The 128,334-nt window shown below is 41.3% G+C and overlaps 7 protein-coding genes, 1 long non-coding RNA gene and 1 other non-coding gene across 14 annotated transcripts in view; 5 read left to right on the top strand and 4 right to left on the bottom strand.

Moving 5' to 3' along the window:
• The first annotated feature begins 8,192 nt into the window (after positions 1-8,192).
• LOC131246804 (uncharacterized) lies at positions 8,193-21,450 on the top strand. 2 transcript variants are annotated; one of them, XM_058247218.1, is made up of 7 exons: positions 8,193-9,524; positions 10,590-10,695; positions 10,795-11,576; positions 18,143-18,245; positions 18,337-19,478; positions 20,236-20,334; positions 21,162-21,450. In XM_058247218.1, the coding sequence occupies exons 1-7, from the start codon at positions 8,535-8,537 to the stop codon at positions 21,243-21,245; spliced, it is 3,306 nt and encodes a 1,101-aa protein (XP_058103201.1). In that variant the 5' UTR covers positions 8,193-8,534; the 3' UTR covers positions 21,246-21,450. The 2 variants fall into 2 exon arrangements, with proteins under 2 accessions (XP_058103201.1, XP_058103200.1); XM_058247217.1 differs by having other exon boundaries at positions 18,140-18,245.
• A 1,701-nt stretch (positions 21,451-23,151) lies between these two features.
• LOC131246803 (protein PUTATIVE RECOMBINATION INITIATION DEFECT 1) lies at positions 23,152-32,545 on the bottom strand. 2 transcript variants are annotated; one of them, XM_058247214.1, is made up of 9 exons: positions 31,841-32,545; positions 29,618-29,730; positions 29,378-29,538; positions 28,970-29,284; positions 27,502-28,474; positions 26,725-27,415; positions 25,563-25,843; positions 24,813-25,482; positions 23,152-23,597 (listed from the first exon to the last, which is right to left on the bottom strand). In XM_058247214.1, exons 1-9 carry the CDS (start codon positions 32,294-32,296, stop codon positions 23,376-23,378), a joined length of 3,882 nt encoding a protein of 1,293 aa, XP_058103197.1. In that variant the 5' UTR covers positions 32,297-32,545; the 3' UTR covers positions 23,152-23,375. The 2 variants fall into 2 exon arrangements, with proteins under 2 accessions (XP_058103197.1, XP_058103198.1); XM_058247215.1 differs by lacking the exon at positions 29,618-29,730 and having other exon boundaries at positions 31,841-32,177.
• Positions 32,546-35,659: 3,114 nt separating this feature from the next.
• LOC131246802 (protein transport protein SEC23 E-like) lies at positions 35,660-53,238 on the bottom strand. 2 transcript variants are annotated; one of them, XM_058247212.1, is made up of 12 exons: positions 52,346-53,237; positions 51,656-51,829; positions 43,336-43,497; positions 42,602-42,744; positions 41,780-41,855; positions 41,463-41,629; positions 41,262-41,343; positions 40,108-40,185; positions 39,470-39,631; positions 39,125-39,388; positions 37,848-37,952; positions 35,660-36,346 (listed from the first exon to the last, which is right to left on the bottom strand). In XM_058247212.1, the coding sequence occupies exons 1-12, from the start codon at positions 53,051-53,053 to the stop codon at positions 36,200-36,202; spliced, it is 2,268 nt and encodes a 755-aa protein (XP_058103195.1). In that variant the 5' UTR covers positions 53,054-53,237; the 3' UTR covers positions 35,660-36,199. The 2 variants fall into 2 exon arrangements, with proteins under 2 accessions (XP_058103195.1, XP_058103196.1); XM_058247213.1 differs by lacking the exon at positions 35,660-36,346 and having other exon boundaries at positions 39,028-39,388; positions 52,346-53,238.
• Positions 53,239-63,049: 9,811 nt separating this feature from the next.
• On the top strand, positions 63,050-81,399 carry LOC131246799 (70 kDa peptidyl-prolyl isomerase-like). The gene is made up of 13 exons (XM_058247211.1): positions 63,050-63,398; positions 63,495-63,581; positions 75,776-76,036; positions 76,133-76,210; positions 76,302-76,382; positions 76,478-76,672; positions 76,768-76,857; positions 77,526-77,701; positions 77,805-77,927; positions 78,021-78,167; positions 79,966-80,093; positions 80,224-80,354; positions 81,090-81,399. Coding segments are annotated over exons 1-13 (1,668 nt in total). The 5' UTR covers positions 63,050-63,229; the 3' UTR covers positions 81,092-81,399.
• Positions 63,588-74,229, top strand: LOC131246800 (uncharacterized). Its single transcript, XR_009171507.1, has 2 exons — positions 63,588-63,790; positions 73,498-74,229. It is a non-coding gene; the product is annotated as an uncharacterized LOC131246800 (long non-coding RNA).
• A 2,926-nt stretch (positions 81,400-84,325) lies between the features above and the next one.
• LOC131246797 (small ribosomal subunit protein eS8) lies at positions 84,326-90,113 on the top strand. Of its 3 annotated transcripts, none has more exons than XM_058247208.1 (6): positions 84,326-84,463; positions 84,584-84,656; positions 86,310-86,643; positions 88,437-88,612; positions 88,944-89,028; positions 89,913-90,113. In XM_058247208.1, the coding sequence occupies exons 1-5, from the start codon at positions 84,460-84,462 to the stop codon at positions 89,026-89,028; spliced, it is 672 nt and encodes a 223-aa protein (XP_058103191.1). In that variant the 5' UTR covers positions 84,326-84,459; the 3' UTR covers positions 89,913-90,113. The 3 variants fall into 3 exon arrangements, with proteins under 3 accessions (XP_058103191.1, XP_058103192.1, XP_058103190.1); XM_058247209.1 differs by lacking the exon at positions 89,913-90,113 and adding an exon at positions 89,556-89,874; XM_058247207.1 differs by lacking the exon at positions 89,913-90,113 and adding an exon at positions 89,103-89,296.
• LOC131247770 (U2 spliceosomal RNA) lies at positions 87,366-87,552 on the bottom strand. Its single transcript, XR_009172040.1, has one exon. It is a non-coding gene; the product is annotated as a U2 spliceosomal RNA (small nuclear RNA).
• Positions 90,114-92,157: 2,044 nt separating the features above from the next.
• On the bottom strand, positions 92,158-92,751 carry LOC131246798 (cysteine proteinase inhibitor B-like). Its single transcript, XM_058247210.1, has one exon. The coding sequence runs from the start codon at positions 92,680-92,682 to the stop codon at positions 92,302-92,304; it is 381 nt and encodes a 126-aa protein (XP_058103193.1). The 5' UTR covers positions 92,683-92,751; the 3' UTR covers positions 92,158-92,301.
• Positions 92,752-125,159: 32,408 nt separating this feature from the next.
• Positions 125,160-128,334, top strand: part of LOC131246796 (probable xyloglucan glycosyltransferase 6) — a 10,016-nt gene continuing 6,841 nt past the window's right edge. The window contains exon 1 of the mRNA XM_058247206.1: positions 125,160-126,018. Coding sequence (XP_058103189.1) covers positions 125,317-126,018 — 702 coding nt within the window. The 5' untranslated portion in view covers positions 125,160-125,316. The remainder of the gene's footprint in view (positions 126,019-128,334) is intronic.

The raw sequence follows: 128,334 nt of genomic DNA, 5'->3' as shown, positions 1-128,334 counted from the left end.
GTCGATACCGATTATGAGTATGTGACAGCGTAGCATCATGATACATGCTCATACACATCGTCTGTATGTTTATTATGGGATGTGGTTTACCATTGCATATGTTATTGGGCAGGTTGTTATGATACTCCCTAATAGGCGGAGATTGTCTCATATGAGCGCACGGTATGCGCAGGATTGATGCATGACTGGATTGAATGACTCGTGCATCTTGTATTGTGTGTTGTGATTAATGTACGCCCTATCGACATCATGGCTATAGCCTCCACAGGTATATCGTGGATGGCAAAATAGGACACCGAAAATATGTTATTAGCATCGGGCTGTCATAAATGACTATGGGTGAAAAATCTTAAACCCTCTAGGTACCAGAGGACGCCCTAACGTCTACACCGAGTGGATATATATGAGCGCATGAGGATTGTATACTAGTAGGTCGCGTCTCTCACTGTGTCGTAGTCGGTTAGGAGGGGGTGTGGCCTTACCCACCTGAGGGAGTAGGCAATGTTAGTCTGAGTCTGACCAGCTTGAGGAATAGGTCCGCCATCGACGAGTCGGGCCCGATATTGGCAGACGGATAGTGAGGTCTCTTCCACTTACCTAGTTGTGCGCTTGATGAGGTGACATGTGACGTGAAGTGTACTAGACCCCGGTGATGATCCCAGAAACGTACGGTATTGATTTGTGGAGCAGGAGTTGCATATTCATTCATTCATTCATACACTGTCCACTCGAGCTGGTGATGCACAACTATTTATTACGTGTATCTTCATAATGGTCAGGATTTTGGTTGGGGCGCGCAACTAACCTGAGATCAGGAGTTTACCACATTGAGTCTATCTATCAAAATTTAGGTATGTGACTAATTTGAATAGAAGTCCTTTGTGATAAGCTTCATAGCCTGTAATATCACGTACTATCATCCCGACTTCACACTGCAGCTTAGTCATTTCATTTGCACCGCATATTACATTACATCTGCAGCAAGTGGTATATTAGCTTGTTACGTCTTTTCATCGCATATTGTGGATGAAGTTCAGTATATGATATTTGGCTCATTATGATCTGCATTATATACTCTAATATTGTATGACTCGTGGACTTACCAGTATGTTTCATCTTACTTTGATATCGTATGATTTATGATATTAACGGCATTTCCGACATTGTATAATTATGACATTGTATTGAATATTTAACACTTACTTTATGCACACACTTTCATCACCCTTTAAGTTTTCTATAAGCTTATGCACAATAGATGCGTGCAAATGGCATTAGGTTGCAGCAGCATGGAGCTTGGAGCATGTAGTTGATTTCTGGAGCTTTGATTTCGATATATGTATTTCCCTTTCAGCATTATATTCAAATGTTTATATTAGTGGATATGTGATGATGATGTTACCTTTGTGGTTTGGGTATATTTGTGGTTATGCTTATTATGAGTTAAATGTACACTGGAAAATCCTCCTTATAGGATTTCAGGATCGGAATGTGGCGTATGGACGCTAGGAGCTGAGAATAGGGTACTACGGGTCGACATCGGATCGAAAATTTTGTGAGTCTGGTTTCCGAGTTTGAGGCGTGACAGATCCCACTTTGATGATACGTTGGTTATCCATGTTATCCATCCATATATTTTTCATCCCATTTTAGTATGCATTCCCAAATATTAATCATATCAAAATCTCAAGTGGACCACATGTTACGCCCCGAAATTCGAGTACAGAGTGTGCACCCTCAGACCCAAGTTTCGGCCCATGACATGTACACTGAGTGTACTAATTTCATTCAATTATACAATTATTCATTTACCTAGTAGCTCTACCGTAGATTTACATTCCATTCATACTCAACAATATCTAAAAAATAAGAAATGATCATTTATTCCAATAATTAATTATAAACATAACTAAGGACTCTCTCAATTGGGATCTTATAAAATGAAATAAACATGTCCAACAACTTGAAAGAATTAATTTACAATCTCAGAAAATTAAATATAATTAAAGTAAAAATATCATGACTAGTCTAAGGCTGCAACTTCTTCTTTTGTCAAGTAGGGTCACGTGTCCCTTAAGTCCTTTCTAGCTTGACCACATATTCTTATTTTTGAGCCACCGGCCTACCCTCATTCACATCTGTACGATTTTTCCATCAATAAAAAATATAAGCTGGCCAGGCTTAGTGATATAACTTAGCATAGTTCATAATCATATCAATTAAAATAATACAAAAATACACGTACAATGATGTAAAATGGGGTATGAATGCATTAGATGGGGTGATCGTCCATCTACTTGGGTTGGAAGTCGTCAACCCGCATCCACCTATTGGGTAGGCTTCCACCTTTCGGTAGGCTCGGGCATAGCCCGAATCTGGTAACGCTCTACCAAGATCGACATTTCTTCTACGAAGGGCCCCTAGGATCGACCATGCATTATGCAATGCAATGAATGAAGGATGATATATAAATGCATATTTTTCATATTTGGCATAATTGTCTCGATTAAAATATTCACATATAAATTTATCGTATAATTATCATATTAAAATATTCAAATCAATAAATCAATCAAACAATCACAATGATTTATTTTAATTTTAATGAATTATGAGACAAGTTGAGTTATTCACCTGAGTCTGGTAGTGTATAATCCACAGGGTAATTATGTTGGTTTGAATTCAGAAATCCTATCAGTTATATCAACAACATTATTATTCATATGTTTTTATTATATGGTGGGGCTCACCTCTGATTAACATCCTAGGTGGTTAGATCCAAAATAATCAAATAATTAAAATTTCTATTCTATTTTTTTCTCATTTTTAAGATTATAAAATTGAATGATAATTACTTGATCGGGGTGGTCCATCGGATGGTCAGATCATTCAGATTCTTAAAGTATTATCATGTTTTGTCTCTACACATTAGATGTATGGTGTGGATCTAACCACACATATACCGATGGTCCATCTCGACCTTCCACGCCAAGTGATACCAACACTTGCGCAAAAATCTAAGATTCCTTTATTAAACACTTTTAAATCTGACTAATTTGGCCTATCTGATTGTTAGATTGATATAAAAATTATGGCTATTGTATATTTTGGCCTTAAGGATCATATGATCCGTACAGATCTATCTTAGCACAATCAGATTTCATCTATTTTATTTATTCCTAAAATATTATTAATTAGACCAAAATCATAAAAACATCACTTTATTAAAATTGACTCTACACACCTATACAATGATGGTGTGGATGATCCACGCCATCTATTGTATAGATCAAGAAGAAATTAACAACATAATAAAAAGTTAAAAAGATCTAATTCTCTTTTTTTTTTTTAATGCAGAAACCTTCCGTATCCCTTTTAAAAAAAATTCTCATAAAATAGGATGAGCACATCCTCCCTTATCCTGAATTTGAATTTTTTTTATAATATTTAATAAAAAAATTTATTATTACCACTTCAAGAATCGATCCCTAATCTCCTCTCTCAACTAAGAATTTTACTACCAACTCAATTATTGACTTGTTTTTATTTTTTATTTAAAAATAAAATCTTTAAATATTTAATTTAGTTTTTTAATAATGTACCAAAATTTAGAGTTGTTACACCACACCACTAGAAAAGGTGGTGATCGAACGTCCACCATTAAAAATATCCAAGACAGTGCACCGTAAGCTCACATGTAATGTCCATTTGATCGAACACGTCTATAAGGTCAAAAAGAACTTATCAATAAAGGGAAAATATAAATATTGCCTTGATCCAAAACTTTTGTAGCCCACGGAAAGTTTTTAATAATCATTTATCATCTTTTCCTGTGGATCATACCACCATAGATTTGGTTCTTTTTTTGGTTTTTTGTTTTTTGTTTTTTGTTTTTTTTTTTTTTTTTTTGGAGAAAACGTCTTAAAATGAGCTGAAAAAAAAAAGAAGGACCCCAATGAAAATACAAAATATTCATTAATGTAGGCTCCACACGGCAAGGTAACTCCCGCTACGGTGTTTCCCGGTCAACACTTAATCAGCCAGTACGTGGGACCCATAATGATGTATGTGATTTATCCATGCCATCCATTTATTATTATTATTATTTTTTTAATTTCGTGACATGATTAAAAATGAGCCGGACCCAAATCACAGGTGGACCACGTTACAGGAAAACAACATTGATTGAATGTACACCATTAAAAACTTCGCATTGGCCACTGTAACGTCTATTTTCCATATAAGAAAAGTCACACACACCTGGATGAAGGTAAAACACAAATATCAGCTTGATTGTGGTCCCAAAAAGTTTTCAACAGTAAGTATTCAATCCTCACTGTTTCTCGTAGTGTGGTCCACCTGAGATTTGGATCTGCCACATTTTTGGGCTCATGGGCTAAAATGATCTGGAAAAATGGATGAATGGCTTGGATAAAAGACATAGATCATGTTAAGGCCACGGAGCTTTGACAACAGATAGCTGGCTGATGTTGGGGTCACTAGCCGAACCGCCTTTAGGACAGAATCACGGTAACTTCAGCGAGGCAGAACTTTGTTCATATGCGTGCACTTAGAAATCACACACGTGGCACAATATTACTTGAATTTAAACCGTCCAATTTGTGGGAGATACCGTAAAGCGTCATATGAACCTAAAATCAGATTGATTCGAGAATCCTAACCTCTGATTAATGGACATCTGTTTGTTGAATTCCTACAATTCGCTCTACTCGTTTTAACCGTCCATTAAGTGTCCACCTATCAGCCAGTGGGGACGTCATTTGGGTGTAGCCGTTGGTTTGGCGCCCACATTTTCGACGATTTGTATTTCTCCATTTGCTGCGCTTTTGTGGCCATGGGATTTAATCATGATCGAACGAAAGACACGTGGCATGTGTTGAAAGGAGAACTACGCGGAGGATTCGAGGAAAAAATCGGCGATTCGGAGCAGCTTTGGAGTGTAGTTTCATGTATCACCCATTGCTGTGAAAATATCATTGAGATTTTCAAAATCCCATCAGATTTTAAAATACCGCCACATGACCATTGTGATTTGTTCGGCTCCAAATTCCGTTGTTGACACGTGTGTTTAACGTCAGGTGTGCTAGAGTCAGATACGACTCAATCCGAACCGAACACATCTGTATAAGATTTCTATTAAGTGACCCCACATGATCAATGGTTTAAATGATTTAATATTTAGATATTTAGATTGATCATACCGGTGGGCCTCACTATTTTTGTGTCGGTTCAGATACATAATGAGTGGTGAGTTTGTATCGGTTCAGATATATAATGGGTGGTGCACTTGGACTATGTTATACGTTACCTATTGATACTACTTTTGTTAGATATGCACTCTATCTAGTGTGGATATTCTCAAGAGAATATTAGTTTTGATAGGGGTGTGCATCGAGTTGAATTGAGTTGAGCTGGCCTCAACTCGACTTAGCTCGGCCACTAGCTGACCTTAGTTCGAACTCACCTCGCCTCGGTCTTTGAGCTTGACTGGCCAAATTAACTCAGTTTGATCAGCAGCTCGGGCCAATTCGAGCCAAGATCAAGCCGAGTTAGTCTATGCAACAGTTCCACAAACACCTGTACTACACCTTCAAATTCTCACTGTTTGTAAAACGGTGGTAATGATTTTACAAATATTTTATCAAACACCTTCTGATCAATATAAAAACCAAGAAAAAATAGGTATTTATTTCATGTACACACCTTCCTTGCCACCAGCCACACTTCGTTGGATCATTTCATCAAACACTTGGTGAGCAACATCAATATCAAAGAGAGGAAGACCGAGGTGAGCGCCCGAGAGAGGAGGGAGAGACTAGAGAGAGAGAGGGAGGAAAACTGAAAGAGGGGTTAGAGGTTAGAGGTGCCGGGTAAGGGAATTGGGTTAGGGTTTAGGGGCACCAGCCGTGCGGGTAAAGGAAAAGGAAGAGTATTAGAGAGTAGTGGGTTATTTTTTTATTTTTAAATTTTTTTTTTTAAGGGTATATATGTCCCTACACCGATTCGAACTCATATTTAAGCTAAAAAAAATCAGCTCAACTTGGCTCGAACTCAGCTTCAAACCGAGTCGAGTTGGGCAAGCTAACCGAACTAGCTTGGTTCGTGTGCACCTCTAATGAGAGCCTACTCCCAAGAAACTCGGTAGTAAAGACCTTTCATATTGACTTGTTATGGTTCCCTCACATTACGTAGCAATGGGTATGAGTATGTTCAACGGTTCTCTCCTTTTAGGCACAAACTCATGCAGTCATGCTTGCTCTCCCACCGTTCGCTTAAGGTGGAATAATAGCATATATGGCAAATCTCATTTAAAAATCTTTTGTAATCCCGTCTTTATCTTTTTCCAGACAACTCATCATGTTTGGTTATCTGACTATTGGATCGGCGGACATTTATTGGACGGTTGAAATGATTTTTTTTTTTAATGGTCCTGTCCCAACAAATAGTTGTCCACGAATAAAATCTTAGGATACTTTTAAATATGATTTTGGGACTGTGTCTCAAAGGAATCACAATTTAGATTGGTTTTTTTATTTTTATAAGTAATTTCATGCCAAACATACAGTGCCACCTAAAGGACTGGCGGTACATCGTCCTCACGGCTTGAGCTGTACACGATCTGAGTTAGCTCGGTTAGCTTGTATGACTTGACTCGAAAAAGTTTATTCGGCTCTGTTCGGTTTGAAATTGAGTTCGAGCCGAATCAAGATGATTTTTTTTAGGTTGAAAAAATTTTGAGTTGAGTTCAACCTTGCCCAAGCTCGACTCGACTTAGATCAAACCCTGGCTCAAATCAAACTCGGATCCAACCAATTTGGTAACTCAGTTATTTTGATATTGATGTTGTTCAACAAGGGTTTGATGAAATGACTAGACAAATTGTCAACGGGTGGTGAGGAAGGTATGGATATGAAATAAATACCTTTGTACCTTGATTTTTATGCTACCTACTAAGTGATTGAGAGGGTCATCTTCCTGAGCTGTTGATTGAACCGAGCCAAGTTGGCCAGTCAAGCTCAAGGATCGAACCAAGTTGGAGTCGACTAGTGGCCGAGCCAATTCAAGCTGTGCCAAGCTAGACTGGGTTCAACTCATGTACACCTCTACACACACCTGGCACTGATGTACAGCTACCCATACCATCCAGGTTTAAGATAATGGTTCCCATCTTGGATGGATCATATATCTAAAATCACACTGATTAAGAAATACTAACCATCTAATTAATGAATATCAAATGGATGGTTAAAAGTAAAATAGCGAGTGGACCAAATTCGAAGGAAACAAAATCAGATGGTCAATATTATATTCTCTTCCAATTTTAGATAATGCTCAATCCACAGTTTTTTCAGAGACTTGAACAGTCTGGATTGTTATATAACTCTGCCTACACATCTCTCCGGAGTAACCATTGGATGGTGAGACCCAATTCCTCTCCACCACGGGGAATTTTCAGATCATACATGCGGACACTTACAGTCACAGCATAATCTGGTTTTATGTTTTGACAAATGGAGCCCATTACTAGCTAATCCAGACCATTGATCTATTGTTAGAAGGGACCATGCCCAAAAACTCTCCCAGACAGGAAGATCATCACCACCAATCTTGGGGCATTGCCACTTGTACTTGTACCTTTCTTCCTAACCGTCTATCTTCAGCTCACAAAATGAAAGGTTAAAATCGTTCTATCGATTAGATTTTAAGTACATCGTCCATCCACTGTAGGAACCAACGGACTAATGGTCTTGATTAGTGAATAATGGCCCCACATATAAAAGGAAAAAAGAAAACACGAGTATACTCTCCACCATCTGAGCTAACACGCAGATTGCTGCGATTCCGACCGCCGGAAGTTCCTGCGGTCGTAAGCTAGGTGGGGCCCATAGGGATGTTTGTGAGAAATCCACCCCGTTCATCCGTTTTTCCATCTCATATTAGGAAAAATTCCAAAATCGAAGCAGATAAAAACTCAAGTGAGCCACACAATAGGAAACAGTGAGGATTGAATATCCACCGTTTAAACATCCACAGGGCCATATAATTTTTCGATCAGGATAATATTTTGGATTTTTCAGTTCATCCAAGTGGGAGTGACATTATGAACGGTTTGAATGTCATATAAATATCTCGAAGGACCCCAGAAACTATTCAACGGTAAGGAATTTCCCTCCCCACTTTTTCCTGTTGGTGGCCCACTTGGGTTTGGGATCTGCCTCGTTTTTATAGTATAGCACTATAATGTTCTGAAAAAACTGATGGACGGGGTGGATTTTCACAAAAATCACGGTGGGATCCACCTAGCTTCGGGTGTAGCAGGCAATCTGCGTCCAGCTCTAAACTCCCAATTCCCGCCAAAATCCATTCCCTCCCTTCTCCTCCTCTTTCCCGCCACAAACAAAAACAAAAGCAGAAAAAAAGAAGAAAAGAAAATCAAAACCCTCTCTCTCTCTCTCTCTCTCTCTCTCTCTTCCAAACATCCCCAAAATCCAATCTAGCAAAAGAAAAATCAGATGGAAGCAGAATCTCTCCGTTCAAACAAGCGAAAGCGTCCTTCTTCTTCTTCTTCTTCGCAGCAAATGCAAGGCACCTTCACTCGCAGAAGGTCTGAGCTATTCCTCCACCGCAACCGCTCGGGGCGTGCCCGGCCCGACCCCAGCCTCAGGCGCAAGCTCATCATCCAACGGCTGGGATCATCCAATGAGGACCCAGTCAATTGGTTGCATCCCGACGAAATTCCTGACATCACCTCCCACATCTCCATCAAAGATCTTCGAGCCAGACGGGTTTTTTCTCCAACTACGATCGTTGGCGATTGCTCCCCGCACAAAAAGGGCAAGATCCTAGCTGATCCAGATGACGATATGAGGCCCATGTCGTCTGATGTATCAAGAATCATTGAATTTGGTGCGGGCGGTGGGGTTTCTGGACGGGTCGATGCTTTGGATGAAGAACGGCTTCAGACAACGCCTCCTGACAGTGACATCTTCTGTAAATCTCAGCACCATATCTTGGTGGAGCCTGATTTGATTGGCCCAGATCACGTTGCAGAGAACCAGCCGGTTTTGAGGGTTTTTAGTGAAAATCCAAGTATCGGTGAAGGATTCTGTCATGGGAAGATAGATGAAAATATTCAAATCGATATCAGATTGGGAAGCTCCTCGGACCAAAACGACAAGATCCGAGCTGACCAAGATGATGATATGAACTCAATGTTGTCTGATGTATCAAGAGACGTTGAATTCGATGGGGGCAGTGGGGTTTCCAGTGGGATTGATGGTTTGGGTGAAGAATGGCTTCAGACAACACCCCCAGATAGTGATATTTTTCGTAAATCTCAGCCACGGGATTATGGGGGGATTGTGGTGGAGCCTGATTTGATTGACCCAGATAATGTTGTGGAGAACCTGCCGGGTGTGAGGGTTTCTGGTGAAAATCCAAGCGTGGCTGAAGTATTTTGCCATGCCAAGATGGGTGAAAATATACCAGTCAAGAACAGATCAGTAAGCAGTTTGATTTTCAAAATTGCAGTTCTAATGGAAAGAAATCTGTTAATGGGATGATCATGTTCTGTTATTTTTTATGTATCATTTCATGCTTGATAGGAAGGAATGACATCTTTTGTTGGAGTCAGCAGTGGAGCATATGGGTCCCACCTTCTAGTAGTCATCGATCTCTGCTAGCTCCATCATGGGATGGGCAATGCCTCTGCATCTCCCTGTCAGATGATCCTAGCCATCTGATTGTAATTGGCAATAATAACCAATGGTCCACATTCAACAAGGGCCAACTCAGATGATTGGTACCATTCAATGGGGTGATTTTGGATAGTTTCCATCGCAATGGGGCACCCAATATGAACAATTTGGATATCCTCATTATGGGATGGGCCATGCCCTGGCAACTCCCTGTCCGATGATCCTAACCATCTGATTGGAATGGGCAATAACAACCCATGGTCCACATTCATTGATGCCAGTTCGGTTGGTTAGTACCATTCAATGGGGTGATTTTAAATTCTCTCAATCACAATTCAGCACCCCATATGAACAATTTGGATCTCCTCATCATGGGATGGGCCATGCCTCACAACTCCTTGTCAAATGATACTAGATATCTGATTGGAATGGGCAATGGTGACCGATGGTCCACATTCAAAAAGTCCCAGTTCAGATGGTTGGTACCATTCAATGTGGTGGTTTTGGATTCTCTCCATCACAATGGGCACCCTATATGAACGGTTTGGATCTCCTCACCATTTAACTCTGAATTTTAAACTAGAACATGTTTTCTATATGTAAGCATTTTGAAAATCTGCTTGATATTCTAAATTGATTTGATACAACGGAAATAGTGAGGTTATTTGGTGCAAAATTTCTTTCTGTATGTATACAATGCTTAGCTAGTCTGATATGCAGTTGCCAAAGGCCCATCAGCTGATGACTGTGATTGTTTGGAGGGGCTTTTGGGGTCCTCCACATATCAACGTGTAGATCCCACGTAGATAGTCTGTGGGTGGTGCTGATAGTCATGGCTGCTTACAGTCAGTGGGTGATGCTGTTTTGCAGGGAGGGCTCGGTCGGCACTCCCGGCTAAAGCTTTTCCGAAACACAAATTCATTCAGCTACAGAAGAATGCTTCCATTTCTCATGGATCTTGCAAAGGACAATGCCAGTAATGTTTTGTGCCTTCTGCATTTTGCTCCCATAATTTGATTGATATAAATGAACATGGAAAAAAGCTTATGTGCATATGGAAATTGACTTCTTGCAGGTGCTTTAGAAATACATTCTTGTGGCAGTCCTTGGCCTGTGAATGTCGAGAAGACTGTGGAGGAAAGACCTCTTCCACCACCGTTGAATTCTCTGTCGAACGAGACTGATTCAGACAGGTGTAAAAGCAATCCTTCGTCCATGCAGTGTTGTTATGGTGGTTTGGGAACTTCCCCTACTGAAAAGTCAAAGGAAAAGAGCCCCACTGCCGGTTCACCTGTTCCTTGTGTTATTGAATGCCTGAATCTAGATTCTTCACCACAACCTATTACTGAAATTCCCATCCAAAACCATCATGACAATCCCGCTGCTTCATATGACACGGCGGCATCTATTCGAACTGACCAGTACAGTGAAATGGCACCGCAGCATGATCAGGTTGTGTCAGAATCTTGCAAGTTGGAGCCCAGTTGCGATTCTGTTGGTTCCATTCATGAAATGGAGATTCCAGACATTTCTTTGTCCAATCCTCCAATCAGCCATGACATGGACACTGGATTGTCTGGCAGAGAAAGGAACGTTGAACTGGATGGCAATAGCAGGATTTTGGATGGGGTCGATGGTTCTAGTGAAGAATGTATTCAGGCAACACCATCCGGTGGCAATATCTTATGTAAATCTTCAGGGCTGGTTGATGGAGGAAATGTGGGCATGCTTGACTTGATTGGCCAAGATCCTATCTCCAAGAACCTGTCATGCGCAAGGTTTTCTAATGATAACCCAAGCAATGTGGAAAGGTTTCGTCGTTCCAAGGACGCAAATGCCTTGGTCAAGAACAAGCTGGTAAGCATATTGATCTTTCGAATTTTCAATTCTTTTTTTTTTTTTTTTTTTGAAAGACGACGACAATTTTATTAGAAGAGGTGCTGAGATGGTGTGGAGACTATAACCCAAAACCTGAAAAATTACAATCCTTCAAGACATTTATAGACAAGGTCCATTCCACTATGTAGGCTTTGCCCTGCAAAAGATCCACTCCACCCTATTGCTCTCATTCCAAAAGTATCTACCATTCCTCTCCCCCCAGATTGCCCAAAGGATAGCCAACAAGCATAGACTCCAAATGACCCTCGCTTGCTTCCCTAGGCAGACTACATGCCATGTCAAAAAGAGACGGCCAATGGTGTCTGGCATCGCCCCAACACATTGAACAATCTTAGAAAGCTGTTCGGTGCTTTCCACGCAGTTAAGACAACATTGGGGGAGCACCATTGACTGCTTTTGGAGCTGTCAACAGTCAAAACTCTTTCCCTCCCAACTAGCCATCCAAATGCTGCAACCTTCGGAAGCACACCATAATAGCCTCCAAATAGCCCTCCCTAGGCTGACTACATGCCATGTCAAAAAGAGATGGCCAATTGTGTCTGGCATCTCCCACCACATACTGAAGAATCTTAGAAAGCTGATCCACACTTCACCAGCAAATGGGCAATGAATAAAAAGATGAGCAATTGATTCAGCACTTGCCATGCACATGAGACAAAACTTGGGGAGCACCATTGACCGCTTTTGGAGATTGTCAACAGTCAAAACTCTTTTCCTCCCAACTAGCCATCAATGACGCACCATAATAACAAACTTGCTGCAACTGCCCACACATGTTAACCCCTGGGGCATGAAGCAGATTGTAGAATGAACAGACCAAGAAGCGCTGATACTCGGTCTTTCAACCATACCATCTTGTCCAACTCCCCTCTTGCTGGACAACATAACTGGATATGAGCCAACAATGACACATACTCCTTCATCAAGAAGATACCTTTGACAGGGGAGAGAGTAAACTGCAACGTCTCAATTAAAAAAAGTAAAGCAACTAGCAACCAAGAGGTTATGAATCGGAGATAGAACTAGCAACCAAGAGGTTATGAATCGGAGATAGACAGGCTATTCTGAAAAAAGCTGATTGCAGGGAAGTTTCGCCTAATCATGTATCCTCCCACAACTGGATCATATCCCCACTTCCAAGTGAGAACCTGGTCCCCTCTTTGAACTTGGACTTCACGGCAGAAACCCCCTTCCATATCTCAGATGCCTGAGAATCTGAGATTATGAGAATCCTTTGTCAACCACCCTCCATCTTGGCATCCATATTTGCTTGCTAGGGTCTCCCTCCACAAAGCTCCCTCTTCCAACCCGAACCTCCATAACCATTTACGTAGCAAAGCAAGATTTTTTGTTTCTAGATCCCCAATGCCAGCTCCTCCCTCTTCATGAGGTTTACACACCTCTTCCCAACCCAAGAGATGGATCTATTTCTTCTCGTCTGAACCTTGTCAAAGGAAATCACGTCTCAACCTTTCCAATCTAGCCAATACCAACTTTGGGCATCTAAACAGTGACATAAAGTACAAGGGCATGTTTGACAAGGTTGCTCTGATAAGGGTTAGAACACCGATGGCGAGGTATTCCACATTGGTAATGGTAACCCATCACTGTTACAGTTATGATACGGGACACAGTGGTCATTATGGCCTTTCAAAAAATTTGATTCAGCCACATTACTGGGCTGTTTTTTTTTTTTAACGGCCGTTACGGCTGTTTCAGCTCCATAACACCTAATGGTTATCACTGTTACCATTACGTAACCGTTTTACCATACCATGGATGATAGATAGCTATTGATTTTTTCAAGTAGCTGATTTCCTTTCAACTCTTTCCACTATTTTATCCCACAAATGTTTAGCCAGCTTCCCAATGTAAATCAGGAGGCTGCGATAAGTCGAGGAAAAGGTACCTACCACACAGCCTAAGACTCCTGCCATTTGCTCGACCTCTTCCTTCGGCATTAGATGACCGAGCATCTTACTTTTCGTGATATTAACTTTCAACCCTGATACCACAACAAAGCACTTGATGATCATCCTGAGCCTGAACACCATGGGAGCATCAGCCTCACAAAAAAAAAAAGGATCGTGTCATTTGCAAACTGATGTTGGAAAATTGAGGATCCTATCCCTTCGTAAAACCTGCTAAAAAGGCCAACCTTTTGCCCTTTGTCCAACGTTCCACTCAGAGCTTTTGCTACCAACACGAAGAGGAAGGGTGAAAGCGGGTTACCCCGTCTTAGTCCTCTTGAACTTTTGAAGAATCCATTTGGGAGGCCACTGACCATAACTGAGAATCTAGCTGAATTGATCCATGCCTTGATCCACTCTTTCCATTTTTGCTCACACCTAGAATATAGTTCAGGAACCCCCAATTGACATGATCCCAGGCCTTCTCAGCATCCAACTTACACATGATTCCATCTTGCCCTTCTCTGAATCACGAGTTAAAACAGTTATGAGCTATAAGTGTGCAATCCAGCTTATGTTGCCTGGCAACAAACGCTTCTTGATTCTTAGAGATGATGCTTGGATTGCACAAGATCGAGACACCAAGACTTTAGTGAGAATCTTATATAGACCTCCTATCAAATTGATTGGTCTGAAACCCTTCAAGCTTTTTGGTCCAGACACCTTTGGAATAATAGCAATAAAGGATGCTCCTAGCTCAGCCGATAAACAACCCTCTTTAAGAATTCCGACATGAAGCTCAAAACATCACCTTTCATAATATCCTAGAAATCCCAACTAATGCTAAAGGGAAACTGCTGGGACTCAAAGCTTTATCATTTCCCAATGAATCCATGACAACCTTCACTTACCCTCACAGGGACTTTCAAGCAAATTAGCCTTCTCCCTCAAGAGGATTTTGAAGCTTAAGTTATTCAGCACTAGCCTCCTCCACACTTCTCCTGACAGTAGTTTTTTTATAGAAGTGAACTACCCAATCACACGCCTGCTTTTTTTTTTCCCCATCAATCCTCTTATCTTCCACCACAACACTACTTATCATGTTGCATCTAACCAGTGCGCTCGCGATGCTATAAGAAAACCTTGTGTTCTTGTCAACCTCCTTGAGCCAAGTGGCCTTCGAATGATGTCTCCACTTGATCTCCTCTTCCTTGAGATGACTCGAGTTGTCTTGGGTTATATTGACGCGTAACCTTTCTTCCTGCCAAAACTCCTGACTACTCTACTCCTTTTGCCTTGATGTCAAGAACTTGAATTTCATTGAGAATGCTTTCCGTCTCAGCCTCTCATTTCCCCAACACTTCCCTCTTCGACGTATTGACTTTCATTTTCAAGAGCTTCAATTTTTTATGCTACTTGAAACCCACATATCCCTTGACATTGAAGGAAGACCACCAATTTTTTCACCTACTTGGAAAATCCCTCCATCTCTAACCATGTCATCTTGAACCGAAGGGTTTCATGCCCCAATTCTCTTCCTCCGAGAGAATAGAACAATGGTTGGAGATAGGCTTCAACAGCCCATGCTAAGAAGCTAGTGGGAAGAACTCCGCCCAACTTGCCAATGCTAAGAATATTTTGAGTCTTGACATCACAACTCGATCCTGCCCATTAGACCAAGTATTACTTACAGCTGCCCAACGCGGAGTGATGATTATATGCAACTGATTTGAGCATGAAATGTTAGGATCTATGGAGCCTGATCATCAAAGGTGTATTGTTCATCCAGCCAGCACTTTCGCGGGTCAAGCTTCGTGTTAAGCTTGCTGGGGGTCGCTTGGGGGTTCGGGGGTGTGCCCCCAGTCCAGAGGGCAATTTTGTAAAATTACATAGAGTTTTATGTAAACCCTAGCTCGTTTGGGATAACATATATTCTCTTGTGAGAGAGAAAGAGCCGTAATTGTATTGAGAGCTGCTTCATTTTTTTGCCTTTGAGTATAGTGGATTGGTGTGAATCCATAGATGTACCGAAAGGGAACCATGTAAATCTCTGTGTTGTGGTTTGCATCTTTTTCTGCTTTCTTTTGATTCCGATATTTCTATGCGTGTGGTTAAGAAGGAATCTTTCTCCCAACATGAAACCCTCTAATAGTGTTTTAAATAGCGGTAGTGTGTTGCGTAGCGTTCAACCCTCTGTAGCATGTAGCATATGTAGTGTAGCTTGTAGCATGTGGCGTAATCTACACGATAGTTCTATTTTTTAATTTAAAAATAGAAAAAATTATGATAAATAGTAAGCCAAAAACAATAAACAAATGCCAAAAAGATGATTCATTTTTTCAAGTATAAGCATGTTCAAATAAGTTATTAATTATCATTTATCAGAAGCCAACCAAATGTCTAATTGTAACCATAAGTTGCAAGTATGAAAAGATATTAAAATTTCATAGGTTGAACATATTAAATACAAAATACAATTATTATTTATAAAAAAACGTAGCTTACGCTAGATACACCACAACCCCTGTAGCGCATGCTACAAGGGATTTATGCTATATGCCAAGGTGTACCATTGTGGTAATAGTGGGTGTAATGGTGCTTACCGTTACTGATACGGTTATGGGCCATATTGGCCGATACGCCTCCCTGTAATGGCCACAAATTTTATTTTTATTTTTTTTTGTTTTAAAAAAATCAATTAAATCTAGAAAAATTCTAAATATTCCAAATATGCATTCATTTATAATTTTGAACGTGTTTATGGTAGTGTAACGATTCACTCTTTGGTGAGAAAGCTGTATCAGGTGGTTTGATGAATTTATGAACATGATGGCCTCGAATTGACTGCAAAATTCATATACTTAATTTTCTAACTATCTAATACTAATGATAAATATATTAGAATGAATTTAATATTAAAATATCTCACATGTGTAAGTGTTTGCTAATTTTCAAAATTTGATTGAAAATAATAATAGAAAATCAGTTTCATAATTTGTAAAATGCACATTCATATGTTCTAATTTGAATAATGCATCATATTCAACCACAACAATAGAGATTTTAAAAAATATATAAATACCTATTTTTGAAGATTTTTTAGAAAATAGCTCATAGAGCTTTGATTCAACAAAATCCTTGAAGTAACTTGTTTTGATATTCAAATTCAAACTAAGAGTGGTCAGAATTTGTAGTAGAATAGTTTAGGAAAGATTTTGAAAGAGAAAAATGCAAAAAAATGAGAAAAATTGCAACTTGACAAAAAAAAAAAAAACTAGCAATTTATGAGCGTTAAGCCTTGACCAAATATGCATTCATTTATAATTTTGAACGTATTTATGGTAGTGTAATGATTCACTCTTTGGTGAGAAAGCTGTATCAGGTGGTTTGATGAATTTATGAACATGATGGCCTCGAATTGACTGCAAAATTCATATATTTAATTTTCTAACTATCTAATACTAATGATAAATATATTACAATGAATTTACTATTAAAATATCTCATATGTGTAAGTGTTTGCTAATTTTCAAAAATTGACTGAAAATAATAATAGAAAATCAGTTTCATAATTTGTAAAATGCACATTCATATGTTCTAATTTGAATAACGCATCATATTCAACCATAACAATAGAGATTTTAAAAAAATATAAATACCTATTTTTGAAGATTTTTTAGAAAATGGCTCATAGAGCTTTGATTCAACAAAATCCTTGAAGTAACTTGTTTTGATATTCAAATTCAAACTAAGAGTGGTCAGAATTTGTAGTAGAATGGTTTAGGAAAGATTTTGAAAGAGAAAAATGCCAAAAAATGAGAAAAATTGCAACTTGACAAAAAAAAAAAAAAAACTAGTAGTTTACGAGCGTTAAGCCCTGACCATTACAGAGAAGTAACGGTAGTTATGGGGCGTAACGGCCATTACGGCCCACTATAACGGCCAATTCCGAGCCAAAAACTGGGGGATCACCATTTCGACTCCCATATCGCATAACGAACTCGGCTGTTACCGTTACGGCCGATATGTAACCGATTTGGTACACCTTGCTATATGCTAAAGCTATGTAGCGTTGTAGCTACGCTAGGGCGCTACTGCTACTCTAGGACACTATTCAAAACACTGCCCTCTAATAACCTTCCAATAGATCACCCACACAGAGCAATATTGGCTACACGTGTGATCATGTGGGGCTCACTTGGTCGCTTCATGGGTAATTCACTTGTGCTTGTAACATGGATTGATGCTTGAAAGTGGAAATGTTATTTACAGCAAATCCGTTACAAGCTAGTGTACTATCCTCAGCCAGAATGAGCTGAATTTTCACTTATTTGAAAATTTCTTCCAGTGATCCAGACTGTTCACCTGGTGGGCCTGCCGGTGATCTGATAGTTAACTTGCTGATGGTTGGTTAAGAAATATAGCCACTAGTCCAACCACCAGTGGGAAAAGGTGTACACATCTTATTTTGTTGCCCATATGGGGAGGCCCGCCAGCGTACAGTCTGGGTCAATGAAATATGCCCGTCGACTGCTTTGAAAACCAGTTTGAATGAGGATTCCTGAAACTTTGGTTGACATTCATATAATGCTAGTGCTTACCGGTATCCAGCAGGGGCTAATTCCATGCTCCCAGTTAAAGCTCTTCCAAACTCCAAATTCATTGAGCTATAGAAGATTGCTGCCGTTTCTTATGGATCTTGCGAAAGACAATGCTAGTAAGATTTCGGGCCTTTTGCATTTTATTTTTGTCATTTGCTGACATGGCCATTCAAAACTCACATCCATTTGAAAATTGATTTCTTTCAGGTGCGCTGGAAATTCATTCTTCCCAGAAATTTTATCCTGTGGAAGTTGAAAAGGCCGTGGAGGAAAGGCCTCCACCATTGTTGTTGGACTCTCTATCTCACGACTCTGACCTCAGCAGTCGTAAGACTGACCCATTGCCCGTGCAACAATGTTTTGATGGTTCAGGAGCTTCCCAAACTGAAAAAACTGTGAGTCTTGCTGCAGGCTCATCTGGTTCCTGTGTGTCTGAGTGCCTGCATCTATATTCTTCAGAACAACTCACTACTGAAACTGCAATCCAAAATCCTCCTGAAAAACCAGCGAGTCTTGCTGCAGGCTCATCTGGTTCCTTTGAGTCTGAGTGCCTGCATGTATATTCTTCAGAACAGCCCACTACTGAAACTCCAATCCAAAATCCTCATGAAAAACCATCGAGTCTTGCTTCAGGCTCATCTGGTTCCTCTATGTCTGAGTGTCTGCATCTATATTCTTCAGAACAACCCACTGCCAAAACTCCAATCCAAAATCCTCCTGAAAATCCAGCTCTTTCACATGATCTGGTGATATCAATGCTGCCTGATTCCTCTATTGAAACTGCATCGGAAAATGATTGGGTCATGTTGAGGAGTTCGTTTGAGTTCGAGCCCGGACATGATGCTCTAATTTCCGTTCACAGAACGGAGCCTCCATGCAACGAATTGTCTAGTTCCCCCATCGAGCAGGAAGCTTTGTTAATAGAAGAGTGTGATTCTCATATTCAAGACCCTTCTGGTTTGTGTAGAGAATCTGAGAAGGACAATCAAGCGATAATACCGACATTGACTATAGATGTGAAACCTCTTGAAATATTGGGCGTACTACCCCAACATCCATCTCAGGCCAATGTGTCTGTTCCTTCAGAAAGGCCTGTTCTGGCTCCCATGAAAGGCATTCTGAAGAAGTGCCCGCGAGCATGCAGGGGGTTGTGTACGTGCCAGAATTGCACTTCCTTCCGTCTCCATGCTGAAAAAGCTAACGAGTTCTCGAGGAAGCAAATGCAGGATGCGAAAGAAGTTGCTGTGAATCTAATGAAGGAACTGTCGTGTCTGAGAAGTCTGATGGAGAAATCGTTTTTGCCTATGACAGATAGTGCCAATGGTCACATTGTAGGCCAAATCAATCAGGTAATCTGAGACATTCCTTGATGCATTCTCATATCATGCCCACAATATAAATGATTATGTTTCGTTCATGTATGGTTGCATAAGGTGGCCCACCTAAATGCTGCCACATTTGCCAATGTGGCATGTGGGTGTGAAGCCCCAGCTGTCCATCACGTAGGTCCAGCTGTTTAGACCATCTTGCCCAAAAATCAAGTCAGTCAATCTATCAGGGCACGCTGTGGTTTCTGAAACAAATGGACAGTTTTCCTGTTTCAGAAACAGTTTGAATTGCAGTTTTTGCAGGGTTTTATGTGGCCAAGCCATAGTTTTTCTAAGCCGTTTGACTATTTCTAACATTGTGGACCACCTGATGAGGGAACCAGCCTGATTTTTATGAAGGCGAACTACATTGCGGGATGTACATGATGGTCAACTTGGATCTCATGCCCATGTGCCACAGTGGCACATATGGTGGCATGTTCACGAACATTTCAGCTTAGCCAACCTAGAACATTTGTTCAATGGTCATCTAGCAGCAAGTAAAATGGAGATCCTAAACTGGTTTACTTTGCTTCTTCTGAGTCAATTTTTTTACCTGATACTCGAATTGCCTTCTTTTTTCTTTTCTTTTTTTTCTTCTTTAGTCTAATCACATTACCTAACAAAAGATGCTCAACAATGGCGTCACACCTTCTCTTGAAATAACTATTTTATTTCTCTTTTAATCAAATATCATTCAATAACCAGGTCTCAAGTTTCATTCCGATTCTAAATGCAGGTAAAAGGATTTTGCAAAAGAGCCTCCAGAGCAGAAGAAATTGCAAGAAGTCGTCTTCGGCAAATGACCCGTGACCTCAAAGTTCACTGCAGAATCACGGTAAGTCCCTTCCCGATCTTCTTTGCATGTTTCCAGTGTTGATAAATGCTATCATGCATTGTGTTGGCTGCCACGATGCACATGGAAGACCTGTATAATGGTTGATCTAGTGGGCCACTGCATGGGTGGGCTATAGGCCAAAAGGGAGTTATGATACTTGGGCAGTGCAGGATGCGTGATACGCAGGCACACAGGAACTAAATTACGGAACCCACTGTTGCTAAGACAATCCCAAAATCAGATTGTTTGAACAATCCTGACCTGTGATTTGCAGACACTTGTTTCTTGAAATGGTACCATTGGATACCTTTTCATTTTTAACCATCCAATAAATGTCCACCAATCTGATAGTCAGATAATCAAATAAGAGTAATTTTTGTTTTATGAGACATCTAACTGGGAACCATAATTTGGACAGTTTAACTTAAATGCTACTACATGCAATTTGCAAGTAGTTTCTAAGTGCCTGTATATCATCCATTACACTGCCAGAGTATGAAATCAAAGCTTTTCTCATAGGCCAAAGCAACACCGATTGGACAACTCCGACCATCAAACTGCTGGGAGTGTTGCCTGAATGTGTACCCTTTGGTTTGTTTTTCAAGCTCTCCTCTTTTCAGGCCAGTGATCAGATGGACTAGCTTGATAAACTTGCCTTTTGATGTATGGCCCACGCAACATGGCAGCCTCCAGGCCGACTGTCCCAATATTGTAACATGAATGCGATGTGCACACTTCATGAATTGGGCATCACAGTGATATTTGCTTTTCTAGCATTTACCTCTTTAGTTGTAAAAAGCTGAATTTTTCTCATTCCATCCAAGCAGAGCTTGCAACAGCGAAGGGTGAGCTTTGCAGATCATGTTGAAGAAAGGCTTATTCCCAAGTCCGAGGTAGAAGACGATGAGTAACAAAGAGGCAATGCAGATCACAAAATGCAAATGGTTGGTTTGTGGGATTAGTGCATTTAAATGTAGCTGCAATATGAGTTCCATGGACCCCACATTATTCCAGTTCTTGTGTATTATCGAAGGAAACTTGAAATTACTTCTTCTTGAGATATATAGCCTGCGCTTCTCTTGTGATGATCAATAGAGAATAACAACTCTGGCCTGTGAGATTGTTATTTGGAAAAGGAGAAATTGCTGAGGCCACTTGGAAGGTTAGGATTTCTAGTCCTGCTCCTGCCACACTTGCAGTGTGATACTCATCTGTGAGATCAGAGCTGCTCATCAGATGTGTGCTGCACTGTGTATGTGATGTGGCCTGAGAATTAGTCCGGACTGGTCATCAGGTGCACCACACAGATACTAGAAAAAGGACCCACAGTCCATATTGGAGCTACCTATGTAGCTGACTCGATGGGGACCATGCCATGTGCAGTGGGGCCCACCTGATGAATGGAAAACCATTGCTACATGGGCAAGTATGGTGAGGGTATGAGTCAAAATCTTACTCTTGTGAGTAGACCTTGGCAAGGCTCTTTGGAAAAATATATATAGTGATCCATGTTATCTTGGGACATCCAGGGGGAGTGTGCTTTTGAAGATGCAATACCTTTACTGAGCAGCTTTTAGTCTTTTGTTTCAGACTTGGAAATTCATTGAGAGGAATTCAATCTCTCATATAGAAAGCTCTCAGAAATACTAAAATAGAATAGGTTTGGATGGTTTGCAATGGGACTCAATTGGCTCCAAATGCAATATTGGCTGCATAAAGGTGTGGTCATCATGGCTGCATAGAAGAGGTGTCCACTAAATGGATGGTCCTCTTCATTCATTACCTGCACCAGTTAATAACAATGGTTAATCTCTGTGGTGAGGATCTTGAATCAGTAAGTTTTTTTCTTTATTTCCACGCCACCAATCCATGACAGAACCTTTTAGATGAACGGCTTGAAATAATCATGTAGTCAGGCAGAAGGGGTAGGCAGCTTGTGCAAGCCTCAAATATCTGTATGAAATGTTGGTAGCTAAACCTAAGCAGGGAGATTGTGGGAACCATGAGCCCTAGTTTCGATGGGTCACAAACCAACAATCACACTTTGAACTGTAGTAACTACCTGACCGGTAGTATTTATTGGTTAAAATGAAAAAAATCAATATCAGAACAGAACACAAATGTTCATTGATCAGAGATTCAGAGGTTAGGTTTGTTGGGCCAGTTTGATTTTTAGTATCAAGGATTCAAGATCTATCTACAGTGGGTCATGTGATTTGGACAGTTTATTTTGAGTTACATTTATGCCATGCGTACAAGCCCGAGTGCAAGTGTATGCATATGAACTATGGTGCTTTGCCAGATCAACGTTTCAGGCCATGTGATTTGACCATTTCACATTGGTTTTTTGAAGAGCATGTGATTTATTGGAGATGACATGCCCACCTGCAACTCGCAATGGCAAATGCACTGCACATGCAGCCTGTGCCAACATGCTGGATCCAAGCCACTCATCTGGTGACAAAGAGGCTTAGATCTAGGCTGGCAGATATGGAGGTGAGTACTCAAGCAACTGTACTGAACCTGAGGGATCTCTTTTTATCCAGAAAATCCTTCTTTTGTGACCTTGGTCGAACCAAATTGAGGTGGCAACACAGCCCACTCCCGCATTAGTTCAATTCAACTCCTGCTAGAACCCAAAATGGCAGAAATTGCCACTTTGGGGGCTTTGGGTTTTATACTTGATGGGATATATGGCAAGAGATAAGGGAGAGGTGGGCATACTTCCAGGTGCAGCATAAGTATCAAAGGCAGGGATCATCAGATCAACAGTCTGGATCACTGAAAAATGGACCCCACATCTACAAAATCATTCGATGAGGACCCTATAATTCCTCCTATTCATTGCCTTTATTCAAAATCCACTAACCGAGAGTGTTCTGTATTCGTTTCTCTTTTCTCTAAAAGATAAACAAAGAGGACCCATGATTAGATAAGGCTTATTTCTTTGATTCAATAGCGTATAATCGATGAGTGAACATTTCAATGAAATGCTAATGAGATTTGGGGAGGAACCGAGTCGATGTTTCAAGTCTTGCTTGTTATGTTCTTGTGGAATACTCTCGACTGAACATTTCAATTTCTTCCAACAGTTTCCTCTGCTCGGCTCGAACTCCACTTACAGTGTGTGTTGAAAATGACATTAGGTGAATCAGTACCCTGCATGCCTTGCCTAAATCATCAGGGACAGCGAGCACCTTCTCAAAACACTCATCTTTATCCTGCTCTTGAGTACTGCTCATGTATACCTGTTTTCTGCAGGCCTGCAAATATTATAAACAACATGAGTTTGGATTTTCTTTAGGGAGTTAATTTGATACTCTAGCTGCTTTATGACGCTCCATACACAGGCACTTAGAAATGGTATATGTGTCAAACATTAATTCAATGGAAACCAACCAAATTGTGGAACCCACCATCGTTGAGTTATGGCCTTACGGGCTAGAAATCAGATTGATTGAACAATCCTAACCTCTGCTTCATGGACACTTGTTTTTTGAAAGGCAGACCATTGGATTTTATTAATTTTTAACCATCCAATAAATGTCCAGCAATCTAATATGTTCCTGGACTACCCACCCCTTCCTTCTCCTTCGCCCAGCCGGTGAGGTCCAAAGAGATCAGATCTCTTGAACGAAGGGAAGTGATAGGAAGATAAGACTGCTGGTGGGAGATCTGTATTCATTCCAACCGGCCCAGCAGGTATGGATTGAAGTAGGAAATTCTCCACCTGCCCGCTTATGCCAAGTATGTGATTTCTCAGTAATTTCTAACTGCCTGCGTATCATCCATCATAACTTGCATAGTATTGAAGTATTTCTCTTTGATTTATGAGGTATTATAAAATTCTCGGGTTGAGATTATGTGCAGTACATTAGAGTTTTCAGTTTGTATAGGTCGAGCCCATGTTTCGATGATCCACAACCATCGATTTTGTGGGCCCTGCTGTAATGGTCCATTCAACATCCCACATGGGACAACCCAATCTTTAGTTGATGGCTATAAGTGGTTATGAAAGGAATACAACAACGATCCACATTCAACAAAAAAGGCAGAATAAACTTGTGGACCGAGCATTGTCTAGGTTCTCTTTGTTCATTATGATTACAGTTTTCTTCAGTTAACGGGACTCCAATGACATTTCCTATCAAATGGGGCATAACTGTAATGACATTTCCAAGTATTTTATAGGGAACCGATAGTCCTCGAATTGCAGTTGTACATCGTTCAAGTCCTAAAGGGTGGAGGGACACACACCATAAACAATGGGCCCACATGGGAATATATTATGGAAGTATATTTGCTACTCCTGGGATCCGAACACTTGACCTTCCGCTCTGATTCCATGTCAAACAGCCAGTTGCACTAAAAGCATGAGCCATTAGAGGATGGTGTATCAATGTCTGTCAAGGGACTTTAACACAGACTGATGGAAAAATAAAAGAGCAAGCCCAGTAGGTAAACAGGAGAATCCTCACCTGGAACACTTGATTTAGAGCTTCGATCTGCTCTTCGTTCAGATATCCAGAGACTAATAGCTCTCTAAACAATCGGGCCATCTCGGCACTCATGTTACCAGCTGAAAGGTTCCCAATTATACCAGAGATGCAAGGACCATTGAACACAGATCTCATCCACTCACCTGCTCGATCCAGTCTTAGCAATGCAATGGCTATATGAGTTGCGGGCTTGTGCTGATTCATGAATGACTTCGATGCCAAACTAGGAGCTGCCAAAGACAATGCCAACTCTTCCATGACCACCCTGCACCATTTATCTTCTCCAACTGCTCTCTTCTCCTGCACGCCTAGCTTCTCCCACCTCAGAATTGTGGACAAACACAAAGCGCAGTTCATGGCTACTCTAATATCTCCATAAAAGACCAAACCTTCCAGTACGGCTATGACAGACTGCAAATACTTTCCAGAGCATTTGAGCCCATCTTGTTTGCTATTCCTCTGATCTGTGATTCTGATGAGCAGCTCCAAAAGGCAATGTGATGCGACCAGCTTAATAGAAGCAGGCCCAAAATGTATCAACCTGCATAAATCATGGCAGGGAATACGGACAACGGAAAGCGGTTGGATGCTGTTGGATGAGTGAAGGAAATCTTGCCAATCCAAGGTCCCTTGTAAAAGCACATCCAAACTGAGGAGAAATGGATGCATTAGTGATCCAAGTAATGAAAGAACCATCAAATGAATGTTTTTGGGTGAATGATAACTGACCTTCTTAACGAGAAAAAATATAGTAAGAGCACAAAAGTTAAGGTTTCTCCAGTGCTCGTTTCCTCATCATGATCAACCAAAGTCAGGCCTTTTCCGCAGGCTGCTTGGATTATGTTATTAACTGCAGAAGCTAGGGAAGTATTCAACAGTATGACTTTTGCAGCTTCAGTGAGTGCTTGGTTGGTGGAATGGTGCAGGATCAGAGAAAGAATGCAAATCACTAGATGCCCTTCTTGGTTGCACGTGTCTGCAGAAAATGTAGGGATCAAACACTCCAGCAGCTACAAAGGAAGATAGTCCAATGAGTTCCTTGCATCTTTAGGTAAGGGGGAAGATAAGGTCTTCTTGACACATCACGATGCCTATAGTGTCCTGATGTGTCCATCCTGTGCAGGTGGGACCCGAGGTTTGGTGATGCGAACCGTTGTTCTGATGGGCCCACAGTGGATGAGAGATGCCCCAAAAATCTCCTAGACTGAAAGATCTAACCTTTTGATTGGTGACCTAATAATATCAGACTAAGGGGTCATTTGGCAGCATGGATTTTGTGCAGTTCGGAATTGGAATCCAGGATTTTCAATCTATATCATGTTTGGCACCCCCTAGAATCATGGATTCCGAATCCGACTTGGAATGAAAATCCTCAAAAGGACCCCTTCTAAAATCCAAAAGAAAAGGTGGGGTGCAAAATCCTGGATTTTCAATCCTTTTCGACTGCTATAACTGCTCTCTCCTCTCTTTTAGGCCCAAAATCCCGGCTGCCAAACATAGTTTCTGATTTTACAGGCTTGCAAATCCAGGCTGCCAAATGCAACTGAAAGAATGCAAAATCCACGTATGAAATCCAGTATTTGGATTCTTACATCATCAATGTCTAAGCCTTAACCGAATTAATTGGGGTCGTCTATATTTGGATTCTTAAATCAGAATCCAAATCCATTCTACCAAAGGACACCTAAGAAGAACTCACCAAAGTCCAAAGAAAGACGGAAAATTTTGATGGCTAGGGTCTTTCAATCTCAAGGACTTTTCGGGCATCCACCATTGCAAGTCCTGTCAGATCAACTATCTGGATCAACAAACCACAGCCTACTCTTGTAAGTACCGGATGCATTATAACTTTCCAATAACAAATTGAAATATATCATGAGTAGGAGAGTACCTTTGTAGTAACCAGATGCCAAGGTTTGTGATCCAAGAGCATTTGAGGATATGCTGACTGTAGAATGTTGAAAACAAGAATCGAGCAAGTTGTGAAGATCCTGGCCGAAGAATATGTTGAATAGTACAAGCTGCGGATTACATCACTGATACCATTCTGGCAAAATTGGTTTGAAGCAGCTGGAAAGATGTTGAGGATTTCGGCCATGAGATTCATCAATGAAGTGATGTAATCCTCTCGACCTTCTTCTTGGAGTTGTTTCAGTAAAGATACCAGCAGCGACGCTCCAATGTTATCACTTGCTGCTACCAGCTCTGCAATTACTTCAATGTCTGTCATCTGAGTGTTGTTTCCATGGTTGCTAATTTGGGTCTCTTTCTCGCTGTTGAATCTACAGAAATTCAGGATCTGGGCAGACAATGGTGCCCGTATCCTGTCCTGTTGGAACAACCATTTCAAAGCTCTGGGATGAATTCTTGCAGAAAGCAAATCCCAGTCCTTCTCAACTAGTAAATGGAACAGGAGATTCTCTGCTTCAAGACTGTAGGGTGTCTGGTAGCTTGTATCAGCACCCCTAATAAGACCATATAGATGCACTAATCGAGTCAAGGATGTGGAATCTGCTACATTGGCATTGTTAACAAGAATATATTGCTCTAAGGAAGCCAAAACCTGTCTATCATCTGCAAGGCTGGGGAGAAAAAACACGAGCTTTTATGAAGAGTGGAAAACATGGAACCTAATAGAGCAAACTGAACTAGATGAGGATTCGAGTACCTTTCATCTTGCAATGAACTGGTATATAGCATTAAAAGAACTGCAGATTGACAGGAAATCAAATCCGAACAATGTGAGCTCTTCTGTCCAAGCAGAAACAACAAGTCTAGAGGATCTGATGGTAGGATCGTAGCAGCTTCTCTGATGGGCTGACCTGAGTCATTTCCCAAAATTTTATCGACAATGGAGCCGAGCAACAGATATACTCTCCATTTCATCTGATCCGACAGAAACAATCCTAAGCATCCAAAGGACAAGCTGAACCAAGATGAGGAAGCCAGCATCTCAGCAAACTTCTTGGCCTGTATGTCAGACCCCTGAAGCAGAATCAAGTGAAAAGTTTCAAGTATTCCCAGGACAATTTCCTCGTCTTCCTCTGCTTCGTCAATGGACCTTCCAAGCCAGGGTAATATATGGGTTTCACACATTTGTATGGTACAGTTGGCCAATTCCACGCGGTCCGTATTCACAGTGTTCTGTTCTTGACTGTAGGCATAGGCTTCTTTCAAAAGGTAGAGGGAGTACAAAAGGACTTGATTGGGATTTCTGCGAGGTCCACAAAAAGATGATTGAATTGCATTGCTAAATGCTTCTTGGACAGACGCTGCTAATGATGGGATCCCGCATGAAGACGGTAATGTCAGTAGACCTATGAATGTTGAGCAGGCCATGGTGAATGTTTCAGACAACATCCCCATCTCTCCACGGGTGTACATTCTGAACATTGCTGTCAAGACCACAACCAATTCTTCTATTTGAGATCTTGATATAATACCAGGGCAGTGGAAGATGCAGGTCGAAATAAGCTTCAGTGTATGAGGTTGAACTGGATGAAGTGGTATCTCTGATACATAACGCAGAACTGGAATCAGGGTAGGAAACCCAATGGCGAGACTCTGTCGGATGGCTTCCTCTGCAGTCGCTAAAAGACCCAGAACGCGGAGGCAGGAAACAACCAGAGGATCCTTATTTCCTGCCATTTTCATAACAACTCAGTAACCAACTCCAGCAGTTAGTGAGCTCAGCAAATCATATGATCCTTGGCCTGTGGATGCTTATGAGTCCCCAGGCACTAAATTTGTACAAGCGGGGCCCATTGTTTGGTGATCTAGACTCTGTTCATCAGGTTGGTCAATATCATGGATAAACAACCTCTAATAAATCTTCTGATCGGACAATCCTAACCATTCAATGTGTCTCAGTAATACATGGCTAAGAAAAAGCAGCAACTATCTATATTCAAAGAAAAAGAGCCAAAGATGGGATGGCTAAGATCTTGCAGTCTGGAAGATTTGCAAGCCTGTGAAAAAGCAGCAACTGTCTATATTCAAAGCAACAGTTTGGATGGTCATCTGTAGTACTAGATACTCAGGGCCCTATGATCCTAAACAAATCCTCATAACAAGGATCATAAAATTCCTCAACAAATTCAATGGACAGGATTTAGCATCTGATTCGAACAAATTACCTGACAATCTCAGTACTTCAAAAACGTAGTCAGTGATGCTTTCTTCGACCAGGATTTGAATCTGTTTGACAGAAGTTACCTCTAATGATAGCAAATGAAAGATCAAGTCCAAAGCACTGATTTGTACTTGTGTATCAGAAGAAAGCAGAGGACCTTTGATGGCGTCAGCAAACAAGCTGATCAGAGAAGTACCAGTTGCAAGTTGTGTTGTCTGAATGAAATTGCCTGCTTCTCTGGAATTACAACTACTTTGAACATTTGCCAGTGATTTCTCGAATTCAAGGTATCCTCTCTGAGCTAATACTGTCAGCAGCGCTGCGGAAGTGAACACCGAGTATGATTCATGATTTATAGCAATGGAAGTTTTAGGACGTAAAAAGCACAGAGGTGGAAAGCAAGAAGACGGACCTATACAATTCATGCGGACGTCATCGTGTTGGGTCTTTATGAGAGCTTCCAAGGACAGGTACAACAGTTTCGGGCAAAAGCACAAGAAATCATCACTTCCTTCGCCTTGCAGGATGGATAGCTTATACAGCACAAACAAGATTTCCCCATGAATCTCTTCACTGTGGTCATAAATAGAGAGAGATTAGACGAGAAATGAAGATTGGAACTTTGGATGAGTAGATTGATTTATTCAATCACCATGGCAGCTTAAGCCCCTTGACGAGGCTGGAGATGAGAGCAACTTTATCTTTGATGTGAGCGGACAGATTCTCATCCATCTGACAGTTCAGTAGAATTCCTAAGCAATGCAGCTGCATTGGAGGGAGATCTTATTGAGAGTCAGTCACTATTCACAAACAAGTTCATTTGTTATAGTTACAGTTTACAGAGGTGCCATCCAGTGGTACCGGGCAGGTGTGGGGCCCATGTGATGCATACAGGATATGCAATGCATCCTTCAAATGCGTAAGCTCACATTACCCACAAGTATCAAAAATCAGCATGATACAACACTCAGGTAGGCCACAGAACAGGGAACAAGATGGGAGGGAATGACCACCCTTGATTTTGGGCCTAACCTTTCATACAGGCCAGATAAGGGTCTGAAATTTGAATGACCTGGATTGTAGATAAACAACATGGTTGAACTCCTATTCAAATAAACTGTAGGCTTTAACTTTCAACTTGTTCCATGTGGTGGGGCCCACGTGAGTTTTTGATTGGGCTGATTTTCAGGTTCTGGAGGTAGCTTGAGGTCACACATCTGATGAATGGGTTGGATGTCATGAATACATCGTGTAGGCCCCAATTCTCTCCGGCACCACAATAGCTTACGGTGGTATCCGAACCACCACGCCCCGGTTTATATTGGGCTTGTTAAAACAAGAGGATGGTTGATGCGTAAGTTCCCGTGTTGTAATTGCAACGCGGGACATTTCGTGATCACAACTAGATGGCTATCAGGTATAGAGGCAACCGCCAGCTGGGATGGTGACCCACACACCTAAAACTGTTTGATCAAGATCTGGTGGCTGGAAAATGTCCAAGAGCATCTTTAGCATTTCACTACAGATCATTTCTCTTGAAACCATGTCCATAGCCTTGAAACATCAGCGGCTGTCTGAGTTGTTTTAAATTCACATCGATTAGTTGATATAAAAAGCCGAAATTGAAATTATGATTGTATTTTCAACATTTAGATTTTGTGGCAATGCAGAGAAGTCATTATACACCAATCTCCCACTGTCCATGGACTGTTAGGGGTCCCAACATGCGTCTCAAAATGGGATTTAAAGATTGCATTTTCAAATGTGTGTTGGCATTCCCGCCCACCACCAGTGGAGACTGGTACATACTGACTATCACTACAACCTGTTTGCACAAAATTTCCATTTTCCTTTTTTCCTTTTACCTTTTTATCATTCAAGAAAATAACCAAACACATGGTGAAGGCTCTGAAAGGACTGTAGAGGGTTGAAAATTGCAGATCTCAATCCAAATCATCCAGATTGTGGGCCATTGCAGATGGAACAGAAAGCCAGATAGTGGCACTGATTGAACGATTTTTAACCATCTGATTTCCCTCTGCAATTTTGTTTTAGCAGCCCATTTGATGGCCACTGATTGGATGGTTGGGATCATCTGATCAGTGTGAGATTTCATAAATTTATCAGATGATAAGATAAGGTAAAAAACAAGCTGCAAGATTTTTCAGTAATTTAATCAAGTTATTAGCACAGATTACAATTGGAAGTTGGAACTTTCATTGTGGGCCCGGCAAATAGATGGCCATCCTTCCAGAAATTGTGCAGATCGGTGCCTACAAAAGGATGGTTAAAACAGAAAACACTAACATTCATGTTGAATGAGCAAAACCGTTGATCAGAAGATTACGATCTTCGGATCGGCGACAGTTTTAGGCTATGGCCCACCAGATGAATCATTTTGATTACCATGCATAGGCCACGTGTATACTCGTGATTGGTTAGGACCACCAATCCATCTGGTGCAGCGGCCTGGGAACTTTTACCCATTTAGCGGCAACAACTTGATGAGTGCATATATACTCGCGAGTAGGATTTGAAAATCCTACCCTCCACCAGTGTGGCAAGATGCGCGAGATCCGAACCGTTCAGTTCATGACCCATGCTCTGCTTGTTCCATTTACAAAAATTAAGGCTGGATTGATAATCAGATGGATTGCATCTATATGCATAAAACGAACGGTCGAAATATTGACCACGGATGGCCCACCCGACGGTCGATTGGCCTAATTTTCATGATAACAAACATCTGCGATGGAACCGAACAGAACAAACGGTTTGGATCTCTCACATACGTGCCACATTGGCACGTGTACAGAGAGTAGAGGAAGCCCTGCTCTCGCGAGGAGGCATGGCACGAGAGAGAGATTCATCTTACCGCGTAGATCTGGCCACGGCTCCACGCCAACGCGCCCGAGGACAGAAGATCGGCGATCCGAGAGATGAAATCGCGGGCGAAAGCAGTGGCATTATCAGGGCCGGCACAGAGATCGGCGATGAGATCGATGGTCTGCCGAGCCAGAGGTTCGTCGCGGAAGGAGACAAGCGCGTGGGAGAGAGGAGTGATGAGTAAGTGCGCATGGAAGGTGCGCAGGTTAAGGAGGAAAGGAGGGCTGCGGATGGCCTGAGATAGCTGAGAAAGTGCGTAGGATAAGTGCAAGGGAGGGGAGGTGGTGTGGTTGGAGAGGAGGTTGGAGAAGCACATGAGGCAGATCCTCCCGCCTTGTACGGTTTCGATCTGGACTGATGATCGATGGCCTTGTCTGCAGGACTGCAACCATTCTCCGGAGGTGTACGGGTTCGAATTGCAATACTCTTCTTCTTCTTCTTCCATATCTCAAATGCTCAGTTCTTTTCTGATGAAATAAGGGAGGGAAATTTTTTTTAAATGGCATATGTTTATGGGAGGAGTACCGCCAAATTGTAGTTGCTGCCAACGTGCGTGATTTGGAGCGGCTAATGGATCATTTTGTGCGGGCCCCACTAGGATACCCGGCAGTTATATTTTCTTCGGGGTTTGAGTCTTTCCTGCCCTACACGTGGCATGTACGGACACAGCTTTCCTACAACCAGTGTTGTATGTTCATGTTGTAGGGAGCCAGTGCAACAAAAACAAAAAGAAAAAGGGTCTGTGGGGCCCACCTTGATATGCCGGTGCATCAGTTGTAACAACTTGGGGTGTACATCGAGTCGAGCTGGCCTCAGCCCGAACTCGGCTCGGTCCTGGAGCCTGACCGGCCAGCTCAGCTTAATTCCGTTAGCAGCTTGGGCCAAGGCCGAGTTCAAGCCAAGATTGAGCCGAGTTCACCGGTGAGGCATTTTCACAAATACCTAAACTGCACCTTTAAAACCCCTATATATGTGAAACAGAAGCAATGAGTTTACAAGTATTTTATCAAAAGGGGCCTTTACTCTTACCTGGGTGGTAGACTCCCAGGAGTTTCAACACCGGGTTAAGGGTTCAAGTACCCACCAGTGGTGAACATGTGTGGGGTGTGTGTGTGCATGTGTGTGTGTGGGGTGTTTGTGTGCGTGTATATATATATTATCAAACGCCTTCTAAGCAATGTAAAAACTTAAAAATAAAAAAAAAAAGTATTTGCTTCATGTACATACCTTCCTTGCCACCGGCCACACTTAGTTGAGTCATTTTATTAAACACTTGGTGAGCAACATCAATGGCAAAGTAACCAAGTCACCGAATTGATTCAATCCAAGTTTGATTCGAGCCGGATTCAATCCGAGTCGAGTCGAGTCGAGCTGGGGCCTGCTCGAACTTGGCTCGAACTCATTTTCAAGCTCAAAAAATCAGATCAACTAGGCTTGAACTCAGCTTCAAACCTAGTCGAATCAAGCTAACTAAAGCTAGCTCGAGCTCAAAAAATCAGATCAACTAGGCTTGAACTCAGCTTCGAACCTAGTCAAATCGAGCTAACTGAGCTAGCTCGGTTCATGTACACCCCTAGTAACAACTAGGACTAAGCCCAAAAATCACAGGGATCTAAAACTCTTTTAAGTGGGCCACACCATTAAAACCTTCCTCGGGCCACTGTGATGTTTATGTGCAGTCATATCCGTTCATCAGATGCATCCCAACAGAAAGAAGGGCGTTTGGCGGAGGGTATTAGATGGGATAGAATTGCATTTGGTCCGTGCAAATTTTATCCAGCATTTGGGGATGATGAGAAATGTTGGGATTAGGTGGGATGGAATTGCATTTGGTCCCATGAAATTGCATTTGGTCCGAGTGGGATTTTCATGAATTTTGAAATCCACTACACATGTGGGCCCCACATTGATATATGTGTTTATCCATGCCATCCATCCATATACACCATTTACACGTGACATTCTGGTTATATGTGTACAAGTGAACGATATCCATTGTGAATTTGGTCCCTTGATTACAATTCCATGGTCCACCAAACAAAATTTTGCTTAATCTAATGTTTTCCCGTGGCAAGATTTTTAACCCAAACATGTGACTGGATGGCTAAAATACCATGGTATTGCTAGACATGCTGCAATCATTGTTCAATAACAATGTTAATCCCATCTAATACAATTCAATACCATTTTATTCCACGGACCAAACATGCATGTCTAAGCCAGAGCTAAAACTTCTCGTGGGCCCGACGAGTGAGTTTCAATGGTTGGGTGGGCGTCTCCATTTATGATGTTTCCTACTGTGCGGCCCACTTGAGTTTTAGATCTACTTATATTTTTTGAGCTGACGCAAATGGGGTGTTGCAGATGTCATACATGTAGTACAGTTATAACAATCAGACATTACGGTAAGTATTCTGAGTCTGACACCCTTGCTTCTTATACATTTGTTTCCAAGTTTACAGAGTTGCTGATCTTTGGGCCGAATGATAAAAGGATCATTCACCTGCTATACACGCTCGGAACTAAGTCCTACAAATGCCAAAACTTCCATTTCCCAGTACATGAATCCACCTGCTACAGGCTCGGAGATTGGAACATTGATTCCAAACTTCTATTTCCAGTACATGGATAGCTCCCAACAGGGGCCACCACCACTCCCCTCCAACAACCAAGTGCCAAAAATGATGAAAGAGCACTACGTGAAAGTGTGAGCACAGGCCCATGGTCTTGTTATCCAGACATTGATCTGATGGGCCACATCTATGGTCCTTATTCCTCTTTCTGATGCATCAATCCATACAGGCAGACCATGGTCCTGTTATCCAGATATTGATCTGATGGGCCACATCTAATAGTCCTTAATTCTCTTTCTGATGCATGTCCATACAGGCAGACCATTTCTCTGTCATCCAGATATTGATTTGATGAGCCACACATCTGATAGCGGATCAAATCTCCCATATTGGCAGAAGCCAATCATTTGATCAAGGGCCAACAAGTAGACGGTCAGGATAAAAATAGCATCTGCTACGAAAATAGTTATAGATCAAACAGCTTGATATTCTGATGTGAAAGATATCCAGATTATAGGGAGCCATGGCAAGTCCCATTAGATCATCAGCTTGGATCATCAGATCTGGCCCCGCTGCTACCAACTGGTCAACTCATGGCACATGACCCCACAATTCATCAACAGCACAGCTTGTGAGGAACCCACGTAGTAACTCTTCTTTTAAAAATAATAATAACAACAATAATATTAAAAAAAAAAAATTTTAAAGTAAGGGGAAGAAGAAAGAAAAGAGAAGAAAAACAGAAACGAAAAAGTAAATAAATCAAATTACAGACGTTCAATTTATTCCAGAGGTTTGCTAGAATGCATCCCAAGGCATTGCAATAGATTACATCAGGAACTTTTAGCCTTTGAATCTGGTTTATTTTCCAATAATCCAAACCGTTTAAAAGGTGGGTCATTCTCGCAATCTGTAGTGCATACAAATAAATAAAGGTCCTGAGTTCGATCATTTCAACCCGTTGATAATTAGGCCTTTTTTAACTTTGAACATGACGATAAATCATAACCTTTGTATAATCAAAGGATTACAATATTCAATCTGAAAGTTTTTTTTTTTTATTTTATTTGGGGGGGGGCGCCTGTCTAAAGGGAGCTCTCTATTACATTTACAATTTGGGTCATTGAAAAGAATCCAAATCCAACTACTAAAGTCCAAACGCATCATGCTGCAATGCATACAATAGTCAGGATGTATTCCTACAACCCTCTTCATTGAAAGAGGAAACAACCAAATTGCAATAGAAGTTCTCTCATATTTCGTGAATTGCAATTACATTCCTTTCAAATACAACTTGAAAGTAGAGGAAATGTTATTCAATTGCAAAGTGCATCCAAACAGACCTTTAAAAATAAAAAACCAAAAACAAAAGGGAGAGAGAGATTCAGCCCGTTAAAGTACACAACTTAAATAAAAAAAACATGTATCACTATATTTGGGGCTTGGTGGATTTTCAAAGGAAATTTTAAAAAAAAAAAAAAAAGAAAAAAAAAAGAAGAAAAAGACCTAACAAGAATCATCCAATCCATGGACCCCACCACCACATGGCCTATGTAACTTACATATGATTCTCCCTTTTTCCCCACGCAGCTCAAATCAGCCTCCCTTGCCTCCTTTTATTGCAAGGAAGCTGATAATTTTCCAAAACCCAAAAGAATGATATATATATATATATATACCTTATTCCGATAGCAGAGAGGAAAAAAAGGAGATACAGAGCCAACTCACACCAGGAACTACCAAATGAAAATAGGAAACTTCTGAAAACCTGACTCTCAGGACTGCACAGCCAACCTCTGAAGATGCTCGAAGAACACTTGCAGACTCACATCATCTGTGAAGATTACATCGGAGCCTGCGGCTACTTCGTGGGTAGAGTTATATGTTGCTGATGGGTTCAATTTTGCCAAAAGAAATCTTGCCTGCACAGCATAATCACCAAAGAGGGTAGAGAAAGGTTAATGGTCAGTCACGCCGACAACAATCTAGGCGAAAAGAAATGGGCAGTTACAGAAATACAGGACAACATCGCAACCATAGAAAAAAGGTGGTTAATGTAGGAATCACTCGTAGAATTCTTCAGTATTATATAAAGCTCAAGAGAAAGAAAGATTGTTCTTCATTTGACCCAGTAATGTTACAGGTGGGGCCCACCTTTCAGTAATCAGGTTGTTTATCAGATGACAGAATTGCGGGATAGGACATGTCCCAAATCCCAGTTATCTCCCTTACCAGATTATCCTAGCCATAAAATTGGTTACTTGAAACTGGAAAATGGCAGCCAATGATTTCAGTTAACAAAAGCCAGATGGTTAGGATCATCTGATGTGGGAGACTATGGGTACAGCTCAAAATAAGACAATGTATATTTCCTCAACTTCTAATGGAGACCATAGAATTCAAAACATAAATACTGAATGAAGAAGAAAATCTTATATATTGATTTATAGAATCTAACCATTTTCAAATGACTGTATCCTAAGAGGCATGCACAAATACATCCTGACGCCAAATCCCAATTATCTCCCTTATCAGATTATCCTAGCCATAAAATTGGTTTACTTGAAACTGGAAAATGGCAGCCAATGATTTCAGTTAACAAAAGCCAGATGGTTAGGATCATCTGATGCGGGAGACTATGGGTACAGCTCAAAATAAGACAATGTATATTTCCTCAACTTCTAATGGAGACCATAGAATTCAAAACATAAATACTGAATGAAGAAGAAAATCTTATATATTGATTTATAGAATCTAACCATTTTCAAATGACTGTATCCTAAGAGGCATGCACAAATACATCCTGACGTATTGCAATATGATACGTCATGACTTTAGCCATTGGGGTTCTTTTAAATGACCCAAACAGTTTATGTAATGAGGATTCTCTTGGATGGGGGATGCATGAAAAATCTCTCAGATTAAATGTTTTTTAACCTTTTATTATGCAAAGGTTACGATAAGCATCCATTTTCAACGCAAAAGGGCCACATTTCAAAGGGTATAAATAATACAATTTTAGAGATTTTATTTGTCGTCCATCCACAATAAAAGGTGAGACTGATAGCATAAATGTTTTGATCACTGGAAGACGACCCAGATTCAAAAGGCTAAAGTCCCAACATATCATATTGCAATACGTTGGAATGTATTTGAGCAAACCTCACATCGTAATAGCAAACAGCATGCAGTTGGAACCCTCATTGATTCGACATGAAGTTCCCAACTTACTTAGCTTTGAGACATGAATATGGGTGGAAGCTTGTATGTCAAAACAAAATAAATGGCCTTTTTGCAGGAACTGAAGGCTGAATCATGAGTGATCCAGGAGTGAGAATAGCCAACTCTCTGTGGAAATTATATTAAGGAATTAAAAGTGGAGGGGTCTGTTTCACAGGTTGAAGCCAAGAGACATTTACAAACCTGGGAGCCATGCTGATCACAAACAACCAATCTGGGGACAGGGAAACGATCTGTTATGATCATTTGAGCATCATCATGAGGAGCTTGCAATAGCTGAGCAAAGGCCTGTAAAACAATCAATATAAGAGATTTTTTTAAAAGATGAATCATAAATAATTATAAAGATAAATAATTCATAGTCAAGCTACATGCTGTCAAGCTCCCAATCATGGATATAGATATCACCTCCTTTCGAGAATATATTAAAGCACATAAGCAAATTTCCATTGATATTTGCATTTAACAGATGTAGTACTTGTTGTAAAGTATTAAATCTTGGATTCAGTCTGCGACATGTTCCAGACCAACACATAGTCAACTCAGCTTTAGTCTATCTCAGAGTCAGACCACAAACTGGGCTGAAACTAACCAGAAAAGACAGCTGAAGAAACCAACTCATTCCATACCAAAACTAAGTCAACTGGGTTTTGTCCAGCATTTGATCCTGTAGCAAGCATCGAAATTTTGTGATAGATTAGGAAAGCTGGGATAACTATGGGGAAATTAATATTGCAACAACCAAAGTTGTTTATTTGCCTTCTTCAAAGGCTGGAGTGCTAAACATTTTTGTGAAAAGCACACATCAACACAGGGAAATTCCATCTGACTTGCCTGTTTTTAACCTTGGATAGATTTTTCTTGCATTTATTTCATCACTCAATCTCTTTGGAGTTTCAGAATGTCATAACTTTCCTATTGGTTGTACCAAAATATGTTTAGTCCAGATGGGATGTCTCCACCAGAGACATGCAATGATCTAACAAGAGAGATCAATAGGATTTCTTGGAAGCCAAAAACAACAGAAACAAACTGCCCTCCAACATTTTAAATACCCATCCATCTAGGATAGGTCTCATCTTAACCACTATCAAAACTAAGAATTAAGAGTTGGGGCTTTGATAGCATTGCTGCAAACAAATCATCCTCTGACATTTTAAAAAGTAATCCACCTAGGAACAGGTCCCATCATAACCACTATCAAAACTAAGAATTAAGACTTGGACTTTCATAGCATTGCAAAAGTCCAGTTGGACACAGGCTCATATAAAAAAGAAGGGGGGGCGGGAAGAAATGCGTAACTTCAGAAAAAACCCAACTGATAACAAATATGAAGTTCAATGACATAACCAGCAATACTCACCGTGGAATCCGATGACTAAAAAGAACAAAATCAATCACAAGCACATCTCAGCAAGTAAAGGTTGCAACTTGCAAGTACAGGCTCCAAGGTAGCTTACCTGATGATCGGGCAGATTTTGGTAACCCATGTTGCGCCACTGAGCAATTGTCATTCCATGAAAAATAACAACGCTAAAATATGCATCCAGAAGGAGAATGCGGTCTGCTGAAATAGAAGTTACATCCAACAATGCTGGTGCAGGAGGTGAACTAAAAGAATAAGAAATTAAGGAAGGCTGGATCATGACCACCGAATTGGAGATGCTCTCCCGGTTTAATAACATACGGAAATAAGCTGTCTCATCCGGGCTGTTGTTAAAAACCTACAATAAACAAGCCTGTCAGAGATAGAGAAAATATAGTGCAGCAGTCTCGAAATTCATAGATATAATCCCGCAGATCACCTGTACAAATTGTGAACGCCGCAGATTGAACATGAATTGAGGGAATATTGAGAAATTCGGGTTTAATGTAAATGTCGACGGATCATCTTTTCGGTAATCACCAAATCTCGAACAAATACGAATAAGGGATCGATCTAACCATCTTGTTGCATCAAACTCTTCCTGAAAAGCAAAAAGGAAAAGAAGTTGATGAACTCTTCATGAACTGATCCGTAGAAACCGACGTACGAGAGTTGTTTGCTAGGAAAGAAAAGCAAACATGGGAACCAATTAAACTCCTTCAAACAGAGGATATAAAAACAGTGAGTAGTGGATCGCACCTGGCTAAGAAGTAAGAAGGTAAGAACAAAAATGACAAGTAAATAGATTTGGAATAAATATGAAACAAAACCAGATGCTCCATTTTGAGTTCAAATTTCAACCTCAGAATGAAAATTTCTTATGTGCTTTAGCCTGGAAATGAGAAGGCACAAAATCAATATAATTACTGATTAAAATTTGTGTTAAAGGATTTGATATCTCTGTGAATTAGACTAATATACATCAGAAGAAACCAATCCACACACACAAATATACAGCAGTTGGCTCATAACAAGCTGGCGGCACTGTTGGACACAATATGCATATTTGAAAATTACCTCCATCTCCATTTTTAGTGAGATTAATCTTGCCATCACAACAGCAGAAGTCTCCTGGTCAAAGCCTTCTACCAATTCCTGCAAAGGTAAATAAGTCCACAGATTAGCTGAACTCTCCTGCAACTTTGTGAGAAAGGAACAGAGACCCATGTGCTGAAAGTAAACAAAGAAAGCATAAGTAAACAACAAAGATCAAAAACAGGGAGAGAAATGGAGAGGGGGAAAAAGGAGCACCCAAGAACAAGTAATCCTACATAGAATAACGCCTCATCCAGTGACAGTGAACTACAAGAGACCCAAAAATCACAATTATCAGAAATAAGAACCTAAAACTCTATAATTTAAGCAAGTCACTGGATGGTATCTCTCAAAGGGCAAGAGGGCTGGTTATAGAATGGGCTAGTAGTGTCTCAAATTTAAAGGGAAGTAATATGGATTTCCTTGGGTAATCTTGGGTTGCTCTCTCGGCATCCCTTTTGTTGTTCTTGTATTTGTTCCTTTTTGTTTAATAAAAGCTCTCGTTACCTTTCAAAAAAAACTCTAGTTCACTGTTGAAAACTAAAATAATTCAAACAAAAAAAAAAAAAACCTCGAAACAAACTACACTTTGCCTATCTGACAACATATTCACAAATTTAACCCATATCCAGGTTTATGGAGGTTCCCATAAGGCAATCAACCAGCAGATAACAAGCAAACTAGGCAATCATAAGAGATTTACTTGTATTGAGTGTTATATGAAAAACCTGCAAGATTCCGGGTCATTCAGATTTTATAGAGCTTTGACTTTTTAACCCATAGATAAGACCTTTTTTTTTTTGGAAGATATGATAGGTAAGATAGTTTTTAATACTAGATGTTGCTAAACTCGCCCAGTCTCCATATAATCTTGTAGCAACAGATATGACGATCATGATGAAGAAGATTACTTTGGGAAAGATTAACAGAAAAGCACAGCCTAAAGGATAAGCATCCCATCCCCACAGCCAAAAACTGGCACCCCAATATGGGCCTACCCATCGTGTGTGTTAACTCTCGTCTAAGCAGCATCCTTTTTAATTGACAGCGCTAAGAAATATCCTTTCAATATCTGTGCAGAACAGTTTTCAAAGCAATCCACTAGCAAAAAACAAATATTGAAACTTGCATCTGACCTCTGAGTTGGCAGAACTATCTGCCCATCTTCTTGTAATAGTCGTAACCCGGAGCCTCATTTGGCCTTCAGGATTCTGATAACTGCAATAAATGGCAGCAAGTTCTAATTAAAGAGGGGAGGGAGGAGGGGAACAACCTCCAGAAAAAAGGAAAAAAACAATACAAATAAAAGAAAGTTGCAGATGAAAGAAGTACCATACTTTGTTAGAAATTGTAAGTACAATTGCTGATTTAAAGTGCCTTGGGAACGTTCACTGGGTGAAATATCAAAGAAGACAGTCAAACAAGTACTCTTGTCAAGGCCACACATTTTCCATGATGTTGTATTTCCCTGCCCAATGACTATATCAGCAGAAGAAGCTCCTTTCTGCAAAGTGGCAAAACCATAACCGGTATAACAGCAACCCCACGCAATAAATTCTCGACTGCTATAAATAACAAGGCAGATCTCTAAAAGCCACACCAAATATCATCCCATGAAAAGCAATAATTTTTGTGGAGTATTAGATGGGCTAACCTTCTCCAAAGATGTGCATGGTCCAATAATTCCCTGAATTTTGATATCCTTTGAACAGAGTATCTCAAGTGTGCCACTGAAAAAAGTAGAGAATCATATGCATAAATGTGTGACCAAGTATATTGGATAAAAAACACAGCCTATCAAGTTTAACTGTCTGCTGGGATAAATAAGAGGCAACAATAACAACAGTGACTATAAGATTGCGGCATTCTGTAGACCAGCTTTCTTGCCAAAGACATGCACAATTGAATTTGAAAAGCGTGAAAATGAAACCACTGATAGAGAACAGAATGAAAAACACAGCATGTGCATCATGTGCCCATGCACCATTTTCTTAACAAGAACAGGAAATGCATGTATGCAGGTGTCATGTTTCCTAGTTGTATCATATATTTTTACCAATTCAAATTTGTAACTGACATGAGAGGAGTATCCATGAAGAAATTGATATGAACGGAAAAAATGAGACATACAAGTGGAAAAAAATATACCAAGTTACAAGAGAAAAACGAATTTATTTCGTTTACCCATTGTTGAGTTGCCAACTGTATCAAAGAAGGCAGGCCTCTGAAATTTTCAAAATACTGTCATGTATATAGTTCTTTTTCTTGGTAAAGAGGTCTTGTGTGTGTGTGTGTTCATCGATTTTTTACAGCATAGTAACAAGCTCTAACATGCAGATTAAACTTAGATATTTTAAACAAGCAACCAAATGAATTGAGAAATACCGATACCACCAAAATAAGAAGAAATGTCTCGAATATAAAAGGCAGAACTTGGAATAATTCAAGTTCATATACAGACCACAGAGCAACTCACTTGAATGAAAGGCCAAGAGATTGTTCCCCACCCTCAAATATGCGCTTGAAAGAGTCTCTAAACACAGAATGGCCAAAACTTTCAGCCAGCACAACAAGGCCACCTGTCCTTTCAACGACAACCTTCATCTCTGCAACCCCAACCTGGAATTATTGCAGATAGAATGAACATGATGATTCTAGTTGAATTACAAATCAAAACTTAAAGAAAGTGCAGACACATTTCTACCAGTTAAATACATTCCAAACAACATGAGAAAAAGGGTAAAAATATCTGGGACTAATTATTTCAAAAGTAAAGTGCATGCCTAAGTGTGCACCTCAGTGCAAGGTACCCCTAAAACATCCTGCGCACGACCGCAGTTCCAACAAAACAGACCAAAGGCTACACCTCAAGGACCAGTTTCATCCATTTTTTTTCTTTTTCTTTTTCTTTTTTTCAACACCTAGTTGGTCGACTTTTTGGGAAATGATACAAAGAAAGATGTCTCTGTGTATGGCAGAATTTTTAACATCACAACCTGTAACCAAATTCAGGTTGGGCAAAGGATGTAATACAACTAAACAAAAGCTTCTCCACTCTTGATCTAATAAGAAACTTACGAGGGACCAAGATTTTGTAGCACAAATGACTTGGATAAAGCAAAAACTGTTTTTGCAAGTGTTTATGAGAACTGTAAGCTATCAGAGAGTAAAGTAATGATTAAAAGAAAATTGAAGTAGACCAATCCAAACCTGATCAAGTGCCGAAGCAAAAAGGTCCAAAACATGTCCCTGGCCAACTAGCTGTTTGGCAAGATTTTCATAAAATTTGACAGCTTTCTTAAAATGACGTGCCGCATCCTTGTCAAGATCCTTATGGGAGCGCGCTGGCTCAGACAGATCTTTTGATACAATCTGCAGATAGCTGGCAGGTCAGCATATACAGAACTTCAAGAACTACCATTTTATTTAAATGGAAATGAAATTTTAATAGCAACAGAATCCCCCTTTCGGTCGACATCTCCTCTCTTTTTTTCTTTTTTTCTTATTCTTTTTTCATTTCCATAACATCCATAAATCATAGTTGCAGCATGAGAAAATAAATAACTTAATAACAGCATATTATCATTTCTAAAGCATACACGACATACCAATGGTCTCAATGACAATCAGTATCAAAAGACTCAAATGACATAGCAAATCCACCATAATTAAGTAACACCTTCTTTCTCTCATTACATTGAAACAGCAATAGCAAAACAAACTATATTCCACCTACGAACATCATCATCATCATGAAATTAATCGCCAAAAACTTTTAGCCCAACAAATAGATAATATAGAAACATACAAATACAAACCTGTGGCAGTCCAAAAGAGCAGAATGGTCAACAATGGGGGAGTTTCTTTTATATATATAACGGAAAATAATCTAAATACAAAGATAAGTAGAATGATGAAAAATGCCACACAACAAACAGCTGCAAAAGTAAGCTGTTACATCCCCTCATAAAAAATAAACCCATACCAGAAAAAGACACTTAACCCAAATCTGAGATCATTTCTCAACAAACTGGGAGCAGGGATTTTTTTTTTTTTTTTGAGATAACTATGAAATATTTTTTCTTTTTTTTAACACACGCACACACACCCCACACACTCACGCTGGTGGAATTTCACCACCCATGGGAACTCGAACCCTTGACCGGGAGTTGAAACTCCTGAGAGTCTACCACCCGGGCAAGAGTAACGACCCCTACTGGGAGCAGGGATATGAGTGCGAGATGGCGCACATGTGGGTGTATATGTGCGTGTGGTGAGGGATTGGGAGGACTTTTTTAGGTACACCAATCTGTCTTTCCTCAAGGGAGAACCAATATGCTTCCACACCTTGTCCTACAAACGGGCTACTGACTTCCATATGTGAGAAGCTCTATACATTGAGGTCCTTTTGGTTCGCCAGCCGAAGGATTCAACTCCATATTTCCGTTCAATAACCGTCCTCCACAAGGCATCAACACCGAACCTCCAAATTCTTTATTAAGATGCTTTTTCTTAATAATGAATTGCCTAAAACTTTATAAAGGAAAGAGAACAACAAGGCACCAAAGGATACATCAGACAATTCTGAGCAATACAAAAAGAAAAAGAGAGGCCATAACACCTGAACCTAATTTCTAATAAATCAATAAATCATCTTTGCCAACGGCTTTTGCTAGACCATCAGCAACTTTGGCTCTCAGTGAACATGAGACACTGTAATGCATAGATTGGCACAAACATCCTGCATTGTATAACAATCATGAACCTTTAATAATAATTAGAGAGAGAGAGAAGGAGAAGGAGAAGGAGAAGGAGAAGAAGTCTACAATGATCATGTTTGCAACTCCCCGAAACACACGGACGAAAGTAAACCAGTTGATTGCGTCTCAAAAATCAAGGGAGAACAACCTGCTCCTTTGCATTTTCTGCACCTAGCATAGCAGCACCACAGCAGAATCAGCTCCATTGGAGGTCGCCATGCCAAGAGGGCCAGAAAAATCTAGAATGGGAGAACCCTCATGATCTCCAAAGATGCCTACAGTGCCTGCCAATCCTGGGCTGCCGAGAGAACTGCCGTCAAAATTTAGCTCGGTCCTACCAATCGGAGGGAGGGGGCCATCTTTCTTTTTTTACTTTCGTGATTCATGCACCGCATTTGCTGATTTCAAACCAATTGGCTCCAATTATCTGCTTTGAAATGCCACAGAATTTGCTGTCCATCTTTCTCCACTCCAGAATCATCTCTCAAGCTTTATCAGACACTTAGCACATTGCAAGACTCACCTCAAAATATTCTCTGATTTGCTATAGCCAAAGAGCCCAAAGGATCGCTATTTTCTACAAGCACGCTCCTAAGTAGGGAAGACCTGATTGATCTATATACTGAGAAGAGATTTTCCACCTATCTTGGCAATAGCCATTTAATACCAAAACTGGTCAAACAAGGCTTCCCAAACTTTCCACGCAAAATTGCAGTGGATTAGGAGATGACAAACTGAGTCTTCCTGATTGTAGAATAGAGTATGGCAGTTTGGGAAAGAAATACCCCTGTTTTTTTTATATGGACAAACGTGAAGATTTTGTCCCATTTGCAGTCCAAACAAAAGCAGAAATCTTTAGGGGGGGTAGCTGGTTTCCATATGCGTGAGAAAACCTGGGCTACCAGCTCATTTTCTGACATCCGAAGCCCATAGAAGGATCTAACAGAGAACACCCTCTCTGATACGAATCAAGCTATCCAACCCAAGCTTGTATATACGTTATTGAAACCAGTGTTCGAAATATCGGTATCGCACAATGTATCGCACCCTTGGGATACAGATACGTATCGGTTATCGCACGGGATATATCGTTTGTATCGCATAGTTTATCGCACTTTTTGAGAAACATGGGGAAACATTGGGAAAATGGTTGAATTTTTTAATGAAACTTTGGGGATTGTTAAAAAGGCCCTTAATACACACTTTTAATTCATAAAGTTTCAAAAAAGAAGTGTACATAATAGATTTCCTTTGTATAGGGTCCTAAGCTATGCGTTGTCCGATTGAACTAAGACAACTATATTCAGTATCAACCCCGTCCATCCATTTTTCCATATCATTTCAAGACATTATCCAAAAAATAAAACAGATCCAATAATTAGGTAGACCATACCATAGGAAACAATGGTGATTGACCATTAATGGGCCACAAAAGTTTTGGATCAAGCTAATAGTAGTTTTTTCTCTTCATTCAAACCATAAATTTATCTGGTAAAATGGATGGACGGAGTGGATAAAATACATGAATTATAGTGCGCCCATAAAGTTTACAAAGTACACTACTCATTAGGGGATCCACTTCCCACCATACTGGGGTGGGGCACTGATAGTATGCAGATTTCTTGCCAGTTCCTTCGCTCAAAACCTAGGTGGGGCCCACTGTGATGTTTATAAGAAATCCACCTCGTCCATTCATTTTTTGAGATCATTTTAGCACTTGAGAGCAAAAATGAGCAGGATCCAAGACTACAGTGGGCCACACTAAAGGAAAAGGTGGGTAGGAAAATTCCTTACCGTTGAAACCTCCCTGGGTCAACAGCGATGTTAACATGTCATCCATACCGTTCATAACGTTATTCCTACATGGATGAATTGAAAATACAAATATTAGTCTGATTCAAAACTTATGTGGCCCTACGAATATTTCAAGTGTGGATGTTCAATCCTCACATTTTTGGCACACTTGAGTATTAGATCCTACTCATTTTTTTATTTCATGTCCTAAAATGATCTCACAAAACGGATGGATGGAGTGGATTCCTCACAAACATCAATGATAGGCCCCACTAAGGTTTCAAGCGCAGGAAGGCTTTGGAAGGAAATCCTAGTACTGTGCCGACGCTCCTTGGCGCAGGTTGTACAAATATTTCAAAGTTACATGGCCCCACAATAATGTATTTATTATATCTACACCGTTCATGCATTTGGAGAGATAATTTTAGATCATGAACCCAAAAATGAGTCATATCCAAAGCTCAAGTGGACCACACCGCAAATAGTAGTGGGGGACTGATTCTCACCATTAATATATTCGAAGGGCCCACCATAATGTTTATTTTCCATCCAATCTGTTAATTAGGTCACACGGACCTGGATGAAGAGGAAAAATAAATATCATATTATCCAAAACTTCCGTGACCCCCAAAAGGGTTTCAATCGTAGACGTTCAATCTACCACTACTGTTTGCATTGTGGTCCAATTGATCTTTGGATCTATCTTATTTTTCGGCTCAAGCCTTAAGAAGAGCTCGCCAAATGGACGAACGGTCTGGATATAACACATAGCTTATGATGGGACCCACAGAACTTGGTGACGTCAACACACAGCTAGGTGGTGTGCGCGGTACTGGATTTTGATTAAAAAAGGGGGGGGTTGCGGATTGGCTACTGACGGGTTGAGTAGCTACTGAATTTACGTCAACAAGTTCTGTGGGCCCCACCATGATGTATGTTTTGTATCCACACCGTCCATCCATTTGGAGAGAACATTTTATGCCATGAACCTAAGAATGACTAAGATTCAAAGCTCCAATGGACCCCACCACAGAAAGCGGTAGAGAGAGTGACGCCCACCATTAAAAACTTCTGAGGGCCATAAAAGTTTTCGATTAAGCTGATATATATTTTTTCCCTTTTATAATATCTTTTTTAACTTATTAACGGGTTGGATCTCAAATAAACATCACGGTGGACCTTAGGAAGGTTTCAACGGTGGATGTCACTTTCTCCACTGTTTTCTGTAGTGGGGTCCATTACAGATTTTTTTTTTGCCTCGTTATTTGACTCATGTCCTAAAATGATATCTCCAAATGAATGGACCGTGTGGATATAACACATTCATCATAGTGGGACCCACGTAACTTGGTGACGTTACTTCAGTAGCTATCTCGCGACTCAACCTGTCAGTAGCTAATCCGCGTCAAAAAAAAGGCTCAAACGACCTTTACTTTTTAAGCAGAGAGGGTTCCGGAAGCCGGAACCCTAAAATTTCTCCCAAATCGGCGAAGATGTCTCGGGATTTCTCTCCAAAATCAGAGATTTTATTTGTGGAAACCTAGGAATGATGCTTCAATTCGAATGGCCCGCCAAATGGAAGCTTCCGATCATGGCGATCTCTTCTACAGGTACCGAAATCCACCCTCTATTTTTTTTTTCCAATTTTTTCGGATGATGATGTCCGATATCGTCAAAATATCGTGCGATACGACAAGATATCGGCCGATATCTGGATTTTGGATTTTTTGGTATCTTCCAGGGGTTATCGCGAGTGTATCGTCTCGCAGGGGTGCGATAACGACAATATCGGCCGATAGTATCGATATTTCGAACACTGATTGAAACACAACCATTGATCGGGTCAAAATTTGTTGCTCCTCATATCACAAGTTTCTTCTCAAGAATGATGACCAAACAACTTTACCTGCCATTCTACTAGAAAAACGCCGTGCTTCTCTCCATTGCAAGCAATCCAGAACAACGGGGTAAACATACAGGCAATAGGAATATTACTGCATCATCTATCCTCCCAAAAGTTTTACTCTGATGCCTTTTCTAGCTCCAAAATGAACACCACGGGAAGATAGATTCTGAGTCGACAAAATTGCATGTGACATCACTGAACCGAGTCTTCTAGAAGGCACCTTAATTCCCCATCCATGATTTGAATTGCCGTATTTAACTAATACGCTGCTTTTGCAAATTGACAGCGGACCTTCCACAATATGCCACCACCATTTGCTTAGCAAGGCTAAACTCATTTGCCTAATCCCTATTATGCCTGCTCCCAAGTTTCTCTGGCTTACAGACATCCTTCCACACAACTAGGTGAAATATATGCTTTTCTTCTTTGTCATTCCACAGGATTTTTTTCTGTCAGCAATTTTCAACGGGAATTTAAAGAGTGATGTAGCCCAAAAGAGCATGGGTGAAGGTAGTAAGAAAAGACTTGATGACCTATGGTCTAATTGAAGTTATGGCCCTTTACAGAGTAGAATGGCAAAGCGGGATTCATGCAGCCGACCCCAATTAGTTGGAGAAGGCTTAGATGATGATGATGATGATGATGATGATGCTTTAAAGTAAGGTTGGCCGAGTTATTGAGTCCACTGGGACTCGCTCAACTCATTTTGACAGCCCTACCAAGTCAAAGGTGGCGTCGACCCGGTAGGGGTCAAAATGGAACAAAACTCATGCAAAAACTCAGGCCAAGTTCGCCCAAGTTTTTGCATGACTCGTCCAAGTGATATAAAATCGGATGAGTCATGGTGCCATACGCCGCGTGTTTTTAGAACAGGAATCGCTGAGTTGCAGCGATGTAATGGCTTCCTTTTTCCTTTTCCTCCCTTTCTCCTTCTTCTTGACTTCTTCCTTATTTGTCCTTCTTACTCTTCTTCTCTGCATTGTGCCTTGTGATGGTTTAAATTCAACCCTAAAAGGGGAAAAAACAAAGCTCAGGCAAAGAATAATGGTTGATACTCATACGCCAAGAAATTATGCGCGTGGCACCCATGTGATTAAAATCAAGCCATCCAAATTGTGGTGCACAACTTAGACTATGAAATAGTAATTAAACTAATCATGTAACCAAAATGTATGATTGGTGAAATTTAATGGATGGTTGAAAACTAAAAACATCCAATGGCTTGATTACAACAGACAACTCTCAATTAATCAGAGATTAGTATTGTTCAATAAATATGATTGTTAGTATATGAACAATGTATCATTCATCCCCCAATTTGAACGGTTTACCTCGAGTCGATGTAAAGTACATTTACAATTTCTAAGCGTTTGAGTATCAACCATCATACTCTGCAAGAGTATTGAATAGCTCCTAGAAAAAGGGGCATTAAAGACTGGTGGTTGTCACATGCACTTACCTAGGCATTTAAGTCATGTTCGGCTCCTATGATAGTTCACCACCATGTTAAAAATGGGCATGACTCTTCAACACAGTAATTAACATAGTTGTAAGGTAACAGCGTAGCGTCTTTCAACCAAGGCTATTTATATGGGCATCAGAACAAGACACACCATATAAATGGTATGGATGGCCATGGCCAAATCATATCATAGGTATGGATCACTAAATAAGGAAAGTTGAGCCCCCATTCTTCAAAACATGTCTCGCACTTAATGTCTTGTGAACAAAACATTGTGTTTCAATCCCTTCTTTTAACAACCCACCCCCCAAAATAAAAATAAAAAAAACCTTCAAACTAGACTTTCCTCCTGAATTATAATCACTTTGAACTCTGCTTGAATTGGAAGGAAAATTATCCTCCTATAATCCATCTAAGAAATCAATTTCAGCCATCAGGGGATCTTTAATAAAATTGGCATCGCCAAAGTTTCTTCATTCCACACCTTCAACCTGTCTTTAAGACATTTCACTTTTTCCATAATTTTTTTTCCCTGCTCTACTTTTAACCAAAAAAGAAAGGCCACCATTCATGCAATCTTTCTCATAAAAGGGGATATTGCATCCGCATATCTTCAAATGGAATGGATTCAGGCCTCAGGATTGGTTTGATTCACTCTAGGAAATATATTCCCAAGTTAGAGGAAAAAAGGAACATATCCAAATTAGACATGACTGTAAACTCCTGATTGTTTGATCACGTGTATCTGTCACTTAGAAGAGGAAGATCTATCAGCACCCATCTCTTCATAAATTCAGAAAAATAATAATAATAATAATAATATCCCACATGCTTGTTGTTATATTCACACCTCCCTTCTTCTCATGAGTGAACCAGATCACATTGGAATCACTGCCTAAGCACAAAAGAGCAACCAATCTGCTAGGAATTGGACTTAAGTCTATCGAGAAGCTTGATCTGAGACTTGGATCACATGGACCATATACCACTGACAATGCCCAGCAAGCCCCATTGAAATAATGTTTTAAGAGGATTGACATGGAAAAAGAAACATTTACAGAATCAATTTTGATGTAGTAATTTGGGTCCCGTGGACCAGTTTGCCACCCAATCTTCCAACAGAATTAGAACATTCCCACTCACAGATGCTGCTCCCCTAATTTGCTCTACACTCTTCTTCCAAAGCAGTTCTAAGACTCGTTTACAAAGAGTCTTTATATGATAAGATCTACCGATGCTATCTATTCATTCTCCTTAAATGTTCTTCCTACAAATCACCTATCGACCTAAAAAAAGTGAGATGTATACAGCTCCCACTTCAATGTCCAAGTTCAACATATAAACTCAATTTCTCTTCTGGCGAAAATAGCAACTGACTACATTCACATTTCTACAAGTAATCCAGACAAGTAAGAAATAAAACAGCTTCGTAGGCCCAAAAAAATCAAATTTCACAAGAATAACTACCAATGCGAACTCGTTCAACCCAAACACTATCAAACCACATACACATAATATGCATCACATGGAACACAGCAACTTTTGATTCAGATCAAACCAAATGAGTAGACAGGGAAAAAAGAAAATAAACCAGAGTGATATTCTTACTGTTCCTGGGCCCTCCGTGCATGGACCACCGACCAAAGCTATAATGCGAGCACCAGTACCAGGAAAGCATGCGCCGAGCATACCAGCTGCTACACTCAGAGCAACACCTGTGCACCGCGAGGCCCTGTTACCAGCTTCCACAGGCCACTGATCTGTCTGTAACTCATCCAAAAGCTAGAAAAGAATAACAAAAAAGAAATCAATTCCAGCATATATATCTGCCTCTATGCAACCTTTTCCTGCCTATATCTCCAAAGAGGAAATCTACATTGCACAACCCAAACTAGCAAACTTTTATAAGTGATCCAGATCATTCATCTGGTGGGCTACACCACAACTAAGCAATGGGCTAAAAAATCCCCACCATCAAATAATCCTGGCAATCTGATTGCTGACCTGCAAATGGATGGTTAAAGTTAGAATAATGCCCAACAATCCATGCGCAGCAAGAAAAGATCAAGTCCACCAATCAAATGGTTAAGATTGTTTGATGGAGAAGTATTCAGGTCCACGCCCGTCTAGCACGGCCTGCATGACGAACAATCTGCATAGCTGAAAAGTGAGCCATGCATCCTGAACTGAAACACTACTGATTCGGGCAATTCCGAATTGCATGATACCTCATCTTTAACTACGCCAAAGACCCAAATCCTAATAATCCAAACTTCCAAAACAGATTGAATTGCTCACCGAATTGAGAGTGTATTCACACTCCGATGCCGGCAGCAGAAACCTACTGTCAATCCCAGAGCCAAACCCAGTCTGACCACCCTTCGGGGCCCGCTGGCCCACTGCGAGCCCCAACTGATCCAGAATCTGCTCCTGAGACAGTTCCTTCGTCCCTCTGAAGATGTAAACCCTCGACATGTCTGTGAATCCGATCTCGTGCACATGCACCTGCGTGCCATAAGATACAAACCCGACGAGTGCGTGGTCAGGCAGCAGCCCGACTGCCCGCCTGAGGGCAGACTTCACAAAGTCCATCTCCTCATCGATGAGACAGGTGTCGAGGACAAAGAGGAACACCGGCCGAGGCGGGTCAGCAGCAGTGGGGAGAGCGTACTCGACGGTGGAGAACTGAGGGTAGAGCTCGGCGGGCATGTTGGTTTCGCTGATGGCAGCGTAGTGGGGCGGGAAGTGGTTGCGCTGGAAGCAGAGGGGGCAGATCCAGATCTTGGCGGGGAAATCGACGCGGGAGTACGGATTGAGCGTGCAATCGCAGGTCTTGCAGCGGAGGGGGAGATAGGGGAGGATGGGGATGTCGGGGGAGGAGCGGATGGGGGAGATGGAGGCGGCGATAGGGACGACGCACTTGCTGGCGTCGAGCTTGGATCTGGGCCACACGTTCCAGGTCATGCGGACGGCGTCGATGCCGTCCACGTCGGAGGGCGTGGCCATCCTGGTGGTGGAGGGTTGAGGATTTCTTTAGGGTTTTTGGAGAGAGAGAGAGAGAGAGAGAGGAGACCCCTTTGAGGAAGAGAAGAAGGGGTCACCAGGTGTGCGGGATGTAATTTTAGGGAAGTCTGAGGGGAGTTTTGAAGGGGTTGCACTGCTGGAGATCTGACGTATTTATGTTGAGAACGGTGCTTTTGTTTCCGGTTTTGGGTTGACTCCTTGACGGAAGTGGATGTCGTTCCGTGAGGTGGGCATCAAGTCGAGTCGGCCGAGTTAGGTCCAACTCGACTCGATCCAGTACTGTGAACCCCCTTCCCCGAACTCGATCCGAACCGGATCCTGACTGGGCTGATCCGAATTGAGTCCGACCAATTGGCTACGGTTCAGATTGGGTCAGGTCAACTAGATCGGGTTAAAAACCAGGGCCACTTGTGAATTCCCGAGCCAGGGCGGGCCACCAGCGAGATCTCAAGCCAATAAAACCACAGAAAAAAAAAAAAAACCCTGCAAATAAAAAATACTTGATGAAGGGATGAGGATGAGTGGTTCCGACCAAGTGTTGGGGTTGCTGGCTGGCCTGAATTCGGGGTTTCCGATCAGGTTCGATGCGGTGCCGGCATGAGTAAAGTTAGGGTTAGATGAAAGGGGTAAAAGTAAAACTAAAAAAAATTAAGTTTTTATAATACCCGATTCCAGTCAGAGTCAAGTTTCGGATCAAATTTGATCCAATCGGATGAGTCGGATCAAGTTACTATGTAACCTGAGCTCAACCCGGTCGGAATTCAGATCTGGGAGGATCTACTTGATCCGAACCCAACCCTGGCATTCGGTTAGGGTCGAGTTAGATCCACCGTGTTGAGTTGGGTCCCACCCACCTCTAGTTGTGCCTGGAATGTGTACTTCGTGGATCGGGTCAATCCAAACCTAACAGGCTTAACCCAAACTTGGGCCCATTTGGTCACCATCATACTTCTATTCGGGTTAACCGTTCTTGATATAACCATCCACCAAAGCTTGCTCGCATGGATGAAGTATTTTGGTGCACTATCTTCTTTGCTTGGAATCTTGCTTGTAACTTTCGTGTGCATTACATATATTGCCATATGTGAGCATACATCACACATACCAGCATATCATAAGCTATTGTTTGAAAATATATGGTGGCATATATTCCGATAAAATTCATCAAATGAAACTAATTAAATAACCAAATGACCCTTTGTAGGTTGAGTTTAGCTGATTTTAAGTCAAGCTCGGGCTAAAAATCTTTAAATCACTGGAAGTTGGGCTAGGCTTGTTATTGTCTCTGACAACTTAATCCAACAACACATGCAAGAGCTTACATGTTATACTTATATCAGTTGTGATCGAGACATGTAATATAAATGTGAAATCGTGACTTAAATGGAAAATAGGAATTTTGATAAGTATTGTGCGTGGTGTGGATTGTGCCGTATAAGATCATGATTAGACTAATTCATGCATGTTAAATAGGATTCATAATCCGATGTTATATTAGCCCCATACTTAGTGGGGCAATGTATTTTAAATGGTAACTTTAAATATTGGTGAGTTTCTCTAAGGAACAAGGATCAAGACTTGTCTTGTATAGTTTTTGGGACTACATGCCCCTTATTTATATTTTGATTCCTGCAAACATTTCAATTTTAAGAGGCCCTCCTTGACACTCCTTAAGCCCCTCTTTAACACCTCTTACAGATAATGACTAATTACATTAAAAAAAATCAATTTACCTTTTTTTTTTTTTTTGGAAAACAAAATCTCAAAATCAAATTTAAAATTTTCCCTTTAGAGTTGTCCTTGATCCTCTAAGACCAAGCTTAATGGGGCTCACCAATTATATGTGTAAAATCCACTGTGTGTAGTAGGTTATATCATCAATTCAAGTTTGTACAGGTAAAAAAGAACTAGATCTGCAGATCAATCTGGTCATATAAGGGTAAACGACCGGTATAGTATGGCAACCATAGGTTTGTGTGTCAAGTCACCATGATATGCATCTTTCATCAAACTCATTAATAGGTGTTCCTCACCAGGATGAAGTGATAATATAAAATTCATCATGACCCAAAACTCAGGTGGGCCACATTCCTTTTATTTAAAGTGTTTAGAAACAATTATACATTGCTTCAATTGGTTGGACCCATCAAAACTATTTATCGTGATGATATTTTATATGTATGGTTCAAATAAGAATTCCCATTTAATGGATGGAGCAAATCTACGTATACAGTATGATTGTGCAAATAATAAGGAGAAGATGGGCGAGGGAAGTTTTTCTTCTTCTTATAATTTTGGGGTTTCAGACCGTTTGATTTCTTCATCCATCATGGCCCTTATTCTGATTTTGGGGTCTTGGGCCGTCTGATTTCTTCATCCATCATAATCACATGGTTCAGACCATTCACTTTAGTTATGTGAGTATATTTAAGACAAATTTATCTGAATCTAGATTTTTTGGTGATAAGGGAGTTTTTGTGGTGTCAGAGGGAGGGACTAGGTAGAAAACTCATTGTTTGCCGAGCATGCTTATGTAGTGAATAACTAGAGACCAATATAGAAAACTCATTGCTTGTCAAACATAATTATATAGTGAATAAGTAAAAATGGGGATAGAAAGCTCTTTTTTTGTCAAATATACTTGTGTGTTGGACAAATACAAACTGATATTAACTACTTGAGGCGTATAGGAATATACCATGCAAGGTTAGAATATATTAGGGAGGTATATTTGTTGCTCCTCAGTAGTTTAATGTTCCAATAAATTTGAGCCACATAAAAATTAATTTTGTAATTAATAACAAAAAATAAAGCAATCAGCACATTAGTAGAGGCACATTATATTTATTGTTTTTATCTATGCAAAGATTTTGAGAAAAGAGGAAGGCCACGAGTGAGATCGCTTATTGTAGGTATTGGATTTGAATTGTCTATCGATTCAAATCAGTTTGAATCACATGTTTTTTACCATTGGATTGTTCACAACAATCGATGAACACGTTGATTCTTGTCGGTAACAAAAAAGTTAAAATTTATAATTTGCTTGATTGATTGGTGACTAGTTTTGATTAATCGAGGAGAGCCTCGGGCGGTCTAGATTGATCAACTAAATCAATTAAACATAGTGAAAATAGTATAGTGACCAAATTGAATTAATTATGATTTACCTCGATCGAAGCTGAGTTTTGATAGATTGAAAAATGTAAAAATTATCGAAAGATTTTATTTGCAAAATTCATAGCTCCTCGACCAATGTTCAATTAATCGAAGGGATTGATAAAAAAGGCTCCAATATGGCTGGATCGATCAACATAATTGTAAGACCCGACCCGAGTTCTCAGGTGTGCATATGTGTGTGTGAGTATGCATTCTGTCCATCTTGATCCCGCGATCCTACCGGTCGAATCCCGGCGACCCGTAACCCTTGGATAGTGTTTGCGGTCATCCGTGAGCCCAGTCGTGAAGACCCGACTCGGATCAAGTTGAGACTTATGCCGTTGTGACAGCATCGTCGCCGCGGTTCCAACGATGCATCTTGTGTATCCATTCGATGTGTGGATCATAAGTTATGTGCATCTCATTTGTAGCCTTTGAGCATGATCATGTGGCCCACCTAGTGTGGAGGGCATATTTTTCAAGGTGGTCACCCTCTTTTATGCAAATTCCAACACACACTACCCATACATTACCTAAACCCCCAAATCCTACACCACCCACCACCCATACACTACCCATCCCTACTCTAGCCTAGCAACATAGTTTATATCACCATAGGCTATGATGATTTTTCTCTTATCTAGGAGAGAGAGTGATGATTACTTTTCCTCTCTCTCTTTTCTAGCAAATTTCCATACTCTCCCTCTCATTTCTCTCTACTCTCTTGTCTCTTTCTTTCTCTCTTAGAAAAAAATTCAGCCCCATTTTTCCTCTTCTCCAGCCCTTTCTCCCTCAAATCCCCTCCCATCTAACCGTCAATAATCTATCTCACCCATTGAAACATGTCCCTTGAAGTATGAAGAAAAGATTGATGTAAGCTTGGAGTGGGATCCATTAAGGTGGGTGATTATAATTGCTGATCTTATTTTCTACCCTTTTATCTTATTTTTCTTTCTAGATGGATCATATGGGACCCACCAATCCATGGTGGGGATCCCATTTGATCCCATGAATGTGGCCCTTTGGCCCATCCTACATGCATGTCATGATTCATGATGGGGTCATTCTCCATGGACCCCATCATGATGTATTTAATGATCTACTCCATCTTAAAGTCATCTAGACCCTAAGGATCATGTTGGGATGACATCCCAACCATCCATAGCAATTATAGATCATGCATGTAGTGATTTTATGCTGCATATACAATCAATGTAGTTGTATGGGTATGATTCACTCTTGGGAGGGCCCACTAGTGGCGAAGCCCTACCCCCATGGCCTGATTACTCTCTTTTCTTCTTCTCTTTTCTCTGATGTATGGATGATAATGTGTGTATGACCCATTTATAGTGGGCCTTGGATGTCCCAAAATAAATAAAAATAAAAATCCAGCAAGGTGGGATGCTCTTACCACCTAACTCCATGATCATTGGACACCTTAATCAATGCATGCAAGTGTCCTAATCTCAGTATGTGATCTAGACTTATGTGGGGCCCACTGGGGAAGGCCACACACCCTTTTTATGGTTGAGATTATTGAAATATAAGCTGATGTGTCCAGCCATGTACTGCTGTCCAAAAACCTGGACTGTTGCATGGACTGTCATGTTCAATCTTTGGCATGGATTTTTTTGGATCATGATTGCCATTATTTTCTTTATAATTATGGGGTGTAATGAGAAGGTGTGGACCCCACCGTGAGGTGTGATGGTTCATACCTCAGATGACCATGAAATGGTACCCAAAAAGGAGGCTCATAGGAGTGGGCGGTCCACTTTGTTGGGCTGTCCAGCCCACATGTATGGAGGGAAAACATACACTTCAGCTTGGTTTCTCTAAGGGATGGGCCACTTTTATGGACCCCACCTTACTTTATTTTATGAAGAAAATACTAAACCTCCATTTTTCCCCTCTTGGATGAAGGTTGGGGGACAGCAACATCTCTTCTTGGACAGATTGAAATTCCTAATTTAATTAAAATATTTATGAGTATAAAAAAATCATAAAATTTTGCAGAGAGGTGGTTCACTCATGGTAGGACCCACCTACAAAATTTTGGGGCCAATGGACACCTGTACATATCATGGTGGTGGCTGGACCGGCCCATTATAATATGGTGTCCAGATCAGTCCAATTTTCTGGACAGTCTGTTTCATTTAAATAAATTAAAATATTTTTAAGTGTTAAAAAATTCTGAAATTTTGTGGGAGTGTGACCCACCTATAAAAGTGTCACTCTGCAAATTTTTAGGCCCAACGGACAATCGAGCTGACTGTGGTGCGGCCTGCAAATTTGGGTCAATTTGGGCCAAATACCCAGGCCCATATGGGACGCCCCATGTGGGCTACCTGCTGGACTTTAGTCTAGCAGTGTGGCCCACCTACTCCCTTCTATAATATGATGTAACCCTATATGGTGGGGCCCTCTGACTTGATAGCTGGATCACTTAGGCTGATGTCCTAATCAAATGAAACAATTACTAGACTCCATAAGCCCATAAACCCGTTGGGTTAAAAAATCCAGCAACTTGTTATAATTATAATTGGCCTTTGGGCTGAAATTTTGAGGGGTGGGGCCCACCACATTGTGAAGACCTTAGAGAGAATAATTTATACATTTGGTTCCTTAAATGTTAGGCTTGATAAATGCACTTTTGAGGCCCATCACAGTTGAATTTAATCGGGTCCATAAATGTAGCTGGTTGTTGAACTCTTTAGGCCCAATTGGGCTAGAACTTTCCAGATAGGCCCATTGAACTCTTGGGCCATTTTTACCATACTATTGTGTTGGGTTAGTGGGCCGGATTACACAAGTAGATGAGCCGTTGGTTGCCCACCAAATCAACTTTAATACTTGGGCCGGGTTGTAGGCCCAACTTACTTGACTAAGAGCATGACATTTGCCCATGTGGTTTGAGCAATGGGCTGCCCACTAGGCCACCACAATATATGAGATTAGTGGCCTTTATGTTGGGCCCTAACCTTTCCCCTATGGGCTCATAGCGGTATATGTGGGTTAGGCTATGTGTGTTTTCCTTTGACCTATGTTGTAGATAGGCCTTGGGCTGCCTTTCTGAAGCCCAACACGAGTATTTGTGATATGATTATGGCTGCCCGTTTTTTATTTCTGATGTTGCGTGGGCCTTAGGCCTTGATCCATGTTCAATTAGAGATGGGCTAACTCTTGTGGACCAATTGTGGTTGGATGTCCACATTGGTGGCCCTAAGGTAGGCCCATAGGCTTCTATAGGTGGTTAAAGGCCCACCATAAACCCTTGCTAGGCCCGTTTCATTTATTTAAGCCTATACCATTAGTTTCGTGGTCCTTAGTCTAGGTCCTTAGTCTTGTGGGCTACCCCAGGTATATGGGCCCCCACTAGAGGTTGTATTCCTTATGAGGAATTGGTTAAGTACTTAGACCCTTCATAGTCAGGTAGAGAGTTCATCTTCGCCTCATCGGCACCCCTATTCATTTTCATGGGCCACTCCCATACGCATCATATGCATGCTTGGTTGAGGTATGATTGGTCATGGCTGTGTCATTGTGTAGGACATGTTGCTATCTCCCCAAGAGATGGATGCTTGGAATTGATGCATGGGTAATTGTGTGATTCATGCATCTGACATTGCATAGCCTGTGGATATCCGCCCTTACTTCATCAGGGCCTTACCTCCACAGGGGTATTCGTGGATGGCCGTATGTATGGACACCGAAAATATTAGTTGAGCATACCGGGTGCATAGGATGCTCATGGGTGAAATTCTCAAAACTTCCATGGTACCAAGGATCTGCTCCAACGCCATGACCGGGTGGAATACATGAGCGCATGAGGGCCTTACATAGTTAGGCCGCGACTCCCACTGTCGTGTAGTCGGTTGGATAAGGGTGTGGCCTTACCTGCCTGGTGTGGGGAGGCATTGCTAGGCTGAGTCTGACCAGCTCATAAATGGGTTTGCTACCTTCAGGCCTTGTTGGTGATTGGTTGTCCACAGGCGGGTAGTGAGGTCTCTTACACTCGTTTGACTATGCGGGGTCTGCATAGCGGCAGTCATTCAGAAATGTAATGGACTCCGGTGATTTTCTTGTGATTGAAAATGTACTTGTCTTATGGTTTGGATATGAGCACTGACATTACTTGCATCGCATTAACATTTGTTGTACAAGCCCTCCTTCATACATTGCTTTGGTATGTCACCCATTACTTATTACATCGCGTTCATGGTAAGCGTTGGTAAGACTAGTGATATGTTCATTGATCATGCTTCTCTCCTTATACCTCCTACTATTCTTCTGTGTATCATTGTCACACACTTACACCACCCTCTAAGCTTTTATAAGCTTATGTACGATTGATGCGTGCAGGAGACTCTAGGTAGGCACCGTAGCAGCAGAGCGTGGAATAGAGTTGAGTAGTGAGGACTCCGGTGTTGTTGATTTCTCTCTTTTTTCCTTTTATTCTCATGCATGTCCTTTTGGACCTTTTGGATGATTGTAAAAGTTCAAATTTTTAGTTGATTTTGTGATGTGTGCCTTTGTTATCCTGAGATGTACTTGCTGTGATCTTGGGTATGCTCGCATTGAAAATGATTATACTGTTATGAAAATCCTCCTTGTAGGATCCCAGGATCGGAACCTACCTCAGGAGCCAAGAATGGGGTACTACGGAGGTTGTTGCGGCCAGAACCGGCCATCGGGTTCCTTGTGAGTCCGGTTACCGAGTCTGGGGTGTGACAATAATCGATCAACAATCTCTTGAACTAGTTTTCAGATTTTCCGAACTATAGTACTTAGGTTAATAAGGTTATGATGTATGTAAATTCCTTGACATAGTTATTAATTAATGAATGCAGGTTGGTCATCTTGATTTAATTAGCGGTGGGCCTATGGAATTATTGGATAAAGTTTACAATTTGTTTTTATTATTTTAATAGGAATCTTATATTTTAACTCGTTTGATTGTCCAACAAATTTATTTTTATTAATAATATGTGAGTGAATCCCAACATACCTTGTATATGTATAGTTAAGAAAGATTATCATGACTGCGATGAATGATATGTTATTATGCTACCATGCTAAAGTGATTGGTTAATGTGTAACGCCAAATGATTATCCCCCATGGTGAAAATATATGTCATTGCATTCATGAGCTATTTATTTCCCCTCACATGAAGAGATATACACGACGAGATTGTGTATGTTAATGTATGGTGTATTGGGCATGCATTACAGTGTTCACGTGCTAATTCCTATAAGCCTACTCTAAATGACTATATGCACAACTTGTACCCTGGTCATTGGATAATCGATTGGTTTAATTGATACTAATGCCCATTATAAATAGAAGTCTCTCAGTGAGTAAATGCTGGCCTTGCCCATGCCTACCTAGTATGGTAGAAGCCTGTTACATACATATTCAACTTGATAGATATTCAACTTAAGCAACTGAACCATTTTCCTCTTTAGATAAAAAATGAAGCAATTAAAAATTTAATGTGATCCACACTACATGAAATTATGGTTATTGACCATTAAAAACATCATCAAACTGATATTTATTTTTTACTTTCATCCTGATTCTTGTGTTCTCATCAAAAAGTTGCTGGTAGACGAACATTAAGCTGGACCGTCTGATTTTATAAACGGTGGGCTTCCAACCACCGCTGTTTCTTGTATCGCGGTCAACATGGAACTTGAACATAGTTCATTTTTGGCATTATGTCGTAAAATGATTGTAAAAACGGACGGACGGCGTACATACATCGATATCGATATGGGTGTCAGGACCGCACCCACCGAGCTAGTTTCCGGGCTCGCAGGCAATTTTCGGAATGTGGTCGGTGCTCGGTGGGCTCCACCATGATGTATACGTTTCATCCATGCCGTCCATTTATTTTTAGAGATCATTTTACAATATGAGACCAAAAACTAGTATATCACAACGTTAAGTGGACCACATTACAGGAAACAGTGTTGAATGATCGTCGACCATTAAAAAACATTTTGGTGCTATAAAAGTTTTGGATCAAGCTGATTTTTGTTTTTTTCCATTCATCTGGGCTTGTATGACCCAATCAACATATTGGATGTCAAATAAAGGGTACAGTGGGCCTTAGGAGGATTTTGATGGTGGATATCCAATCACCATTGTTCTCATATGGTGTGGTCTACCTGAGATTTATATAGGTCTCATTTTTGGGTTCAAGCCATAAAATCTTCTGTAAAGATGGATGAAACAAATACATCATTATGGGCCCCACAGAGCACCGACCACCAGCCGCGGGGCTGGTGTCAGGGGGAGTTGCCAATCCGTTCCCCCAATTTTCGCTCTCCTCACTTCCACCCACCAATCCCAACCACCCATCAAAACTGGTAAACAAAACGTAGCTTAACATCTGCACAAGTCTCAACGCTCTGGAACCATCTGGACCCTCCTTGACTCCCATTAACGGTACTCGCGCATGTGAGATGGTAAACGGGCTTGGGTATACATTCGTGCAAGATCCGGGCCATCGATCATGATCTAGCCACTATGAAAATGCTCTGGCCGCAGTTAGACGCGTGTCCACTTCAGATCCAAGCCACACTTGCACGTAAAAAAATGGCTGTTAGAAAATAAAACCAATTGCCCTACACAAAAAATAAATAAAAATATCACTTGTCTTCTCTTCCACACGATGTACGAAAACAGAGATTTTCTGGGTCCATCGACGATGAACGGCCATACATCTCACACACGTGCCAATTTTCCGCGTGTGGAGTACGCACATTCTGCTATCTTCACCTCACTCGCGTGAGTCGATCCCCTCTCTCTCTCTCGCTCTCTCGGAAGTCTCTGGAAACCTTACTCCGTTAAAACCCTCTCTTTCTTTTCCTCCTATCAACCAGCACAAGGGTTTCCGAAACCATTTATCGTTTTTCCCGCGTTACCAATCCCGGAAAACAAAAACCCAAACCCCATTTTTCGTTGGAGTTCGTCTACTTTGGTTTTTTTGATCGGCCATGGACGAGGATTTCGACCTTCCAGCGGCGGAGGAGATGGGTCTTCCAGGAGAGAGCACGATTCTGAAAGTAGGAGAAGAGAGGGAGATTGGAAAGGAAGGATTGAAGAAGAAGCTTCTCAAGGAAGGAGAAGGATGGGATACGCCCGAGAATGGAGACGAAGTCGAAGGTAGCTTATCTTATTCTACTCTGTTTCCTTTTCATTTCATCCGTTCTTGCATTATTTTGTGAGGTTTTGTGAATTGGGTCTTTGTTGGATTTGCAGTTCATTATACTGGAACATTGCTTGATGGGACCCAGTTCGATTCGAGCCGAGATAGGGGGTCGCCGTTCAAGTTCAAGCTCGGTCAAGGTGGGAAGTTGGGTGTTTGATCTATTTATTTTTAATTTTTTGCTGGGCTTTTCACTTCAGTATCTGGGGTTGGTTGTTTTCTATTTGTTTTTTACCTTTCTGTTTTTGTTAGTTTATCGGCCGGGTAGCGATGTTTTCTGTTTGTAGTTGTTGTCTTTCTCTAGCATTTAAAAAAAAAAAGAAAAGAGAAAAGAAAGGAAGCATGGTAGGTGTTGATGCAAAAGTCTGGTTCGTCCTCTTAGACCTTCGTATACCTGCACTGAAAGAGGACAAAGGAGACCCTGGCCTGAGCAGGGAACCCTCCGATGCCTAAGTCAGGCCTGGATTCTGGGTCTAAATGTATTGAGGAGTTTTGAGAAAGAATTTTTTGCATACCTCACAAGACGATGGAGGTTCCTCTTTTATAGCTGCTGGACCATTTAATCGTGCGAGGATTCTTCTCCTGATATCGTGGGCGGGATCCTCTCCTGGTATCATGGAGATCGGATCGTGCCCGTCTCCAGTCTTCATCCGATCCCGTGATCTTCGGGGTCGGGGATCTTATCCCAAGATATTCGGGATGAAGCTTTATCTTGCGCTGGCCGATTTGATAAGAAGATCAGCCCGATGCATGCCCGGATTGCTGATGTGTCGTCCGAACCGACTTAAGAAGATCGGCCCGATGCATGCCCGGATCGCTGATGTGTCGTCCGAACCGACTTAACTTTTGTCTCGGTTTAGTGAACCATGCCTGGAATCTGACACATCCTTTGGCGACCCGAGGCATTAAGTCCGAGTCTCCGAACTCTGTATCTTTTGTCCCCAACAGTAAGCCCCATTACTCCGTGTGTTTCATATTACACTTAGGAGTAGCGAGTTTTGAGTCGGCTCATAACTTAGTCCGAGACAATAAGTAGTCATTTAATGCATTCTGTGTCGCCTTTGACGGGAGATGATTCGGTTTCTGACATCGCATGCGCCGACAGCCGTCAAATCGCTCACCCGCCAATGAGGGTTGGACACGTAGCAAGGGCATTATTATTGTTAGTCGACGTGCGCCACGTGTCGAGTGGAGGAGTCGATGCAGGCGTCGAATCATTTCCCCATTAATTGCTTCCGCCACATGGCAATCTTATAAAATGGTGGGGGTCCCGCATTTCGAACTTCTACTGCCATTCCCGCTTTGCATTTTCTTTGGAGCTTTTTCGGTCTTTCGTCTTCTTCCTTTCCTCTTCCTTAACTGTCAGCGGCTCCTTTCGCCATTTCCGTTTTCCTTCCTCCCTCCGGTGAGTCTCTCCTTCCTCTCTATTTAGTGATAATGGCAGCTAGAGGTTCTCGAAGTCCCCAGGAGGGAGTTTCCGGAGATGAAGGCGAAGCGCAACGTTTTTGGAATGTTGCGGAATCGCCTTCCTTACTAACAGAGATTGCAGTTGATGCGAACGCTGCTTTTCTTTCTGAGAGGGTTACTGAAGTTCCGGCGGAGCGCCCTGCTTCCATTGATCCTTCTCGTGGTGGGTTGTCTTTACTAACCCGCCCGGGAAGGCCTAATTTTTCAAGGGGCATGGAGGAAGAAGAGGAGGAGGAAGAGGAAATATTGATTGCCGAAGGAACCTCTGGGTCGGTTCCTGTTGATAAGTCGAGACACGCCGAGTCTGAAGGAGAAGGATCGGGGGATGATCTAAGTGGCCCGGTTCCTTCAGTTTTAACTGAGGCGGATTTAGACAGAATCCGAATCGGGTATCACATCCCCGAATCGGTTATCACTTATCTCCCCTGTCCGAATGACTTGCCGGATCATCCTCCTGCTGGGGCGGTCGCGATCTACCAAGTCTCAATGCAATGCGGCTTGCGCCTGCCCCTTCAGGCCATTGTCCGGGGAGTTTTATCTCGTATTCAGATTGCTCCGAGGCAAGTAGTTCCGAATGGGTGGAGGAACTTATTCGGGTGTGCGGTGCTGTGGGTTGAGATGGAACAGCCACCGCTAACAGTCGACGAATTTCTCCACTTATACCAAGTGCGCGTGAACCCGAACTACCCTGACTTTTATGTCTTCGCTGCTTGGCGGGGCGGAGGCGGCTCCCTAATAACTGACCCTCCCACTTCCAACAAACATTGGAGAGAACGTTGGTTCTGGGCCTGCGGTCGCTGGGAGACGGCTGAGTCCGGGTCCTACGAGGCTCGTGTTCCTCGGGCGTTCCAGAGAGCAGGTGACTTGGGTCTTCTCTCTTGCCCTTCTTTATTTTTGTAAGATTCTGAGTCTGACGGGCTTGTGTCTGCAGGATATTCCGAAGAAGCGGCAAAAGCTCGGCTCCAGTGCTTCAGCTCGGATCAAAGAGTTGAGGACGTTGGATCCGGCAGACAGGTTCTGGAAGGTGCTCTTACAGCCGGAGCGTCTTCATCTCGCAGGTCTAGACTCGGCCGTCACAGGTAACTGAAAATGTATCTTCATGTATCTTCTGAATTTTTCCTGACTTCGTTTTTTTTTTTTAATTTTCAGATTTGCCCGAAGCTCGACCCCATCTCAGGATTGTTCCCGAGTCGGCCCCCTCGGAAATGACTGAAGCTCGTCCTCCTCTTAGGGCGGTTTCGAAGTTAAAGGCTCCTCCGCGATCGGTTCTTCTGTCGGAGCCTCGGCCGCCGAAGAGACAGAGGGTGGTGCGGAAGGAGAAGGAGCCTGCGAGTTCTTCTGCCCCTACTGTCGTCGTAATTTCTGACCCTGAAAAAAGGGCGGAAGTGACGGTGGCCGCAGCCTCGGAACCTCAGGCGGCACCCGACTCGGGACACGTTGCGACGGATGTTCCGAGACAGGAGGAAGAGACTAGGGCTCCGTCTTCCAGAGGGGAAGAAGAGACAAGGACTGCATCCTCCAGAGGGGAGGAAACGAACCAAGAAGGGCCGTCCGTCCTGCAGAAGGTGGTGTCGGGGATGGTTCCCTGGGCCTTAGCCCATGGGAGCGAAAAAGAGTTCATCAGTCTCTACAACGCTCCTTCATCGTAAACCGTCGGCCATGCAGCAAGGGTGCTTTTCGAACTCGCTCCCTGCTTTATTAAGGCCAGCAAAGAGTTATCTTCGACTCATCGGCTGCAGACTCTTCTGTCGGAAGCCGAAGGGCGACGCGAGGATGCCGAAACTCGGGTCGGCGTTCTGATAGGCGAGGCGGCCCTTGCCCGGAAAGCTGCCGAGGACGCAAAAGCAGAGGCGGCCTCCTCCAGGAGAGCCCTTGATGAAGCGCAAGCCGAGGTTACTCGGGTATCGGCTCTCCTTTCCAGAGCTGAAGAAGAGAACCGACGAGTTCTCGCAGTCCATGCCTCCTGTGCAGATGACTTGGCTCGGGCTAAACTTGAGGCGGCGGAGCATGTTCAGCAGGCCAACGAGAAGACTCGGGAGGCTGAGAAGGCTAGGGACCAAGCCGTCTAAGCTTTCCTTGAGTCAGCGGAGTTCGAGGATGAGAGGGATCGCTTGTTCCAAAGCGGATATCTGGAATGTGTCAAAGACATAAAGAAATCTTTTCCTGACCTTGATCTCTCGGAAATCGAGGGAGGAGGAGCCTCGGAATCCGAGAACCCGGACGCCGCTGCTGAAGTCACTGCTGGGGATGAGGTCGGCACATGCGAGAATGCTTCGGGTACCGCTCCTACTGGAGGACAGTAATCAGGGCCCCTTGTGTTTTTTTTTTTTTAAAAAAAAAACGATGTATTCACATGTTGTACTCGCATGTGGTTGATGAATGAAAGAAAACGCTTAGTTTTATTCATTTGACTTGACTTTAATCTTCCTTAGTTCAGAGTCTTTAAACATTGAGTACCGAGCTAAGGATAGTAAATCTTGAGGTGCTCAGCGTTCCAAGGATGAGGCAATGATTGTCCGTTTAGATCTTCTAGCCGATACGTTCCTGGTCGGATGGTGCCCGAGACGATATAAGGTCCTTCCCAATTGGGTCCCAACGTACCCGATCCAAATTCCTTGGTATTGGAAAATACTTTTCGGAGAACCATATCTCCCATTCGAAACCTCCTGATCTTAACTCTGGTATTGTAGAACCGAGCCACTTGTCGTTGCCGTGCCTCCGTGCGCAGCCGCGCCACTTCCCTTTGTTCGTCCAGAAGGTCGAGCCCGAGTGTAAGGAGTTCTTCATTTTCTTCCGCATTGAAAGAAGTGACTCGAGCCGAAGGTAATCTGATTTCAACGGGAGTGACGGCTTCCGAGCCATACGCGAGTGAAAAGGGAGTTTCTCCCGTGGCGGTTCGAGCTGTAGTTCGGTAAGCCCAAAGAATTTTCGGGAGCTCTTCGGCCCATGCTCCTTTGGCCTGGTCAAGTTTGGTCCGAAGATGTTGCTTGATAATCTTGTTAACCGCCTCAACTTGTCCGTTAGTTTGAGGATGATGAGGTGAAGAATAGACGTTTCTGATTCCGAGGTTGTCGCACATCTCGCGAAAGCTCCTATTATCAAATTGCCTTCCATTGTCTGTAATAATGGTACGGGGTACTCCGAATCGGCAGATAATGTTTTTCCATACCAACTCGGTAATCTTCTGCTCGGTTATTTTAGCTAATGACTCTGCCTCGGCCCATTTCGTGAAATAATTCACTGCTACCACAACAAACTTAGTCTGACCTTTTCCCATAGGGAGTGGACCTATGATGTCGACACCCCACTGTGCGAAGGGCCAGGGACCAGTCATCGGCGTCAGTGCCTCGGGGGCTTGCCTCGGAATTGCCGCGAACCGTTGGCATTTGTCGCATCTTTGGACGAGCTTGCGAGCGTCGTGTTGGATAGTGGGCCAGTAATATCCCTGTCGTAGGACCTTGTGGGCAAGAGATCGCCCTCCAGAGTGGTTTCTGCAGATTCCTTCATGGATTTCACGTAATACATAGTTCGCCTCGCTGGGTTTGAGGCACCGCAGCAATGGAGCGTGGTAACCTTTCTTATAGAGGGTTCCATTGAGTATGGTGTAACGGGAGGCTCGGATCTTAACTCGTCGAGCCTCGGCACGATCTCCAGGCAGCTTTCCCTTGTCAAGGTATTGGCGGATTGGATCGACCCAGGATGGTTCCGAGTCGATTGTATTGACGGCCTCGCTAATTGGTTCATTTATACTCGGCTTATCGACGTATTCGACAGGGACGGACCTGGGTATATCATCTTCATCGGCGGAGGCGAGCTTTGCTAATAAATCGGCTTTGCCATTTTCTGTACGAGGGATCCGAGCGACATGACAGAGTTGAAATCCATTGATAAGTTCTTTCGCTTTCTCCATGTATGCTCTTAATTGGTCTTTCCGTGTCTGGTATACACCGGTAACTTGATTAACAACCAACTGAGAATCGCTGAAAATACTTAGGTGCGTGACTCCCATGCTAGCGGCGAGTCGGAGGCCGAGTAACAATGCTTCATATTCTGCTGTATTGTTCGACGCTTGGAATCCAAGTCGCAAGGCATACTGTATGTAGGTATGATCGGGAGTTTCTAGCACAACCCCGGCCCCACTGACCTTCGAGTTGGAAGAACCGTCGACAAACAGTTTCCAGGGAACTGCAACATCCTTTGGCATATCGTTGACCGGGAGTTCGGTTGGTGGTGTTCCCTTGGCAATAAAATCAGCTACGGCTTGCCCTTTGATTGCTACATTCGGTTTGTATTGAATGTCGAACTCACTTAGTTCGATAGCCCACTTCGTGAGTCGGCCGGAAGCTTCTGGTTTTTGCAATACCTGGCGAAGCGGAAGATCGGTCATCACGATGATGGTATGGGCATGGAAATACGGCCTGAGTCGGCGAGAGGAAGTTATTAAAGCCAAGGCCACTTTTTCCAAGCTTGGGTATTTCGTTTCAGCTGGCAATAATGCCTTGCTGACGTAATAAACCGGCAGTTGCTTTCCTTCGGATTCTCGTATCAAAGCCGAGCTAACCGCTGCCTCGGATACTGCTAGGTAAAGGAGCAGGGACTCCCCTGATTCGGGTTTTGATAAGAGAGGTGGAGAACCGAGATATGATTTTAATTGCTGGAATGCCGCTTCACATTCTTCCGTCCAACCCATTGTTTGTCTTCCTTTCAACTGTTTGAAGAAAGGGAGACATTTATCCGTGGCTCTGAACAGGAACCGATTAAGTGCTGCGACTCGTCCAGTCAACCTTTGGATGTCCTTAATGGTTTTAGGGGATTCTATATCAATCAAAGCCTTTATCTTCTCAGGGTTTGCCTCTATTCCTCGCTTACTAACCAAGAAACCGAGGAACTTTCCAGAGCCCACCCCAAAAGCACATTTACTCGGATTCAGCTTCATCCGAAACTTTCGGAGGATGAGAAACATTTCTTCCAAATCATTCACATGATCTGCCGCGTGTATACTTTTGACGAGCATGTCGTCAATGTATACTTCCATGGTTCGGCCTATAAGCCGAGCAAAGATTTTGTTAACTAATCTTTGATAAGTTGCGCCGGCATTCTTCAGACCAAATGGCATTACTCGGTAACAATAAAGGCCTTTGTCAGTGACAAAGGTAGTTTTTGATTTATCTGTTTGATGCATTGCAATTTGATTATACCCTGAATATGTATCCATGAAACTAAGGAGCTCATGTCCGGCGGTACTATCTACTAGCTGGTCTATCCTTGGAAGCGGAAAGCTATCCTTCGGGCAGGCTTTATTTAAGTCAGTATAGTCAATATAGACTCGCCACTTCCCGTTGGATTTCTTCACAAGCACGACATTCGCGACCCATTCTGGATAGTGTATTTCTTCTATGAAATTAGCCTAGAGGAGTTTGTTGACTTCTTCTTCAATGATGGCGTATCGTTCAGGGCCGAGCGGTCGTCGCTTCTGTCGGATCGGTCGATATGACGGATCGATGTTGAGTCGGTGAGTTATCACAGAGGGGTCGATCTTGGGCATATCTTCATGACACCAGGCAAATACGTCGGCGTACCTACGGAGCAGGGCTATCAGCTTTTCTTTCAAGGGGGTCTGTAAAGACGAGCCAATTCGTATCGTCTTGGATCCATTTGTTTCGACCAAGGGGACTGAGATAAGATCTTCGACCGGCTGCCCTCGTTCATGACTCTCGTCCCGAGGGTCCAATGATTCGATCGTTGATATGTTGATCGGACTTTTGCCGGCGGTTCCCTTTACAGCTATCATGTAACAACGCCTCGCATCTTGCTGGTCTCCTTTGACAATTCCTACTCCCGACTCAGTCGGGAATTTCAGTGAAAGATGGTATGTGGATACCACGGCCTGGAGGAGACTCAATGAAGGTCGGCCGAGTATTGCGTTGTATACTGAGGGTTGATCGACGACCAAGAATTCGATCATCATAGTCGTCTGATGTGGGGGACTACCAGCAGTGAGTGGTAACGAGACAATCCCTTCGGGCAGTACTTGTCCTCCGGAAAAACCGATTAACGGGGTCCGAACTGGGCGTAGCATGGATCGTTCGATCCCCATTTTGTCGAACGCCTGAGTAAACAACACGTCTGCAGATGACCCCGTATCGACGAGTATCCGGAACACTTTTCGGTTAGCGATAGTCAGGGTGACAATCAACGCGTCATCGTGGGGGTGATAGATACCTCGGGTATCTTCCTCTGTGAACGAAATGCAATATCTTTCCCTTTTCTTCTCCTTCGGTGGCCGATCTATAATCATTAGCTCGGACTTAGGCTGACTAAGTTTTCTCGCATGATTCCTTCGAGCATTGTTCGAATCGCCCCCACCTCGCGGACCACCGATAATTGTCCGGATTTCTTCTATAGGCTGACTCTCGGTCGGACGTCCCTTGGTCGCCCCAGCTTTAACCACATGTTCTTTGAGTCGGCCGTCCTTTATGAGTCGTTCGATCTCCTCCTTTAGGTGACGGCAATCACTCGTGTTATGCCCGTGATCACGGTGATAATGGCAGTATTTATCCTTGTCCCGCCGATTAGGATTACTCCTGAGCTTACTAGGCCAGTTGACAAAGCCTTCGCCTTTGATTTCCATTAATACCTGCTCCTGAGTCTTGTTCAGGGGGGTGTATGTGGAAAATCTTCGATCTGGTCGTTTGCCTGATCTTCGCTCATCATACGCTTGATCATCCTTGCGTTTCCTTCCTCCGGCCCAGTCGGCTTCCTTTTTGGCCGACTTTTTGACCAAAGTTTTAGTTTCACGCAGAATTCGCGTTTCTTCGGCGTTTGCGTACTTATCCGACCGTGCCATAAATTCCGCCAGAGTATCGGGCGGAGTTTTGTCTAGAGATGCCAGGAATGGTTTATTTCTAACTCCTTGCATGAGCGCATTGAGAGCCGTTTCTTCTGAATGTTTTCGAACCTGAAGGGATTCGAAATTGAAACGCTTGATATAATCTTTCAATAGCTCTCCCTGCTTTTGAACGATGTTGTTCAGATGTGCAGGGGGCTTTAATTTCTTTTTTCCGCCGATGAAGTTAGTAAGGAAGGCGTTGCTCAGCTCAACGAATGAGCTGATGGACTTTGGTTTCAACTGTTTGAACCACAGTCGAGCTACATCGGTCAATGTAAGAGAAAAGACCCGACATATTACTGTATCCGAGGCATCGTAGAGCTCCATATAGGTTCTGAAGCATTCGATATGCTCCGTCGGGTCGGTCTTGCCGGTGAAAGGAGTGATTTGAGGTAACCGAAACCTTTCGGGCAACGAGCCTTCATTACCGAGTCCACAAAGGGGGACGCCTTTGCTTCGGATCTGGCCGAATACATATTCCGGCCATGCTTCATGTCCGCCATCTCTTTCGCCATTTCTTCCCGCACTTCTCTTTTAAAATTCTGAATGTCGGCTTTCCAAGGTTCACTGCTCTCTGCTGTGCCTTCCATGGAAGGGCGGTTGCGCCTTCTTCGCTCTATCTCGTGTCGAAGATCGGTCGGGGGCAGGGAAGCGTTGGCCGACTGCGCTGGAGATGGTTCTGATTCGCCTTGGGGTTGGCTCGGCCGGAAAGATTGCGGCGTGGAAGGTTGAGGATCAACCGCCGCAGTCGGTACGTGCGCTGTCTCTCCTTGAGGATGCGGGAGTGGCTGCATTTGCTGCTGATACATTCGTTCTAGCATCTGCTTCATCATATTCATATCAGACCGGATTTCTTGAACCTCCTGGTCCAACCGCCTATCGTTGCGACCCCGCTGATTGTTGCTTGTTCTGGTCGCTCCTCGTTGGCGGTTGTTAGGTGGGTTCTGGGCTGCGGGGACCGCGACTGGACCCGCTGGCCCTGTAATCGCAATCTCATTCAAATCTTCTTCTGGGACCGTCCTTCTAGTCATCACCATGGAATTCAATATAGAAATACGAGATGACTTTTATGTACGGTTCCCACAGACGGCGCCAAACTGTTGATGCAAAAGTCTGGTTCGTCCTCTTAGACCTTCGTATACCTGCACGGAAAGAGGACAAAGGAGACCCTGGCCTGAGCAGGGGACCCTCCGATGCCTAAGTCAGGCCTGGATTCTGGGTCTAAATGTATTGAGGGGTTTTGAGAAAGAATTTTTTGCATACCTCACAAGACGATGGAGGTTCCTCTTTTATAGCTGCTGGAGCATTTAATCGTGCGAGGATTCTTCTCCTGATATCGTGGGCGGGATCCTCTCCTGGTATCACGGAGATAGGATCGTGCCCGTCTCCAGTCTTCATCCGATCCCGTGATCTTCGGGGTCGGGGATCTTATCCCAAGATATTCGGGATGAGGCATTATCTTGCGCTGGCCGATCTGATAAGAAGATCAGCCCGATGCATGCCCGGATTGCTGATGTGTCGTCCGAACCGACTTAACTTAGATCAGCCCGATGCATGCCCGGATTGCTGATGTGTCGTCCGAACCGACTTAACTTCTGTCTCGGTTTAGTGAACCATGCCTCGGATCTGACACATCCTTTGGCGACCCGAGGCATTAAGTCCGAGTCTCCGAACTCTGTATCTTTTGTCCCCAACAGTAGGAATCCGAATTTTAGAAGTTGAAAGATGAAGATAAAAAATGGATGTCGATGTTGAAAATTGCAGTCTTCAATTGTAGGCTGCGTTTTGGATGGGGCGTGATCCAAAAGTTACATTCGTCTGATTATTGTGAACTGTTGGCTGTCAAATGGATGGGTGTGGTTACTAGTCCAATTTGAATGGGAAATGGCTGATGATTGGATGGTTAGGATTGTTGGATGGCATTAGGTCGGTCCAATTTGTGGGCACTATTATGGTTGGGGTGTGGTCCAAAAATTTCATTGATCTAATGATCCTAACCATTTGAACTTTGGCCATCAAATGGATAGACATGGTCAATGGTCTAAGTATGATGGCAAATAACTGATGTTTGGACAGTTATGATTGTTCGACTTCTGTGATTTTTGGGCCATGCTTCATAAGATATCCATCCGTTTGGAATCAACATAGAACGTACGCTAATTTATCTTAAGCATGATTGGTGGACTGGCGTTTCTTGCATATTCAAAAATCTTGCTTTCACTTCAACTGCAGTTCAATACTGTCTATTGTATGATCTATACCATCTCCTCGATCGAATTCTTCCGGTTGTTGAAGTGAGCTCCTTCCAAAAGGCCATGGAATTTTCATCGGAACAATTTGCTTCACAGTATGCTTTGGATTTGAATTTAAAGCATAGACAGTGAATCCACATTGTTTTGTCTGCTATCGTTTTTTTAATTATTTTAATTATTTTTATTTATAAAAAAAACATTGTTTTGTCTGCTTCACTTAGGATTGATGTGACTAAACTCCAAGGCTGATGCTTTTTTTTTTGAAAGATAACTTGAATTAAAGACGAAAAAAAAAGAAAAAAGAAAAAAAAGGACACTGCTGAGGAGGCAGGCCCCTATGATGAAAGGAAAGAAGGATCTACATTAGTCCCAATCCTTTGGGACGTCCATTCAGCAATGAAGCATTTAACATGAGATGAAACTAAGTGGGCTGGCTTCGCCTCATTCTGAAAACACCTCTTGTTTCTTTCAATCCAAAGCGCCCACCACACGGCCAAAATACCCATACGCCAAATCCTGGAATTGTTTTTACGAAAGCGAACCCCGTGCCAAGCTTTCAGAAGCATGTCCACATCTTTGGGAAAACACCAACTAATCTTGAAACAAGAAAGCAAGGCAGACCAAACTGAATACGTGAAGGAACAATGGATCAGCAAGTGGTTAACCATCTCTTCGGAAGACATACAGCATAAACAAATATTTGGAAGCAAGGCTGATGCTTTTTACCCAGGCATTAGATTTATTACCTTAGTATGTTGTAAATTAAAATGCTGGGTCAGGTGGACCCATATATGATGACATGGATCATTGGTAGGAGGGATTCACTATGGATTGTAAATGCCCCTAGTATGTCCTGGATCATCCTGACCCTTTGAATGAGGTCCTGCAAAATGGACTGCATGGCCATTGTTAACTGTTTACGTCCATATTGCATGTCCTTTTTTTGTGTTATTATCTAATCATGATTATTTTCACAGTTCCATGTAATTCATGTTGGGTTCCCTATCTGACAATCTTTGCTGATCATGGGTGGGCTCACTTTGTGAATTGGAATTCCTGCCAAAATAAGGCAGAAAGGTCCATTGTACAACTCCAATTATATTTGAGACAAGGTTACATTCTTGCATGGGTCAATGCGAATCTGCTTGAGAACATGGATTTTGAGTAGCAGTCTTGGAGAGGGACTGCCTGGAGACTGAAACTGGTGGGACTTGCCGTGACATTCTGTTTTGGTCTCTTGAGGTCTGTTCTGGTGAGTTGTTTTGTTGCGGAGTGTGCTGGATGGCTGGAGGTTTAAATGCATTGATTTGCCTCATGATTCCTTTTTATTGAAAGTAACAGTGTCGTAAATTTGTCCAGTTAAAATGATTCATTAGGCCAGGTGAATATATTTGAGGCAAATGACTTGCATCTTCTTTTTTTTTGTTTTTTTAAAAAAATAAAAAATAAAAAACCTCGTGGTAAAAACATGTCAAACAGACATGCTTTGGAATTTTAACTGTAAGTTTCATTCTGCCTGCGAAGTCATCTGGCTGACTGGCTGTGGTGGAGTTCTAGGGAACAATACTATAAATTACTGGAGCATGCATATGTTCTTGTGTTCATTGTTATACTTATATGTGATAGTTACAAGGGAAGAAGAAAACGCCCTAGTTTCACATTTCCTAACTGCAGCATGTGTGCCTCACCATCTTACTTGTGAGGTCTGTTTTTTCTTTCATGATAGGCCAAGTGATCAAGGGATGGGATCAAGGAATCAAGACAATGAAGAAGGGTGAGAATGCCATCTTCACCATTCCTCCTGAACTGGCCTATGGCGAGGCAGGCTCTCCACCAACCATTCCTCCCAATGCCACGCTCCAATTTGATGTCGAGCTGCTCTCATGGTCCAGTGTCAAGGACATTTGCAAAGATGGAGGCATCTTCAAGAAGATTCTCAAAGAGGGAGAGAAATGGGAGAACCCAAAAGACCTCGACGAAGTCTTTGGTATATATTTTTGCACCCTGACTTGAATCTGCAGTGTAAGAAAATATGGTTTGCTGAACCGGGTGGCTCAACTTCGTCTTTATTATCCTTCTGCAGTGAAATATGAAGCTAGGCTCGAAGATGGAACTGTCTTCTCCAAATCTGAGGAAGGAGTGGAGTTCACTGTTAAAGATGGTTAGTTCCTGACATGCTTTTGTTGTCAATGAGAACTTTGTTGTGGGAGTTGTTTGATTTTTGACATATGGTGTGGTAATGCCGCAATCAGGGTATTTTTGTGCTGCACTTTTGAGAGCTGTGAAAACGATGAAAAAGGGAGAAAAGGCGCTTCTCACTGTGAAGCCCCAATGTAAGCTTGCTGTCCTGAGCTCTCTCTTTTGAGGCCACATTGATGGGAATTCTCTGTGAATCCTAATGTTCATCAATCATTTATCTGATGTCCAGATGCATTTGGGGAGAAGGGTAGACCAGCTTCTGGCAATGAAGGTGCGGTTCTGCCCAATACAAGTCTTCACATTGAACTCGAGCTGGTTTCTTGGAAGACAGTCACAGAGGTTACACCTGATAAGAAGGTCTTGAAGAAGATCCTCAAGGAAGGAGAGAACTATGAGCGCCCAAACGACGGAGCTGTTGTCACAGGTAAACATCTCAGGAAAAAAAGAGCCATATGTGCATTTTGGGCCAGTTAGAAATTTGAAATGTGCAGTCTCTAAAGTTGCTTTTGATTCTTCCAGTGAAACTGATTGGGAAGCTGCAAGATGGAACTGTGTTCCTTAAAAAGGGCCATGATGAGGAGGAGCCATTTGAGTTCAAGACGGATGAAGGTAACATCAGTTCTCTTGCATAAATTCGTGCTAGATTAGGTGTAACATGAGATCTGCTGGCATTGCTATTAATTTATTTCATTGTTGCTCACCTCTTGCTCCTTTTCTGTCAGCCATTTTGTTTGTTCATCTAGTAAGTCCTACAGTGGATGGGATGCCATGCAGCAAAAAACCCACCGATGGGAGATCATCTTTATCTATATAATGGGCAGTGTAGAACAATATTGTACATCTCAACTTTATGCAGATGATGAAGATTTTCACCCTTTTTTTTTTTTCCCTTTTTCACACGGCCCCTCAAATTAGAGTCTACCAGATGAATGGTTTTGATCATGGATCGATGACCTGTCTGAGTCAGATGCAACTCACCTGAGTTGACTCGGACTATTGAGTCTGACTGGATACTGCGAGTTAACATTGAAAATATGGGGTGACTTGGCCTGACTCTGCTGAGTCAGCCTCCAACTTGGTCAAATCATGACTTGACTCATGACTGAACGATTTGGTTTGAGTCACTGAGTCTCAAATCCTTGGTTTGGATCAGCATGTGGCTAGGTGCAATAGAGGCATGTAATAAATGATGGGAAATGCTTGCAAATTCTTCTAGTATGGATGCATGTGCTAGGCTGCTAGCTAAACATGATGGGGATAACCTTTTTTTTTAACAGAGCAAGTTATCGAAGGACTCGATAGAGCAGTGATGACGATGAAGAAGGGGGAGGTTGCATTGGTGACAATTGCACCAGAATACGCTTTCTCTTCAACCGAATCAAAGCAAGAATTGGCTGTGGTTCCCCCACATTCCACTTTATGTTACGAGGTTGAGCTTGTCTCCTTTGTGAAGGTCAGTAATATTTCCTATCTTCCATTTCCTTCTCAAGTGTGTATTCCCCTTGAGTGGGAGATTGAGAAGCGTAACAATGTTGGCCCTGATGATTATCTTACAGGAGAAAGAATCATGGGATATGAACAATGAGGAGAAGATTGAAGCCGCTGGTAAAAAGAAGGAAGAAGGAAATGCTTTGTTCAAAGCGGGTAAATATGCGAGGGCTTCCAAGAGATACGAGAAGGTAACATTACTGGAGCAAGTTCTTCATTTTTTTAGACATTCCGCCAAGTGGATTTTTTCTTCTTCTAATTTTTCATGCTCATTTGAATTTTAGGCTGCGAAGTTAGTTGAACATGACAGTGCATTTAGTGAAGAGGAGAAGAAACAGTCCAAAGTGCTGAAGCTCAGCTGCAACCTTAACAATGCTGCCTGCAAGCTGAAGCTTAAAGACTACAAACAGGCAGAGAAACTGTGCACTAAGGTATGTTTGAAATTGTTATGAGAAATTATCTAATTCAATATCTATTGTCTGCATTTTTTTTGAAACCCTAACAGTTTGATATGATGACATTTTTTTTTTTGGTCAACTTAAAAGTGTCCACTAACATCTGCTGGGTCAGTTTGGGTCAACTCGGAGACTTGTCCGAAAGCGTAAATTGATAATGGTCTTAGCATAGCCTGATATCTTGACTTGTGGCACTCTATAGTAAAAAAGTATCTATTTAAATAGATAAATGATCAGGTATAGTGGTTGTATCATTTTTTCTTGAGAGGTATTTAGCGGTTGTATCATAAGTTGCCGTACAACCATATTTTCCTGCCAATAGGCACAATGATGATCACTTAATATAAAAATCAGGCTGATCTACTTATTGAGTTGAGCATACACCATAACATTACACTTAGTCATACAATTGGCTGTCCATCAATTTTGATTTTTTGTCCTGATTGATGAGTGGATTGGTCTTGATATTCATATAGGTGATCATCAAGGTGTGGCCCACCTGTTTAATCGCTTGGATATTCTATAGATGTGACGTGTTGGCAGAGAAAAAAAGGATGTATCATAACTTGTGATACAACAGTTGTATCTGACAATGGAAATTGCTTTGATGAAAACGGCCGAAATAATAGTGTCCATTATGCTGGTCATAAGACTCATAACAGCTGACATAATGGCTTATATTGGTTACAGATCCTTGGTGTTATGGTCCGTTCTATTTGGGTGTCAAACGAAGCTCGACAGTCGGTAATTATTAAAAAAAACATCATTCATTGCATTATAAAATACAAAAAAAAGACCCCTCGAGTAATTATTTAAAAATGAAAGCATTCATTCTAAAATAGAAAAAAAAAAAAAGAAAAAAAAGAGGCCTTGTACAACTTGTGCCAGATCTGGGCTGGCTTTTGGTTGTAGCCTGCAGAACATTTTGTTGTCTTAAAATCAGGTTGATTTCAGTACTTGGGGTAGGCTACACATGCATTAGAAAATGAGGTGGTTGGGAGAAAGATGACCTGTGGGCCACATTCTATGTCCAAATGGAGTGGTCTGATTGTTGGCGCAGGAGTAAGTTCATGGTGGGCCCACTGAATGAATGGCCTGGATTTGGCACTCTTCCATGTGCAAGATGATCTCTTCTCCATCTCACCTAGAAGAAAAATATACTGTAGGGAGGAGAAAACCATGAAGAAGAAGATGGGGATTCTGATTGAAGACAATGTTGCATGGAAAGCCTGTCTGTTAACTGAAAAGAACCTTTATGGGGTACCGGGAATGACAAAAACACTTTAGTAGAAGACCTGCTTCATAAACACATCAAGTAATCCTTCAAATAAATAAATAAATAAATAAATGAACTCATCGAGTAGTGTGTAGATGGGCTGGTGGAGACTGTAGTTTGTGTGAGTGATCCATGGTTCAATCTCTGGAGTGTTACCTTTCCAAAAATAAATAAATGCATTGAGTAGCCTCAACCAACTCGGCTCGAGACTCAATGAGTCCGTCTATAGTCCTCTGAGCTGGTGCGGTGAGTTTCTTTCCCATGGATTACATACTGATATGCTACTTAACATCTCTGACAAAAGTAAGAATGCTAGCTGTTTAAGTAGCTATTATATGATATAATGCTTGCTGTTTCAGTAGCTATTTATATGCTCTATATCATACTAGAGGCTATTTGATACATGCTCCGAAGGCAGAATTCTGATTTTTAACCCTGAACTTTGTCTTTAGCTAATTACGCTTTGGGCTAACGTGTGGGCGGACTTGTATTTGCCAGGTGTTGGAGATTGAGAGCAGAAATGTCAAGGCTCTCTATAGAAGGGCCCAAGCATATATCCAGCTGGCCGACCTTGATTTGGCTGAGCTTGATATCAAGAAGGCTCTTGAAATTGATCCTGACAACAGGTATTGGCATATGCTCAACTCTCCTTGATTACCTCTGCTGCCTTTCTGCATACATTTTCAAAATTGCCCTCGATGCTCAAGGGGCAACAATTTCATCTGTTCATGAGTACTGGTTTTCTGTTACTGACAGGGATGTGAAGCTGGAGTACAAGACATTGAAGGAGAAGTTGAAAGAGTATAACAAAAAGGAGGCGAAGTTCTACGGAAACATGTTTGCTAGAATGAACAAATTAGAGCAGCTAGAATCAGCTAGAATCCAATGTGAGTACCCCAAGCAACTGCACATTGTTTGATTGATTACAGCTTACTTGCGGGGCCCTCCTTTTGGTTATTCAAGCCATTCATATAGTTGGCCTCTCTCTCCTGTCCAGGGAAATATTCTCAGATCCATCCCATATTGTGGTGGTCAGATAACTGGCTTAGATTACTGGAGGGTTCTTTAGGGCGCTGTCAGTAGGTGGGGTGGCTGGGTTGGGGTCTTTCCGGGTCCAGGTCTTTTGGGTCCTGGTCTTGTTTTTGGAAGGTCAGGCCCTCGATCTTGAGTACCCATTGGGTGTTTGGACCTGGTTTTCATTTAGGTCCATGTCAAAGACAGGCATCCACATGGTCATGGCCACCCCGAATGGATGCATTAGGTTGCACACGTGTGCTTTTTTTGACACTGTGTAGATAGACTCTCTTACATTTGTGGCTGAGCAACCTTGTCTGCTGCTAGAATTATTAATGTATATCCAATGCACTATTAAAACCAATCCAACTAGACCTGACCCATATCCAGGTCCAAGATGGTGGACCTGACCCGAACCTGACAAGACCCCTCTTTTAACTAGGTCCAAGATGGTGGTCTAACTAGACCTGATTTTTATCTGGTCCGAGAAGTTTGGACAAACACCTGTTGAAAGCCCTACAACCATTGAGTACCACATGGTCTTTGAATGAATAGTGAATTAATAGTTTTCTGACGGCCCTATCTTCATATTGTTTTCTGCACTGCAGAAATCTGGAGGCCAGGCCACGGAGCCGGTGGGCATTGACAGTGCAGCTTAAGCCTTGGAAGTCGGTTGAGAAGAATGTGTGTGTGTGTGTGTGTGAGAGAGAGAGAGAGAGAGAGAGAGAGAGAGAGGCTCCATTTTCTACGCCTGGAGGAAAGTCCATTAAAGGGATTTAATTTGATCGTTGTCTAAGAACCAGTATTTTAACACCTGTAGGGAATAATACATTTTATACAACTGAAGAATGAGGTTTGTGGCTGTAGTTTCTCTCATTGGATTGGTGTGTGAATTAAATCATTTTGAAGTTTGTACTCCACTATGTTCATGATCATAAGCTAGAATTTGTCCATGATCATGCCTACTTGAACCATCCACAAACGTACCAGTATGCAATTAGCGTTCCAAGCCTCCACCAGCAGGCCAGTAAAAGCTTTGGGCATGTTTGGATGCCACTAAAAGTCTGTATATATACTGTATGATGCAGGCAGCGTTTGGCCATTTTATAGGGTTGAAAACTTGAATATTACCAAGGATATGGGAAGATATTTTAATGTAATGAAAGGTATACTTGAATATTATGAAGGATATGGGAAGATATTTAAATGTAATGAAAGGTATTTTGTGAATTGAAAAATGTGAAGTTCAATATTTTGAGGTCAGGGCAGGCAATTAAAATGCAACAAAAGGTATTTTGGAAATTAAAAGAAATGTTGTTGGTGTTTAAGGTATGGTTTAGATTCACCTACACAGATAAAAGATAATAATGGGCTGAACAAGTCAGGGCATGTAATTTGAGTAGTGGAATAATATGATCGTGCATGCATCAATAATGGAGATTCCATATAATGTTTGGTCTTCCCCACCTTAAACCTTTAGGAAAACTTGAGATTGAGCTTTTTATTACATGATTGAGTTTGTTTTCATCACATCTATTTAATAAAAATGAAGGTAGGAGAAACATATCCATTACATTTCTCTTTTTTAGAGTTTTAATTATGTGTAGGAACTACGAATCAAGTGTCCCATTCAAAATTTATCTAAATTTTTATATAATGATCACAGCTATAGTGTAGTTCTTGAAATTGCTCAATATGAATAATTCAATATTAGGTAAGATAAAAAGATCGCGTGGCCATGTGATAGGAGTCTTACAGTGTATACCATTGATGTAACTAAAGATGAGATTACTTCTGGTTCCACCTCTTGCTCCACTGGTAGGCTCTCAGGAGTTTCAACACCTGGTCAAGGGTTCGAGTACCCATAGGTGGTGAAATTCCACTAAGGCGTGAGTGTGTGGGGTGTGTGTGTGTGTGTTTAAAAAAAAAAAAGAAAAAAAAAAAAGGGGTCTCGGCCTGAATTTTGAACTGTTTTGGGCCGGGCTGCTGGGCTGGCCTTGTTAAAAATTCTAAGTTTTTGGGCTGGAGTCCGGTCCATTGACACTCGTACATTCAACCGGCTGAAATTTCACAAATGACGTATGTATGACGGTGTTTGAGGACGTGGATGACATAAGTACATGCATTGTCAATGCTACTAGAGGGCGTTTTTGCGGTGATTATATAGTCTCCACGACTAGTTTTTTGCCACTGCGGAGAAGCTGTAGGCAAACCATGAAAAAGAGTGGGGGGGTTTTTGGCTGATGCCAAACGGCTCGTAAAATGATCTGATGATTGATCTAGACCATCCATCATGTGGTTCCCTCCGGTTTCTATCTAAAAAAGCTATTTGATGGTATGAAGGTAATCCGAGCCAAAGAAATGGACAGATGCACCGATGGCACTCATCCGGTCATTTACCAAGGCCATCCATCATTCGCTTCCGACTTTTCAATGCCACGTATACATTTGGGTGTTATGCACGTGTACAGGGCTGGCATGTATGTACGTCGGCAGAAGTGAGTGCGGCTTACACTTAATGTGGGGCCCACCTTGATGATCTATACTATATCCACTCTGTCAATGCTTGTTTCTAAAAATTAAGCAGATCTAAGGCAGACCACACCACAGGAAAACAGTGGTGATTGAACGCCCACCATTAAAAACTTCTTAGGACCCACTGTATTGTTTATTTGCCATCCAATCAGTTGATAAAATCAACCAGATCTGGATGGAGGAATATAAAAATATCAGCTTGATATAAAACTTTCGTGGCCCAAATTTTTTTTTTAATGGTCATTCATCACTGTTTCCACTGGTGTGGTCCACCTGACATTTGAATCATTATAAATTTCGGAGGTAACTTCTAAAATGAGCTGGAAAAACGGATGGACAGCGTAGATATACAACACATTCATCATGATTGCCCCACATGGTAAGGGTAACACCTACTGAAGTGTTACCCAGGCAACACCTAATCCGCTCCCATCTCTAGGACGCATGATATTCATCGAGGCAATCACAGATGTGGGCCTGTTTTACAGTATACAGACTTCATCCAATCGGTCCCAACGGTAGGCTATCTGTGGTAGCTATTGGACCAACTTAAGAAACGGCTAGGATCGTGCATCCATATGGGAACTATCTTTCTATCCTCTCTTTTCCTTATAGGTTAGGCCCTAGCCCACCCAGCAGAACCAAGTGCAAGACCAGAACCCATGGACATGGGCTGGTTCATTTCCAGGCTTATTCTAAATGGTTTAAAATCATACCTGGAAGCCCACGTGTACTCCAGTGGCACCACTGGTTCAGCCCAGCATGGCTCAAACGTGAGGTCCGTAACAATGGGTGGTCCCCACCTTGAGCGCTGGCCGAAATCAGGCAAAACCCGCGAAAGAGGAAAATGGACGTTTGGTAAAAAAAATAGAAACCGTCTTTATTAACTATGTGAGGCCTTTATTGGGCTACAAATCCAAAAGCCCAGCCCAAAGCAGGTTGGGCCTGACCATTGCCGCTCACTTGGTACCGCGTGCGGAAATGCTCTGTAGACTCTACGATGGTGTATGTGTTTTATCCATCCATTTTCCAGATCATTTTAGGAGATGAGCATTCAAATATCAGGTGGACCACACCACAGGAAACAGTTCCGGATCATTCCGGATCCAAAACTTTTGTAGCTGCCAAGGAGTTTTTAATGGTGAGCGTTCAATCACCACTGATTCCTGTGGTGTGGTCTACTTGTTAATTATATCTATCTAATTTTTGGTTTCATATTCTAAAATGAGCGGAAAAAATATATGGACGGCGTGGATAAAACACATACATCATGGTGGGGTCCACAGATTATCCAGTAGCACACAGTACCGACGTCAGTGCATACTATACTACGCAATCCGAGCCCCTCATTTTAGGGTTAGGGTTTTATATATTAACGCAGGAGGCGTTGGAGAGAGAGAGAGGGAGAGAGAGAGAGATCGTCTTCCTTGCCGTGCTGCAAAGATGGGTAAAAAACCCTAACCCAATAACCCTAATAATACGTCATTGTTTTGCTCTGCCTGTAGATATTTTCGTTTTCAATGGCCTTCATCTTCATTTCTCCATCTTACTGTTACTGCAATTTCAGGTATCTCTCGTGATTCGATGCACAAGCGGCGCGCCACCGGCGGGAAGAAGAAAGCTTGGAGGAAGAAGAGAAAGTACAGTAGCTTTAATCCCCTTCTCCTTCTCCTTCTCCTTCATATCTTCTTCATTTTTTTTCCGATTTTGCCCCTGTTTAAAAAATCATATTCCTCAAGGAGTCCCCCCAAACCCTAGATTCTAGTACATGCATATATGGTTCCTCTTTTCATTTCATTCGATGTTTGTTTTGTTTCGTTTTCATTTATTTCTCTGGTTTTAGTCGTTTGCAGTAGAGGAATTAGGGTCCTGATGGGCCATTGTTTGGTGATCCGGACCGTTGATCTGGCGGGCCATCATATGGTCTTAGCTTGAAAAACCTGAACTATTGAACGGTCTTATCGGTTACATCAATGGCATTGAAAATGGATAGTTTAAAAATGCTAAGAAGCCTGCACTCCAAGGTTGGAATTTCACAGCTATGCCCTGTTTACCTTATGGTCCACCTCATTCACGGTTCTGATCACACTAAGATGATTGCCTCATGTATGGAAGAGAAGCCAGAGATTGGAGATCAACCATCTCCAGCAATGCTTGCAAACCTCTTTCTTCAACCATTGGGTTTTGTTCTTGGCAAATTGCTTATTTTAGTTGTAGAGTGCATTTGTGTGTACAGGTTCTTCTCCCCCTATATCATCGGCAGCTCTTATGAAATGGTGAAACTATGTAACTTAGTTCTGTTGATTCTTCAAAGACTCTGTGGGATACAAATCTTTCTGAGTCGAAGGGTTTGAATGATTGTGGCAACTATTGAAGTATTATGCTGGAGCATACTCTGCACAAATCCAAATATGATGTTAGTTTTTGATACATGCCACTAGTCACCTTGCATCAGTTTGGTTGCATCTACATTCTTAGCTTACTGGCTAGCCACTGTCTATGGGTACTTGAAAAGTACCCCAGAAGACACGGAGAAAAGTAATGTTGCATGAAGCTTGGTTGAACAATGATGGAGCAACTATTGAACTGTACCTTTTCATGAGCCGCTCCATTCAAGTATTTGATGTGTCTATTTCTTAATTGGTGTCATGGTTGATTTTTTTATTTTTGGTAGGATGCACAGTTTTTTTAAGTGCATGTATTAAATTCAGTAAAGCTGTTGGCGGAAGGCAGAATTTGAGATTGTTCCTTCAAGAGTTCTATAGTTCAATGAATGGTTTGCGATAAGTGTCAAATTAGATTGTGCAGATGATGGGTTCTATTGTTGAATGATTGCTTTGTAAAACAAGTGGCTTTTTGTGCAGATGGGCTTTCTTTTAGCTTTTATGCTAAAACTCAATGGTAGATGTTAGTGTAGAAGTACACTACAATTTTCTGCCCAGCACAGTGGATAGAAAGCTGCTTGTTTTGTCATCTCCATGGTGCACATGCTCATCTCTATGCAGATCTGGTCTACCAGTTGGTTTGCTGCACCATGAATGATCCATGGTGCAATAAAATAAAATAAATGCAGCAATCAATTGATCATTTGGATGCTTGTCTTTTTTTCTTTTCTTTTCTTGTTTTTTTTTTTTTTTTTGTTTTTTTGTTTTACCTATCCTTCAGCAGGCTGACAATTTGATGTCTTGGATGGCAGTACATTTGGCCAGATGTACAGTGGAGATGTGCATGTGGTTTCTATCCAGTGGATGAAAATGATTTATCTTTTTTTTTCTTTGTTTGGTTTGGTAAAGGTACGAGCTTGGTCGGCAGCCGGCCAACACGAAGTTATCAAGCAACAAAACGGTAAGGAGAGTCCGTGTTAGGGGAGGGAATGTGAAATGGAGGGCTCTTCGATTGGACACTGGGAATTATTCATGGGGAAGTGAGGCTGTTACTCGTAAGACTCGTATCCTTGATGTGGTCTACAATGCCTCGAATAATGAGCTTGTCAGGACACAGACCTTGGTGAAGAGTGCCATCGTCCAGGTGGATGCTGCTCCGTTCAAGCAGTGGTACCTTCAGCACTATGGCGTTGACATTGGCAGGAAAAAGAAGGCTCCTGCTGCAAAGAAGGAGGCAACAGAGGTACTGTCCATTGTATTGGTTTGATTCATTGAAGCTTATCAATGTTTGGAATCATTTATATGGTGTGCGCTGCCCACCAAGACTTGGTGGACACTTATCTCCCACAATTTGACACTGGTAGGCGTGAATCTTACGTTTTGATGCACATTTCAAAGTGAACTGGAAATTTAAAATTGAATAATCATGTGTCCATTGTATTGGTTTGATTCATTGAAGCTTATCAATGTTTGGAATCATTTATATGGTGTGCGCTGTGTCTACCAAGACTTGGTGGACACTTATCTCCCACAATTTGACACTGGTTGGTGGGAATCTTAAGTTTTGACACACATTTCAAAGTGAACTGGAAATTTAAAATTGAAATTCTTACAGAATATATATTCCTTCCATCTGTCTTTGGATGGTGGAGATAATGCGCACATGAAATCTACCTCTGTGCTCTTATTTCATCTCTCTTGGTTATTTGCTAAAACAAACTGTGATGGATTAGTAGCAGCAATATTCGAAAAAATAATTAAAAAAAAGGATTAATAGCAGCAATATGTGCAGTAGTTTTCCGAGGTCCAATTAGAATTAGAAATAGGCATGATATGGCCTTGCTATTGTTTCTATGATTCAATTGACTTGCTGCAGCTGTTGGACCAATAGTAATGCCTTTTAGGCTGCCATCTTTTAGAGTCGGAATTCTAGGGAAATGGTTATGTTTTTTTTTTTTTTTGAAAAGAATGTGCGACGCCCTTGCAGTAGTGCAATGTATGGCAAAAGAGCCCCAGTAGTAAGCAGCTGTGGTGTGCCCTCCCCCACAATAAATTAATTCAATATAATGTGGATTGATGGCCCACGTATCAGATATTAAACTGATTAGAATAGATAATACACTTGATTTTAGCCAAAAGGCTGAGAAGATATGTTATGTATGTTGAGCTTCTTGGAAGTTGTGAATCTTTGGAAGAAAATGTGCTCCATCAAGATATACCACAGCCATGGATATGCTTGCACTAATGCAAGGCAACGACTCCATTGCTGTTTTTACTGTCCTTGCTTCTCTGTTCTAGCTGTTTCAGTTTCTAGCATCACATTACCTTTTGCCTAAGCAAATTAGATTGTTTTCTGCTCTGGTATACCTGACTTTTGCAAACTGTTCTTGTTAAGAATGTGTTGGTTGATATTTTATCCACAGCATTGAGTTGCATACATGGTTGATATTCATGCCTTCGGGCTCTTGTTTGGAGTTGATTTTACAACTTTATATATATAAAAAAAGATCATGTGCTTCCTACATTGTTATATCAATGTAAATTCATTGCAAAACATACTGAAATAGGATGGTCTTGGTGGTGTGGGCTGCTTTTCGCCTATTTTGTATCTTCTATTTCTCTTGATTTGGTTCTGTTAGGTCTCTCTTTTATAATCTTGCTGGCTGGAAGATAATCTCTTCTTGGCTTGGTTGAGCTATTGGTGATAGCAATAAAGAGGGTCATTTGTTTTTACTGGATTCCATGATTCTGTTCATCATCCACATGATTTGGTGATTCTGTTGTTGTGGTACAGTGCAGCTAATAGAGAAGGTGAAACTCTTATGGCATAAAGCATCAGCAAGTCTATTTTTATCCAAACAAACATATGGTTGGACGGTTTTCATTAAATCCTGGCTGACTGAAAATTACATTCACAGGCTGCATTGATTCTGGACTGTTTTGTACATTTTCTTATCATCAGATCATGGTGACCTATCTGGTGATTATGCTTGCCAGAGTGGACTCTTATTATTGCTTGTCTGTTTGTCCATACAGGGGCAGGAGGGTGATGGTGCCACAGAGGAAGTGAAGAAGAGCAACCATGTTACTAGGAAGTTGGAGAAGCGTCAGCAGGGTCATAAACTCGACACCCATATTGAGGAGCAGTTTGGTGGTGGTAGGTTGTTGGCTGCCATATCTTCACGACCAGGCCAGTGTGGTAGAGCTGATGGGTGAGTAGAAAACAGTTGGAAAAATGTGTTCACTTGTTCATTCCATTGTTTGAAAGCTTGAAAAAAGGTGACTGGACTGAGTCAACTCAATCAGATCAGATTCTGTCTTGAATCAACAAAAAACTCTGTAGGCACCATGATTTGGTTGATTCAATCAAGACTCAGTCTACCCCACCAGTTTGAATTGCCGAGACTTGGCAATGTTCATAACCTTGTTGCAGACTTTGTCATCTATAATCCAGTCATTTTCCCCCTTTCAAATCATGGTTAATACCTCCTCTCATATGCATCAGCTGTTGAGATTGATTAGCTTTAAATCCCTTGTTAACAGATACATCTTGGAGGGAAAGGAGCTGGAGTTTTATATGAAGAAGATCCAAAGGAAGAAAGGCAAGGGTGGTTCTGGGGCTGCTTAGGTGAAATCTGCTCCGCCGATTTTGTTATACCCTTTAGATTTTGATGCCTCTAAATGCTTGGCTTTTATCTACAGGATGATAGGGGTCGATTGATCCCTCCTGACTGACAGTTAACATTTTTTCTTCCCTTAGCTTGGTTTGTGTATTTGTCCGCTGTTTCTGTCCCTTTTTTTCACACCCCTTCGACTGTTGTTTGAGTTTCAAAACCTTAGGTTGGTTTTTGCTAGTATATTTTATAATAGCATTAGCATCATAGCATGTCTGCACCTCTTGATTGAGTTTTAATTGGTAGGAATTGCAGTTTCTACACTTGGATGGCTTTTGAAATTATGTTAATAGTATATGTAGGACACCCTTTCATTGCATATCGAGTGGTTTGGTCACTGAACATAGCTTCACTTTGTTGGGTCTACTAAGCGTAGGTGTAGGATTCGTTTACATGCGGGCCCCATAGGATAGGAGCTGCCCAAAATATCTAAGGTTTGGACTTCCTACCTTGATTTTGGCATATCTTGGCCTATGTTTAGGATGGGGGTTGCTCAAGAAAATCTCCAACGTTTTGTTAGTAGACTACTCATTGAAGAAGAATGGCTTGGATCTTACCATTGGAGGATATAATTTGCACCACCTATCATTGGTGGGCCCATGAAATAAATGCTCATTGTAAGTGAACCGTGGGGCCCCCAAAATGCAAATGGTGTTTTACTGAAAAGTGAAACCCGCCTATTTTGATGAGATTAAGACATTCAGCTTGAGTAGAAAACAGAAAATGTATATTGAGTTTTGGACCCCCAACTGATCCATATCATTTTTCCTTTATATGCGGACCATTTATCTTTTTTCCTTAACCAATTTTAAAGCTTTTGAGTCTTTGACCCTATTAGATTGTAGCACGAGGTTCAGAAATCACCCGTCCTCTAAAAATGTGAAGTATACGGATGTCGGACCTTTCGTGTGGGGAAGCATCTACGAAAGCTCGCCATTTATATGAAACACCAATCCAAGTACCAAATCAAGTGCCCTTCTGGTCGCGCATCTGGGCACAAAACAAGCCACATTTACGTGGAGCCAATTGCGTTTTGAAATTACTCTCATGAGTCCTATCTAGCAGGGATTAACGTTATTTATTTTTTTATTTATTTTTATTTATTTTTTTTCATTTTAAGTCCCATCTTGATTTCATTTGTGACTGAGATGTGGTAAGTCCATCAGCCTATGGATTTGCGCCATTGCATTCATCATAGCAGCTGTTTGAATGTGGACCATTCACCATCAAATGGTTATGTGGTCTTCTTTTGGCTGAGGGTAGTTTTTATCATTTCAATGAACCAAACCTCCAATCCGAACCAAGGTTCCCAACCCCGATGCATATGCTTGTTCTGTTTTGGCTCTCCCCTTCTTTATCCACCTGTAACTGGCATTTCTCCACAGGTGTTTGGGCTAATGAACATGGCGTGCCACATGCATGTGCCAGGTTAGCCCGTGGGGTTGCGTCGTATGTCTCCTCCACGCTGTCAATCGCCAAAGCTCGATGATTTAATGCCTGCCGTTGAAAAATTGTTGCGGGCCACATATATTTTGGATCAAGGCAAATAAATATCACTGTAGGCGTGGTCCACCTAAGCTTTGGATATACTTTAATTTTGGGCTCATGACCTAAAATGAGCTCATAAAACGGATGGACGGTGTGGGTAAAACACATACAACATAGTGGCCCCCATAGAGTGTACTAGTGGGCAATCCGCTCTCTTGAGAGTTGATGCTGCCGATACGAAGGTTAAATAGGTACTGTTGGTGCCTGTGACTCTTTTATAGGATGAACTCGAATTAGACAGATCAAACTCGTGGGAACGAGTATCTCCAAAAACGAGATTGGCTAAGCAATATCTCTACCTCTGATTTGTAGACCACACCACAGTAAACAGTGGTTATTGACCATTAAAAACTTTTTGCGGGTTACAAAATTTTTGGATCTGGCTGGAAAATTTTAATGGTGGGCGCTCAATGACCACTGTTTTCTGTGGTGTGGTCCACCTGAAATTTGGATCTCCTTTATTTAAGTCCCCTTGCTAAACAGATGGACAGCATGGATATACGAATTACTTGTATTCCGCTTTGTGACCAACATACATTTCATGCATCCAAACTTGACCCATAACCAAGGGAACCAAATCTTAGATGTGATGGACGTACGATGATGTTCCATGCCATAAAATCAGGAGGATCCATGACTGGGTGCAGATTTGTGATTGCTGTTGTTTTTGTGAGCCGTTCATTTTCGGAAACTGAAGGAATAGTCTTGACTGTTCCACCAGGAACACTTTTCAGGGCATGGCCCATCCATGATGGGAACAATCCAAACCCTGCTAGGAAAACTTTGATACTCCGATAGAGGGTGATGGATGATCCGCAGGCACTTAGAAACTGCCTGGGCATTGCATTGAATGGTCGCATACAACTAGATCCATAAAAATTAAACTGTCCAAATAATGTGTTCCACTTTAGATTGTATCACAATCTAAAACTTATGCTTAATTGATTATCCGGCCATCCAAGCGGTGGACGGTTAAAATAAAAATAAAAAATAAAAGGATTTTTACCGCAAAATTTCCTCAAGCAATTGCATGTTACTAAATAATTGCTCCTTATTGATATTCAAGGGGAATTGCTTTACAGAGTTATAAAACACTCAAAATATCCCAAATTCAAGTGTAGCATATCTGATGATCTGATCATCCTGATGTATTGTTCATGTTATGATTATGGTGTGGTGCATACGTTTAACGGGTTGCATGTTATACACGTAACATGTGGGACCCCACAAGTCCGACGCTTCACTAATTTTTAAGTAGAAAAAGAAAAAGAAAATTAAAGGAGGCCATTTTGGTAATTTCATCTCTTGAAGAGAAGCATCAAGAGTTTACACAAATGGAGGGTGGGTCCCACAAGCCTAAGTTGAGTTAAATGCACATCACTTTCACAATTCTGAGTGGCTGCATATCAAGCTTCATACTCAGGCATAGTATCAAATAACTCCCTCTATTCTATTTCCATAACCCCATTCTCCCAGTTTTGGGAATTGAAACAGGGATTCAGATCCATGACGGGGTGCAGATTTCAATCACCATATACAGCAAACACCACTTCATTTCATACAAACGCCATAATACATCCTAACAGTCCAATCCCTTCACTACTCTAATCATACATAATTCATAAAATCGATCATAAACTAAAACACACCCAACATATTGATAGAGAACCCCACCTAATTCAACGGCTCTTAGGAACGAATGAAAGCAATTCCTTGGAATGCAGCCACTCCTTGACAACGACAACGGCATCGAACGTTCTCTTGACGCCGCCCTCCGCAGCTTCGATCGTGAGATAGTATTTGATTCCGGACACGACCTGCTTCTCGGCTTTGACAACTTGGGAGAAGGCGATCGGACCCCGTCGGCTCGTCTTGTTGAATTCCTGGACGCAGAATTTCCCAAGGGTCTGGACTTCCTGGTTCGATTTCACGTCTGTGATTTCCTCCCTCCCGCCGAGCTTCCCATCTTTTCTGCCGCCCAGTTGGGTTGGAGAGGAGAAGGCGTTGGAAGTGAAGAAGATGAGGAGAAGGAGACAGAGGAGGAGAGGAGATGCTGCCATGGATTTTGATTTCTTTCGGCTTGGAAACGTATTTCCACAGAGAGGGCGAGAGATGAGGATAGGAAAGAATGGGAAAGGTGGGTCCTTTTTATAGGGGAGTGATCGTATCGGATCATATACGTGACTTTGCATCTTTGGAAGGTATATACGTGTTATTAATTTGACATGTGTGGCCCACCTTTCTGTAATCCTGACCGTTGCTTACTTTCCTCCCAGCGCGGATGCACAGTTTCCGTTTTTTGTTGATAGGTTAATCTAGATTAGCAATAATGTTCTACATTCAAGTTAAAGAAGTCGGAATTTCTCTGTCAAATATCGTTGTTTCCGTGAAATTTTTTGGCCATGGAGCATCCACATGGTAATTCAATAGATCAATGGTCTGGATTTCCGTAAGGAGGGTCCCACCTTCTATAATTGGAAACAAACGTTCGCTCTGAAAGGTGGTATCGGGTTTCTTTGTTTAGTTGGGTGGGAAAACAACGGTTGAGATTTTGCGGTTTTCGTATCCGTAAATCGTGAAGAGAGGGAGCGAGCGACACAGCAGTCAGCACGAGCGGCATGCTGCGGATTCTCCGACTGCGCAGTTTAGCACACAGTAACCGTCACCGTGTAGTATTGAGAAAGCTCTGAAGGCCCACCATATCTGTGTTATCCACGCCGTCCATTCATTTTTTTTCATACCATTTTAGGGCATGTATCCAAAAAGAAACAGATCCGAATCTCAAACGGACCAAGTTATAGCAAACGCTTGTGATTGAATGCCCACCGTTAAAAACTTTCTGTGATTGTATACCTCATCTCATGAACAGTTTGGATGGTCCTACTCTTCCCGGGTGGTAGACTCGCAGGAGTTTCAACACCGGGTCAAGGGTTCGAGAAAATAAAGTGTCAATACAGAAGGAAAATAATGAACAAAAAGTACAGAAATTTACGTGATTATATATATATATATATATATATATATATATATATATATATATATATATATATATATATATAAAGTGTGTAAAAAAAAAAGAAAAAAGTTTGGATGGCAAATAAGCATCACTTTGAGCTTTAGAAAGTTTTCAATGGTGGACATTCAATCACCACTGTTTCCTGTGATGTGGTCCACCTGAGATTTGGCTCCAACTCATTTTGGGGCTCATGTCCTAAAATGACCTGAAAAATGGATGGACGGGCGTGGATGGAACGCATACATTATAGCAGGCACATATCTTTTCCAGTAATACACCGACGATAGGTGTCATGCCCCGAAATCCGGGACCAAAGTTAGCTAGGCCCGAACCCGAATTTCAGGACCGTGAGTTGTACTTAAACAAAATATAGATCGCAACCCACATTATTTTCATGCATTTTTAAGGCAATCAGAGTAGCTAAAAAGGGTCAAAATAATTATCATTAAAAACATCCACAAATCAATCCTTGAATATTTAGTTATATTGATATTCAAAAATAATTAATAACAACATACATTGATCTTTAATTAACTTTTAAATAAATAAAGAAAAAAGTCTTAAATCTTGTCCAACTGGTTCTTCATATACAAACTTTGAAAAATAATTTATACGGGTGTGAGCGCAACAGCTCGTTAGGTTACATCCTTCCCAAAATTAAAAATTCTACGTTAACACAAATAAAACTCAATAATACAAATATGATTAATTACGAGTATTGAGTCATCATTTTACATGACAACAATAATAATTTATTTTCATAATAATAACAGAATAAGACAATGCAGTTATCTAAAATCCTTTTTGGTTCAATTCAGGGCAAAACACTCGTGTGTGTTCATCCTTTTAGGGAATGACCCTCGGTAGAGCATCGATGCTGATACTTTTAGGGAATGACCCTCGACAGAGCACCTGGTGAATAAACTTTTAGGGTAAATACCCAAGATAGAGCACTCGTGTGTGTTGATCCTTTTAGGAAATTGTCCAAGGCAGAGCACCCGTGCCAATCCTTTTGAGTATGACCCTGGGCAAAACACCCGTACTGTGCCGATCCTTTGGGAATGACCCTGGGCAGATCACCCTATAAAAATAACATGGTGTTCCTTTTGGGACAGAACACCTGTATATTGAAATACATTATTCATCATGTAATAATAAAGGAAATAATTGTAATTTAAACACGCCACGATAAATAAAATGAAGTCAATTAATAACTCAAATAAATTATCTCTACAATATGCAACCAAGAAATCAAATAAGTTAATATGTAACTAATGACAATGATTAAATAAATTTAATACTTACATAAGAACTAATCAAATTAATCGATATGTTAATTTAAAATTTTCAACAGAGAAGATCACCTACCTGATGTGATGATAAAACACCCTGATATAGATATAAATTTTTGTAGGATTATTCTCTGGATAACAAAGTCTGCTACAAAATTGATTCGATGTAACGATCACGAACAAAATTGGATTTGTATGCTAGAATTGGTCCGATCAGATAAGATTTTCCTATGGTTCCAATACAATTCTCATAATAACGATTTTTATCTGTACAAACACTTCCGAAAATAAATGAATAATTACAAGCTAATTGACTCAGTGAGTTAGCTTATATTACAACTATACATTGCTTTCAGATTAAATATCTGGAAAATAATTTACCTATTACAGGATGTAAATATACATACTAAGACGCTAGATATTAATTAATGGTCAGATCTATTTTTAATAGGCCTCATGGAAAGATTTACTTACCATAATACTGATTTACATATATTAGACGGCGATGGTGTAGACGAAGAAGACGATCATGTCAAAATCTGGATTGATGCATTTTGCAATACTGACAGTTGTGGATGGTTCTTACAGACCGTACAAAGCTTGTGAGCTCCACAGATTGAAGCTTATATTGATTTTGTTGGTTGATTCTGAACTTGGAAAGTGCAGCAACTAATTGTATGAAATTGAGAAGTAAAAAGAAGAAGAGATTTTATTTATTTATTTTAGAGATCTCAATGGTAGTTATTTTAGAGATCTCAATGGTAGGCTTTTCAATGGCCGTGAATCGATGAGTGAGAAGGTTGGAATCATTGAGGAGAATCTCTACAATTATAAGAGAGAAGATTTGTATATGAAGGAGTGTGAAAGATGAGGGAACGTGTGACTATGACTTCGTGCACAAGGAAGATTTCTACTTTCGGTTGTTGTAATCGTGAGGAGTGGGTAGTGACGTAGGGTCCACCATAATGGTTGAGAGAAATCAGGCCATTAATCAGGTTCTACAGGTCCTAATGCTAAAAAAATTAGTTTAAATCAAGCTTCCAGGTGAGCCACATAAAATGTTTTTAGGCAAAAGAATTCAAGGGCTAAGGTTAATCGAGGGTCCGGGTTCATTGAACGGTTTAGATTAAGGAATGAGTCTCACCATGATGATGGCATGCATGGTGGATGGGTTCATGTGCGCAACTGTACGGCGGAAAAGAAGGAAAGATAGAGAGTTGTGGAGAAGAGGTTTTGGTTGTGGGGTGACGTGTTCTTGTTGCTTTGTTTTGTTTTGTTTTTTTAGAGAATGGGCCTCACAGGAATGATGTGACAAATCCACATCGTTCATCAGTCTTGTCGGGTCAAGATAGGGCAAGGGCCCAAAAATGAGGGCAATCCAATGCTCAAGTGGGCCACATCATAAGGAACAACGGAACCCACCGTTTTAAAAAAGACAGAGTGTTACAATAGGTGTTGCGTGTTAAAATATGCTAACCAAGTCTACGTGCCATGTTGGGAAACGGGAGGCAAGACGTGGAAAAATTTCAGCACTGGAAACCTATGCGGGGCATCGTGATTTTTACTAAAAATCCGTCCATACATTTTTTTAGCTCATTTTAGGACTTGAGACCAAAATTGAAGAGGATACAATATTCAAGTGGGCTGCACAAAAGGAAAAGGCATGTAAATTCATTCCATTGAAGGGTCAACATTGAAGTTTACATGTTATTTGTACCGTTAATGAAGTAATTCTTAGGCAGCTTGACTCGTGGTATTAGATGAGATTAGGTGGGATGTAATTGCATTCGATCCCATGCAAATTTCATCCAGCATTTTGAGATAATGGAAAATGTTAGAATTAAGTTAGTGGAATTGCGCTTGGTCCCTCTTGAATTATGAGGACTTTAGCCTTGTTTCCTACATTTAGTATTTGGAAATTTTTGGAAAGATTTATTGATGTTTATAAGTTTTGTAGGTCCTGCTATAATGTATGGGCTATATCAAAACTGTCCACTTATTTTTCAATATCATTTTAAGGTATGAGCCTAAAAATAAGGAGATCTAAAGCTCAAGTAGACTTCACCATCAAAAGCAATGGGGATTGAACGTCTACCATTGAAAACTTTTTGAGGGCTACTAAAATTTTGATTCATGGTGATATTTGTGTTTTCCCATCATTCAAATTTGTTTGACCTTATGAACAGGTTGGATGGCTAATAAACATCATGGTGGACCCTAGGAAGATTTCAATGTCGGGAGTCATTGTCTCTACTACTTTCTATGTTGTGGTACACGTGAGCTTTGGATCTGCCTTATTTTTAGGCCCATGCCATAAAATGAGGTTGCAAAACGGATGGACGGTACGAATATAGCACATGCATGTTATTTTCAACAGTTTCAAATACTAATTAGTATATTCATTCAATGGTCAACAAACTAACCACTGAATGCCACAATGACACAAACACACCATAGAGTAATGTTTGTCCCATATTGTCCCATAGTAAAATAGGACAATCCCTGTCACATGCAATGATTATATATTTTTTAATCACATATCACCTAATCCCATTTAATACCATGTGTCAAACACCCTTTAGTGGATGAACTGAAAACATAGATATTAAGTTGATTAAAAAATTAGGTGGCCAAATATTTCAATTGTGGACATTCAATCCTCATGTTTTCGGCCCACTTAAGTATTGGATTTGACTCATTTTTATCATCCTGTCATAAAATGAGCTTACAAAACGAATGGATGAGTAGATTTTTCATAAACATCGCGGTGGGTCCTCTTCATGTGAAAGGCGCTGGAAGCTTAAGTGAAGCCCACCATTATGTTTGTGAGAAATCTACCCTGCCCATTCATTTTTTTGAGCTCATTCTAGGACACCAGGCCAAAAGTAAAGAGAATCAATGATTCAAGTAGGCTGCACTAAAGGAAAAGGTGAGTAGGGAAATTCCTACTATTGAAGTATCTTTGAGTCGGCGATGATGTTTACACGCCGTTTATATCGTTAATAATGTTACTCCTACTAGGATGAACTGAAAACAAAGATATTAACCTGATTAAAAAGTTGTGGCCCCACGAATATTTCAACCATGGACATTTAATTCTCACGTATTCATCCCACTTCAGTATTGGATTCGGCTCATATTAGCCTCATGTCATAAAATGAGCTCACAAAATGGATAAACGGAGTAGATTTCTCACAAACCACACAATGGCTCCACCTAGGTTCTAAATCCAGGCAGCGGAAAACATGCACCTACAACTTACAGCCCGTCTGGAAACTTAGGTGGGGCCGACCATAATGCTCATGAGAAATCCACTCCCTACCAAAATCAAAGAGGAAGCCCACCATAATGTTTATCCATTACAAGAAATTATGAGATATTCACACCGTACCAAAATCAAAGAGCATTGAAGATTCAAGTCAGCTGCATTAAAGGCAAATTTGGGGAGGAAAATTCCCACCGTTGAAGCCTACGGCTCGATTTATACTCTTCATAGCCTAATTCCTATTGAAAACATAGAAATGAGCCTGCTTGAAAGGTTCGGTTACCCGATTACCCCCACGAATATTCCAAATGTAGACATTTAATCCTCATATTTTCGGCCCACTTCAGTATTGGCCAGTTCATTCTTAGTCTCATGTTATAAAATGAGCCCACAAAAGGGATGGATGGATAGATTTCTCACAAACATCAGGGTGGGCCCCACCTAGGTTCACTGCCAAAGGCTTGGCAGGAAATCTGCGTCCTTTGGTCTAACAATCATACATCGTATTTGAGGACACTTGTTTAATACAAAATACCATTGTGTTTTTTTTTTTTTTTTTCCAACTGTCCAATAAATGTTCACCAATCCAATAGTCACATAATCAAATTACGGGTCGATAACTAGCATCCCTAGTTTGTCGGTTTAATTGAGATCGCTTTTATTCCAGGTATGAAATTTCTAAGCCCCGGCGTATCATCGATCTCACTATTCTAGAGTATAAAAAACTTCCCGGATTCCACGGCTAAGGTATGGGCGTATCCTATAGCAATTGGTTGGGATGTATTCTAGCAAATCTCTTCTCGGCAAGAGAAAGTTTATGAATGGAATTTACAGACAGTCACTGCTCACACATGACAGTCGTCGATGCTTTCAACATCAGAGACGCTCGTATATTGGAACGGAAATCGTAAACATCTCCTGGGCAAAATGGATAGTTAAATTAATTGATGGATGGTCCACGTTCAGAATACTTTTGAGGCTTCAAAAATTTAAAACTTATCATCTACATAGTGGTTTCGCATGATAAGCGGATTAGATGTATAACAGTGTGCCAAGAAACGCGTATAAATGGGAAAAGTTCGACATGTACACCCCCGCGATTGCACTCACTATTTCTAGTTTGCGGAAGGAGAAATTTACGACTGTGGACCCCATCTTTTATCCAGTGGTTTTTATAAAGGAATACAAACTTAACATACGAACTTAGACCTCCTAGTACGGACACTAAAATTGAGGATGAAAATACCCTTCCTGTCACTGCGTTGCTTTAATTGCCGTTTCTTTCACCCCTTTCCTCACTCTACTTACAGTAAGAACGACAAAAAGCCCATTTTGATGTGGCCCTTTCCTTATCAACATTGGATTGCATCCTCTCCATACATCAGCATTTGTCATCTTCTAAAAATGGTCAGTCTAGTGAAGAAAGGACGCACTACAGGTATATTTTAAACTCAGTTGGGTCCATATTGAATGTATGTAGTATATCCACGCCATCCATCCATTTTTCCATCTAATTTAAAGGGTTGAGCCCCAAATTGAAGCATATTAAAAGATCAAGTGGATCATACCACGGGAAACAGTGGGGATAATGATTTCCACTGTTGAAACCACATTAGGCTCAACAGTGATGTTTGTTTGTTATTAAACCTGTTCATAAGATCATACGGACATGGATTAATATAAAATACAATTAAAAGCTTGATCCAAAACTTCTGTGGCTCCTAAGAAATGATCAACAGTAGAAGTTCAATTCAAAATTATCATGTGGTGTTGTCCATTTGAACATTGGATATGTTTTAGATTTTTGGGCTCAAGTCATGAAATTATCTGTTGAGTTTGCCTTGCTGATTTTCTAGTTTGCCCCGTTCAATTTCATGTTTGCCTCTCTAATTCTCTAGTTTCCCCCTTCAATTTCCAGTTTACTCCGCTGATTTTCTAGTTTGCCCCGCCCATTTTTCAGTTTGCCTAGCTCGATTTCATGTTGCCCCGCAGAGTTTCATGTTTCCCCCATTGAATTTCATGTTTCCCCTGCTGAATTGCATGTTTCCCCCATTGAATTTAATGTTTCCCCCACTAAATTTCATGTTTAGCCTGCTGAAATTCAAGTTTGCCCCGCCGAATTCCAAGTTTGCCCCGCTGATTTTCATGTTTGCCCCGCTGATTTTCATAAATTTTCCCGCTGAATTTCATGTTTGCCCCGCTGAAATTAAAGTTTTTCCCGCTCAATTTCCCCTGCTCAATTTCATGTTTACACCGCTGCATTTTATGTTTGCTCTGCTCAAATTCACGTTTGCCCCGCTGAATTTATAGGTTCCCTCCCTTAATTTCTAGCTTGCCTCGCTGAATTTTCATGCTTCCCTCGCTTCATTTCTAGTTTGCCTCGCTCAATTTTCATGATTGCCTCGCTCAATTTTCATGATAGATAGCGTCATTGAATTTAGCGAGCACCACATGAAGTCATTCATATCTTCGAAGCCCTGATCCTTACTCTCTCTATTTGTTTATTTAAAAAATTAACGTATTGCTTACTCTTTATGTCCTTAAGTTCTTTATCATTCTCATCTATTATAGAATGTGAGTACTCGATCTTCTATTATTTAATCAAGTTGTGTATTATGGCAAGCTTACATGTAAAGTTGCCAATTTGCCCCGCTGAATTTCTAGTTTGCCCCACCCAAATTCACATTTGCCCTGCTTAAATTTCAGTTTGCCCTGCTGATTTTGTAGTTTCTCCCGTTGAATTTCTAGTTTGCCCTGCTCAATTTCATGCTTGCCCCGCTGAATTTGTAGTTTGTCCCGCTCAATATGCAGTTTGCCCCGCTCAAATTTCAGTTTGGCCCACTTCAATTCCAGTTTGCCTCGCTTAATTTCATGTTTGCCTCGCTCAATTTGCAGTTTGCCCCGTTGATTTTCTAGTTTCCCTCGTTGATTTTCCAGTTTGCCCTGCTAAATGTCATGTTTGCCCCGCTCAAATTCTAGTTTGCCCCACTCAATTTCATGCTTGCCTAGCTCAAACTGAGATGTTCATTTGGGGAGATTTCCCTTCATGTATTATTCGGAGATTCTGATCTCTTAGAATTGTAGCTCTCATATTATCAGCGAGGCAAGCTCAAAATTTAGCGAGGGAAGCTAGGGATTGAGCGAGGGAACCCTAGTAATTGAGCGACGCAACCTAGGAATTTAGTGAGGGAAACCTAGAAATTCAGCGGGGCAAACATGGAATTGAGCGAGGCAAACTAAAAATTGAGCGAGGGAACCTAGGAATTTGTAAAATGCAATGGTTGAATAATTGAAAAATGAGATTATTCATTAATACACATTGAATGCTAAGATTACACATTGAATTTCTGGTAGTTTGCCCCGCTAAATATCTAGCTTACCCCACTCAATATCCAGTTTGCCTCGCTCAAATTCTAGTTTGTCTCACTTATGTTGATAGTTTGTCTCGCACAATTTTTGATATTTCCTCGCTCAATTTCTATCTCTATTTTATATGAATTGGGGTAAGCATGAAATTGAGCCGGGCAAACATGAAATTTAGTAGGGCAAACTAAAAATTGAGCGGGGCAAGCATGAAATTCAACGGGGCAAACACGAAATTCAGCGGGGCAAGCACGAAATTAAGCGGGGTAAGCACGAAATTCAGCAGGGCAAACATGAAATGGCCAGTCCACTGAAGAAAGCACGCACCACAGGTATATTTTCATATATTGCCTGTTGGATGAAGCTTGCATCTGGGCCTTTGGTTCATCTATGTATACATCATCTGATGAACATGATGAATTATAAATAAAACATCATTGTGGGGCGTAGCAAGCGAAATTGGGTTCTGGGCTCAAACCCTTAATATAGATAGAAAAACGGATGAATGTCGTGGATAGTCCACATATATTTAAGTTGAATCTTGGGCCCAATTCAGTTAACTCAACACGATAAAAGCATACTGATCAAAATGATTTCAAATTTCAAGAGTTCTTGGTCTATTTGACCTACTTCTCGACAACATGCTCGAGTAGTCGCTGACATTCCCAGTTCATGATTGGTTAAAATCCCCGAGTAATGACCTTAAAAATTTTTATTTTTTTATTTTACACATGCATACACACTCACGCCGTAGTGGAATTTCACCACCTATGGGTACTCGAACCCTCAACCAGGTATTGAAACTCCGGAGAGTCTACCACCGGAGAAAGAGTTCATTGAAATTCATGTTATGCTAGTTCAATTGCTTTTCAATTATGTGTTATGCTAGTTCAATTGCATTTCAAGTTCATTGAAATTCATGTTACCCTCGCTGAATTTTCAGTTTTTTTAATTATTATAAAACTGTCTTTAGAGCTTCTCATTAAGATCGAAGAACCAATTACAATTTCAGGGGACCTGAATTTCCAGTTTCCCCTGCTGAATTTCGTGAGTGCCCTGCTCAATTTCATGCTTGCCCCGCTCAATTTCATGTTTGCCCCACTGAATTTCTAGTTTGCCCCATTGAATTTCATGTTTCTCCCTCTGAATTTCATATTTGCCTCGCCCAATTTCATGCTTGCCCCACTGAATTTTCAGTTTGCCCTGCTCAAATTCTAGTTTGCCCCACTGAATTTCATGTTTGCCCCACTTAATTTCTAGTTTCCCTACTCAATTTCATGTTTCCCTCGCTGAATTTCATGTTTGCCCCGCTGAATTTCATGTTTGCCCCCGCTGAATTTTCAGTTTGCCCCGCTCAATTTCTAGTTTGCCCCGCTCAATTTTATGTTTGCCCCGCTCAATTTTCAGTTTGTCCCGCTCAATTTCATGTTTGCCTCGCTGATTTTTCATATTTTTCCCGCTGAATTTCATGTTTGCCTCGCTGAATTTTCAGTTTGCCCTATCTCAAATTCTAATTTGCCCCGTTGAATTTCATGTTTGCCCCGCTCAATTTCATGTTTGTCCCGCTCAATTTCTTTTTTGCCTTGCTGAATTTCATGTTTGCCCCGCTCAATTTCATGTTTCCCTCCCTCAAATTATTACTTGCCTCGCTGAATTTTCATGCTTCCCTCGCTCCATTTCTCGTTTGCCTCGCTCAATTTTCATGATTGCCTCATTCTATTTCTGGTTTGTCTCGCTGAATTTTCATGCTTGCCTCACTCAATTCCATGATAGATGGCGTCGCTGAATTTAGTTAGCACCACATGAAATCATTCGTATCTTTGAAGCCCTAATCCATATAAGCTTATTCTCTTTAGTTGTTTATTTAAAAAATGAACGCATTGCTTACTCTTTATTTCCTTAATTCCTATATCATTCTCATCTATTATGGAACATGAGTACTCGGTCATCTATTTTATATTTGTCCTGCTCAATTTTATGTTTGCCCTGCTCAATTTCTAGTTTGCCTCACTAAAGTTCATGTTTGTCCCGCACAATTTCATGCTTGCCCCGCTTAATTTCATGACTGAATGGTTTACATTGATGATAGGTTGCACCATGTGCCATTTAAAATCTTGTAGAACGTTGGGGGCGTTAGCAAAACCCATGTATGTGTGTACACATGAGTATATGTATATCTATGCATATATGTATGTATATACACTTATATGTGTATATATGGGTGGGTAGGATTGGGACAAGCTTAAGTCGAGCTTGACCCATTCATTTATGGCAACATCTTCTGACCCAAGACCCATAACCTAGCAAACTCAACTTCCCAGAACCTAGCCCATGACAGCTGACAATCAGTAAGCAGATGATACTGACAAGGCATATTTTTGTTTCTACTCGTAAGTTAAAGTTTTGTTTATATCATTCACATAATTTCTAACTCCCATTTAAGAAGGCTACAATGATATACAAATCATGAAAAATTTCCTGAATTGATGTCAGCAAAATCACCCCACGTATATCTTGATTACCTTTGCATCAAAATTTTCACTTAGAAGAATGTTGGTAGATTAAAGATCTCTATGTAAGAAATAGGGAGTTATTTGATACTCCAGCTATGTATGACACTTGATAGACTGACACTTACAAATGGTACACGTAGAAAATATTAACTCAAATTAAATCGGCTAATTTTGGAACACAATGTCTCTGAGTAACAGTTTAAAAATCATATGGCTTGGAACACACTGTCACTGAAATTCAAGTTTGCTCCGCTCAATTTCATGTTTGTACTGTTGAATTTCATGTTTGCCCCGCTGAATTTCAGTTTGCCCCGCTTAACTTTCAGTTTGCCCCGTTCAATTTCATGCTTGCCTCGCTCAATTTCATGTTTGCCCCGCTGAATTTCATACTTGCCCCGCTCAACTTTGAATTTGCCCCGCTCAATTTCATGCTTGCCCCGCTCAATTCCATGTTTGCCCTGCTGAATTTCATGTTTGTCCTGCTGAATTTCATACTTGCCCCGCTCAACTTTCAGTTTGCCCCACTCAATTTCATGCTTGCCCCACTCAATTTCATATTTGCCCCACTCAAGACCGTGATAACCTGAGTGAACCTGACCCCATCTCAAGTTGGGCCAGTTGATTCAAATCCAAGTTATAGTGAGGTGTAGGTTGGGTTGGGTTGAGGGCAACCTGAGCCCAACATGATCTCTAGAGGACCCAACATATCAGTTGTGAAACCTAAGGCTAACATTTTTGTTATTCCTTTGAATTTTAGATGTTCCAATTGTGCAACCATACAATTTATTGTTTGATATTTATTTGTCAACACATCAACAAATAATATCTTCAATAGGATGTATTAGCGATACAAGTAGGCACTAATTTTGAGTAGGAAGGTGGACCCAAATTTACAAATGTCATGTGAGACTCAACTATGGATAGACTTTCAACTAGTATCAAGTTTAGCTCTGGTCGTAGAAAGTTAAATGATCCAGTACTTCCCACCTCTTGTGATGATCAGTGCAATTATACAATTGATGAACTGATCTTCTATTAAGTAAGATTTTAAAATAAAATAAATTTTAGTTCTCCTGATGCATCTAAATCAGAGTAATTATTTGGACAATCTAATACGAAATAATTGTACATTATATAACGCATTTTTATATGCCTGCGTATCATCCTTCAAAATCTGCCAAGCATCGGATCTTTTCCCTGCCGTCTGGACTCTGGAGTGTTCGCGGATTGGCTACTCCTCCTTCCCCCAGCCAATGGTTGATGGTCGGTGCTATGTGGGACCACAATGATGTATTTGTTTCATCCATGCCGTCCATATAATTTTATAGATAATTTTATGATATGATGCAGAAAATTAGATATATATAAATCTCAACTGGACGACATTACAGAAAACAGTGTTTATTGAGCGTCAACCATTACAAACTTTTTGGGGGCCATAAAAGTATTGGATCAAGCTAATCTTTTTCTTTTCCCTTCATCTAGATCTTTATGTCCTAATCAACAGATTGGATGTCAAATAAATAGTATAGTAGGCCTTAGGAGGATTTTAACGGTGGATATCCAATCACTATTGTCTTCCTGTGGTGTGGTCCACCTTAGATTTATATCCGTCTCATTTTTTATATCAAACACTAAAATAATCCTTAAAAATTGATGAACGGCATTGATAAAATACATACTTCGTTGTGGACCCGCAGAGAACCGACCACCAGCCACCTGGCTAGTGGCAGGGGAGTAGCAAATCCGTTTCCGACTCTGGAGTGTACGCGGACTGGGTACTACCCCACCCATCCCTAGCTAGGGACGGACAGGGGCTCGAGGGGCCAACGTGATGTATGGGTTATATCCACACTGTCCATCAAACGTTCCATATAATTTTATAGTATAAAACAACAAATGAGGCAGATCTAAGGCTCAGATGGGCTACACCACAGGAAGCAATGATGATTATGACACTCACTGTTGAAACCTTTACAGGGCCTACCGTGATGGTAAATTTCCATCCTACCTGTTCATAAGGTCATATGGATCTGGATGAAGGTAAAAAACAAATATCAGCTTGATCCAAAACTTTTGTGACCCCCAAAAAGTTTTCAACGGTTAGTGTTTAATCCCCACTGTATGGTTCACGTGAGGCTTGGATATATCTTATTTCTGGGCTTGTGATATAAATAGATATTTCAAAATGGATGGACGGTGTGGATAAAAATCGTTCCTGACGGTGGCCCCTCAGAGCTCCTGTCCGTCCTAGCTATGGACGGGTGGGGGTATTACCCAATCCGCGTCCGTCTAGTGAAGGCAATAAAACTGGTTTCCATTCCTGAATTGTCAGAAAATGATGGCTTTCGCTGGACGCGGATTGCGTCCTAACTCCGCCCGGACAGTAATCCGTCCGAGGTGGGGCCATCGTGATGTAAGTGTTCTATCCACGCCATTCATCCTTTTACTCCAATAATTTTAATTTATAACAAAAAAAAATAAGGAAGTTACATACTTAAGTGGACCATAAAGTGGGGATTGAACTTCCACTGTTAATAATTTCTTGGGAGCTGGAAAAGTTTCGGAGCAAGCTGATATTTGTTTTTTCACTTCATCCACGTCTACATGACCTTATGAATACGTTGAATGGTTAAAAAAACACCACGGTGGCCCTTAGAAAGGTTTCAACGGTAGGTATCATTATCACTGTAGCTTCCTTTTTTGTGGTCGACTAGAGCTGTTGACCTGCTTACTTTTTAGTGGTATGTCTTAAAATGATATGATAAAAGTGATGAACGGAGTGGATAAAACACTTACATCACCGTGTGCCCCACAGAGTCCTACCCGGAGGCGGGGGTAGGACGCAATCCGCGCCGGCTTTAGCTAAGGTCAGACCCCCACTTCACATGCGCCTCTGTATGCGGACACACGTGCAGCAAAAGAATATTTTTGCCGCATCCAAACCGTGAATCCATTGGACCCTTCTCTATACTTCATCTGGATGAAAATTTGGATGAAATATGTTATCCTATGGGCGACATGTGAACATTAGATATGGAGCATTCAAAATTATTTTTATAACGTCCATTGTTTAAGTGCATGTGTGGCTCACTTGATGATCTGATCGGTGTGAAGGATCATGTTATTTACATGCTGTGGTCTCCCTAATATACAGCCGGGATGTCTTGTACGTGTGTCAGCCGGGCAAATGTGAGAGCGGGTAGGGGTACATATTAGCTTAGCCATACGTAGCCTCTTCGCCTGTTACCATGGGCTAAGCTTAATTCCCTGTTATGTTTGTAGTACGGTAGAACATTGAATGGACATACCCATCATCATTTGAAACTATTAAGAATAACATATTTGTATTATATCTAAACCGTTCATCTGTTTTGTAACCTAATTTTATGGCATGGGCCTAAAAATGAGGCAGATCCAAAACTTAAGTGGCCCCAAAAAAGTTTTCAACAGTAAGTATTCAATTCCTGCTGCTTTCTATGGTAGGGTCCACTTAAGCTTTAGATCTACCTGATTTTTTGACTATGCCCTAAAATCATCTCGAAAAATGGGTGGACAGTGTGGATATAGCTTACATATCATAATGGGACCTACACAACTTGTTTACATTGAATAGAATTGGCATGAGACCCAATGCAATTCCATCTAATCTAATTCCAAGCTTTTTCATTATCCCAAACATCGTGGGAGCGGATTGCGTACTGAGTTACTCAGTGCCCTCTTGTCGTACTGAGTAAACACTGGTGGCTCCACCTTGAATGCATTTGTTTTATCCACGTTGTCCATCTGTATTTTCAGATCATTTTAGGGGTTAAACCCAAAATTTATCCAAAGCTCAAATAGACCATACCATAGTAAGCAATGGAAGTATTGACTTCCACTGTTGAAACCTTTCCAAGGCCTCGGTGATGTTTTTTTGTCATCCAACCTGTTACTAAGATATAAAAAAACATGGATGAAAATAAATATCAGCTTGATATAAAACTTCTGCGGTTACCTAAAACTTTTTAATGATAGACATTAAATCAAACTGCTTCCATTGGTGTGGTCCACTTGATATTTGGATGTGCTTCATTTTTGGATTAACCACCTAAAATTAACCAGTAAAATGGATAGACTGAGTGGATAAAATGTATAAATGATTGCGTGCCCCGTACAGTTTACTCAGCACCGCTAAGCGGAATGAGTAACTCAGTACGCAATCGGCTTCCAACATTATGGGCGTGTTTAGCCGGACCGATCCCATGGGAGGCAGCGGATGGCTTAGGGCGTGTTTGGGTGGTGGGATTAGAAGGGATCAGGTGGGATGGGATTCTAAAAATATAATTATTACCCAGGGCAGGATTGTCCCTTTTGCCATAGGATAAGATTAATTTCATGCTTTGTTGGAAATACGGTGGTACATTGAATGGATATACCATCATCATTTGAAATTACTGGGAATAACACACGTGTTATATCTAAACTGTTCATTTGTTTTGTAACCTCATTTTATGGTATGGGCCTAAAAATGAGGTAGATCTAAAACTTATGTGGCTCCAAAAAAATTTTCAACAATAAGTATTCAATCCCTGTTGCTTTCTATGGTGGGGTCCTCTTGAGCTTTAGATTTACTTGATTTTTTGGCCCATGCTCTAAAATAATCTTGAAAAATGGGTGGACGGTGTGGATATAGCCCACACATCATGGTGGGACCTACACAACTTGCTAAAATTGAGTGAAATTGGCACAGGACCCAATGCAATTCCATCTATTCTAATTCCAAGCTTTTCCATTCTTCCCAAAGATGGAGTGGAATTGGCACAGGACCAGGTGAATCCCATCCCACCTAATCCCTTCTAATCCCACTGCCCAAACACGCCCTTACTGAGTGACTCAATACGGTAAGCGTACTGAGTAAACTTTGTGGGCCTTAGTGTCATTCATGCATTGTATCCACTCTTTTCATCTTTTTTAAAACATAATTTTAGAGATTTATCCAAAAAATGGAGTATATTCAAACCTCAAATGGACCACACTACTGGAAAAAGTGTGAATTGAACATTCACCATTGAAAAATTCTTGGGGGCAGCAGAAGTTTTAGATCAAGTCGATATTTTTGTTTTCCCTTCATCCATGTCTTTCTCATCTTATGAACAGGTTGGATGACAAAAAAACATCACTGGGGGCCTTAGAAAGTTTTCATCCGTTGATATCAATACTTCCACGTTTTCTAGTGGTATGGTCCACTTGAGCTTTGTATATGCATCAACTTTGGATTGAACCAATAAAATGATCTGTAAAAACAAATTGACGGCATGGATAAACCACATGTATTCACAGTGGGCCCAACTGAGTTTACTCAGTACGATAAGAGCGTATTACTCAGTACGCAATCCGATTTCCCCATGGGATTAGGTGGGATGGAATGGTTTTTCAGGTACTGATGGTGGTGTCGGTGTTTGTTTGTTGATCCCATGGGTTTGGGATAGCCGATGGGATATCCAGCAGGGTGTTTGGATGGTCACAAATGGATGGGTTTGCATCTCCACTGCTTCTCATAGTGTGCCCCACTCACTGCTTTATAGCTGCCTCAAAACAACTTCATGGCTGAATGTAGGCCAGTGAAAATGATAGAGGGAGTAGATATCTCATTGAAACCAAATACGCCCTGAGTGGAATTGGCACGGGACCAAATGCAATTCCATCCTACCTAATCTCATGCGCCAAACGCCCCAAGGTGTGGGAAGGGAATTTCTTACGGACACGGGTTTGGTAGTGACGCTGCTACTCGCCAGGTGGTTAGTGGTCGCTGTTATGTGGGCCCCACCATGATCTATCTGTTTTATTGGCACCATCCATCCATTTTTACACATCATTTTAATAACTTATCCCCTAAATGAGGTAGATCAAAATCTCAAGTGTACCACACCATGGGATAATAATAGTGATTGGATGTCTACTATTAAAAACATAGTACACAAAGTGTACTAATTTAATTCATTAATCAGTTTAATCAGAGATGATAATTATATTCAATATAAGGTCCATCATAATCTCAATCACACATGCATAATACTTAGCACCAATCAACTAAACATATATAAATCTTGACGACTCTTAAAATAAAATGAACCTTAAAATCATTCATTTATTATACCATTATAATATAATGATATTTATTCCATGCTAACATTATTACAAAGAAATAAATCTAAATAATTGCTTAAAGTCTCAAAATAAATGCCAGTATGCATTATTCGTTAATTAAACTGTGCTAACAAAATAAAACATATAATTAAAAATTTTCTAATGCCGCCACTTCATCCTTGGATAGGTATGGCCATGTTTCAGGCAGGTCGTGTTCAGGTACAGTAGATCCTTCCGGTTCTTGCGTCACATCATCTGCTAATGGCTCCTCTGTACGGTTTTTCCATCAATAAAAATGTAAGCTGGCCAGGCTTAGTGATATAACCCAGCATGGTTCATAATCATAGCAATTAAAATAATACATAAATACATGTACAATGATATGAATGTAAAATGATATATAAATGCATCAGATGAGATGATCGTCCATCTGCTTGGGTTGGAGGTCGTCAACCCGCATCCACCTGTTGGGTAGGCTTCCACCTTTCGGTAGGCTTGGACATAGCCCGCATCTGGTAACGCTCTACCAGGATCGACATTTCTTCTAGGGAGGGCCCTTGGGATCGACCATGCATTATGCAATGCAATGAATGAAGGATGATATGTAAACGCATATTTTTCATATCTGCCATAGTTGTCTCGATTAAAATATTCATATATAAATTTATCATACAATTATCATATCAAAATATTCAAACCAGTAAATCAATCAAACAATCACAATGATTTATTTTAATTTTAATGAATTATGAGATAAGTTGAGTTACTCACCTGAGTTTGGTAATATTGACTCTACAATGTAATTAGGTTGATTTGAATTCCAAGGTCCTATCAATTATATCAACAAATTATTATTCATTTATTTGTATTACATGGTGGGGTCCACCTTTGATTAACATTCTAAGTGGCCAAATCTAAAATAATTAAATAATTAAAATTATATGTTTATGTAAATTTAATTATCAAAATTTAGATTTTCTTTTTAAGATCCTGAAATTGAATGTCAAATAATTAATCGAGGCAGCCCACCGGATAGTTGGATCATCCAGATTCTTGAGGTACTATCTTGTTTTGCCTCTACAATTAGATGGATGGTGTGGATCTAACCACACATACACCGATGGCCCATCTCGACCTTCTACGCCAAGTGATACCAACACTTGCACAAAAATTTAAGATTCCTTTATTAAACACTTTTAGATCTGACTAATGTGGCCTATCTGAATGTTAGATTGATATAAAAATTATGGCCCTTGTATATTTTGGCCTTAAAGATCATATGATCCGTACAGATCTATCTTAGCACAATCAGATTCCATCCATTTAATTTATTCCTAAAATATTACTAATTAGACCGAAATCATAAAAACATCACTTTATTAAAATTGCCTATACACACATATACAATGATGGTGTGGATGATCCACGCCATCCATTGTATAGATCAAGAAGAAATTAACAATATAATAAAAAGTTAAAAAGATCTAACGATTAAAACTTACCTGATCGAGCCTTCTTAGAATTTCCTCTTCCTTTTACTTTAGGGCTTCTATCTCCTTTTTTTTTTTTTTTAATGCGAAAAAATCTCCATATCTCTTTTTAAAGAAAATTCTTATAAGATAGGATGAGCACATCCTCCCTTATATTGAATTTGAATTTTAATAATATTTAATAAAAATTATTATTACTACTTTAAGAATCGATCCCTAAACCTCTCTCTCAATTAAAAGATTGGTACTACCCCACCCGCCCTGCCGGCGGCGGGCTCAAGCCGCCGGTAGGCTATGGGTAATCGGGCAAATCCTTTGCCCGGTTAATTTAATACGTAAAACACATGGGCAAGCTTAAGGCTCAGAGGGTACACCACAGGAACAATGATGTTTGAACTGTCAAAGTTTTTTGCTACACTACCAGACTATAGGTCAAAAGCTACGGATAAAATCCGTAGCTAAAGAGTACTATCTCACAGTACGACCGTAGCCATGGGATCTCACCCCTTTAAATCTTCTTACGGTTTAAATCCGTAGCTATAGAGATCACGGCCACCTAAAACCCGTAGCAATAGAGAAAATCTTTCTTATCAAAAAGTACTAAAAAAAAGAAAAGGTGACCCACATGTATCCTAGTTTTTTTTTTTTAATTATACACCAATCTAAGCAGCTAACATACCTTGGTTAATGTCAATGATCTCCACGTTGCCAATGATTGCCATTGTTTCCAAGGGACTGGTTTCTTCTATCGATCTTTGGTGAGCTGTTAGGTTCACTCTACTTGCCTTCAAACAGGCTGTAAGAGATTCTCTACCTTGTAGAGTGTTAATTGGCTTGCAGCGGGTGAGAAATTGCGGGTATGCCTCCACCTTGTAGACAACTCAGAATTTGGAGTTCTTGTTGAGCTTCCTTGGGAGTTCACCTTATACACATTAGTCGATGAAATGGATCTCTTATCAGGAGAAGACCAGTCCGAGTCTACGGAACAAAAATCCGCTGAACTCTCAGCATTATTATTTGATAATTCCAGTTCATTGATTTTTCCTACAACAGATCAAAGGTAAAATGAGAATTGGTTGATGCCAATTCAGATTTAGCAAAATTCAGATAAAACCAAACAATAATTTAATCAAAACCAATTGAGAAATATTATGCATTCATCTGGCTGCAAGCAAGATCCAATCGAACTTGCTCTGCTTAAATGAAAGAACTAAAACAAGCTCAAATTGTTTGACCCAGAAAAGGTTCAGTTTCATAGTCTGCTAGACTGCCAAAGAAAGATGTTTGAGTGGAACAAATGGACCAACTTATTTTCAATTAGAACCAGCATCACCATCATCAAGGTTTACTACTCAAGGAGGTCTGCTACTCTGCTTAGGGTGAATCAGAATCCAAGTGGCCAATTCAAAAAACTAGCATCACCATGAAGGGCACTATCCCAACAGATTTGTTTCCATTTTTTACCGGTCGGTTAGTTGTAGGCGCAATCCTACTGCCATAGGATACGTCTCCATTGAAATATTTTAACCCTCAGCATAAGCTACCATGCGATACTTGGAATTTCTCCATCATTATAATTTTCACTGCCCATAACTTTAAAAAGAAAAAGAGTCCTCTGTCAGGTCTTGAGCAAGGGGAGTCAAGAGTTAGTTTTGCACCATTTAGAAATTGGTGGTGAGACTTTAGACATACACATGGCATGCTTGTATGGCAATCCAGACCATCCAAATCTATGGATGGAGCACAAGTGCATAATAAAAAATCTTCACTGAGAAGATAACATTAACCATCAGATTTGTCCTTCCAAATTTGGACCATTCACTTTTATTTTTAACCATCTATCCATATGATATACATTAATTGGATGGTTAGGATTGCTTGATCAGTGTAATTTAGAAATGTCTGATTTTAGAAATGCTCCATCAACAATGAGATCCACAATATGGATGGTGTGTATAGCTGTAAATCAATCTGATATGTAAGGTGGATGAGTCACTGCCAATTTTTAAATGGTGCCAAAAAAAAAAAACAAATAGATGCAATAGCTCTATTGAATTTACCATTTTATTCTAGAAAGTGAATTGTCTATCAGTGGAAGGAGAGTAATATATATGAATTCCCTTTCTATTTTCAAATCAGGTGGAGAAAGAAAATGAAAAAAAAAAAAAAAAAAAGTTGGGAGAGAAAAGTACAGAAAGAGAAGAGGGAAGTCTAACAACATATATAGAAAATCTGCTACACAAGAAAGAAATGCATCCACAACAGTCCTTGAAAATTCTGATTCAAGCTAAATGAGGATGTTACCTGGCTCTGGTTTCTGAACTCCTCTGTTTCTCATTGCCTCTCTCACTCTTGTCATTCCAAGATTAAAGCCTCCACCAAATGCAGCTGCAGCATTTCCCATCTACAGATTAAAAAGAAAGAAATGAAAGAAAGAAAAAGAAAAATAAAAGAAGAAGATCATAAATGCATAAAAGTGAAATCGGTCTGTTTTTCAGCGACATGGCCCATCTGCATTGGGTCAAAATAAATGAATGGCCCAGATCTTGTACAAGTGCCCTCGAGTAAGAAGATTGAAGGCTTGATTAACTTACTTAGCTATGAATGTTTAGCATTGGATCATTCCTCTACATCTAATGCAAAAGCATAACTTTCTTACCTCTTTATCTTTTTCAACTGAGCTTCCACAGAAGCCTTCTTTGTGTTCTCCCACGATCCAATCGCCGACAGCTTCTTCTGGGCCTGTTTAAAAGAGTTAGCATGTTCAATACCCCGGCATTGAGGAATGATCAAATCACTTCAACTCAATATACAAAAACACAAACAGGAAAAGCTGGAGAAAAAACTCAATTCAACTCAAATTTTTTTTCCCCTTCCTCAAAAGGCCATTGGCATTCAGATATTAACTTAGACATTTTGGCAATTGGTTAGTCCACCATGTGATATTAAGATACTCTACTTAGGCATCCTTGTGGCCCTCCATGTTTTGGATAGGCTTGATTTTGGTTTCTATGGAAAGTAAGAAAGAAGAACACCTATAATTCACGAATAACAATACAACACTAAGGAACATAATAGTTTCATAGTTTAGTTCCCTATAATGTCTAAATAATTACCACCTAAAAAAATTGCTTACCATTGCTAGTGCATGCCCTGATAGATCATCCTCCTTGAGAATCCTCTAAAGTGCTGGATGGTTGTCGCCCAATCTAGGCCTCCATTGATCCTACAAAGGATGCAACAGACTGGGAATTGTTTCCCTTGAAATTTTCTCTTATTTTTCTCATTCCATATGCCCCAAATGACAGCAAAGAAGACACCATGCCACTGACATCTTCCAATGGGCTCCCCATGCACTCGCTGACTAGCTTTGAAATAGATGCGGGACAACTCTGAAAGAAATGAAAAGCTCGATAAATACAATACCTGCTTGCAAATTGTAGTAAATGAAACATGTGGAGAAGATAACAAAAAAGAACTTAGAACTGCTTAAAGATAAAAAAAAAATAGTGGATGTTTGCTAGCTCACATGTACATCTTCACATGCAGATGAGGATGTGGAACATACGAAAATCAGTTAGAACCTATCCCAAAAACCAGGCTAGTTATCTAAAATGTGAAACTGGAAGATCCAAAACAATCAAAATCTCGGAAGATAAATTATCAACAGAGTAACTGCAAGTCTTTACTAGTGCTGGAATTGGCAGTCATTTCCCCATGGGATTAGGTGGGATGGAATGGTTTTTCAGGTACTGATGGTGGTGTCGGTGTTTGTTTGTTGATCCCATGGGTTTGGGATAGCCGATGGGATATCCAGCAGGGTGTTTGGATGGTCACAAATGGATGGGTTTGCATCTCCACTGCTTCTCATAGTGTGCCCCACTCACTGCTTTATAGCTGCCTCAAAACAACTTCATGGCTGAATGTAGGCCAGTGAAAATGATAGAGGGAGTAGATATCTCATTGATATCTCGGTGGGCCCTACACAGGGGTGAAAACCTATATCTCGAGATTGGTGGAATCCAGGTGTTGTTTAAGAGGGTGTGGTGGAATGGTTTTTATCCCGCCGTCCCAAACAGAAAATAGAATGGGATGTAAACAGTATAACCCTAGTAAAACGTCTTTATCCCATATCCAGCGCCCAACCAAATACGCCCTGAGTGGAATTGGCACGGGACCAAATGCAATTCCATCCTACCTAATCTCATGCGCCAAACGCCCCAAGGTGTGGGAAGGGAATTTCTTACGGACACGGGTTTGGTAGTGACGCTGCTACTCGCCAGGTGGTTAGTGGTCGCTGTTATGTGGGCCCCACCATGATCTATCTGTTTTATTGGCACCATCCATCCATTTTTACACATCATTTTAATAACTTATCCCCTAAATGAGGTAGATCAAAATCTCAAGTGTACCACACCATGGGATAATAATAGTGATTGGATGTCTACTATTAAAAACATAGTAGGGTACACAGACTGGAATTAAGGCCAAAAAACTAAATATTAACTTGATTCAAAACTTTTGTAACTTTAATAAGTTTCTACCTATGAGATTTCAATCAAAACTGTCGGGCCCACTTGAGATTTTTATCTACCTCAGTTTTGAGTTCGTACCATAAAATTATATCCAAAAATGGATAAAATGGATGGACGGTATGGATGAGACACATATATTATGTTGGGGTCCACATATGACGCAGGGATGAACTTGATGAGGATAACTACTCCGAATCCACAGAGCTTCTCTGGACTCCTCACAGAGACTTCTCGAATCCACGAGGAAAGAAAGTAGAAAATAGAAATAAATTCTAATAAATTCGAAATTGATTAATTGATGACTAAAAACGAGTTCACAACCCTTTAAATAGGGGTACCAAGCAATGGGAAAGAAATAAGAATCAAACTACAACTCAAACTCCTAGAATCCGCGACTTACTATAAATAGTAAATTTACTATTTATAGACGGTCGTGATGTCTACTAGTTCGCAAGGTTTTCGGTCAAAAATAGTAAGTGTCCTATTTGGCTTCACCAAACCGTTCTCCTAATTATTCTAAGCTCTTTTCACGTTGGGCGCAACTCCTAAAGCCCGACGGATGAAGAGTTATAATCAAACTAAAACTTACTATTTATAGTAAAAACGAAATTAAAACAGGGAAACGACCGTCGATCCAGGGGTTTTTCGCAATTCTGGGTTGCATAACCCAGTGTAGCAGGGTTGGTTGGCTAAAGTAGCTCGTTCTACCCCAAAATCATATATTTTACGTCAGATAACTCATTCCGGATTGCAAGATACGCCCGATTTAAGGTTCGATGGTCTGGATCACTTCTGTCGTCGACCGGGCCTTTTCTGATCCATCTTGGCCATGTAACTGTCCGCGACCCGCTCTACATCAGTCTCCTCCACTTCAAAAGAACTCGTCCTCAAGTTCTCGTCATGCTCTGGTTCATGATACTTGGTCAAGTCCGCGACATTGAAAGTCTGTGAGATTGCCATGTCATCTGGAAGATCAACAACATAAGCGTTGTCATTGATCTTTCGGATGATTGGTACCGGTCCAATCTTCTTATTTTTCAACTTGTTGTACGTCCTGGTCGGAAATCTCTCTTTGCGCAGATGGACCATAACGCGGTCACCCACCTCGAACACTTTTTGTCGCCGATGCTTGTCCGCTTGTTCCTTATACTTCTCGTTCGCGGCATGTAGCTTGGTCTGCACTTCTGCATGGATGCCCATGATCTTGTCTGCCATATGTTCTGCTGCAATACTCGTGCTTGGGTGCTTGGGTAGAGGAACCAAGTCAAGTATGTGGCGAGGCACTCGTCCGTAGATAATCTGGAACGGTGATCTCCCTGTCGAGCGGTTCACCATGTTGTTGAATGTAAACTCTACTTGGGACAATGACAAATCCCACTGCTTCGGTTTTTCTCCTGAAATACAGCGAAAGAGGTTTCCCAATGTGCGATTCACAACTTCGGTCTACCCATCAGTCTGTGGGTGGTAAGCACTGCTGAATTGAAGTCGTGTATCGAATCGATTTCATAAAGTCCGCCAAAAGTGGCTAATGAACTTCGTGTCACGATCGGAAGTAATAGTCTTGGGGATCTTGTGTAGCCGAACGACCTTCCTGAAAAATAAATTCGCCACGTGTGTTGCATCGAGGGTCTTCTTGCATAGGATAAAGTGCGCCATCTTTGAGAAACGATCTACCACTACGAACACCGAATCCATGCCGCGTTGTGTTCGTGGGAGACCAAGCACGAAGTCCATTGATAAATCCTCCTAAGGACCGTCAGGCACAGGTAACGGGGTGTAGAGGCTCGTATTTTGAGATTGATTGCCCTTTGGAGGTCTGACAAACATGACAACGTTGTACGACTTTTCCCACGTCGCGCACTAACTGCGGCCAGTAATACCGCTCTTCCATAAGAGCTCGTGTCTTGTCTCGCCCTAGGTGTCCACCAAGGCCACCTCCATGTAACTCCTGAATAATCTGCTCCCTCAGAGAACTTTGGGGGATGCACAATCGATTCACTTTGAAGAGAAAATCGTCCTGTATATGAAGGTCACTGGGGTAACCTTCTTAACATTTCATCCAAGAATTTTTGAAGTCCTCATCCTAGGCATACAGCTCCTTGAGACAGTCGAAGCCGACTACCTTGTTGCTCATTGTAACTAGCAGTGATGCACGACGGCTAAGTGCATCAGCCACCTTGTTCTGCTGCCCTGACTTGTGCTTCAGAACGAACGTGAATTCCTGTAAAAACGCAACCCATCTAGCATGCACACGATTCACGTTAGTCTGACTATTAATAAACTTTAATGCTTGATGGTCAATGTACAAAATAAACTCTCTTTGAATCAAACAATGCCGCCAATGTCGCAGCGCCTGAACAACTGCGTATAACTCAAGCTCATAAGTCGACCACTTCTTTCGGGCTTCGCTGAGCTTCTCGCTGTAGAAGGCTACCGGCCTGCCTTCCTGTGATAATACTCCCTCAATTCCGATGTATGAAGTGTCACACTCAACCTCAAATAGCTTGTCGAAATTAGGAAGCACCAAGACCGGTGTTGTAGATAAACGATGCTTGATCTCATGAAAGCTCTTATCAGCTTTATCGGTCCACTGGAACGGTCCTTTTTTCATGCAATCTGTCATTAAAATATACTACCACAAATCGGCCAGTGAACGGTTTTAGAACTTGATTCATCAAACGCATAAAAGTACTTGGTGCGTTTGATAGGCCGAAGGGCATGACTAGCCACTCATATAACTCTTCCTTGGTCTTGAATGCCGTTTTCCACTCATCACCGGGTCGAATACGAATTTGATGGTACCCGCTCCTTAGATCTAGTTTAGAGAACACTTTGGCCCCTTCTAACATATCGAGCACGTCGTCCAACCGTGGTATTGGGAACCGATATTTGATGGTAATTTTGTTAATTGCTCGGCTGTCGACACACATGCGCCAGCTTCCATCTTTTTTTTTGCGTTAATAATGCTGGTACGGCACATAGGCTCATGCTCTCTCTCAAGAGACCCTTACGGATCAATTCCTCCACTTGCCCCTGAAGTATCTCACACTCTTTCGGACTCATCCGATAATGAGGGCGATTGGGCAGGCTAGCCCCAGGGACGAGGTCTATGTGATGTTGGATGTCCCTCATGAGGGTCAATCCATCAGGTAAATCCTCAGGCCAGACTTCTTTGAATTCGTTTAGCAACAGTCTTAAACTTGGAGGGATATTTGAGGGTTCCTCTTCCTCGCCCTTCATTACTATAGCGTATACCTCGTCAGTTTCCTTGGATTCCTCCATGAAATCTCGGATGGTCAATGTCGCGGACCTGACCAAGTATCATGAACCAGAGCATGACGAGAACTCGAGGATGAGTTCTTTTGAAGTGGAGGAGATTGATGTAGAGCGGGTCGCGGACAGTTACATGGCCAAGATGTATCAGAAAAGGCCCGGTCGACGATAGAAGTGATCCAGACCATTGAACCTTAAATCGGGCGTATCTTGCAATCCGGAATGAGTTATCTGACGTAAAATATATGATTTTGGGGTAGAACGAGCTACTGAAGCCAACCAATCCTGCTACGCCGGGTTGCGCAGTCCGGAATTGCGAAAAACTGCTGGATCGACGGTCGTTTCCCTGTTTTAATTTCGTTTTTACTATAAATAGTAAGTTTTAGTTTGATTAGAACTCTTCATCCGTCGGGCTTTAGGAGTTGCGCCCAACGTGAAAAGAGCTTAGAATAATTAGGAGAACGGTTTGGTGAACCCAAATAGGACACTTACTATTTTTGGCCGAAAACCTTGCGCATTAGTAGACATCACGACCATCTATAAATAGTAAGTTTACTATTTATAGTAAGTCGCGGATTCTAGGAGTTTGAGTTGTAGTTTGATTCTTATTTCTTTCCCATTGCTTGGTACCCCTATTTAAAGGGTTGTGAACTCGTTTTTAGTCATCAATTAATCAATTTCGAATTTATTAGAATTTATTTCTATTTTCTACTTTCTTTCCTCGTGAATTCGAGAAGTCTCTATGAGGAGTCTAGAGAAGCTCCGTGGATTCGGAGTAGTTATCCTCATCACGTTCATACCTGCGTCAAGAAGACCATCGCTTTAAAATAAGTGGGGATTGAATACCCACCGTTGAAACCTTCTTAGGGCGACGGTGATGTCTGCCGAGCTCATGTTTGGACAAATGAGGTTGATTTAAAACATTGAAGTGGGCCACACCACCAGGAGTGGGGTTGAATGCTTGAAACCTTCTTGGGCCCACGGTGGTTTCTGCCTGCGTCCTGTACACTCGGTTGCCCCAGCTCATCCCATGACGTGACGAAGAGTCAAAACTCTGGTGGACCACACCACAAGAATCAGCTGGGATTGAATGCCTACCATTGAAACTTTCTTGTGTGCGGCACAAGTTTTGGATGAGTCTGATATCTTTCCTTTCCATTCATGCTGGTCCGAACCACCATATGAACGGGTTGGATGGCATATAAACGGCCCTCCTGAAAGGTTTCAATGGTGGAGGTTTCACATCCATTGTTTCTGGTGTGGCCCACTTGAGATTTCGATGGGACTTGCCTCATTTCTGGGCTCGTGTAGCAGGAGAAACTGATACACGGAGTGGATATCAAACGTGTAACAGAGTGGTGGGCCCTGCAGATCTTTCCATTACACCGACATCGGATCCACATTGCAAGTGGGCCCCACTCAGCAGATGACTTCCCACCGCTCGTGCCAGTCAACTCACCGGGTGATCCACGCGTGTAAGAAGTCAACGTGCCTGTTCACGGAAGGCGCGCCGCACGGATGGGTGGGCAGGTCTGATTTTTGGGTTTGGTCATCAACGTGGTGGGCCCACCAGAAGCTAGACTTTCCCGACCGGACGCGGTTTGGCTAGTGACGCTGCTATTAGCCAGATGGCTGGTGGTCGGTGCTATGTGGACCCCATCATACATATGATTTATGTGTTTTATCCACGCCGTCCATCCACTTTGAAAGATAATTTTAGGGCTTGATCACAAAAATGAAGTATATTTAAATCCCAGGTGGACCACACCATGGGAAAACAGTAGTGATTGAATGTCCACCATTAAAAACCTCCTAGGGTTCATTGTAATGGTTATTTGAGATCTAACCTGATGATTAGGTCATACAGACTTGGATGAAGGGAACAAAAATATATCAGCTTGATTCAAAACTTTTTTGGCCCCTAAGAAGTTTTTAATGGTGGGCGTTCAATCAACACGGTACGGTCCACTTGAGAATTAGATCAACCTCATTTTTGGGCTCGTATCATAAAATGATAAGGAAGAATGGGTGGACGGCATGGATGAAACACATACATCATGGTGGGGCCCACAGAGCACCGACTACTAGCCATTGGCAAGGTGAGTAGCCGATCCGTCTCCTTGACGACCTATGCACGTGTGCACGTGTGGCCGCATTCAGAGGGCAAAACTCCAAAATATCCAGCGCAACTGGTTCCAGGCATGAATGCATAGTTGTATACAGATGTAGGAAGATTCCTTCCCGGGATCTGGTTCGAGTGACGATTCGTGATTCGGTGAGCTGCTCACCACACAAGTTGGCGAAATACCTGTCAGAGATCCGTATGTGTGAACATACTTGATAGAGATCCGTTCCATTAATCAGGTTGGAAAAACCGTGATCATGGATTATGAAAAAAATTAGTGGTTCTTCTAATCAGAAAGTTCAAATATCCATGATAGAAAATCAACCGTTAGAAAATACATTCAGCAGTATATATTCAACAACATTTTTGGCCCGTATGTTTTGTGTAGAAAGATGAATTTTTTTAAAAATGAATGTGGAAAGTGTGTCCTACTTGATGAATGGCACGGATATCTCACACGTGAGCCTTCTATGACTCGTGTTCTGTCCCCTTACATGAGCGGCCACGTACTGAATCACGACTCGAGATTGAAAGACTTTGGTGTTAGTTCAACACAACTTTGTTGTTTTATGTGTCGGTGTCTCATCCGCCACCGATTATACGGTCAAAAATAAAAACAAAATGGTTCATAGACCTAATTCCATAGTCAAAAGCCAGATGGTACCGTGTATTCAACCTAATGGGATATTATTGCTAATTTTGCTACTTCAGAAAAAGAGATCTCTTGGCTGCTGGCACGTGTGAGATGGTGAAGGGACCTATCTGCACACATGCCAATGCCAAGATCCTGGCCATTTATAAGGTGGGGACCACGGTTAACATAGGTGGGTCCGGAAATTAAGCCGTTCGATCACAGTTCCACACTTTTTGATAGAAATCAAGTGGTTTCCAATGGATGTCCAATCTGGTCTCACGTTCTACACTGGTTTTCAATTCTAAGAAGTGTCTGTGGTTCGTTAATCCTGACCGTTCGCTTGTTGGGTCCACATATTTGATGGCTAAGCTCTTGTATTTCAGTTAAATATCTTAGCGAGAGCCTTTTTCGGTAAAATGTAAACCGTATTTCACTTCCTAACCGTATATATTTTTTCCATAGATGGAAATGTCAGTACTGTTGTATCAAGTATTAAAGGTCCAATCCATGGTGGGAGACACAAGGCTAATGGTATGGATTACGCAGATATGGCCAGAATTGTCAGATCTGAAATCTCGTGTATATTTGGAAAGACGCATCCAGCGTATACTAGAATAATCCGCAGTCCGGACTGGAGTCCTCTGCAACACATGCTGTAGGAAGCGCGAACAACATCTGAGCTCTCTGGGATCCATATATATGTTTGTGTAACATCAAACCTGTTCATAAGTTTAAAAAGCTAATATTCACCGTACATTAAAAATATTATCTTGATAAGAAATTCATGGGGGCCAAAAAGAGTGACGATTTTAAAACGCACCCAAACTACTCTAGATTTACTCAGTGTGGTCCACGATAAATTAAATCAGTCTGATTCTTGTGTTTTTATTTTAATAATACTGTATATCACTTGATAAACGGATTGGATTTTATATAAAAAATAATTTGGAGGTAGGAAGGTTTCTACAGTGGACGTGGACTATTATTTTTTCTATGATGTGGTCAAGCTCAGTTTTTTTTTTATATCATTTTTTTGATAAAACACTTATTTTTACAACTTAGAAAAGGATGGACGGACTGGATTTTACAAAAACATCATGAAGAATCCACATGGTTCGTGCGTTGAACGCTCTTTCTACAACAGGTGGTGTAGAGGAATCCGTTGCGAACCAGTCCTCGTAGAGACGACTCTCCGCAGTACAAGTCACACGGTAATGAATCGTTCTAAGCCGTCCATCTAGTTGCCCCTACATTGAATAGAACCCTTTTTGAAATGAACAAACATCCGATCATCCTATCCATCTGAAAGGTGGCCTTCGAAGTGACGGTGTGAGATGAAAATTAATGGTCAAACATATGACTATTTGGTGTGATTTTTGAAATATGATCCATCCAGGACTAAATGGACGTCTCCGATCGGTACACGTGCCTGTCATTTGTACTGTGGAAAGACAGATCTATCATATTTCGGTTCTGCTGGCTCCATTTATCATCTCTCAAATAAACGGTGGTAAAATGACACCGTACACCACTACCACCATCGCAGAAGTAGAGATTCTTGCATCGTTTCGCCGTGCGTTCGTCACTCTCTTTTATTTTTACACATGCTCCTCCGTTTTATACAGTACGGTGCCACCCTACCACGGTATCGTTGTACACCCCCGGATTGAATCTTACATGATGATCTCAACCGTTCATTTCCTGGACTCTATGCTGGCCGAGCCATCATAAGGATCATTTTTGAACGGGTGATCGTGTATCAAGATAACTATTTAATGGGTCGTATTCAAGTCAAAGATTCAAAGGTCAGGATCATCAATGAAATATGAGATCATAAATTCTATATCTTAATATGGAAAATATGAACGGCCAGATCATTCTAAGGATGCAATCTGGCGTCGGAACCTGCTGTCGAACCATAGGCGGCCACCATACCCAATCAAAACCCCGTACGGGAATCCTCCATCACTACACCTGTTTTACGCAGCTTGTAAAGTACCCATGCTCCGTGGGTCCCACAGTATTTTATACGTAAATCCACTCCGTCCATCAGATGATAACCATTATTTAAACCGTACAACCTAAGATGACCATGATTAAAAATCTCATACGGGCCACACCAACGGGAACAACCTAAAAAGCTACCAAAATCTCAACTTCACACCTAGTGAGTTAAAACAAGATTGACGAGTTTGATGAAATATAAAGCCGATGGTGGGCCCAAACACAAACCTGTGGTTGACATTCCATTCTCATTATTCAATCTGTTGTGGCCCATTCGAGGTATGGGTCCAGCTGTTTTTTGGCCCAAGGGCCTGAAATCACCCACAGATTTGGAAACGATTGACCACTCCCCCTGCCACTAGTCCGGTGGCTGGTGGTCGGTGCTCTGCGGGCCCCGCTGTGAAGTATTTATTTTAGCCATTCCATTCATCCATTTTTAGAGATAATTTTAGGGCTTGATGACAAAAAGGAGACGGGTATAAATCTCAGGTGGACCACACAACAGGAAAACAATATTGATTGGATATCCACCATTAAAATCCTCCTAAGGCCCACGGTACTGTTTATTTGACATCCAATCTGTTGATTAGGTCAAACAGACCTAGATGAAGGGAAAAAATAAATATCATCTTGATCCAAAACTTTTATGGCCCCCAGAAATTTTTTAATGGTCGAAGTTCAATAAACACTCTTTCCTATAATGTGGTCCACTTGAGATTTGAATATACTTCATACTTTGAACGATAGTATAAAATTATCTAGAAAAATAGATGGACGGAATGGATGAAACACATACATCATAATGGGGCCCACAGAACACCGACCACCAGTCACCGGGTTAGTGGCAAGGGGCAGTAGCCAATCCGTTTGGGTCTTTGATGTACAGGCGTTGTGGAGAATTCCAGTCCCAAAACCCATCTCTCTCTCTCTCTCTCCGAAAATCCAGTTTCTAAATTTAGCACCCCCAAAATCTGACAAACTCACCCCTTTTCTTTCGGATCACAGATAAAAGCTCCACAGACAGAGAGAGAGAGGCTTTTGATTTTGAATGAGAAATGTCGCCACCACCAAACTACGAGTTTCAGGAATGGTGGAGCAAGCAGCAATCCAGCCACACATCTCTATCCACAGACGATCCTGACCATAAACCCACCTGGTCCACCCTCGACATACACTCACCGTCCGATCAAACGGCCCCCGACAAATCATCTCGTGGCCGCAACGCCCGTCAGCTCTCCTGGCTCTTCATCCTCAAATTCCACCAGGTCTCCTCCTTCTTCTCCTCTCTCCTCTCCTCCTCCTTCTCCCTTCTCCTCACCGCCAACCGTCGGATTACCTCATCCACTCCCGACCGTTGGGCCGAGACCACCCGCCTCTACCGCGTCATCAAATCCATCCTCATCCTCGCCGTCCTTCTCCTTGTTGTTGAATTGGCCGCCCACTTCAAGGGCTGGCATCTCGCCTCCCCGTCGTCGGCCGAGGTCTCCAGCTTCGTCGAGCTCGTCTACGCCAATTGGGTCTTCGTCCGCGCGAACTACCTCGCCCCGCCGCTGCAGGGTCTGGCCAATGTCTGCATTGTGTTGTTTCTCATACAGTCCGTCGATCGGATCGTGTTGATGCTCGGGTGCTTCTGGATCAAGTTCAAGAGGATCAAGCCGGTGCCGTTGGTGGAGTTTGCGGCGGGCCGTGATGACGTTGAGGTCGGGATGGACTACCCAATGGTGCTTTTGCAGATACCCATGTGCAATGAGAGGGAGGTAAGATGATGTAGGTCTCGGAATCCTTCCGCTCCTACCGGCTTTCTATCTTTTCTGTTTATTATAATTCCTGTTATTATTACTGCCGTACTTGTGGAATCTCTACCTTTCTCCCTTTTTGGAAAATTGGGTCTTGTTTGTTTTCGGCTTATACTCTAAACTAGATGTTAGATACTGTTTGGACATACCCCAAATCGCAATTTGCGTGGATATTAAGGTGAAAGGAGCAAATATCAATTTGGCATGGCTTTTTCGGGTAGTGCCTTTTTTCCAGAAACTGGTAATTAGGAAAGGTGTATGTACACCCCAGATCACTATTGATAGTGATTTGGTGGACCACATCATCTAATCTTCCCCAAAGAACAGAAGAAACCCAAAATGGAAAGATTCTTATGTAGGATATTGAACAAGTTGTACATATGAAATTTAGCAGATGGCCTTAGGTTCACTCATACCATGGCAGACTTTGCAATCTGAGGCTACTTTTGAATTTTCACAGACAGAAATCGCTGAACTTCAAGTCGTCTGTGATGGAAATCAAGGGATAGCTACTTCCAACTCAGGTTTCGTGACACTCCGAATGTCAAGTTGAGCAGATGCATATTTGTTTTAGCAAAGTTTCTTCTTGATTTCCAATTTGGCAGACATGCATAGTTTCAAACGCATCCTCACACAGGTGCTTGGCTTCATTGGCATAGCTTCAAACAATCAGTGGACAATGTTTATTGAGGAAGCTTAGATGACTAACATTAACTGATTTTTTCCCCTTTGCAGACTGTAGTTTCCTTCCTGCTAGTCTACATAAATTACACCCTTATTTTGTGTGACAATCAATGTTCAAAATATCGGTATCGCGTTACGTATTGCACCCTTGGGATACAGATACGTATCGGTTATCGCATGGGATATATCGGTTGTATCGCGTAATGTATCGCTGTTGTTGGAAACATGGGGAAACATTGGAAATTGGTCGAAATTTTCAACAAATTTTCAGTGATTGTTAAAAAAGACATCAATACATACTTACAAATCAAAACATCACAACAAACAAGTGCACATAATAGGTTTTCTTTGTATGGGGTCCTAATCTATGCGTTGTCTAACTGAATTGATAAAAGTATATCAATACATTCAAAAGCAAAAGAAGAGTCACTAGATTAAGTTACATACACGTTTGATTTTGATTTTTTTTTTTTTTCAATTTTCTGCAACTCGTTCCGTCTCCAAATCTCGAAATTGAAGTTCTTAATCCATGATTTTTCATGCCATGCAAAACATGAAAAATCATGGATTTGTAACAATTTGACACTGATTTAACATGATTTACAGAAAAAAGGATCGAAAAAAAATAAAAAATGCTCAGCGGATCGAAAATGTGAGATATATCCCACTACTTGTGTGTTTCGTATCGCACAGGTGGGAGACAAGATATATCGACTGATATTGTCGATATTTAAAACACTGCTGACAATGAATATGCTATTGCGAGTCTAAGACCTTTGCTTGGTGGACTACATCAGAGTTACCAAACCTGTATTACATGCCTGATATGGAATGGATAAAATACAATAAGGCAACGGTCATACTCCTGTCGTGAACCTGCACTAGATCTTCTTCCATTGCTAGATTATCTGCCTACGAGCCAAGACTAACCCAAGTGATCACAATCATTGCTTTCTCTTTGTGATGGTGATTCAGATGGTAATCTATACTTGTGTAGAGGAATATCCTTTTTATTATGGGAGTATTAGATACTAATGATACTACTTGATAGTGTTAGGCTGTTAGCCAATCGACTCCAAGTTTGCATCAGTGTGTAGGATCTACTACTTATTCTACTAGTTTGGGTTGATACATATGTTTTGTTTTGCATCTTGTGGAGCTAAGAAAGGTCCTCTATTGGTGGTATGGTTTGTTGGTGATTCCATGTGATCTATATTTCAATGCATGCTATCCATTGTGTCTTCTTGCTGTGAAAGTCGCAATGCTAGTATGTAGGGTAACTAAAGTAGCAGACTAGTGGTTCTATACAACTGTGGGTGTTCTTGGGTGAGCAAACTACGTATTCGTAGTCCGATTATGAGTTGTCTACCAAAGTTTGATGTATCATTCAACACCCATACATACTGGTTTCATCCATGAACGATACAGCTGTATGGGTCCGAAACTGCCTGTCACAGGGGTGATACAACCCATATCAATGGTGAGCGATTCAACATGCAAAAACTGTTTTGCAAAACATATTGGCCACAGGGTGCTGAATATGTTTCAACGTTTCCCAGTAAGCTTCTCAGGACATCCTTTATCTCTCACTCT

This window comes from Magnolia sinica, chromosome 5 (genome assembly GCF_029962835.1).
Source record: "Magnolia sinica isolate HGM2019 chromosome 5, MsV1, whole genome shotgun sequence".
Lineage (NCBI taxonomy): Eukaryota > Viridiplantae > Streptophyta > Magnoliopsida > Magnoliales > Magnoliaceae > Magnolia > Magnolia sinica.
Note: the sequence above shows the minus strand (reverse complement) of the source record. Positions and strands in the feature narration are given on the sequence as shown.

Excerpts from the sequence above, each read along its gene's own strand:
- LOC131246804 (XM_058247217.1), top strand. The coding sequence starts at position 8,535 with ATGGAAGCAGAATCTCTCCGTTCAAACAAGCGAAAGCGTCCTTCTTCT. Across the intron at positions 9,525-10,589 it reads TACCAGTCAAGAACAGATCA|GGAGGGCTCGGTCGGCACTC; the intron begins GTAAGCAGTTTG and ends GCTGTTTTGCAG. Across the intron at positions 10,696-10,794 it reads TCTTGCAAAGGACAATGCCA|GTGCTTTAGAAATACATTCT; the intron begins GTAATGTTTTGT and ends GACTTCTTGCAG.
- LOC131246799 (XM_058247211.1), top strand. The coding sequence starts at position 63,230 with ATGGACGAGGATTTCGACCTTCCAGCGGCGGAGGAGATGGGTCTTCCA. Across the intron at positions 76,037-76,132 it reads AGACCTCGACGAAGTCTTTG|TGAAATATGAAGCTAGGCTC; the intron begins GTATATATTTTT and ends ATCCTTCTGCAG. Across the intron at positions 80,094-80,223 it reads GAAATTGATCCTGACAACAG|GGATGTGAAGCTGGAGTACA; the intron begins GTATTGGCATAT and ends TGTTACTGACAG.
- LOC131246802 (XM_058247212.1), bottom strand. The coding sequence starts at position 53,053 with ATGGCCACGCCCTCCGACGTGGACGGCATCGACGCCGTCCGCATGACC. Across the intron at positions 43,498-51,655 it reads GCACGGAGGGCCCAGGAACA|ATTGTATCAAAAGATCTGTC; the intron begins GTAAGAATATCA and ends AGCTATCTGCAG. Across the intron at positions 37,953-39,124 it reads AAAATCTGCCCGATCATCAG|GCCTTTGCTCAGCTATTGCA; the intron begins GTAAGCTACCTT and ends ATTGTTTTACAG.
- LOC131246798 (XM_058247210.1), bottom strand. The coding sequence starts at position 92,682 with ATGGCAGCATCTCCTCTCCTCCTCTGTCTCCTTCTCCTCATCTTCTTC.
- LOC131246797 (XM_058247208.1), top strand. Across the intron at positions 84,657-86,309 it reads GCTTGGAGGAAGAAGAGAAA|GTACGAGCTTGGTCGGCAGC; the intron begins GTACAGTAGCTT and ends GGTTTGGTAAAG. Across the intron at positions 88,613-88,943 it reads CAGTGTGGTAGAGCTGATGG|ATACATCTTGGAGGGAAAGG; the intron begins GTGAGTAGAAAA and ends CCTTGTTAACAG.
- LOC131246803 (XM_058247214.1), bottom strand. The coding sequence starts at position 32,296 with ATGGAAGAAGAAGAAGAAGAGTATTGCAATTCGAACCCGTACACCTCC. Across the intron at positions 29,285-29,377 it reads CGTCCGCATGAATTGTATAG|CGCTGCTGACAGTATTAGCT; the intron begins GTCCGTCTTCTT and ends TCACTTCCGCAG. Across the intron at positions 25,483-25,562 it reads TATTTTTTCTCGTTAAGAAG|TTTGGATGTGCTTTTACAAG; the intron begins GTCAGTTATCAT and ends ATTTCTCCTCAG.